General features: G+C 52.1%; 4 protein-coding genes across 5 annotated transcripts; 3 read left to right on the top strand and 1 right to left on the bottom strand.

The window, feature by feature from the left end:
* The first annotated feature begins 15258 nt into the window (after positions 1 to 15258).
* LIPT2 (lipoyl(octanoyl) transferase 2) lies at positions 15259 to 17807 on the top strand. The gene is made up of 3 exons (XM_061351348.1): positions 15259 to 15739; positions 17007 to 17349; positions 17494 to 17807. Exons 1-2 carry the CDS (start codon positions 15274 to 15276, stop codon positions 17237 to 17239), a joined length of 699 nt encoding a protein of 232 aa, XP_061207332.1. The 5' UTR covers positions 15259 to 15273; the 3' UTR covers positions 17240 to 17349; positions 17494 to 17807.
* Positions 17808 to 18673: 866 nt separating this feature from the next.
* Positions 18674 to 21321, top strand: KCNE3 (potassium voltage-gated channel subfamily E regulatory subunit 3). Of its 2 annotated transcripts, none has more exons than XM_061351354.1 (2): positions 18674 to 18753; positions 20920 to 21321. In XM_061351354.1, the coding sequence occupies exons 1-2, from the start codon at positions 18689 to 18691 to the stop codon at positions 21230 to 21232; spliced, it is 378 nt and encodes a 125-aa protein (XP_061207338.1). In that variant the 5' UTR covers positions 18674 to 18688; the 3' UTR covers positions 21233 to 21321. The 2 variants fall into 2 exon arrangements, with proteins under 2 accessions (XP_061207338.1, XP_061207339.1); XM_061351355.1 differs by lacking the exon at positions 18674 to 18753 and adding an exon at positions 19242 to 19294.
* A 16443-nt stretch (positions 21322 to 37764) lies between these two features.
* PGM2L1 (phosphoglucomutase 2 like 1) lies at positions 37765 to 80069 on the top strand. Its single transcript, XM_061351359.1, has 14 exons — positions 37765 to 38099; positions 53193 to 53360; positions 59915 to 60021; positions 62275 to 62359; positions 63753 to 63836; positions 65450 to 65643; positions 66988 to 67177; positions 67394 to 67491; positions 68519 to 68699; positions 70935 to 71028; positions 73145 to 73274; positions 74455 to 74644; positions 75576 to 75709; positions 78867 to 80069. Exons 1-14 carry the CDS (start codon positions 37989 to 37991, stop codon positions 78967 to 78969), a joined length of 1869 nt encoding a protein of 622 aa, XP_061207343.1. The 5' UTR covers positions 37765 to 37988; the 3' UTR covers positions 78970 to 80069.
* Positions 80070 to 91449: 11380 nt separating this feature from the next.
* TPBGL (trophoblast glycoprotein like) lies at positions 91450 to 92692 on the bottom strand. The gene has a single exon (XM_061351346.1). It carries the CDS (start codon positions 92653 to 92655, stop codon positions 91579 to 91581), a length of 1077 nt encoding a protein of 358 aa, XP_061207330.1. The 5' UTR covers positions 92656 to 92692; the 3' UTR covers positions 91450 to 91578.
* Between the last annotated feature and the right edge of the window lie 40062 nt (positions 92693 to 132754).

The raw sequence follows: 132754 nt of genomic DNA, 5'->3' as shown, positions 1-132754 counted from the left end.
AGCCTTTTTTCCCCAATGCACTATAAAGGATTCTTTCAAAGATGCTTCCCAGTGGCAAAATGCCTTCTCCTTACGGCTGCCCCCAGCCAAAACCACCGGCACCAGTGGGAACGGGGCCCAAGGCCTCCTCACAATGGGCGTTTCACAGCTGCTTCCCAAAACCATGGAAAAGAATGGGCAGAGGCTCTGGAAATTCATTCTATACGGCTGCTGGCGAGCATCTGCCTTGGAGGAGCTGGAGTGAGAGGAGGTTGAAGTAATGCCTTATGAGATGGGACTTCCTTGAGCAGCCGGGCAATGGTGAAGGGAGAGATGTGGAGATCCCAGTGTCAAAGCATAGGTGACAGAATCTGTCCAAAAGTCATCTAGGACCTGGCACCCATTTCCCTTATGGGGCTCTGCTCCAAGAGATGTCCCTGCCCTTGGCACTGGATGAGCTGTAAGGTCCTTTCCAACCCAAACCGTTCCAGGATGATTCTATGAAGAGCAAATCTATTAGAGGCTTCTGAAGAGCCAGTTTGGGGAACGAAATGCATCCCATCTGAGCAGAAAGGAAATGAGCATCCCATGCATCCCATCTGAGCAGAAAGGAACTGAGCATCCCATGCATCCCACCTGAGCAGAAAGGAACTGAGCATCCCATGCATCCCATCTGAGCAGAAAGGAAATGAGCATCCCATGCATCCCATCTGAGCAGAAAGGAAATGAGCATCCCATGCATCCCATCTGAGCAGAAAGGAACTGAGCATCCCATGCATCCCATCTGAGCAGAAAGGAACTGAGCATCCCATGCATCCCATCTGAGCAGAAAGGAACTGAGCATCCCATGCATCCCATCTGAGCAGAAAGGAACTGAGCATCCCATGCATCCCATCTGAGCAGAAAGGAACTGAGCATCCCATGCATCCCATCTGAGCAGAAAGGGAATGAGCATCCCATGCATCCCATCTGAGCAGAAAGGAACTGAGCATCCCATGCATCCCATCTGAGCAGAAAGGAAATGAGCATCCCATGCATCCCATCTGAGCAGAAAGGAAATGAGCATCCCATGCATCCCATCTGAGCAGAAAGGAACTGAGCATCCCATGCATCCCATCTGAGCAGAAAGGAACTGAGCATCCCATGCATCCCATCTGAGCAGAAAGGAACTGAGCATCCCATGCATCCCATCTGAGCAGAAAGGAACTGAGCATCCCATGCATCCCATCTGAGCAGAAAGGAACTGAGCATCCCATGCATCCCATCTGAGCAGAAAGGAACTGAGCATCCCATGCATCCCATCTGAGCAGAAAGGAAATGAGCATCCCATGCATCCCATCTGAGCAGAAAGGAACTGAGCATCCCATGCATCCCATCTGAGCAGAAAGGAACTGAGCATCCCATGCATCCCATCTGAGCAGAAAGGAACTGAGCATCCCATGCATCCCATCTGAGCAGAAAGGAACTGAGCATCCCATGCATCCCATCTGAGCAGAAAGGAACTGAGCATCCCATGCATCCCATCTGAGCAGAAAGGAACTGAGCATCCCATGCATCCCATCTGAGCAGAAAGGAACTGAGCATCCCATGCATCCCATCTGAGCAGAAAGGAACTGAGCATCCCATGCATCCCATCTGAGCAGAAAGGGAATGAGCATCCCATGCATCCCATCTGAGCAGAAAGGAACTGAGCATCCCATGCATCCCATCTGAGCAGAAAGGAACTGAGCATCCCATGCATCCCATCTGAGCAGAAAGGAACTGAGCATCCCATGCCTCCCATCTGAGCAGAAAGGCATGAAATGAAAGTCCTGGGACAGATAGATCGGGAGATGCAGTGTCTGACCCCGCTCCTTGCTTCCAACAAGGTGAATTATGAATAACCACAGAGAATTAGTGGGATCACCTGTGTGATGGGTGAGTTATAGCTAAGGAAAATAGAGAGGCAATGCCTCTTTCCTTAACCACACCAATGGAAAGGCATGGGAGACTTAGGGCCAAGCACCATAAGAAAACCAGTGGCAATGAGAAGCACAGAATGATTTAGGTGGGAAAAGACCATTAAGACCATTGAGTCCAGCTGCAAACTTAACACAGTTTGTTTGCTTCTAGGATTGCAAGGGTCAGGATCAGGCACAGGCAAGGCATAGAACCATAGGATCCCAGACTGGTTTGGGTTGAAGGGACCTTAAAGCTCCTTCAACTCCAACCCCTGCCATGGGCAGGGACCCCTTCCACTGGAGCAGCTTGCTCCAAGCCCCATCATAAGGTCCATAAACTAGAACAGAACTTGGTGCCATAGGAGACAGCCACACTGGAGACAGATGTGTGTGTTTGCATGGCCTACTTGTATTTCCTATGCTCTTTCCTATGTGTGTTCACAACAAGAGTCTTGAGATGCTCAATGAGTGAGGCTCCAGTAACGCTGACAAGGGAGAGGCATCTAAGAAACTCCTGATGCTGTCCCACTGTGCTGGGCGCTGGGCAGGGCACCCCTGGAACACGGGGTCAGGTTGGGTCCTGCTGCACAGCAAAGCTGTGGCCAGGCTGGACTGGGGACAGAGAAGGGCCTCAAGGATGCTCCAAGGGCTGGGCAGCAGTGAGGAAAGGCTGAGAGAGCTGGGACTGTGCAGCTGGAGAAGAGAAGGCGCAGGGAGACCTGATCCATGTGCCAGAGGTAAAGGGGGATGCAGGGAAGATGGAGACTCCCTTTGGACAAGGAGTCCCATGGGAAAGCCCAGGGGTGATGGGCACAAGTTACTGCTGGGAGATTCCCACTGGACACAAGAGGAGAATCATCCCAGTGAGAACAAGCAGGCACTGGAATAATCTCCCCATGGCAGTGGGGACTCCCCAGTGCTGGACACTGTTAAGATGGGGCTGCACAGGGTGCTGGGCATCCAGTCTGGGTCAGGCTGTGCCTGGAGAGGTTGGAGCAGAGGATCCTTGAGGTCCCTTCCACTGGGATTCCATCATCCTATGATTCTCTGACATAAATACCTTCCAAAGCACCATGACGCATTCCCCATGGTGAATCACACCAGTAGCTGCCATTTCTGACTTCAGCTTATAAAGTAACGCACACATCTCACTCCGAGCGTGTTCTGGGGGCTGTTTGCATGGGAAGATGGATGGAACAGCTCCCCTCTGGACTCCTGCTCCTCATGGCATTCATTTCAAGCCAATCAGTGTGCCTCAGCGTGCTGTATTTGACATTTACTCACTAGGAGGATGGGCACGGTGCAGAACAGCTTGTTTCCCAGCAGCTCTGCAGATCTGTTTCCATGTGCAGACAGGCTGTTAAAGGAGATAAATAAGGGTAACAGCTAGGGAGGAATGAAAACCCCTTGAAGAATGAGGATGGATAAAGCAGAGATGAGGATGAGCAGCAAAGCATCTCTGCAGATACAGGGCAATGCACAGCTACAGCACCCCAGGGACAAGCAGGCAAGGAGATAGCGGGGGCAAACACTTAGGAGTCAGCTTGGCCATGTCACATAAGGTGCCTGGGGTGAGAAAACAGGGATGCTCCTTCCCTGGCCCCTGTCTTATATCCTGGTGGGAGAAAGGAATCAGAGAATTTAAGGTACCGCTCACACTGCAGGATCTGAGCCCTGGGAGCAGGATGAAGGTTCTACAGTCAGGGAATGGTTTGGGGTGAAGGGAGCTTAAAGCTCCTCTGTTCCCAAGCCCTGCCATGGGGACCCCTTCCACTGGAGCAGCTTGCTCCAAGCCCCTGTGTCCAACCTGGCCTTGAGCACTGCCAGGGATGGGGCAGCCACAGCTTCTCTGGGCACCCTGTGCCAGCGCCTCAGCACCCTCACAGGGAAGAGCTTCTGCTTATAGAATCACAGAATGGTTTGGGTTGGAAAGGACCTTAAGCTCATGCAGTTCCAACCCCCTGCCATGGGCAGGGACACCTCACATTAAACCATGGTACCCAAGGCTCTGTCCAACCTGGCCTTGAACACTGCCAGGGATGGAGCATTCACAACCTCCCTGGGCAACCCATTCCAGTGCCTCAGCACCTTCACAGGGAAGAGCTTCTGCCTTATCTCCAACCTGACCTTCCCCTGTTTCAGTCTGAACCCATCACCCCTTGTCCTATCACTGCAGTCCCTGATGAAGAGCCCATCCCCAGCATCCTTGCAGCCCCCTTCAGACACTGGAAGCTGCTCTGAGGTCTCCACGCAGCTTCTCTTCTCCAGGCTCAACAGCCCCAATGTTCTCAGCCTGGCTCCATACAGGAGCTGCTCCAGCCCCTGAGCATCCTCGTGGCCTCCTCTGGACTTGTTCCAACAGCTCCATGTCCTTCTGATGTTGAGTACACCAGAACTGCACACAGTGCTGCAGGTGAGGTCTCACCAGAGCAGAATAAAGGGGCAGGATCACCTCCTTTGCCCTGCTGGTCACGCTCCTTCTGATGCAGCCCAGGATACGGTTGCTTTCTGGGCTCAAGCGCACACTGAAGCCGGCTCATGTTCATTTTCTCATTGCCCAGCACCCCCAAGTCCTTCTCCTTGGGCTGCTCTGAATCTCTTCTCTGCCCAGCCTGGAGCTGTGCCTGGGGTTGCTCCCACCCAGGTGTAGAACCTTGCACTTGTCATGGTTAAACCCCATAACATGGCTATCCCCAACCTGACCATCCCCTGCTTCAGTCTGAACCCATCACCCCTTGTCCTGTCCCTGCAGTCCCCGGTGGAGAGGCCCCATCCCTTGCGCTGCAGTTCCCTGTCGGAGGCAGCAGGTGACAGTTGGACACCACGCTCCTGCAGCCTGGGTGATGGAGCTGCTCCTGCTGCTGCTGCTGCTGCGGGGAACAGCGAGAGACCCGCAGCGAGCTCCTGCTGCGCATCCCTGCCTGCCTCCCACCACCCATCGCCGCCTCCTCGCTGCCAGCACCAGGGGTGGGAGCTAAGGCAGGAAAACCAACGCAAGCGAAAGCCAACTGGTTCCTGTGCTGTGTTTAGGCTGGATGGGGCCACCCCCGAGCAGTCTGACACCCTGTCACACGAAGGTGATGCTGAGGAGCTGCAGGATGCGGGTATGGTTGTGTCTGGCACTGCTGTGGCAGTGTGAAGTGTTGATGGATCAGTAATGTGAATCATAGAATCGTGGAATCATTTAGGTTGGAAAAGACCTTTAAGAGCATTGATCCCAACTGTTAACCCAGCGCCACCAAATCCACCTCTAAACCATGGCCCTAAAGGCCACATCTATGTTTTAAACACCTCAGGGCCGGTGCCTGCAGCCCTGCCCTGGGCAGCCTGTTCCAATGCCTGAGCACCCTCTGGGGCAGGAATTGCTCCTCAGCTCCATCTAACCCTGCCCTGGTGCAGCTTGAGGCCGGTTCCTCTTGTCCCATCCCTTGTTCCTTGGGAGCAGAGCCCAGCCCCTCCTGGCTCCATCCTCCTCTCAGGCACTTGGAGGCAGCCATCAGGTCCCCCCTGAGCCTTCTCTTCTCCATCTGAACCCCCCAGGTCCCTCAGCCCTTCCCCATCACACTTGGGCTCCAGGCCCTGCACCAGCTCCATTCCCTTCTCTGGCCCTGCTCCAGCCCCTCAATGTCTCTCTTGCAGTGAGGGGCCCAGAGCTGAGCACAGGATCCGAGGTGCGGCCTCACCAGTGCCCAGTGCAGGGGCACAATCCCTGCCCTGGCCCTGCTGCCGCACTGGTGCTGATCCAGGCCAGGATGCTGGGGGCTCCCTGGGCACAAGCTGCTCACGTTCAGCTCCATCCATCAGCACCCCCAGCTCCTTTCCCATGGGCAGTTTCCAGCCACAATTCCTCAAGCCTGGAGCATTGCATGGGGCTGTTGTGACCCAAGTGCAGGACCCACACTCGATCTTGTTGAGCCTCCTACAACTGCTGTTTCACATCAGCTTCACCTCATGCAAACCATGGCTGAGACGGACCCACTCCCCTTCATCCCTACTGCATAAACATGCATGTGCCCTTCTGAAACCTCCTTCTATGATGTTAAAAGGGCTGAGCAAGGGGAACAATGACCAGATACAAGCAAACACCACGGTTTGGGAGGTGCGATCCCAGGAACAGGTTCCAGTATAGATTGGGGAACGACCTGTTAGAGAGCAGTGTAGGGGAGAGGGACCTGGGGGTCCTATGGACGACAGGGTGACCATGAGCCGACACTGTGCCCTTGTGGCCAAGCAGGCCAATGGCATCCTGGGGTGTATTAGAAGGGGGGTGGTTAGTAGGTCGAGAGAGGTCCTCCTTCCCCTCTACTCTGCCCTGGTGAGACCCCATCTGGAATATTGGGTCCAGTTCTGGGCCCCTCAGTTCAAGAAGGACAGGGACCTGCTGGAGAGAGTCCAGCGCAGGGCAACTGAGATGATGAAGGGAGTGGAGCATCTCCCTTATGAGGAGAGACTGAGGGAGCTGGGTCTCTGTAGTTTGGAGAAGAGGAGACTGAGGGGTGACCTTATTAGTGTATATAAATATATAAAGGGGGAGTGTCCCGAGGATGGAGCCAGGCTCTTCTCAGTGGCAAACAATGATAGGACAAGGGGCAATGGGTACAAACTGGAACACAAGAGGTGCCACTTAAACTCCTTCTCAGTGAGGTGACAGAACACTGGACCAGGCTGCCCAGGGAGGTTGTGGAGTCTCCTTCTCTGGAGCCATTCAAAACCCGCCTGGACACGTTCCTGTGTAACCTTATCTGGGTGTTCCTGCTCTGCAGGGGGATTGGACTGGATGAGCTTTTGAGGTCCCTTCCAAGCTCTAACATACTGGGATACTGTGATACTGTGAACAGCTCTGCTCTGCCCAATGGACACAGAGCCCCAGTGCAGGACCCTGCTCGGGGCGGTCACACGGTGATGCTCCATGCCGGAGCGCATCTCACTCTGAGCAAAGCCACGCTGGCTCCATGGGAAACCCAAGCGGATCCGGATCCACTCCTGGATTGAGACAAGGAGGTACAAAAGCACAGAATGTAATCAGTTCTAAGCAAGTTCAGCTGGGAACATTGGGGCTGTTGAGCCTGGAGAATAGAAGCTGCGTGGAGACCTCAGAGCATCCTTCCAGTGTCTGAAGGGAGCCTATAGGGATGCTGGGGATGGACTCTTCATTAGGGACTGCAGTGATAGGACAAGGGGTAACGGGTTAAAACTGAAACAAGGGGAAGTTTAGATTGGATCTAAGGGGGAAATTCTTCCCTGTGAGGGTGCTGAGGCACTGGAATGGGTTGCCCAGGGAGGTTGTGAATGCTCCATCCCTGGCAGTGTTCAAGGCCAGGTTGGACAGAGCCTTGGGTGCCATGGTTTAGTGTGAGGTGTCCCTGCCCATGGCACGGGGGTGGAACTTGATGATCTTAAGGTCCTTTCCAACCTAAATCATTCTATGATTCTATGTTAAGTGTGATGGCCTTGTAATGGAAAATAACTGCGGTGCTTGAAGGTATTGACATAGCTTCAGGTCCTTAGGACCTCAGTAGGAAAGGTGTAAGAAAAGCAGAACAGAAAAACAGGACCTGGGGATGGGGAGTACCTGGGACCAGCAGATGTCCAGGGTGGACACAGACAAACGAACTGGTAAGTAGGACAGGATGATTGCTATGTTTGGTGTTAATAAAGCCATTAAACTGGTGTAAACATCTCCTGGGGGGGTATCCCCAGGATGGGAGCAGTTAAACTGGTTAATAGAAGGGCAGGATGATTGCTATGGCTGTAATGTTAATGAAGCTTGTTGGGAAAAGTAAAGGACCCTTAAAGACCACCACATTTTGGTACCCATGCTGAAACTTCCTGTTAAATGATGCAATATGCCCAGTGACCACCTAAGGATGCTCTGCATCCGTGTCTCCCAGTGCTGCAATAAGGAATACCTGCTTGTCAGCTTGAAACTGATGGTGAGGTTGGGCCTGGAGCTTTCTCTGAGTCAGGATCCAGCAACGTTTCATCTGGCAAGGGCCGGGGAAGGAAGCTGCAGACGTTGAGCAAGTGTCAAAGCAAACGCAGGTGACGCAGCCGCGTCACTCAGCTGGCACCGGGCTTGTTTTGCTCTAACCGGATTCCGCACATCCTCTTCCTCCTCCTCGGGCCCCCTGCACCCCCTCAGCTCTCTCCTTCTCTTCATTGCATGCATCCCTTCCTGCCCCCTCTCCTCCAGGTTTGGGGGGTGTTTGCAGGGTGCAGGGCTCCATGGATTGCTCCTCTTTATCTCCTTTCTAAAGGCTCTTTTCACCTTTTGGGGTTTCCTGCTTTAAGTTTCCCGTGTTGGGATTTCTGGAGCCCTGACCCGGGTTAAGGTGCACTTGTCACCCTCAGGGCACAGTGTGTGTGCTGGCAATGCCGGTGGGGTGATGGCTAAGAATGACTTCATGCAAGCTGAGGATTCCTTTTCTATGGATGAAAACACCCTGGGATCAGGGCTGATGTCACTCATACCCGCTCTGTACTGGGTAACCAGATGGGGGTAAGAGGAGAGAAGGGAGGTTCAGGCTGGACATCAGCAGCTTTTCCCATATACAAATGCACAAGCAGTGGGATGGGGCCCTGGGCTGGTTGTGCATTGCACGGTCATAGGATGATGGCACAGAATCCCAGCCTGGGGTGGGTTGGAAGGGACCTTAAAGCTCCTCCAGCTCCAACCCCAACACCTTCCACTGGAGCAGCTTGCTCCAAGCCCCTGTGTCCAACCTGGCCTTGAGCACTGCCAGGGATGGGGCAGCCACAGCTTCTCTGGGCACCCTGTGCCAGCGCCTCAGCACCCTCACAGGGAAGAGCTTCTGCCTAAGAGCTCAGCTCAGTCTCCCCTCGGGCAGGTTCAAGCCATTCCCCTTGGCCTGTCCCTACAGGCCCTTGTCCCAAGCCCCTCTCCAGCTTCCCTGCAGCCCCTTTAGGCACTGGAGCTGCTCTCAGGTCTCCCCTTCACACAGCAGAGGGGCAGGATCCCCTCCCTGAGCTGCTGCTCACGCTCTGGGGGTGCACCCAGCACACGGGGGGGTTCTGGGCTCAAGCGCTCACTGAAGCCAGGTCATGGGGAGCTTCTCCTCACCCAGCACCCCAAGTCCTTCTCCTCAGGCTGCTCCATCCCATCTCCCCCAGCCTGGGTTTGTGCTTAGGAGGAGATAGGAGGAATCAGCACGTCAAGCTGTAATACAGATGCAGCCATCACACTGCTATCTACAAGGATGCTGGGGCAGGTTCGTGGCTTCTCAGCCCAGACTTGAGGAAAGAGGCAGTGATTCCTTCCCATCTCTATGCCACCCTGCTCTGCTTCCTGTGCCACTCAAAGAGCAAGTGCAGACAGCACAGAAAGTACCCGAATTCAGCCCTGTACAAAGGGAGTCATTGGTTTAAACAGCAACTGCACAAACCTCTGTGTGCCAGGGAAACGGAGCACCTTTCAAAGCCATCCTCAAACACGGGGCCCTTCTTGCCCCTGATGCTCGCAGCTCCCCATGGACACTTCCAGGTTCCTCTGCTCCTTGTCACAGGAGGCAAAGCACCGGCTCTGATCCCTGAAGCTGGACTCAACACTGGGTTTTCCAGGCTGGAATGAGACCTTTGCCAAGACAGAACTGGTCCGGAGCAGGGATAATGTCACCTGGGGGGTGAATCCCTTAACAGCATCCTGAGCAGGCAGGGATTTGGCAGCAGCAGAAGGCAGAAGGCATGCCCAGTTTTACCATCCCAGCTGTGGGTTCTCACATCCCTCCGCATGCAGCTCACAGAGAACAGGATCAAACCAAAGGCACCGCAAAATATGCATTGGGTAGGGATGAAAATCACGGAACCATGGAATCAATGGGGTTGGAAAAGCCCTTTAAGCTCATCCAGTCCAACCATTCCCATCCCATGGCACTGAGGCCTCATCCCCATGGGGTGTGAACCCTTGCAGGGCCGGTGCCTGCAGCCCTGCCCTGGGCAGCCTGTTCCAATGCCTGAGCACCCTCTGGGGCAGGAATTGGTCCTCAGCTCCATCTAAACCTGCCCTGGTGCAGCTTGAGGCCGGTTCCTCTTGTCCCATCCCTTGTTCCTTGGGAGCAGAGCCCAGCCCCTCCTGGCTCCATCCTCCACATCCCTGTGGTGTTGTTGCCCCCTGAGCTGGACGCAGGCCTGCAGGGGGGTCTCACCTGGAGATGTCTCCATTGTCCCTTATAGGCCTGCTGTCCCCATGCAACACCACCGCATCCCAACCCGCTCCTTAACTGAGCTCTTCCAGAAGATCCTGCTTAGAAATGGAACATGAAACATTCCTTAGAAATGAACATGAGCCGGCTTCAGTGTGCGCTCAGAGCCCAGAAAGCAACCGTACCCTGGGCTGCATCAAAAGGAGCGTGACCAGCAGGGCGAAGGAGGTGATCCTGCCCCTTTATTCTGCTCTCCTGAGACCCCACTTGCAGCACTGTGTGCAGTTCTGGGGTCCTCAACATCAGAAGGACATGGAGCTGTTGGAACAAGTCCAGAGGAGGCCACGAGGATGCTCAGGGGCTGGAGCAGCTCCTGTATGGAGCCAGGCTGAGAACATTGGGGCTGTTGAGCCTGGAGAAGAGAAGCTGCGTGGAGACCTCAGAGCAGCTTCCAGTGTGTGAAGGGGGCTACAAGGATGCTGGGGAGGGACTCTTCATTAGGGACTGCAGTGATAGGACAAGGGGTGATGGGTTCAGACTGAAACAGGGGAAGGTCAGGTTGGAGATAAGGCAGAAGCTCTTCCCTGTGAGGGTGCTGAGGCGCTGGAATGGGTGCCCAGAGAAGCTGTGGCTGCCCCATCCCTGTCAGCGTTCAACGCCAGGTTGGACAGAGCCTTGGGTGCCATGGTTTAGTGTGAGGTGTCCCTGCCCATGGCAGGGGGATGGAACTGGATGATCTTAAGGTCCTTTCCAACCTAAACCATTCCATGATTCTAAATGATGCTGTGGTGAGTCTTTATCCCCCCTGGCACCACTTTGGTGGGTCTCTGAAGCCACGCTGGTTGGCAGAGGTGAGGGTGACCTCTGAGCAGCAGTTAGGGACAAACAGGAGACAAGAGCATCTTCACTTGGGGTCTTTGCAGACCGAACAATGCATCTGAATGGAAACAGCAGTGGAAAACAGGGGAAGCTCATAGGAGCAGAGCTGTGGCCATTGGCTCCGAGGTGGGTCCGAAGATGCTGAGAACCAAGAGAAGCACAATGGGCACAGAAACCCACCCCGCTCCCAGCCGTGCCCCTGGGCCCAGCCAGGAGCTTCCTTAAGCACTTCCTCAGTGCACCCTGGTGCACTCAGCCTCACATGGATCCCCCCTTGGTTCTCTTCCTCCTTGCCTTGGGAATGGGCTTCTTGGAGTCAATGAATGCATCAGGGAGGCAGGAGTGGTTCTGCCTATGGGATCCTGCCTGAATGAACTCATCCTGAGTGACTCCATCCCAACACGCTTCGGGAAAGGTTCACTATGGAATTAGATGTAGTGGGAATGTTGCAGGTGCAGGACTCAATGCTGCTGTCCTGTGCAGGGAGGTTGATGGATCCTTTCAAGGAACCTCCAACTGATGGAATAGATATCATGGAAAATGAAAACCATAGCTTCAGGCTCCCCAGCACCAGGCCAGGAGACCTCTCCATCACTGGTCACCATGGAGACCCAGCTGGGTACCAGCAGGGATGACCATTCATCTTCAAACCCCACCAGGGCAATGCAAGAGGTGAGCTCTGAGCTCCATCCAGCCCTATGGGAGAAGGGAACGATTCCAGAAATACCTCCAGGGATGCATCTTTGGGATGGGCTTTTTCACCTTGGGCTTGTGCAGCTCCGGAGCTGAGGCCCTTGTGTTGAAGCCCTTCACGCTGCCAGGGATTCCCATCAGTACATGCAAGCAGAGCAGCCATGGTCCCGCTGTTTGGGGGGCCTAGGAATACACCCTGCATGGCAGGAGGATGGGAGCAGGGGCAGCCCAGGCTGGGCACGCTGGGCCAGCTCCATCACCCCATGGGGACAGCCCAGCCTTGCCAAAGCCAACAGGAACTTGGTCCCGGAGCTCACCATAGCCAAGCCTGCATCTCCCCATGGGTTGGGATGATGCCCTTTGCCAGGCACCTGTTTCACAGCCACCACCTTTGTGCTCCCCTTCCCTTCCTGCTGTTAAGCCCTGATGTGCATCAGGCCCTAAAGCTTCTCAATGGAGGCTCCTGTGCCAGAGGAACGGGCTCTGATGGTGCAGGAATGGATGTGGGCTCAAGGCTTAAGGTACCCACAGGAAAAGCTGCGCCGGAGCAGCCCCATTACCCTGGGATGAAGGGAAAACCCCATGTTAAAAGCACTCAGAGCCTGGCAGGGGGATAAAGCAAGAGGCATCCATGGCCCCTCTCCACCCACATTTCCTGCCTGCATCAAAAGCAGGATATGGACAGTAAATACCCCCCGACGCAGCCACGCTCATCCCCGTCATGGTGCTTACGAGGATCCCAGAGCTATTACACACAGACCCCAGCATCTTACGCAGGCAGAGCCGGGGCGAGCCAAAAAGGAAGAGCTCTGCCTTTGATCTGCAGGCAAGAAGTTGATGCTTAATCATAGCCAAGAGGAAATGGCTCCACACACACAATGATGGTGCAAGGTGCGAGCGCGTCCGGCCAAGGCAGGGACATGGAGTGGTGCTTGACGTTGGGAGGTTTGGGTGCTGCTCCAGCAGAAGGCTCAGGGGGGACCTGATGGCTGCCTCCAAGTGCCTGAGAGGAGGATGGAGCCAGGAGGGGCTGGGCTCTGCTCCCAAGGAACAAGGGATGGGACAAGAGGAACCGGCCTCAAGCTGCACCAGGGCAGGTTTAGATGGAGCTGAGGACCAATTCCTGCCCCAGAGGGTGCTCAGGCATTGGAACAGGCTGCCCAGGGCAGGGCTGCAGGCACCGGCCCTGCAAGGGTTCACATCCCGTGGAGACGAGGCCTCAGTGCCATGGGGCAGTGGTGGCTGTGGGGCAATGGTTGGACTGGATGAGCTGAAAGGGCTTCTCCAACCCCATTGATTCCATGGTTCCATGCCCCCTGGTGCTGTTTATGGTGGGGTTTTCCCCATCTACATTTCCCCCCAGGCTATATTGCTCTCATAAATCATTCATTACAGAACTGGTTTTTCAAGACGGCTGAACAAAGGGATGTGCCTTCCCTTCCTTGCAAATACCCACACAGACTGGGTTACTGCTGGTGTCAAACAACAGCTGAATCACCGGCCCTGACAAAGGGTAGGGCATAAAAACATGGCATGGGTTGGGTTCAAGGGAGCTTAAAGCTCCTCCATTCCCAACCCCTGCCACGGGCAGGGACCCCTTCCACTGGAGCAGCTTGCTCCAAGCCCCTGTGTCCAACCTGGCCTTGAGCACTGCCAGGGATGGGGCAGCCACAGCTTCTCTGGGCACCCTGTGCCAGCGCCTCAGCACCCTCACAGGGAAGAGCTTCTGCCTAAGAGCTCAGCTCAGTCTCCCCTCGGGCAGGTTCAAGCCATTCCCCTTGGCCTGGCCCTATTAAAACACCCCTCCCCATCTTTCCTCTAAGTCCCTTTTAGGAACAGAAAGGCCACAATGAGCTCTCCGGGACTCTGAGGTGCAGTTTGGATAACCCCGAGGGCTCAGGAACGCACTCAGGATGCTCTATAAACTCAAATCACACTTTCACACTCTGTATCCAAGGACCTTGGGCTCGAAGGACCTTGGGCTGGGAATGGTTTGCTCAGGGTTTAATGGGTGACTCATTACCGGTCCGCCCAGACCTGTGTATTTTCTACATTGGGAATGAGAAGTGGGGATGTTTTATGGCTCTCAGGGTGACAAAGTGGGGCTCCCATCAGCAGCACAATGACTTCATTTCCAGACCATGCCCTTGAGGTGCCAGCACAGAACATGAGCTTCAGCCCATCCTGAGCAGGTCCAGCCCACCCCAACCCCACCAGGACACGGTGTCCCCATGCCCTGCCCTCACCCTGTCCTCCCTCTTGGTGCCCCATGTCCCACACCCTGCAGTGATGGGGCCCTATCTCTCCCCTACTGCAGCCCTGGGCCCTATCAGCCACCCCCAGGTCCCCAGGCTCATCCCTGTCCGTTATCCCCCCTCCCCAGGCCCTGTTCCCTATCTCTGCCCTGTCCCCAAGCATGATCCCCCTGTCCCCATCCCCTGTCCTCTATACCCCATCCCTGTACCCTGTCTCAGGCCATGTCCCATGCCCCAGCCCCAAACTATCATCCTCTATTCCCCTGTCCTTGTGCTCTAACTCTGTCCCCATTCACTGTGCTTATCACCTCTCCTTCCCCATTCCTGTCCTTGTCCCCCCATCCCCTGTGCCTGTCCCATATCCTCCATCTCTGTACCCTTATCCCCTCTGATCTCTATGCCCTTCCCCATCCCCTGTCCTTGCCCTGTAACTCCACCTCCATCCCCTTCTCTCACCCCTGTTCCCTATCCCTTGTCTCCATCCCCTATCCTCCCTGTGCCTGTCCTGTCCTCCATCTCTGACCCCTCTCCCCTGTCCTCATTCCCCATCCGCTCTCCCCCATCCCTGTCCCGTCCTCCATCCTCTGTCCCTTCTCCCCATCCAATCCTCCCTGCCTGTCCCCCACCCCTATCTCCTATCCTCCATCCCCACATCCCCCCAGTCCTCCATCCCTGTCCCCAATCCATAGAATCATGGAATGCTTTGGGCTGGAAAGGACCTTAGGCTCATCCAGTTCCAACCCCCTCCCATGGGCAGGGACACCTCGCTCTAAACCATGGCACCCAAGGCTCTGTCCAACCTGGCCTTGAACACTGCCAGGGATGGAGCATTCACAGCTTTGCTGGGTAACCCATTCCAGTGCCTCAGCACCCTCACAAGGAAGAGCTTCTGCCTTATCTCCAACCTGACCTTCCCCTGTTTCAGTGTGAACCCATCACCCCTTGTCCTATCACTACAGTCCCTAATGAAGAGTCCCTCCCCAGCATCCCTATAGGCCCCTATAGGCCCCCTTCACACACTGGAAGCTGCTCTGAAGTCTCCACGCAGCTTCTCTTCTCCAGGCTCAACAGCCCCAATGTTCTCAGCCTGGCTCCATACAGGAGCTGCTCCAGCCCCTGAGCATCCTCACGGCCTCCTCTATCCTTGCTCCAACAGCTCCATGTCCTTACGCTGAGGACCCCATCCCTGCACACAAACCTGCTCACACCCTTACCCCTCTGCCCCATTGCCCCATGCTCTCTGCAATCTGCCCCCCGCTCCCTTCCCCGTTACCCCCTCCCGCCCCGCCCGACTCCTCCCGGCGGCCCCGGCGCCCTCCCCCCCCCCGCTCCGGTCCCTCTGCTCCGCGCTGCGGCGCGGTCCCCGCGATGCCTCGGGCCGCGGTGCGGGTGCTGCTGCTGGGGCTGCGGCCCTTCCCGCAGGCGCTGCGGGTGCAGGAGCGCTGCGTGGCGGCGGCGCGGGCGGCGCGGGCGGGGGCAGGGGCAGGGGCGGGGGCGGCCGAGAGCCTGGTGCTGAGCGAGCCGGCGGGGCCCGTGTACGCGTGGGGGCTGCGGGGCGAGCCCGGGCCGGCGGCGGCCGCGGGGCTGCGGGCGCGGGGAGCGGCGCTGGTGGCGGCGCGGCGCGGCGGTCACGTGACGTTCCACGGGCCCGGGCAGCTCGTGGCCTTCCCGGTGCTGGACCTGAGGCGCCGGCGGCTCCCGCTGCGCCGCTACGTGGGGGCCCTGGAGGAGCTGGGCCTGAGGCTCTGCCGCCGCCTGGGCCTCGGCGCCGCCCGCGCCCTCCCGCCGCCCTTCACCGGAGTCTGGCTGGGGGACAGCAAGGTCTGCGCCATCGGTGAGCGCCGCGGGGGGGGCAGCGGGGCCGGGGAGCGGGGTACGGGGTTATGGGGGGGGCGACGGGAGCGGAGGGAAAGGGGAATGGGGTTATAGGGGTAGGAACGGGTACGGGGGGGCGAAACGGGAGCGGAGGGGGCGGGGCATGGGCTTACTGGGGGGGAAATGGGAGCGGAGGGAGCGGGGCATGGGTTTACTGGGGGAGAACGGGTACGGGAGGAGCGAAACGGGAGCGGAGAGACCGGGTATTGGCTTACGGGGGAGGGGAAACGGGAGCGGAGAGGGCGGGGCATGGGCTTACGGGGGTAGGAACGGGTACGGGGGGGGGCGAAACGGGAGCGGAGGGGGCGGGGCATGGGCTTACGGTGGTGTAACGGGAGCGGAGGGGGCGGGGCATGGGCTTACGGGGGTAGGAACGGGTACGGGGGCGGGGCATGGACTTACGATGGGGGGGGAAACGGGTACCGGGGGTTGAGCAACGGGAGCGGAGAGACCGGGGCATGGGCTTATGGGGGTGGGAACGGGAGCGGAGGGAGCGGGGCATGGACTTACGATGGGGGGGAAACGGGTACCGGGGGGGTGCAACGGAAACGGAGGGAGCGGGTGATGGGTTTACGAGGAGGGAACGGGTACCCGGGGGGGGGGAGGTGCAACGGGAGCGGAGGGACCGGAGCGGGGCTGTACCAGGGGTGGGGTTTACCGTGGACCGAGGGGAGAGCATCGGGGTGGAGTGAACCGGTAGAAGGAGGGGGGGGACGGGATGGGACAGGACCGGGAAGGGGTTCAGGGGGGGTCGTGCACCGAGGGTCTGTGTGCTGGGAAGTGGCTGTACTGGAGGGGGGCACTGGGGAGGCTGTACCTTGGGGTGGGGGGGTGAACACCAGGGGGGGTCTACAGGGGAAGGGGGGATAACCTGGGGGGGTGAACATTAGGGGGGGGTCTACATGGAAAGGGGGGGTTATAGCAGGGGTGATGCACCAGGGAGGGGTGTATGGGGGTGAGTGTAGAGGGTTATACCAGATGGGGGGGGTGCCCATAAAGGGATGTATTGGGGATGGAGGGGGTGTTCTGGGGGGGAGGTACACTGGGGTGTGTGCTATGGGGGAAGCAGGCACTGAGGGGTGTGCGCTGGGGTGGGGGCAGCCCAACCAGAGGCACCCCAAAGCAGGGCCCAGCACCCTGCACCCTGGTCCTCTGTCCCCCCCATGCCCCACAGCCTCCCCCTTCATGTGTGCTGACTGGGGTTTGGGGTGCTTCGGTCCGGGCAGGGGTGCACTGCGGGAGCCACATCACATCGCACGGGCTGGCGCTGAACTGCTGCACCGACCTCAGCTGGTTCGAGCACATCGTACCCTGCGGGCTGGAGGGGAAAGGGGTCACATCCCTGAGCCAGGAGCTGGGCCGGCACATCCCGGTGGAGCAGGTCCTGGAGCCCTTCCTCGACTCCTTCCGGGAGGTCTTTGACTGCACCTTGGTCTTCTCGGAGGAGCCTGGGGACTAAGAGAGCTGTGATGGGAGCTGTGGGGACCTCCTGTGTCCTGGTGTCCTGGTGTGAATGATGGACGGTGGGTGATGGAGCCACTCGGGGTGGTGGTGATGGAGCCACTTGGGGTGGTGGTGATGGAGCCACTTGGGGTGGTGGTGATGGAGCCACTTGGGGTGGTGGTGATGGAGCCACTTGGGGTGGTGGTGATGGAGCCACTTGGGGTGGTGGTGATGGAGCCACTTGGGGTGGTGGTGATGGAGCCACCTGAGCCTTTACTGCAAAGTGCCTTTGCCTGTGGTGGCACAGAGAGGATCAGGCTGTTGCTTAAACATCCAAACTCCATCAGGGCTGCTGTTCGCAGCTCCATGGATTGAGACCTCCGTGGGTACCACATCCCCGCTGCGCACTCGGGAGATGCTCAAATAGATGCTTCTGTGGGTTTATCTCTGCCTCTTTTCTCCTAAATATCCCAGATTTGGGTGAACACTCACACCCCCGATGGATGAGAAGAAAGGGGTCGAGCATCCTTCCCTCACTGTGTAAAGAGGCAGATTTTCTATAAAGAGAATTGCTGGGAACTTCACTGCTGATCCTTTGCTCGTTTATTTTCCCCAGGTCTTAGTGGATAACAGCCTTGCTCTGCACCCAGAAACCCTCACATGGCAAAGAGAGATCCTTGCTGTGGTGCTGGGTGGCTGGAAAATCATAGAATCATGGCATGGTTTGGGTTGAAGGGAGCTTAAAGCTCCTCCAGCCCCAACCCCTTCCACAGGCAGGGACCCCTTCCACTGGAGCAGCTTGCTCCAAGCCCCTGTGTCCAACCTGGCCTTGAGCACTGCCAGGGATGGGGCAGCCACAGCTTCTCTGGGCACCCTGTGCCAGCGCCTCAGCACCCTCACAGGGAAGAGCTTCTGCCTAAGAGCTCAGCTCAGTCTCCCCTCGGGCAGGTTCAAGCCATTCCCCTTGGCCTGGCCCTACAGGCCCTTGTCCCAAGCCCCTCTCCAGGTCTCCTGCAGCCCCTTTAGGCACTGGAAGGCCGGTGCAGCCCGGATGAAGTGATGTGCTTGGGGAACAGTTGCTGATGGGAGGCTGTGAGTGGTGGCTAAAGACACTGGATCGATGCTCATATGGGAAAGCAGGAAGAGGAGGGGAAGGGGTTGGGATGCCCAGGGAGAGGAGCTGTGGCCAGTGGGACCAATCACACAGCATAGGATTGAGCCTGGGTGATGGGGACCTGCTCCTGCTGGGTCCATGGTGTTGGCACCTCCGAAATCACTGCTCCAGCCACAGCATCCATGCGGGCTCACGGTGACGGGATGCAGCATCCCAGGGCTGTGATGCCACCGAGGTCCTGCCCATCAATGCAAACCTATGGATAGAGACACAGAAACTGATTTAATCAATGGGTTGCTTAAGGGGTAAGAAGCCAACGTGGGGTGGAGGTTCCAGAGCTGCCTGCTGGGGATGCTCACAGCTCTCCCAGTGCATGGGCAGGAGGGTCTGGGCTCCCCGAAGCCTTCTCCCTGCTGGTGGTTGGCACAGCCATGACCCATCCCAAGGCTCTGCATTGCCCGAGATGGGAGGGATGGAAAGCGGCAAACAAAGCCCCTGCGCCCTGCTCGGGACCAGACCCGAGCCCCACACGCAGCCCCTCTCGGGTCCTTTGTGCCCCACAAGCTTTGGGGTTTCTGCACTGGGGGCTCCCCACGGGTGCCCCCATCCCGCAGCCTGCGGAGGGTTCGGGTGGAGGCTGGGGGGCAGCAAGGGGGGGGCAATTCCCGCTGCATGGAGCCGGTGCCTGGGGAAGGAGCGCGCCCTGAGCAGCCCCGATGCACGGTGAGGGGCTCGGTGGCAGCGGCGCCGGCCGGAGGAGGGGCAGGAAGGCGCGGCCGTGGGGCGGGGGGAAGCGGCGGGTCCGGCTCTCCCGGCCCCGGGCAGGTGGCTCTGCCCCGGGAAGGGGAGGAGGCAGCGAGGAGCGGAGCGGAGCGGAGCTCCCCGCCCGGCCCGAGGTCCCCGCGATGCCCCAGTGCCGGCTCCGCGGGGGCAGCAGCGCAGGCGAAGGAGGCCCCGGTGAGTGCGACCCCCGCCGCTGCCCTCCAGGGGCCTTCATCCCCTTTCCCTGCCCCAGTTCAGCCTCCTCCTGCTTCAAACGCGGCCACGAGCCCATCCCCGTGGACTCGTGGCTGCTCAGCCCCTTCCTCCTCCTCCTCCTCCTCCTCACTGCGGAGGTTGCAGCACGGGTTTGGGGTCACCCTTTTGTGCATGGGGTAGAGCTGCTGGTGCTGCCTGCATGGGGTGCTCCGGAGCAGGGGGTGGACACCCCGGGGTGGACAGAAGTGGCTTCTGTGTCCCGAAGGGTGGCACATGTGGGGACCATGTCCCTGTGTCCCGTCTGTGCCTGCTCTAAAGCCCCAGCGAGGTGTGAAGGTGCTCAAGGGTGCATAGGGCATGTGGGGCTCTGGGGTGGGCTGGCAGAGGGGCAGTGTCCCCGTGGGGTTTGGGGGGTGCTGGGATCCATGGGGAGGGAAACCCTGGGATGCGGTCAGGTCAGCGACCCCTTGGGATGGATCCAGAGGGGTGCATGGGGTTCTGGACCCCCTGCGAGCACCATTGCAGCTCCTTGCCCTAGGGGACTTAGCCTGGAGTAGGGTGGATGCATGGCAGGATCCATCCTGAGAATGGGGGACCCCAAGCAGGCTTCCGGGGGTCCCTTGGGTGCTGGATGCGGGTGCAGGACATGGGTGGTGCTCATTGTCCCTGCCTGTCTGTAGGGAAAGCAGGCTGTGAACCCAACCACCCCGGCCCCTGGGACGTCTGTGTCCAGTGTCCTCATCCCAGGGAGGAGATGGGGGCAGCCCTGAAGCTCTGGGGGGCTTCATCCCCTCCATGTGGGAGGGCTTGAGGGAGGGGGCTGCCATGAACACAAAGGGTTTGGGTGCCCCACTCCTACCCTTGCTGTGTGGCAGAGGAGGGTGCGGAGAGGGGCTCTTCATCAGGGGCTGTGAGGACAGGACAGGGGTGATGGGTTCAGACTGGAACAGGGGAAGCTCAGGTAGGAGATAAGGCAGAAGCTCTTCCCTGTGAGGGTGCTGAGGCGCTGGCACAGGGTGCCCAGAGAAGCTGTGGCTGCCCCATCCCTGGCAGTGCTCAAGGCCAGGTTGGACACAGGGGCTTGGAGCAAGCTGCTCTATGGAAGGGGTCCCTGCCTGTGGCAGGGTTGAAGCTGGATGAGCTTTAGGGTCCCTTCAACCCAAACCACTCTGGGATCCTGTGATCCCCTGAAGTCAGTGCTCAATGGGAATCCTGCACTGCTGATGGGGTGAGCGTGCAGGGAAGGAGCAGGCTGCTGGCCTGGGAAGGGCACACTGCTTCCCCACCGTGTGTGCCAAGCCAGGCTCACACACACCAGTGCTCATCTGCAGGCTGTGGCACACAGGGGTCGTGATGGGGGAAAGTTGATCTTGGGGAACATTAGGAACAAGAGAAACAGGAGGGGAAAGGAAAGCACCCCCTGTTCACGGTAGGGAAAGGGAAAGCATTCCCAGTTCATGGCATGGCAGGGGATGGAGCTGGAGGAGCTTTAAGATGCCTCCAAGCCAAAGCACTCTGGGATTCTGTGACTCAAGGACCACTTTGGGGTCACGGTGGGGACATCGCAGCATCATCCATCCCAAACTGCTCCTTCCCCCCGACAGCGCAGAGGAGGCCATGGAGGAGCACAACCACACAGAGACCTGGCACCGAAGCCTCCAGGCGGTGCTTGATGCCTTGAACCAGACCCTACAGGGGATCCCGCTGTGCGCCTCCGACCGCGCTGTCACACGGGGCAGCAGCAGCAGCGCCCGGCCCGGCCGCGATGACAACGCCTTCCTCTACATCCTCTTCGTCATGACCCTCTTCGCTGCCACCGTGGGCAGCCTCATCCTGGGCTACACCCGCTCCCGCAAGGTGGAGAAGCGCAGCGACCCCTACCACGTCTACATCAAGAACAGGGTCTCCATGATCTGAGCCTGCCCGTGGTGCCTTCCCCCCCGTCCCTGCCCTAGAGCTGGGGGATTTGGGGTCACATCGCTGCTGAGCATCCTGCTCCTTGTGGGAGCGGTGTCCCCGTGGGGATGCTCAGCCCTGGGACATCCCGACAGGGTGAGACCCATGGGGAGGTCCTGCTCCTGTGGACCCATCCCTGGGGGATGGCAGGAGCAGAAGCAGCTCCTTGCGCTCCCAAGGGTGCCAGGGGTCTCCAAGGACCCTCTCCCTGTGCACATCAGGTGGTGGTGGGCTCCCAGCAGCTTCCTGACTCGGGCCACTGGGTTTTCCTGGTGCTAAACCCCTGTAATAGTTGAACCCTGCGTTCCTGGTGGGGAATTAAAGGAGGTGGCTGTCTCCTGTGGGGTCACGTTTGCTTCTTCTCTGAGCACACTCGGCATTGGGGCAATCCATAGTGCACCCACCCATGCCAGTGCTGAGGTGGCTTCGAGGGCAACCCCTTGGTGGCATCACAGCCCCAGTGATGGGGCAAATCCCCACCCAGCATCCCAGTCCCTATCCCAGGACATGAGATGCTTCCTCCCTGCTGCCATCCAGGGAGCATCACTCCCTCCATGGGCACACGCTGTGAGCATGGCCCGAGCCTGCCTGGAGGCATCCGGCTCCACGTGTCCCTAAAGGTCTCTCCGGGCTCTGGACGGTGATGCTGGAGTTTTTCCTGCTTCCTTCCTGCTGTCGGCTGTAGCTTTGGCCTTTTGTACTGCAGGTCCCAAATGTGTTTTCCACGGGCTGAGGGCACAGAGGTGGACGGGAAGGGGATGTTCTTGGGTCCTGCTTTGGCTCCTTGCCTTTGGCTCCGCTAGGTTTGGGATTGACCCATGGAGTGGGTCCAAGACGTGTCCCCATCCTCCAGAAGAGCAGCGGTGACCCAGTCCCCCTGCAATAAAGGCATAATGACTGTCTTTAATTGCAGTGGATTATCTGGCCCACGGGGCCCTTTCCACCTGCACTCAGAGGTTAAACCCAGTGCGATGCCCCAGCCCAAAGAGTGACGCCAGACCCTGATCCAGAGCGCAGCACTGGGTGTGAGCGAACGCCTTGGGGCACCGGAGGAGCTCCGTGACCACTTCCTGGTTTCCCATGGGCACAACCCCCAGATCAGAGGGGTTCGGGGGTGCCCAGTGTGGGGCTGAGCCCGTTGTGGTTTCTCAACAGGAGCAAGGTGCCAAAGGAGGAGGCGCAGGGACGAACACCAGCGCTTCCGCAGGCACCCGGCCCAAGGGGGAGGTATCTCAGGAGGCTTCGCTGTGTTTGTCCTGCAGCCGCGGTGCTGGGAAAGGAAAATAAACCCTTTATCTGCAAATAAAGCAGGGGAATGGGGCCAGGCCGAGGTGGCTGCACCCATGCGGGGCAAGCACACACCATGCTCCGGTGTTCCCCACCGCTGTGGTGTTGGGCTTCCTCTCCTAGGAGATCCTGCGGTGGGATGAGCTGCAGATGGGGGTCCCTGTGATGGGATGGGCGAGTGTGGTACCCAAACCCCCCTGGTGATGGGGGTTTTGTGCCTCGCCTTGGTGGTTACTGACCCCCATCAGACAGATCTGGTGACAAGAAGCTTCTGGTGCTGTGACCTGGGGGAAACCCTATAACTGGGCCATATATCATAGATGCTAAGAAGAAAACGCTGCTTTTCCCTAATCTAGAAGAGCCTAAAGGGGAAAATCCCTCACAAGGCACAGCTCCTGCAGTGACCATTACCCACCCCATTTCTGACCCATCGCAGCTCCTCCTGCTCGTGCCCACAGTTAAACTCCCACCAGACCCTGGGATGCTCTGGGTGCCCCCACCCTGGGGCCTCAGGCTGGATGTCACCAGGCTGGGTGACAAGAGGCCAGTGCCACCTTGTGGCAGCTGCCTCAGGGTCCCTGTGCTCCTTCAACGGGGCAAGAGCTGGCTGGTGGCCCCATGGGACCCATGGCTTCAGGCTGGTTGGGTGTCCCCATAGGGGGGGAACAAGCTGATCCACAGCAGGGACTTGCACTGGATTGCTGAGGATGCTCAAAGGGGTACAGAAACAGGGGGATATGGGGGGGAGAACACATTTGGGAGCTTCCTGAGATGGGGTTTGCTTCGGGTGCCAGGGGATGGAATTCACAACTAAGGAGATGCTCATCCCAGAGCTCAGATTCCTCATCAAAGCCTATGGGGCTCTGGCTTCACTCCTTGTGCTGCAGCCCCAGGAGCAGAGGGTTCCTGGGTAACGTTCCTGCAGTTACAGCAAGGAAGAAGAGGGAAGAGCTGGGGAAGTGCTGGCCTTGTCCCAGTCACTAAACCCAGCTGTGCCAATCCCAGCTGACTGCACTTGGGGTTTAAGCAATGCAGGTAGAGAGAAAAGAAGAGGGCTCATGGGAGGCTGGGCTATTGAAGGTGGTTTTCCTTGGCACACAGCAAGGAATCACGGGTTAGGTGATGTCAGGAGCAGTGGGGTTGTGCTTGGGAAAGGACATTGAAAGTTGTGTGTATGGGGGGTTCAGGCTGACTTTGGTTTAGTGAGTCAAATATAGGATGGTTGGAGCAATGGGAATCACAGAGGGCTGGTCCTGGGGTTGCTTTGATGCTGGGTATTTTGATAACGAATGGACAAGGTGGAAGAGGCCTGGTAGTGATGGTACCATTGAGTGATGCTGGGGGTATCAGTGGCTGTTGAGCCACCAGCATGAGGTGCCTCTGGCAGTGATGTAGGGAGACCCCCCCTGCAGGACTGCTCCAGCTCTGGGGCAGCAGCACAAGAGGGATGTGGAGCTGTTGGAGCGAGGCCAGAGGAGGCCATGGAGCTGCTGCGAGGGCTGGAGCAGCTCTGCTCTGGAGCCAGGCTGAGAGAGCTGGGCTGGGGCAGCCTGGAGAAGAGAAGGCTCCTGAAGGGGAGACCTGAGAGCAGCTCCAGTGCCTAAAGGGGGCTATAAGGATGCTGCAAAGGGACTCTTCATCAGGGACTGCAGTGATAGGACAAGGGGTGATGGGTTCAAACTGAAACAGGGGAAGTTCAGGTTGGAGATAAGGCAGAAGCTCTTCCCTGTGAGGGTGCTGAGGCGCTGGCACAGGGTGCCCAGAGAAGCTGTGGCTGCCCCATCCCTGGCAGTGCTCAAGGCCAGGTTGGACACAGGGGCTTGGAGCAAGCTGCTCCAGTGGAAGGGGTCCCTGCCCGTGGCAGGGGTTGGGAAAGGAGGAGCTTCAAGCTCCCTTCAACCGAAACCACTCCGGGATCCTGTGATTCCCTGAAGTCAGTGCTCAGTGGGAATCCTGCACTGCTGATGGGGTGAGCGTGCAGGGAAGGAGCAGGCTGCTGGCCTGGGAAGGGCACACTGCTTCCCCACTGTGTGTGCCAAGCCAGGCTCACACACACCAGTGCTCATCTGCAGGCTGTGGCACACAGGGGTCGTGATGGGGAATGTTAATCTTGGGGAACATTAGGAACAAGAGAAAAAGGAGGGGAAAGGAAAGCACCCCCTGTTCACGGTAGGGAAAGGGAAAGCATTCCCAGTTCATGGCATGGCAGAGAAGAGCTGAATGCAGCAGATGGATGCTGCACAAGCATCCTCCATGTGCTAGTGGGGGGTCCCATCTACTTCTCCAGCCCCTTTTGCCCTCCCTGTCTGCTGTTGTTGCTGGTTCTGCTCCTCGTGCTGCCTGCAGCACGCTGTGACCTGCAGCTGATGCTGCAGCACCATGTGCCTGATGGGTTTGGTGCACAGCTACCACTGGGTGCTGGTTTGGTGCTAATTAGAATCATAGAATAGTTAGGGTTGGAAAGGACCTTAAGATCATCCAGTTCCAACCCCCTGCCATGGGCAGGGACACCTCGCTCTAAACCATGGCACCCAAGGCTCTGTCCAACCTGGCCTTGAACACTGCCAGGGATGGAGCATTCACAACCTCCCTGGGCACCCATTCCAGTGCCTCAGCACCCTCACAGGGAAGAATTTCCTCCTTATATCCAACCTAAACTTCCCCTGTTTCAGTCTGAACCCATCACCCCTTGTCCTATCACTGCAGTCCCTAATGAAGAGTCCATCCCCAGCATCCCTAAAGCTACTGAGCTCTGTTTGTCCCAAGCCTACAGCTACATCTAAGTGCTACACAGCCAGGGGTGGAAAAGGTGGGGAGGGGACTAAGGGCATCCCATGGACCACTGGCAATTGGTACCCATGGTAACTCAGATGTGAAGCTCCGCAGGAATTGCCGGTTGCTTTAAGCCTTCCATGGCCTTTGTCCTGTGTTTTCTGCCATCCCACTGCAATATAAGGCTGTCCATCCGAGTTCCCTCTCTCACAGAGGATGCTTTAGGTACAGATGAGGGAAACCAACGGGAGCGCAGGCATGAAAAGCGTTTATTCTGCCCCTCTCTGTCCGATGGGGTCGCCTTTGCGTGCTGCTGGCCCAGCGGGATGCATCCCTGCGGCAGCAGAGGGAGCACTGGTCCCTCCGCGCTCTTCTCCGGGGGATGCTCCCACAAAACCTGCCTTTGCCATCTCCCTCTTCCCTAAAGATGCTCCCACAACCGCTGCTGCAGGTTTTGCCCCCCCCGACTGGCTCTGGGCACAGCTCCTGCTCCTGCCTACCCCACAGAAGGCATTTTGCAAGCTTGGTTTTAAGCACACCATGGAAATGCAGCGGTCGGGAGACTTCGGCTTTCAGAGCCCCTCCTCAGAGCATCACCTCCCTTCCCTGGTGTCTGCTGCTCCCAAATGGGCACTGGAAGCTGCCAAATTACCAGCTGAGGAGCCCTGAGCAGGAAGAGTCTGGATTCGGGGTTACTCTGGACCCTTTTCACATCACATTTTACACTCACGAGTAAGCACCAGTTCCAATCCCCCTGCCATGGGCAGGGACACCTCACACTAGACAATGTTGTCCAAGGCCTCTTTCAACCTGGCCTTGAACACTGCCAGGGATGGAGCATTCACAACCTCCCTGGGCACCCATTCCAGTGCCTCAGCACCCTCACAGGAAAGAATTTCCTCCTTAGATCCAACCTAAACTTCCCCTGTTTCAGTCTGAACCCATCACCCCTTGTCCTATCACTGCAGTCCCTGATGAAGAGTCCATCCCCAGCATCCCTAAAGCTACCGCTAGCTGCTGAGTCCTCATGAGCTCTGTTTGTCCCAAGCCTACAGCTACAGCAAAGTGCTACACAGCCAGGGGTGGAAAAGGTGGGGAGGGGACTAAGGGCATCCCATGGACCACTGGCAATTGGTACCCACGGTAACTCAGATGTGAAGCTCCGCAGGAATTGCCGGTTGCTTTAAGCCCTCCATGGCCTTTGTCCTGTGTTTCCTGCCATCCCACTGCAATGGAAGGCTGTCCATCCGAGTTCCCTCTCTCACAGCAGATGCTTTAGGTGCAGATGAGGGAAACCAACGGGAGCGCAGGCATGAAAAGCGTTTATTCTGCCCCTCTCTGTCCGATGGGGTCGCCTTTGCGTGCTGCTGGCCCAGCGGGATGCATCCCTGCGGCAGCAGAGGGAGCACTGGTCCCTCCGCGCTCTTCTCCGAGGGATGCTCCCACAAAACCTGCCTTCCCTAAAGCTGCTCCCACAACCGCTGCTGCAGGTTTTGCCCCCACCGACTGGCTCTGGGCACAGCTCCTGCTCCTGCCTACCCCACAGAAGGCATTTTGCAAGCTTGGTTTTAAGCACACCATGGAAATGCAGCGGTCAGGAGACTTCGGCTTTCAGAGCCCCTCCTCAGAGCATCACCTCCCTTCCCTGGTGTCTGCTGCTCCCAAATGGGCACTGGAAGCTGCCAAATTACCAGCTGAGGAGCCCTGAGCAGGAAGAGTCTGGATTCGGGGTTACACTGGACCCTTTTCACATCACATTTTACACTCACGAGTACGCACGGCCCAGGCCTCCTTTGCACTGCAGTATTCATCAGTACAGGGCTGTGTCTTCCCTTTTCCGGCTCTTTTTTACCCTTTTCTTCCCCTGTTCTCATCCAGGTGAGCAGAAAAGACACTTGGGGTCAGGGGCGTTGAAGGATGAGACACACAGGCTATAAGCTGTATATATGATATAAGAGATGAGACACACAGGCTATAAGCTGTATATATGATATAAGAGACACACAGCTATAAGCTGTATATATAAGAGATGAGACACACAGCTATAAGCTGTATATATGATATAAGAGATGAGACACACAGCTATAAGCTGTATATATGATATAAGAGATGAGACACACAGCTATAAGCTGTATATATGATAAGCTATAGCAATGTTATCATAAGTCAGGTGATAAAAGTGACTGTTGGGATTGTGAAACTATGGGGCAGTTCAGTTCAGCTTGACTGTCCTGGGGGTACCCACAACACCTGCCCCACAGGGTAAGGAAAAGCAGCGTTTCTTAATAAGGACCAAAAGATCATTTCTTTTCCTGACAGTCAGGAGATCCCAGAGACAATCTTGTGTGTGTATTCTCCTTGCAGGAAGTTTTCAGTACAGAGCTTCCCAGTTCCAGCCAGTTTACTCATGGGATTACTCATGGAACGGTTTGGGATGAAGGGAGCTTAAAGATCCTCCAGTCCCAACCCCTACCAATGGGCAGGGACCCCTTCCACTGGAGCAGCTTGCTCCAAGCCCCTGTGTCCAACCTGGCCTTGAGCACTGCCAGGGATGGGGCAGCCACAGCTTCTCTGGGCACCCTGTGCCAGCGCCTCAGCACCCTCACAGGGAAGAGCTTCTGCCTTGGATCCAACCTGACCTTCCCCTGTTTCAGTCTGAACCCATCACCCCTTGTCCTATCGCTACATCCCTGCAGCTGGATGTAACTAGTGTACAAGTGCTCAGCACACACATGAGCTATTAATACCTAAAGGGGAGGGTTAAAAATAACCAGCTCAGTGCTTGGTGTCTGCTCTGTAAAGGACAAGCATTGATATACGAGGAGGCTGCTGACTGGAGCCAGATTCCCTGAGGTGCTGAGGCCAAGAGCAAGCAGGAGGCACTGAAACTTCCTTGGTGAAGGAACAGCTCTGGATGGAACCTGTGCCCTGAGAGAAGGGAGGACAGGGAGAGCTGGATCAGTGCTTACTCCAGTGGGGAGATGGATCAATGCCTGCTCCAGAGAGGGAACAGGGAGAGCTGGATCAGTGCTTACTCCAGAGGGAGAATGTGGGGAGATGGATCAATGCCTGCTCCAGAGAGGGAACAGGGAGAGCTGGATCAGTGCTTACTCCAGAGGCAGAATGTGGGGAGATGGATCAATGCCTGCTCCAGAGAGGGAACAGGGAGAGCTGGATCAGTGCTTACTCCAGAGGGAGAATGTGGGGAGATGGATCAATGCCTGCTGTAGAGAGGAACAGGGAGAGCTGGATCAGTCTTACTCCAGAGGGAGAATGTGGGAGATGGACAATGCCTGCTCCAGAGAGGGAACAGGGAGAGCTGGATCAGTGCTTACTCCAGAGGGAGAATGTGGGGAGATGGATCAATGCCTGCTCCAGAGAGGGAACAGGGAGAGCTGGATCAGTGCTTACTCCAGAGGGAGAATGTGGGGAGATGGATCAATGCCTGCTCCAGAGAGGGAACAGGGAGAGCTGGATCAGTGCTTACTCCAGAGGGAGAATGTGGGGAGATGGATCAATGCCTGCTCCAGAGAGGGAACAGGGAGAGCTGGATCAGTGCTTACTCCAGAGGGAGAATGTGGGGAGATGGATCAATGCCTGCTCCAGAGAGGGAACAGGGAGAGCTGGATCAGTGCTTACTCCAGAGGGAGAATGTGGGGAGATGGATCAATGCCTGCTCCAGAGAGGGAACAGGGAGAGCTGGATCAGTGCTTACTCCAGAGGGAGAATGTGGGGAGATGGATCAATGCCTGCTCCAGAGAGGGAACAGGGAGAGCTGGATCAGTGCTTACTCCAGAGGGAGAATGTGGGGAGATGGATCAATGCCTGCTCCAGAGAGGGAACAGGGAGAGCTGGATCAGTGCTTACTCCAGAGGCAGAATGTGGGGAGATGGATCAATGCCTGCTCCAGAGAGAGGACAGGGAGAGCTGGATCAGTGCTTACTCCAGAGGGAGAATGTGGGGAGATGGATCAATGCCTGCTCCAGAGAGAGGACAGGGAGAGCTGGATCAGTGCTACTCAGAGGGAGAATGTGGGGAGATCAATGCCTGCTCCAGAGAGGGAACAGGGAGAGCTGGATCAGTGCTTACTCCAGAGGGAGAATGTGGGAGATGGATCAATGCCTGCTGTAGAGAGGGAACAGGGAGAGCTGGATCAGTGCTTACTCCAGAGGGAGAATGTGGGGAGATGGATCAATGCCTACTCCAGAGAGGGAACAGGGAGAGCTGGATCAGTGCTTACTCCAGAGGGAGAATGTGGGGAGATGGATCAATGCCTGCTCCAGAGAGGACAGGGAGAGCTGGATCAGTGCTTACTCCAGAGGGAGAATGTGGGGAGATGGATCAATGCCTGCTCCAGAGAGGACAGGGAGAGCTGGATCAGTGCTTACTCCAGAGGGAGAATGTGGGGAGATGGATCAATGCCTGCTCCAGAGAGGACAGGGAGAGCTGGATCAGTGCTTACTCCAGAGGGAGAATGTGGGGAGATGGATCAATGCCTGCTCCAGAGAGGGAACAGGGAGAGCTGGATCAGTGCTTACTCCAGAGGGAGAATGTGGGGAGATGGATCAATGCCTGCTGTAGAGAGGGAACAGGGAGAGCTGGATCAGTGCTTACTCCAGAGGGAGAATGTGGGGAGATGGATCAATGCCTGCTCCAGAGAGGGAACAGGGAGAGCTGGATCAGTGCTTACTCCAGAGGGAGAATGTGGGGAGATGGATCAATGCCTGCTCCAGAGAGAGGACAGGGAGAGCTGGATCAGTGCTTACTCCAGAGGGAGAATGTGGGGAGATGGATCAATGCCTGCTCCAGAGAGGGAACAGGGAGAGCTGGATCAGTGCTTACTCCAGAGGGAGAATGTGGGGAGATGGATCAATGCCTGCTCCAGAGAGGGAACAGGGAGAGCTGGATCAGTGCTTACTCCAGAGGGAGAATGTGGGAGATGGACAATGCCTCTCCAGAGAGGGAACAGGGAGAGCTGGATCAGTGCTTACTCCAGAGGGAGAATGTGGAGAATGGATCAATGCCTGCTCCAGAGAGGGAACAGGGAGAGCTGGATCAGTGCTTACTCCAGAGGGAGAATGTGGGGAGATGGATCAATGCCTGCTGTAGAGAGGGAACAGGGAGAGCTGGATCAGTGCTTACTCCAGAGGCAGAATGTGGGGAGATGGATCAATGCCTGCTCCAGAGAGGACAGGGAGAGCTGGATCAGTGCTTACTCCAGAGGGAGAATGTGGGGAGATGGATCAATGGCTACTCCAGAGAGAGGACAGGGAGAGATGGATCAGTGCTTACTCCAGTGGGGAGAATGTGGGGAGATGGATCAATGCCTGCTCCAGAGATGGAGCATGGAGAGCTGGATCAGTGCTTACTCCAGAGGGAGAATGTGGGGAGATGGATCAATGGCTACTCCAGAGAGAGGACAGGGAGAGATGGATCAGTGCTTACTCCAGTGGGGAGAATGTGGGGAGATGGATCAATGCCTGCTCCAGAGAGGGAACAGGGAGAGCTGGATCAGTGCTTACTCCAGAGGGAGAATGTGGGGAGATGGATCAATGCCTGCTCCAGAGAGGGAACATGGAGAGCTGGATCAGTGCTTACTCCAGAGGCAGAATGTGGGGAGATGGATCAATGCCTGCTCCAGAGAGGGATCAGGGAGAGCTGGATCAGTGCTTACTCCAGAGGGAGAATGTGGGGAGATGGATCAATGCCTGCTCCAGAGAGGGAACAGGGAGAGCTGGATCAGTGCTTACTCCAGAGGCAGAATGTGGGGAGATGGATCAATGCCTGCTCCAGAGAGAGGACAGGGAGAGCTGGATCAGTGCTTACTCCAGAGGCAGAATGTGGGGAGATGGATCAATGCCTGCTCCAGAGAGGGAACAGGGAGAGCTGGATCAGTGCTTACTCCAGAGGGAGAATGTGGGGAGATGGATCAATGCCTGCTCCAGAGATGGAACAGGGAGAGCTGGATCAGTGCTTACTCCAGAGGCAGAATGTGGGGAGATGGATCAATGCCTGCTCTGGAAGTGTGCTGGAGATTGGGATGCTCACCACAGCTTCCCTGCACCTGCACCCGCTGCGTTACTCAGCCCCTACAAGCAGTAGCTGATTGAGAACTAGATTAAATGCTTACTCACTGGAGGCTATAGTATGGCTTTATCAGCGAGGACAAAAGATGAGGGTGGGAAGAGGTGATAAGGCCCAGTTCCTCCCTGCTTCCTGGCTCTGAGCTGCAGCCTCAGGCAGGTGCCTCTGACAGAACTGGACTCCTGGTGTGGCTTTGGCCCCAAGCCGGTGTTGGGGAAGATCTCACCATCTGTGTTTGCTGTGGTGGGGTCTGGGAAGCAGAGAGCTGAGAGTGCGTGAATGGGGAGGAGCTGCTCCCTGCCCAGCCTTTGGGCTGCAGGAGGAGAGTTCACAGTGTCTCTGAGCTGTGGGGGTATTTAAACTCATAGAACTCCAGTGTGGTTGGGGTTGAAGGGACCTTAAAGCTCCTCCAGCTCCAACCCCTGCCATGGGCAGGGACCCCTTCCACTGGAGCAGCTTGCTCCAAGCCCCTGTGTCCAACCTGGCCTTGAGCACTGCCAGGGATGGGGCAGCCACAGCTTCTCTGGGCACCCTGTGCCAGTGCCCCAGCACCCTCACAGGGAAGAGCTTCTGCCTTATCTCCAACCTGAGCTTCCCCTGTTTCAGTCTGAACCCATCACCCCTTGTCCTATCACTGCAGTCCCTGATGAAGAGTCCCTCCCCAGCATCCCTATAGGCCCCCTTCAGACACTGGAAGCTGCTCTGAGGTCTCCACACAGCTTCTCTTCTCCAGGCTCAACAGCCCCAATGTTCTCAGCCTGGCTCCATACAGGAGCTGCTCCAGCCCCTGAGCATCCTCGTGGCCTCCTCTGGACTTCCTTCCAAGACCTCCATGTCCTTATGCTGAGGACCCCAGAACTGCACCCAGTGCTGCAAGTGGGGTCTCACCAGAGCAGAGCAGCAGTGTGGGTTATTTAGGGTGTTATGCTCCAGAGGAAGCCAAGGAGCATGTAATCAGTGCTGGACAAAGTACTTTTGGCTGCTTGGGCCCCAGATTGGATTTAAAGCAGCATTCAGCCCCAAAACGCACCCACCCCTCCCTGTGCTGTCAAGTGGCAGGGATGTCACTGCTGCCTACAGTGTAGTCTGGCAATACATTGCTCTGAGAGAGGGGAATGGAAGGCATGGAGGAATACCTGTGTTATTTCCAGGTAACCCAAGGGGAGAACAGGGGTGCTCAGGGTACATAGGTGATAGCACAGAAGCTGTGCTGCAAAGCAAGGACAGGAGCAGTGCCTGCAGAGAGCTGGAAGGATGAGCTGGGTGCATCCCTCATGGCCTCAGCTCACTGCACAAAGCAGGGGCAGGGAAACAACCTGGAATACCGTGGGAGCCCTGGGCTGTTTGCAGGGATCTGGGATAAACTGTGAGGCAAAATTGCCATGGAAACACTGTACGGGGTGGGTTGAGGCCTGAGGCTCTCAGTGCAGGGCTGGGTAGAGTGGTGTGATAGACAGAGCAAATCCAGTTTGCAGTGGGTGAGGATTTGGTATGTGGAAGGAGATCACTGAGGAGCTAATGTGACTGTAGAGATGTTTAATGCCGCTGTATGGTGACACCAAGGCATGTTTAGGCTTTCTTCTGTGGAAAAACAACACGAATCACGTTGGTGAGAACAAATACATGCATCATTATTCAGGGGTGTGATGCTGTGATGCTGCAAACCCAACCTTGACAGGAGGAAGGATACATTTCATCCTGCAAAGGAGGATGGATATGCTCTTTTCCCCCACACTGTAGGACTGCAAATCCCAAACAGGAATGATGTGTCACTAATGAATCTCTAATCACAGAATCCCAGACTGGTTTGGGATGAAGGGAGCTTAAAGCTTATCCAGCTCCAACCCCTCCATGGGCAGGGACCCCTTCCATAGAGCAGCTTGCTCCAAGCCCCTGTGTCCAACCTGGCCTTGAGCACTGCCAGGGATGGGGCAGCCACAGCTTCTCTGGGCACCCTGTGCCAGCGCCTCAGCACCCTCACAGGGAAGAGCTTCTGCCTAAGAGCTCAGCTCAGTCTCCCCTCGGGCAGGTTCAAGCCATTCCCCTTGGCCTGGCCCTACAGGCCCTTGTCCCAAGCCCCTCTCCAGCTTTCCTGCAGCCCCTTTAGGCACTGGAGCTGCTCTCAGGTCTCCCCTTCAGGAGCCTTCTCTTCTCCAGGCTGCCCTAGCCCAGCTCTCTCAGCCTGGCTCCATGGCAGAGCTGCTCCAGCCCTCGCAGCATCAGGCACAGGCATTTGCCATTTCATAGTTGCATTTTGCTACCTGTGGCCCAAGGCAGCCCAGAGGGTTGGTCCCTCCCTTGACAGCAGGAGCAGTGCCTGTGGATGTGGCTGCACATGCTGGTTTGAGCTGGGAAGAAGCCATTCCCTGCAGCTGAGCCCTGCCATGGTCCCTATGGCTCTGGCAGCTCCCAGCACATGAGCTGGTGGATGCCAGCAGCCTGTCAGCCCTTCTCCTCCCAGCCCGGCTCCTGTTCATCATGGGCAATGTGTCCTCTCCTGCAGGTTTTGCCCTGACACTGTTTGCTACTGCTCACTTTGGTCTGTGTATGCCCTGCCGGAATTAGAGCCTTTAGGAGTGTGAGCAGCAGGTCCAAGGAGGTGATCCTGCCCCTTTATTCTGCTCTGGTGAGACCTCACCTGGAGCATTGTGTGCAGTTCTGGTGTCCTCAGCATAAAAAGGACATGGAGCTGTTGGAACAAGTCCAGAGGAGGCCATGAGGATGCTCAGGGGCTGGAGCAGCTCCTGTATGGAGCCAGGCTGAGAACATTGGGGCTGTTGAGGCTGGAGAAGAGAAGCTGCGTGGAGACCTCAGAGCAGCTTCCAGTGTCTGAAGGGGGCCTATAGGGATGCTGGGGATGGACTCTTCATTAGGGACTGCAGTGATAGGACAAGGGGTGATGGGTTAAAACTTAAACAGGGGAAGTTTAGATTGGAGATAAGGAGGAAATTCTTTCCTGTGAGGGTGCTGAGGCACTGGAATGGGTGCCCAGGGAGGTTGTGAATGCTCCATCCCTGGCAGTGTTCAAGGCCAGGTTGGACAGAGCCTTGGGTGCCATGGTTTAGAGCGAGGTGTCCCTGCCCATGGCAGGGGAGTTAGAACTGGATGATCTTAAGGTCCTTTCCAACCCAAACTATTCTATGATTCTATGATCCATGAGAGTGAGGGCTTGGAAATGTTGCCTTTCCTTCACCTGCACATGCAGTTCCTATGTCCTGGCTTTCCTCCACAGCAAACTTTGCTGTTAGTAATAGATGAAAATAGAGATTTCTGCTGGCAACAGGCATGGTCAGCATGGGAGGCTCTGCAATTACCCCAAAGTGCCCAGCAGAGCCATGATGTGCCATGCCACAGCACAGTCCAGTCCCACCAGCGTCTTCCCTATTGCTCTCTGCGCCGGCACAAAAGCAGATGGGACTCAGTTTAACCTTCCTGCAGCAGCAGAATCAGCTTTAAAAGCTCTTTGGGTGGCTCATTAACCCTCAGATACATCAGATTTGATTGTCATCTCCTCTGGGGTTGGTGTTTTCTCCAGGTAAACACAGCAGATCTCCACAAGCACCATCTAAGCTGTATCAGCTCTAATCTTTAGATGCTTGCCTTGCCCTGGAGCTGTCTGGCATCTGCTGTATGCACTGTGGTGCCTTGGAGCTTACTAACCAAAGTCCTCCCATGGGGAAGGATCTGGGAGCCAGCTCATCCTGACTTTGGATGCATTGGGGGGATGCTGAGAAGTTTTAAACCCTCCACGCTCTGGTTATTCCCAGTAAAGAAATTACAGGCTTAGAGGTTTATCCTCTATAAGGCTGGTTTAGCTGCTCTTCAGGGATATAGTCATAGAAGAAGCATTGACATCTGAAAGAATGATCATTCGACTGTTATCAGAAGGGAAAATCATAGCTTTTAATCATAGCTGAGCTGATAACACAGGGTGTGGGCACGGCGTGAAACCACCTCAAGGTTTCATGTGCAGAAAGAGCCTTTCTGCTCTGATGGCAAAAAAATATCACCATTCAGGATGAGTTCAAGCTTTCATTAGGCACACAGAAGGGGGAAAAAGAGGCAAGAATTGAAGCGTTTCAAGTGTGAAGTTTCATTTCAACACCATCTCTTACTGCCTTTCCAAATAGCTACAGAGCTTTTGGAAGAAATGCCCTTTGGAGAAGCATTTAACATGCCCATTGTCCCTTTTTGGAGAGCATAAGGAAGGTTTTAGGGGCTGGAGCTCCTGTTATACTGGGCTTTACCTTCTTTCCTTGATGACACACCACAAAGGAGGAGAAAAGAGCAGCAAAGGGATGAAAAGCAGGTGCAAATTCACTGCAGGAGAAACCCTTGTCAGCTGTCCTGAGATCCGGAATAATGTGTTTAAGTCACCTATTCCGCCTGATTTCCTCACTCTATCAGCATCCAGCCGCCTGATTTCCTCACTCTATCAGCATCCAGACCCTTCTTCTGTACCAGAAACAACCTTAAGAGAGTCCTTTAGAGATAACAGAAGACTGACCTTGGCTTCTTTCCTTCTTATCTTTACCTTCTATTGACTTTTATCAGTAACTTACTGTAATAGACCAATTTAAAGATTCATTTCCCCACACCTGAGTCAGACCTCTGGACCAGAGGATTTGTCTGTGTCTGCAGACAAGAAAGAGGTCCCTTCAGGACATGGACCAGAGAGATTTGAAGGGGGGGAGATGTTACATTGAGATTTCTAAGCTTCCTGATGATGGGTCATTCCTTTCTATATATGTACAGTTTTTAACTGTGTGCTATGAAGGTTGGGTACCCCAAGCCACCTCCCCACATGTTTATTATCCATCCATTACATCTCATTCTCCCTTGAGTTTCTCTTTCCATCTCGCCCAAGAGCCTATGGTGCTCACAACCCAGGCATTTCATCCCTCCCTTCACATCCAGCATCCCCTGGGCAGCAGTCCCACCGCCTTCTGCCCATCTTCCCAAATCCTTGCATCCCTCTGCAGTGCTTGCTGTCACTATGGCAACCTACAAGAGGATGTGCAACGGGATTAGGATGCTCTGTGGGATAAGGATGTGCTGCGGGATGAGGATGCTCTGTGGGATGAGGATGCTCTGTGGGATGAGGATGCGCTGCAGGATGAGGATGCGCTGCAGGATAAGGGTGCTCTGTGGTATAAGAATAAAATCATAGAATACTTAAGGTTGGAAAGGACCTTAAGCTCATCCAGTTCCAACCCCCTGCCATGGGCAGGAACACCTCACACTAAACCATGGCACCCAAGGCCTCGTCCAACCTGGCCTTGAACACTGCCAGGGATGGAGCATTCACAACCTCCCTGGGCAACCCATTCCAGTGCCTCAGCACCCTCACAGGGAAGAATTTCCTCCTTATATCCAATCTAAAATAAGGATGCTCTGCGGGACGAGGATGTGCTGTGGGATAAGGATGCGCTGCAGGATGAGGATGCTCTGCGGGATGAGGATGCTCTGCAGGATGAGGATGCTGTGCAGGATGTGGTCACCACCATGGTCTTCTGCTTGGAGCAGTTCAGGTAGAACTGCTGCAGCCTGGGCAGGGAGATGGGGGCTGTTGATTTTTCTCCTAATGGAAACTGAATCGCTGCCGAAGCCCAGCTGGAGATGCTTCTGAACAAGAAGCTCGTCCCCTGGGGTTGTGCTGCTTCCATTATCCTTACAGAGTGAAGAGATGCGCTGGGGAGCGTGAAAGCTGCCTCAGAGGCTGAAGCACAACCAGGGAGGTTTTTAGCTCTTCCTCATGTAGAACACCCAGGAGGCACAGAGCGCCCGTTAGAGCGGGTGTTCAGAGGTATAACGTGCACTTTCGGTTTGCACCAAAAAGGAGGGAGCCTCCACCCAGCCCTTTGCTTCCACCCTGGCCCTGCTCAGGCCCCCTGAGGGCCAAGCGCTCTGTGACACTCGACGGCTGACGTTTGCCACCACCGCGGGTAACCCGAGACGGGAGCAAGGCGGAGCCGGGACCTCTGTGGGGAGAGAAGGGGCTACCGGAGAGGGAATGCGGCGGGAGAAGAGGGAACCCCTGCAGCAGACACCACTAAGGGAAGAGAAACCGCTCCCCTCAGCCCAGTCCGCTTCCCTCAGCCCGAGGCGAAAGCGGCGCGCCGCAAGGGATGCCGGGAGTTGTAGTTCCTCCCGCCCACCCCATCCGCAGCCGGCACCGGAGCTCGGACTACACTTCCCATCGTGCATTGCAGCGCAGTTAGCCCCCACCCCTCCGCGCTCCCTCCCCTCCCTGTGGGGTGGGCGAGGCGTGATTGGCGGGGCCGCGGCGCGGGGGGCGGGGCCGCGGTTGTTGTCGAGCGGCGGGAGGGCGGGGAGCGGGCGCGCGCTCGGAACGTTGCCGGTGCGAGGCGGCGGGCGCCGTTACTCGCCGTTGGGCTGAGGTAAACAGCGGGAACCCCCCGCTTCCCTCTGGCACCGCGGCACCGTCCTCGCTCTTCCCCTCCCTCAGGGGATGCGCGGTGCCGCGGAGGAGTGAAAGAAGCGAAGCCGCCGCCGTTGTTGTCCCCCCCTTTCCTTCCACCCGCGGCTCTCCCCTCCCTCTGCAGACGGCGACATGGGCGAGTGCGGAGCCCCCGGGGACGTGAACTCCAACGTGCTCATCGCCCCCAGCACCGGCGACGCGCAGCTGGACAAGGCGGTGTGGCAGTGGCTGAGCTGGGACAAGGTGGGTGTGTGGCGGTGGGGGGGGCGGCGGGATCCCCCCTTGTTACGGGCTTCTCCGTGCTTTTGGTTCGCCATCGTTTCCAGCGCGTTCCATCCCCTTCCCATCCTGCCGGGTGCTGAGGGCGGTGTTCGACCGCTTCTCCCTCTCCATGGCCCTTTCCCCTGGGGTTGGCATTGAGGGGTGGACGTGGAAAATAGCCACCCCGATCCCGAAATGCTGCCGGGGCTGGGCATTCCGTACCCTGGGCGAGGGGAATGGTGAGGCAAGCGGCCCCCCAGGGCTGTACCTGATGGGGTGATGTCATCTCGCTGCCACATGGAGCACCGCACCTGCTCCGTGTTGCTCCTGCTCCTTAAGACATCAGCGTGGTCTCGTGTAACCTCGTTTAAGGGTGGCTTGATGCTGTTAGAGGCAAATGGCGTGGTTTTCTGTCCTCGTTGAGCGCCATCCCTTACAAAGAAACCGGCTTTAGAGGCTGATACCCTGCCATACCCCTTCCCTTTCCATCCCCATCAGGGTGTCAGGAGGACTGCAGGCTCTGTTAGCTCCGATTAACCCATCCAAAGCAAACCTGAGGCCGTAATAATAACGATAATACGGCATTGGAGGTTCTGTTGTTTGCCTTGTTGAAAGGGTTACTTGTATTTTCCACCTCGTTTGCCCAAACATCATGGCTTGTGCTTTAAAAATACCTTGGGAGATGGAGGAGGGTAAACAAGCAGCTGCTTTCCTGCTTTTTTCCCCTTTTACTTTATGCAGAGTGATTATCAGTGTGTTTATCCTGTTTCCTCCTTGTTCAGTCCTGTTGGGATCGCAGCAGGAGGGCTATAAGTGAGGTCTGTGTTGGCCCTTGGATGGGCTTTATGCTGCTTGGGAATCTGCTTTCTTCCCTTCATTTGTGCAGGAATCGGCACTTGCCATCTGTGCTCAGAGCTGCTGTTGTGGAAATAGCTGGGAATAGGGACCTGGGGGAGGGAAGGAGTGGAAGAAGGGAATAGCATTCCTGATAATGCACTTGGTAATGTGGACAGAACTGATGGGTCTTTTTTAAAGCACCTTAATGTATATTTATCCTCAAAATGTACGGAGTAGACGAATCCCAGAATTCCAGGTTGGAAGAGACCTCAAGGATCATCTGGTCCAACCTTTCCAGGCACAGCATGACCTAGATTGGATGCCCAGCACCCTGTGCAGCCCCGTCTTAACAGTGTCCAACACTGGGGAGTCACCACTGCCCTGGGGAGATTATTCCAATGGCTGCTTGTTCTCATTGGGGAAAAAAAATCCTCTTGTGTCCAGTGGGAATCTCCCCAGGAGGAGCTTGTGCCCATCACCTCCAGGCTACTTGTGGGACTCCTTGACAAAAGGGAGTCTCTATGTTCTCTGTAGCCACCCTTTAACTCCTGGCACATGGGATAAGGTTTCCTCTGAGAACTTTTTCATACGAAGGTTACTGGGGAAAATACTTTGATTAAAACCAGATTAGTGAAATTTAACTGTTTCTATAGCTCCTCCTAAGGCTAAAATGAACCAAGACATTACAAACTGAAGAGTAGGTTTGATGGCACCTGCTTACCCTTGCTCCCCTAGCTGGTAATCATGACCTGCACTATTGAACTTACTACTTGGAGAGATGTTAAAGAGTTTCTGTGGATTTTGAGTGTTCAAAATCACCTGAAGAAGGAGGACTGGATGCTTCAGCAGGGGCACACACTGTGGGTTCTGCAGTGAGGGCTCCACTGCCTGGTTCTGAAGCACTTGCAGTCGCTCTGTAGAGGATGGAAACAAGAGGTGAAGGTGTTGTGGGACAGGAGAGCAAGGCCAAAGAAGCAAGTATGGCATGAGGAGGAATTATGTGCCACTCCCACCAGCTTCCTTAGCCTCCAAGCAAGGCAAAAATCCATGCACTCCATTCACAGCAGTATTTTGCTGTGGGGAGCTTTTGTCCTCTAACTTAATTGAAAACTACTTGCTGTAATTAATGAATAGAGTTGTGTTTCTATCCTTTCCAATTGGGTTTTATGTGCTAACCTCTTGTTAAACCATAACTGGTTCCAGACTGGGCTGTGGGTGGAAGAAACCTCACCATCTGATGATCCTTCTGCTTTCTTCCTCTCCCACCTCTGTCGTGCATCATCATTAGTGCCTCTGGCAACTGGTTTAAAGGAAGCTCAGTAATTAAATCTCCCTCTTTTCCCATTCTCTCTCATTAATTGCTGTGTGTTTACTCTTGTCTTTGAGACAGGCCTGGAGGCACAAGGCACCCTCCTTGTGGTTGATCCTCATTGGTAAACTATGTCAACAGTTAGTCATTGTTCTGTTTATTTTCCCTTTAATTCCTCTTAATCCACTCCCTAACTTTCCTATTGTACTTCCATGTCTGCTTTGCTGCTTCTAAAGGAGTTTAACTGTGGAAAGCTGTGTTGGAGCAGTTATCCCCAATAAAACTTCTCTTTAGAGCAAATGTTAGAGTTTTGGACCTTGGTTGTAGTAATGACTTCATGTGCTTGTCTTGGGTTATTTTATAGAGTGGCAAGGTTTTACTGCACAGAGTGGCAATGAAATGAGGTGTGCTCAGTGGAGCAGCTGAGCATTTGTTGTATGCTGAAGCAGAGGAGGTTCTGGTGTAAGTTGGGGGTAAGGTACTGGCTCAGCACCTGATGGGAATGACCACAATAATTAAGGTAGAATCACAGAATGGTTTGGGTTGGAAGGGACCTTAAAGCTCCTCCAGCTCCAACCCCTGCCACAGGCAGCTTGCTCCAAGCCCCTGTGTCCAGCCTGGCCTTGAGCACTGCCAGGGATGGGGCAGCCACAGCTTCTCTGGGCACCCTGTGCCGGCGCCTCAGCACCCTCACAGGGAAGAGCTTCCTTATATCCACCCTAACTCTCCCCTGTTCCAGTTTGAACCCATCACCCCTTGTCCTATCACTCTAGTCCCTGATGAAGAGCCCCTTTGCAGCATCCTTGTAGCCCCCTTCAGACACTGGAAGCTGCTCTGAGGTCTCCACGCAGCTTCTCTTGTCCAGGCTGAAAAGCCCTGAGATCCCCATTAACTTAATGAAAAGCATGATCCCGAAGAAAGATCCACAGCTCTGCCTTTGAGAGTTACTGATGGATGCCCTCTGCTTTCCTCCAGTGAGTCCTCAGTGTGCAAGACTGGAGCCTAAGCCCAAGCTGTTGGCTGCTGGTTTATTCATTACCCCTTTGGGATCACTGACAAGGCTCTGGTTCCCTTTGTGTGCTCAGGGTAGTGTAGCTTTACCCATCTCCAACAGAGATCTGGAGGGGTGTTTGTACACAGACTGTACCTGGGCTGTGGTGGAGTGTATGGGGTGGGAAAAGGGCATGCTATGTGGTTGTCAAAGGCACAGTTAGAACATCCCATGGAGGGGAAAACTTAAATTAGTTCTCCAGGAGCTATTTGTACAGGCCCCTTTCACTGTACTTTCACTTTACTAATTCATGGCCTCATTGTCAGAGCATGAATAGCTTCCTGCTTGCTGACAGTGTGGCTTGGCTGGTTTCAGGGCTTTGTTTTAGAGTGCTCCTCGGTGTTGAGACTTTTAAGATGGAAAAGTGGCTTTTAAGATGCTTTTAAGTGACTTTTTAAGATGCGTGTGACTTTCAAGAGGAAATGGACTTGGTAGGTAGAGACCAGTAAGCTGCTCCTGTTATTCAGCTTGTGATATTTTTAACTTAAGACCTTTTAAGTGATTATTTAAGACTAAAAATGGGGAAATAAAGGCTAGGAATTGGCAAGCTGTAATACTAAAACATTGAAGATAAAACTGAATACTTTAAGTAGTTGATTCTGGGTAAACAGGGACACAAACCCTATGTTGGTACAACCAAAATGGGCACAACCATTTTGGGAAGCTCTGAAATAACACGAGGACTGGCCTTCAGTGTTTTTCTAAGGCTATAAGCTATAGAAAGTCCATCAGGATGGTTTTGAAACTTGTACTTCACAGTGATACTGTCTACTGATACTATATTGATAAGGAAGCTGTATGCTGTCTATGGTGTTCTTGTGGAAGTGGGAAAGGGTGTTGCTGTTCTGTGTGTGCAGACATTTAACTGTGAGAATCAGAAAGAAGACTTGAGAATTAAGACTTGCTTTGGGATGAACACCATGGTGATGTGACCTGCTTTTTGCCTGTCACTTCCTATTCTGTACACTGAGCCACTGAATTGGATCAGCAGAGTTAGAGCTGTGCTTCTGCTTGCTGCTCCTCTTGCCAGTAGTGTTTGCTCTTGTGTTTGGTCTTTCTCAGGATCTTCTTAATCAGAGCATTGCTAGTTCAGAGCTCTTTTTACCATTCTTCCTCACAGATACAGATTCCCATGTTTAAGCATCCCTGAAAAGCTGATGTGATGTTCCTGTCCCCCTCTCTGAGGGAAGTAGCACATCAGCAGTGTGGTGTGGTGTGTGTGTGTGCTTTCTACAGTGGAGTGTGGCTGCAAGTCACACTGCTTGTGGCTTCACACCCTCCAGAGTGGATGCTCACTGTTAATGCTCCATGGTGCTCGGCTGAGGCCCATCTGTATGCTCCATGCAGCCTCCCCGTCACAGGAGCACATTACTCCTGTTAGTTCCAAGTGCAGGTGGAGTGATGGTTTTGTTAGTGTGAAGACTTAAGTCCTGTGTATATATGGTTGTACAATGTACAGGGGAGGTGTAGGGCTTTTGGAGACAGTATTGGAGGACTGGTTTTGGTGCATAAAGCGAAACTATTCCATGAGGCACTCCAAACAGGGAGAATGGATGTAGACTGCACCTTTCAGCCTGGCTCCCTACCAGAAGCAGCCAACTGTTATGGAGGTGGTGTGGCTCACTGTGGGATCGGGATTTGGGTATGAAACAGAAGACCAACTTGCATTGTACATGTATTCCCAGTGAGTTGGCAGAGACAAGGGATGTCATGTATGGATCCTTCTACCTCTCAGGTATAAAGCCAGGCTGAGAGAGCTGGGCTGGGTCAGCCTGGAGAAGAGAAGGCTCCTGAAGGGGAGACCTTAGAGCAGCTCCAGTGCCTAAAGGGGCTGCAGGGAAGCTGGAGAGGGGCTTGGGACAAGGGCCTGTAGGGCCAGGCCAAGGGGAATGGCTTGAACCTGCCCGAGGGGAGACTGAGCTGAGCTCTTAGGCAGAAGCTCTTCCCTGTGAGGGTGCTGAGGCGCTGGCACAGGGTGCCCAGAGAAGCTGTGGCTGCCCCATCCCTGGCAGTGTTCAAGGCCAGGTTGGACACAGGGGCTTGGAGCAAGCTGCTCCAGTGGAAGGGGTCCCTGCCCATGGCAGGGGTTGGGACTGGATGAGCTTTAAGCTCCCTTCAGCCCAAACCATAGCATGAGTCTATGCAATACAGCACCTACAGCCGTTTGTATAGGCTGTGGTTCACTCCATCGCCATTCCTTCTCCCACCACAGTAACTGGCCTCTGTAACTGCTTGCCTGCTGTTGCCTGACTGATTTTGACATTAAAATGTTGATGCAGTTGCTGAGTATAAACCAGTCATTTCTTGCTTAACAAGAGGAAGTGAGAACCTCCAATTTCTAAGAGAAATTGGAAATGAGGACTTGATGCAAGTGTCACTGCTGGTGTTAAGTTGGGTATGTGGGGATTAGCTAGGCCATGGACGATGCTCTGTTGCTCTTCATTGGAAATGCCTGCAAATAGATGCTCTGATGTGTTTGGATCTTAGGAACTAACCCTGTTTCCATTTAAAAAGAGGCTTAAACCAATTGCTGACTAAAACCCAAAAGCTGCTGTCAAATTTGCTGAATTCTAAGCAAATGTGAGACCCTTTTCCCCTCCCTTCTTCCTGGCTACATGCAAAGCGTCTGCAAAGCAGAAAATGATTGCAATGAGAGTTGTAAACTGCTGCTTACTTTGACAGGATTAGCTTTGAAACCCGACTCCGGCAGTAAGTACATGTTATTAACATGATTGGGAATGAAAGGACCAGTAAGGAATACTCAGCTAATGTCCTTGTGCTTTAATTCTCCAGTTGTTTCTGATTATGTATCCTGATGAGCTACAAAAGAAGTCTAATTCTGTCTCAGCAGGTGACTGTGCAGAACATGGGAACTGAGGATGAAGCAGCATTACACTGAATTTAGCAGAATATATATATATATATATTGTTCAATGAAAGCTCAAAGACTGCTTTAAACACGTTGATGTTGCAGACTCTTGACTGGTGCAGGATGCGACCCCAGAGTTCTGCCCTACATCTGATTGTGGCAGTAAATCTTTAGTTGCTTAATGTCTATCTTGCATCTAGCTCATTCCCTTCCTTCTTAAAAGCCGTTATCACCACTTCAAAGTTTAATGCCACAAGACCACTTCTATGGGTTATATGAAGCTCCTGTCTGAGAACTTAAATCAGAAACAAAGCAGGTAACTTGCAACCCCCCCTGTTTTATAAGGTTATAGTACCAGCTCTCTAGGGATGGCATATATCTGTATTAGTATAATAATTATATAGGAAAAATAATGCAGGACTTATTTTCTGGTGTTCCTATAAAGTGCAGAACTACATCTGAACTCTAACACATGCCATAGCCTGTCTCTGTCCCAGGTATCTCTTGTTTCTTCCCTGTGACCATGAAGCTGCAGTACTGAAGGGGAGGTTCTCCCATTCTCTCTCCTCCCATCTCCCCAGTAATGCAAACCCTGCTCCGTGAGGATGAGAGGACTCCCTGGATGTCTTGAAATAGGGTAGGAAAACATTGCCTGACCTCTGGTTGCTCTCTACTTCCCACGTATCCAATGGCAAGCCTCCAAACTGTTAAAACAAGAAGAATGCTTTGCAAATTTACATCTTAAAAGGGCAGATTGATGTCTGAGGGCACTCGCATCATGTTGTAGGTGCTGCCAGGTTGGGAAGTAAACAGCTGAGGGCAGAACTGCTCTTCCCAAGGGAAGCAGATGGGTCAGGGAATGGACATGAAGTTAAGTTCAGTGAGGACAGGCTGGGAATGAGGAACTGCCTGTGGCCATGTGAGCTGGGGCTGGGCTCTGCTGCAAAGCCCCAGGGAGTCTGTAGGCAGTGTGCTGGGCAGCAGCCAGCAGCCTTCCCTGACAGCAGAGGAGGCTGGCAGCATCCTGGACCAGTGTGGGAAGGAATGTCTCCCTTTGCTCAGCACTTGTTAGCCCACATCCAGATCTGTGTCTGGGTTTGGCCCACCAGTACAAGATGGGTACTGATGAAGTGGTTAGAGGGGCTCCAGGATGGTCAGGGGCTGGGGCACTTGCCCTCTGAGGTGAGGCGGAGGGAACTGGTGCTGCTTTTCTGACTGTGCTGGACCAAGGGGAGAGCTGCAGTCAGAAACCTGCCTTGAGGCCAATCACCAGCCAAGGGCCCCTCTTTCCTTTCCTGGCCCCAGCAGTGTTCATTCAGGTAGCACGAGCTGCTCCTTCCAGTGACCTCTTTGCTGCTGTCACCTTATCTGCTGCCTCCTTGCACCCTGCCAGCAGTGGTCAGGACCCCTTCCCCACCCAGAGCAGGAGGAACCGTGTCTGTTGCCTCTTGATTACAGCCTTGTCCAGCCTCCTGACCTGTGTGGGGCCCTGTGGTGTGGTGGCCACTTGTTGGATGTGTGTTAAAGCTGTTTGGCTGTTAGCAGAGGGGGCCCTGTAGGATGGGGCCCTGTGCGTGGGTCTCACCCTCTTCCCTGCTTTCCCTGCCTTTGGGAGCCTGATCTCTGTGGGATGGAAGGACCTTGCTCTTTGTCAGATGCCTTGTCCCCTTGTTAGTAATCCTTTGAAAACCAGCAGCAGCTGTGAAGGGTCCAGCTCTCCCTTCCTTGAGCAGAGCCAGGGATGCTTCTGCTATATGTTGTGCCAGGTGCTGGGTCAGGCAGAGCCAAGGTACTGAAATGGACTCAGCTTCTTTTCCCCCCAATTCTCTAACCATTTCCTAGTGCAGGGTGGCAATTGAAGCCCAATTACTGGGATATTGCTGCAGGGAGAGCTCAGAGCAGCTCCAGTGCCTAAAGGGGCTGCAGGAAACCTGGAGAGGGGCTTGGGACAAGGGCCTGTAGGGCCAGGCCAAGGGGAATGGCTTGAACCTGCCCGAGGGGAGACTGAGCTGAGCTCTTAGGCAGAAGCTCTTCCCTGTGAGGGTGCTGAGGCGCTGGCACAGGGTGCCCAGAGAAGCTGTGGCTGCCCCATCCCTGGCAGTGCTCAAGGCCAGGTTGGACACAGGGGCTTGGAGCAAGCTGCTCCAGTGGAAGGGGTCCCTGCCTGTGGCAGGGGTTGGGAATGGAGGAGCTTTAAGGTCCCTTCCAACCCAAACCATTCTATGGTTCCCTGCTCACTTTCACAGGGCTGTGAAGGAGAAACCAATACATGTCAGTGAGCCCTTTGGGATAACCCTACCTTGGGTTATCCCTACCTGGGAGACCCTAGGGAATACCACAAGCTGCACTGATGTGGCATGACTGCAGGTGCTGAGCTCACCACAGCACCATTGCCCTCACTTCTGCCTCAGTATTGATGCTGCACTCGCTGGCACAGTGCTGTGCTCCTGAACCACATTCCCTGAGCTGCTCCTCTGTCTGTGGGGGCTGAAGCTGCTCTTCCACAGAGCCTTGTTGGCCACCAGTGCAGGGACGTGGCATGCTTGGTGGGTGTTGGAATAAATGCTGTTTTCACATCCTTGACATCCCCACGCTGCTTGGCTGTAGGCGAAGCGCTGAATTCTGTGGGCTCTTTCAATCACTGAATCCATGAGAAGAATTTGAATGGTTATGTCAGAGCCCTTGGGGCTGTCAGGATATCTTAGAACACTGCTTTTATTAAGGAACTGCTATTTTGGGATGAAAGAACCTAGTTTTTCTGCTTAAGACAGGAAGCTTTAGGCAGCTCGCTGTTGTTTAAGGGTATTAAATGTACTGTCCAAACACTGTAGTTGGTAATCTCTAAGGGACTTCTCTTTTGCCTACTCTAGGCTGCTGTGTTGTGATTAACAGAGCTTCCTGATGTATGAATCCAGGCACTGGTGAAGAGCAGGCACTTGAGCTGTCTCACTTTGTGTTTCTAAGCTAATTGAGTGTGGTGCTAGCACTGTGCTGCTGCCTCACCTGGCTTGGAGTCATAGAATCCCAACCTGGTTTGGGTTGGAAGGGAGCTCAAAGCCCATCCAGCCCCAACCCCTGCCACGGGCAGGGACCCCTTCCACTGGAGCAGCTTGCTCCAAGCCCCTGTGTCCAACCTGGCCTTGAGCACTGCCAGGGATGGGGCATTTAGCACTGCTTTGGGCTTCAGAAGCTTGCCAAATTCTTTGCTAAGCAGTGATCTGTTACAGTGCTTTGCTGAATCCATCAGTGAACTACTTAAAGCTGCTGGTAAGCCTCCTGCCTCAGTGTCATGGAATTGCAGGGCATTGGCACTATTTCCTTGGAATTTGGAAATACAAGGGCATGCTGCATAGTTTGACTCATCCAATACACCCTCCTATTGCTTCCTACATCACATAACAGGGAGGTTAGTGATGATGGAGAGTGGCTGTGTGGTGATACTAATGACTGCAGAAACGATGCTTTGTGTAAAGAGGTACTGGAGTTTCTGCTTTGTAACCCTAGTCTCTAATGTTAATTCTGTTGCACATTTAGTGCATTACATCTCATCACTCTTCACAACTACTTGAAGGAGGTTGTAGGAAGATGGGAGTCAGTCTCTTCCCCCAGGTAACAAGGGATAGGACAAGAGGAACCGGCCTCAAGCTGCACCAGGGCAGGTTTAGATGGAGCTGAGGACCAATTCCTGCCCCAGAGGGTGCTCAGGCATTGGAACAGGCTGCCCAGGGCAGGGCTGCAGGCACCGGCCCTGCAAGGGTTCACACCCCATGGAGACGAGGCCTCAGTGCCATGGGGCAGTGGTGGCCTTGGCAGTGCTGGGCAATGGTTGGATTTGATGATCCTAAGGGTCTTCTTCAGGGTTAAATGTCAACAGTGGGAGCTGTCATTGTCGTTTAGCCCTACCTGACTCTTTAAAGTCTCTGTTTAGTGTGGTGGATGGTTTCCATCCCCAAGCAGTGTGCTGCAGGGTGCTAGAGGGGTCCATAGGCTTTGAAGCTTTGAAGTTCCAACTTGGAGAGAGAAAAAAGGAAAAGCAGGGAGTGCTGTGCCCCACTTTGGGAACAGTCTTGAGGTCAGTCTTTGAATGCTGTTGAAAGCAGATCCCAGAACATGAGACTGATCATCACCATGTATAAACTTACTCCAAGGCTTCAAAATTCCTTCTTTCTGTTGCCAGGGAGTTTCAGGTCACCTGTGGGAAGCTTGGAGGCTTTCTTCCTTCACTTGGAACTTGTGGTTTTTCTTTTTATAGTTGACCAAGTGCAACCCAAGCAAATGAAATCATAGAATCATGGAATGGTTTGGGATGAAGGGAGCTTAAAGCTGCTCCAGCTCCAACCCCTGCCACGGGCAGAGACCCCTTCCACTGGAGCAGCTTGCTCCAAGCCCCTGTGTCCAACCTGGCCTTGAGCACTGCCAGGGATGGGGCAGCCACAGCTTCTCTGGGCACCCTGTGCCAGCGCCTCAGCACCCTCACAGGGAAGAGCTTCTGCCTTATCTCCAGCCTGAACTTCCCCTGTTTCAGTCTGAACCCATCACCCCTTGTCCCATCACTTCAGTCCTGGATGAAGAGTCCCTCTCCAGCATCCTTGTACCCCCCTTCAGAGCTATTCAGAGGTCTCCACGCAGCAAATTCAGTGCTAGTTGGATGCTCCTGTGGCTGATTTTCTTCCCTTTGGAAATAAATAAGGTGACTTTATTAAAAAATGCATGTTAATCTATTTGTAAAAGAAATGTTTCAATAACCTCTTGCCTCAGTCCTGCAGAACTCCGGGCCATAAACTCTCATATACTCCACTTTACTCTGTGTTTGCAGACAAGCAATGCAGCGTATCCAAAAACCCATCAAAGATGTTGTGTCATTTAACAGCCCTTATTTTAAAGCAAAACAAAGTATGGAATTATAATAGTGTGAAATGAAGTTTTTGTGTCCTTTTGCCTCTGTTTCTCTTCGCATTCATCATTTGTGTTCTGGTTGGCTGTTCCTGAACACTGAAAGTGAAGCTTTTCCTTCTGGGATTGAGTATTTGATGTGCCTTGCTGGGTTTGCTTCATTTGTAGTCCATTTTCCAGCTGGGTTGTGAGTGATGGGTTTGGGTTCGGAGCCATCTGAAGTGTGAACCAACATGGTTTCTGTTCACCCGTGTCCCCTCCCGTTGGTGCTCATGGTCTGTTATCAGGCTGTGGAGGTAGCTTCTGAGTTGACAACAAGCTGCACTGAGTCTTCTTTTCCTCCTCCAAGTGTGCAGCTCTCCTCATGGTGTTTTCCCATTCCTCCTGCAGATCCTCCCTGTTTCCAGTGCTGCAGAGGCTGCCCTGGGGCAGGCAGTGCCTGAGCTGGAGCTGGCTGACCTCTATTTTAAATGTCAGGGTGCTCCACCTTTGCCATTCACATTCCCTTTGCTGTTTTAACCTTTCCTTGGGATCCTGCTTGAAGGAGCACTGGTTTAGAGAAGCGCTTGTGCTGTTACACGACTGGAGTCACTGCTTTGTACAGCTGTGTGTTGGTGATCTGCTGCATCCTCTGTGTTGTCAGCAAGTCTGCCTGGGTTGTGCTGTGTTTATAGGACCTGGGAGATGTCCCATCCAAAGTGGATGGCAGCAGTTTCTTGATAACCAAATGAATTCACAGAGCCTTCAGAATCCCTGTGCTATAGATTATTGAATTGTGGAATCAACCAGGTTGGAAGAGCCCTTTCAGCTCATCCAGTCCAACCATTCCCAGCACTGCCAAGGCCACCACTGCCCCATGGCACTGAGGCCTCGTCTCCACGGGGTGTGAACCCTTGCAGGGCCGGTGCCTGCAGCCCTGCCCTGGGCAGCCTGTTCCAATGCCTGAGCACCCTCTGGGGCAGGAATTGGTCCTCAGCTCCATCTAAACCTGCCCTGGTGCAGCTTGAGGCCGGTTCCTCTTGTCCCATCCCTTGTTCCTTGGGAGCAGAGCCCAGCCCCTCCTGGCTCCATCCTCCTCTCAGGCACTTGGAGGCAGCCATCAGGTCCCCCCTGAGCCTTCTCTTCTCCATCTGAACCCCCCAGGTCCCTCAGCCCTTCCCCATCACACTTGGGCTCCAGGCCCTGCACCAGCTCCGCTGCCCTTTTAATATGAGTCCTTACTCATCCAAACAGCATCTCCCAAAACAGCATCCTAGGGGTGAGTCACTCCCTGTTAGTACCTGTTGTAAAAGGGCACACATCAATGCTCTTCTGTTACTGTGGTTTGGTGGGGGTTTTTTTGTGTCAAACTTTCTCTTGCTGTCCCTTAGGTCCCGCCCTGGGCATGTCCAGGATGATGCTGTGGGTATAAGCATGACTGTCTAATTCTAATCATCATGGGTAATAGTAAGCTTTCCCTATTATATCTCATTGTTTCCTAGTCTCAATATCAGCTGAATAACTGTGAATCATAGAGTGACAGACAGGCTTGGTTTGGAAGGGAGCTTAAAGCTCCTCCGGCTCCAGCCCCTGCCACAGGCAGGGACCCCTTCCACTGGAGCAGCTTGCTCCAAGCCCCTGTGTCCAACCTGGCCTTGAGCACTGCCAGGGATGGGGCAGCCACAGCTTTTCTGGGCACCCTGTGCCAGCGCCTCAGCACCCTCACAGGGAAGAGCTTGATGAGATCTGATTCCCAGTCTGTATTTGCAGTGTGTACATTGGGAAGTTCACAGCTTTGACAGTGATGAGAGTTCATGAAAACACTGATAATCTAATCAGTGTTGGTATCCTGCTACAGAACACACTGTGCATTGCATACGGGTGACTTGAAAACATAGGGTTGTAGTGTTTCCTACCTTAAGGTAACTACTTGAATTAAGCCTTTCAGGCGTGTATAATCACCCCCTCAGCTGCATTGTGTATGAGAGAAAATGTGTTCTCTATGCATGGAAATGGCAAGCATTGCATTTATGGAAGAATCTAAGTGGCTCTAAGGTGGAGTAGGTTTTGGGTCACAAGAATTGCTTCCTGCTCTTCTCTTTAGACAGACTTCTTCCTTGTCCACTGGCCATCCATTTTAGTCATGGGTTTTAGATGATAAAGGTAAGGGATGACAGCAGTGTTCTGTCCTGACTTGGCGTGTTCATATCCCTTCTGCTGTGCAGGTAAGGATCATCCTGTGTAGGCAATCCTGAGATCACCCTTACATCTTTGTCAAGCTTCCTGCCATGGTTATGCTGCCCTTATTCACAGAATCATAGAATGGTTTGGATTGGAAAGGACCTTAAGATCACCCAGTTCCAACCCCATGCCATGGGCAGGGACACCTCACAGTAAACCATGGCACCCAAGGCTCTGTCCAACCTGGCCTTGAACACTGCCAGGGATGGAGCATTCACAGCTTCCCTGGACAACCCATTCCAGTGCCTCAGCACCCTCACAGTAAAGAACTTCCTCCTTATATCCAATCTAAACTTCCCCTATTTCAGTTTGAACCCATCACCCCTTGTCCTATCACTGCAGTCCCTGATGAAGAGCCCATCCCCAGCATCCCTGTAGGCCCCATTCAGATACTGGAAGGCTGCTATGGAAGTTCCTGTGTTTTGGCATCTGCTGACAGCTGCTGTCAGGGCTCTGGACTAACCAACCCTTGGCCTGAGCTGGTACAGCCTCTTGCAAGTCCCCACCACGATACCTGCTGTACAAACAGCACCACAGGGCTTTTGGCTGGAATAAGCTATGCAAGTGTAGGTGAAGAGGTGTAAGAGCCACTAACAATGATACCAGAAAGGGAGAATGTCTCTGAGGCTTGCACATGAGCCATGAGACTGTCAATATGTGACTTGACTCCCTCAGCAGGAGAAATCCAAGGACTGTTTTGGATAATTCTTTCTTTAGTCGCTGTGTTATGGACTGTGTGGAAAATGGATTCTTTCTCAACTTAGAAGTAATTGGAAAAGTTTGGTTTAATTCCCTGCATTTTACTGACAAAATTCTTGATGTCTTTGTAAATAAAGTTAAAAATGTTCAGTTTGGAGGGTTGTGAAAGTGGCTGTTACACTGGGGCATGCAATACTTCCCTTCAGGAGTAGTAGCTACTGGTGTTTCCCTTTGCCTCCTGAGCAGGGCAAGTATCCCAAGCATCTGGGTCTTTCTCAGAGAGAAGCACCCGTCTTTATTGGACAGCTGTGATCAATAGGAGCTTTCACTCTCTTGTCTTCACCTCCCTAACAACTGATGTAACTTGAAAAGACAAGCTTCATTTCTGGTTTTACAATGTCAGCTTGCTCTTACTGTGCCTGTTGACAGACATCTGCACTGGGAAGGAAGGAAATGATGCTTTGAAGTCAGGATTCTTGTCTGTCTGCCAGCAGCACAGAATGAGCTGGTGGGACCTGCGTTGGGAAGAATCTCTTCTGATGTCTGTGCTTCCCATTTCCAGGCTTCGTGTAGCTGGAAGGTGTATTAGCAGCTGGGCAAACGCATCAGCATACAGGTGCAGCAAGAGCTCCTGAAGCCTTTATAAATAAGGAGGAGGTTGAGCCTGGAGAAGAGAAGCTGCGTGGAGACCTCAGAGCAGCTTCCAGTGTCTGAAGGGGGCTGCAAGGATGCTGGGGAGGGACTCTTCATCAGGGACTGCAGTGATAGGACAAGGGGTGATGGGTTCAGACTGAAACAGGGGAAGCTCAGGTTGGAGATAAGGCAGAAGCTCTTCCCTGTGAGGGTGCTGAGGCGCTGGCACAGGGTGCCCAGAGAAGCTGTGGCTGCCCCATCCCTGGCAGTGCTCAAGGCCAGGTTGGACACAGGGGCTTGGAGCAAGCTGCTCCAGTGGAAGGGGTCCCTGCCTGTGGCAGGGGTTGGAGCTGGAGGAGCTTTAAGGTCCCTTCAACCCAAACCAATCTGGGTTTCTGTGCTAGAAGTGAATGCTACAACGAAGGTGAGTTTGTGCAGATGGGCATTTTATAGCATAGGAAGTACCTGCTGCGCTGCAGAGCTAGGGATGATTTAACCCCACTGAGTGTATAGTTCACATCCTGCTTTCAAGAACTAAATGAGGATCTCCATCTTCTTTTTCAGAACCAGAAAACTAAAGAACAGATTGAGAACTTGTTACAGAATGGGAAGCACAAAGAGCTGCGGGATCGCCTCTGCTGCAGGCTGACCTTTGGGACCGCCGGGCTTCGCTCTGCCATGGGAGCTGGCTTCTGCTACATCAATGATCTTACAGTGATCCAGTCCACACAGGTAAGCTGAGTAGCTGTGTGGGAGAGGACTGAATGGTCTCTCAGTGTTTGGGGCATGTAGTGTACTGCTGAAACACAAGCTGAGGGTGAAACACAGCAAGCATTCAATAGAAGAGTGATAGCGCGGTGTGGTTAGCACTGAAAGAAAATAGCTCGAACAGGCTTAACTGGGCACATGAGGAGGCAGAATATAATCCCTTCCACTGGGATTTGATCAGTGGAATGGCCAGTTATATTATTTATGGCCTGTTGTGCTGCTTTGTAGCTGGAGAAATGAGTGGCTGTCATAAGAACTTTGCATGTTTGTAAGAAAACTAAGCAAAAGCCCATCAAGAAAACCCAAAAGCAAACCCAACCCCAAGCAAACAAGCCTTTTCTTTCATTTTTAGCTAAAGCTATTCATAACTATATGGAAAAAAAGGAGGTTTTACCAAGAAAATGAACAAGAAGCAAGATGAAAAAGCAAATGTGAAGAGCATCTCTCTTGTAAATTGTTTAACTTCCAGGGAATCCTTCCAGTTACATGGGTTGTAGAAAATACTGGGGTGAAGTGCAGTGCCATGACTGTAGTCTCCCTGTGGCTCTTGGCACTTCTTAAACTGGAGATGCAAGAAGGTAATTTGAGATACGTATTTAAACTCTCAAACAGCAAATCTTATGTTACAGATAGTATCAGAGAGGGCTAATTCAGGGCTTATCTATGATTTAATAGCTGTGTATGTGGGTTAGAGACATCACCATAGAATTATTTGCTAAGGAAAACATTGTAAATGGATGTTGCTGTCTTTGAGGACTAGTTCTTTGTAGTTTGGAGTACGGTATTATGGGATGGGCTTCCTGATTCAAATACAGACAAGGAGATCTTGGAACTTAGATGTATCACCTGACTGCCGTTTTCATAGTCTTCTGTTAGTGCTGTTGGAAAGGGTCTGATGGGTTTGGTGTGGCCAGGGGAACTTGAATCCCAATTTTCTCCGCCAGAGATTAAGCTCTGCTTGCTGGTGGTGCTGGATGTCCATCTAGAAGGACATAATAGTTGATAACAGAGAGCTGAGGAGCTGGAGAGAAGCTGCTATGGAGTCATGAGTGGCACCAGTGCTGTTGTGGGGAAGACTGGTGGCAGAGACTCCTCACTTTGGACACATCTTTTCCTTGAATCATATCACAGATTCTTTTGACTGGTGGTTTAAGTTGATAACAAACAGAAATAAAGTCTCTGGATGTGTTTCTTCAATGGCTTCTACCCTCAGTGTTTCCCTCTCTTGATTTTGGTCTTGCATGCCAAAGAGGGCTGGGAAATGATGGCACCCTTCTCCATTTCTCTCCCTGCTTCTCTTTCAAGCAGTGTTAATGAGTTATACGTGTGTTGATGGCCTGGATAAATCAACCCATTGATTAACATAAGGCTTCATGGTCTCTGCCTTTCTTTGAAGCACTGTTTTGCTCAAGGTTGGATGATCTGTTCTTCCTCAAAGGTCCCCAGTTTTCTCATTTCTTCCCCACCTTTTCATTAAACACCTTTGGAAGGAGCACTTGATGTTTTGATCACAAATGGTCCATGTTCCTTTTCTATATTGCTGTCTCATAGTGGATGTGTTCTTATATTTGCTGCTTATACAGTACCAGGCTGTTCTCAGTTGATGTATTCCTCTATCAGTTTTTCCTCAGAACAAGTACATTCAATACTCTAACCTGTATGAGAAATAAATTCAGAGTACATTGGAAATTGGTGTGATATTATCCAGACCATGAGCACTTGAAAGAGTCTGAATATGAACATTGATTTATCTAGGGTTGTAGTTCTGTTAAACTCTCATTCCTGACTGTGATAGGCATTCTTGCATGTACTTTATGATGGTAAATAAGACTCAGAATGCTTTTTGCTTAATAATCTGCAAAATGCAGCTTTGTCTCACTGCAGTGAAGGTGGTGGGAGGCAAACAGACAAGTGTTGAATCCTTTTGAGAACAAATAGCATGAGTCAGAAAATGGATGTTCTGTGGTTCCTTTTCTTATGAGCATATAAAATACAAATGGCTTTGTACTGTGTGTATGAAATATAGTTAAACATCTCTTCCCACCTTTAGTGTTCATGGAGTCGCAGCCTGGTTTGTGCTGGAAGGATCTTAAAGCTCATCCAGTCCCAACCCCTGCCACGGGCAGGGACCCCTTCCACTGGAGCAGCTTGCTCCAAGCCCCTGTGTCCAACCTGGCCTTGAGCACTGCCAGGGATGGGGCAGCCACAGCTTCTCTGGGCACCCTGTGCCAGCGCCTCAGCACCCTCACAGGGAAGAGCTTCTGCCTAAGAGCTCAGCTCAGTCTCCCCTCGGGCAGGTTCAAGCCATTCCCCTTGGCCTGGCCCTACAGGCCCTTGTCCCAAGCCCCTCTCCAGCTTTCCTGCAGCCCCTTTAGGCACTGGAGCTGCTCTCAGGTCTCCCCTTCAGGAGCCTTCTCTTCTCCAGGCTGCCCCAGCCCAGCTCTCTCAGCCTGGCTCCAGAGCAGAGCTGCTCCAGCCCTCGCAGCAGCTCCATGGCCTCCTCTGGGCTTGCTCCCACAGCTCCACGTCCCTCTTGTGCTGCTGCCCCAGAGCTGGATCAGGGCTGCAGAGGGGGTCTCCCCAGAGAGGAGTAGAGGGGCAGGATCCCCTCCCTTGACCTGCTGCTCCTGCTCCTTTTGATGCAGCCATGTGGAAGAATGTCTTGTTAACACAAAAGAAGTAAGTCAATTCTTGCCTTGTGCAGGCTGAAGCTGGAGTTGCTCCTGCTCTGATCTCCTGGACATTGCATGCTGCCTTTGTTTCCAGTCTTGTGGAAGCGTGACTGAACTTGGGTTGCCCAAGTGCAACATTCTTGGCAGAAAGGGAAAGGTTCATTTTGGTCAGCAGGGAATGTGTTTGTGAGTTCAGCTTCATGGGCAATCCTGGTTTCTGAAGGTAACAATCTGGGCTGAATTCCTTTGCTCCCTCTCTAGAGCTTCTGGTTTTGGTTGTTCATCAGTCAAGACTGAGAAGCGGATGAGGACGTGTTTCTGAAGTCAACTGCATCAGATTGAATCTCTTTGTTTGAGTACTCTTGCTTCAGAAGCTGATGACATTAACAGTTTGTCTGAACCTCGTGTGAAAATGGACAACCTTGGCTCTATTTGTGCTGTTCCAGGCTGTTCAAAACAAGGAGATTTCAGTGAAATCAAAGCATTCCCTTCAGTTAAATCTTAGTTCAGGTGCATGCTTAGGCACGTGGTGTGTCCTTGCATGATTATATTGATGTCACTAAGTCAGATCCAGAAAGGTACAGGGTATTCACAAGCTGCTTTTGAATGACTTTTCCTTTTGAAGGTTGTAGGGATGTAACCTACACATAAAGCCTTGATTCTCCTGCTCATGTATTGTTTCTGCCCCACTGAACCAGTTGTGTCTCCTACTGGGTGAGTAACCAGTCACTGACCCCCACAGTGATAAAACCAGTCATCTTTGCATCATTTCTTCTGGCTGTATAAGCAAAGATGAAGATAAGAGTTGAAACATTTTAATTCTGGGCTTCAAGAGAGACAGTAACAGCTTTATGATTTCATCAACCCCAAATCTTTCTATCCCATTCGTGATAACATCACTTTCCCCTCACTTCTCTTTTGAAATGCATCCTGAGCAATTGGACATACAAGAGGATTATTCATACCTGGAGAAGCAAACTATAGATCTCTCTTTGTGAATCTTATATAGGGGAATCATAGAATTGTAGAATAAAATCAGAATCAATGAGGTTGGAAAAGCCCTTTAAGCTCATCCAGTCCAACCCTTCCCAGCACTGCCAAGTCCACCACTGCCCCATGGCACTGAGGCCTCGTCTCCACGGGGTGTGAACCCTTGCAGGGCCGGTGCCTGCAGCCCTGCCCTGGGCAGCCTGTTCCAATGCCTGAGCACCCTCTGGGGCAGGAGTTGCTCCTCAGCTCCATCTAAACCTGCCCTGGTGCAGCTTGAGGCCGGTTCCTCTTGTCCCATCCCTTGTTCCTTGGGAGCAGAGCCCAGCCCCTCCTGGCTCCATCCTCCTCTCAGGCACTTGGAGGCAGCCATCAGGTCCCCACTGAGCCTTCTCCACACTGAACCCCCTAGGTCCCTTGGTTGTTCCCCATCATCACCTGTTCCTCCTCATCTGCTCTTCATCTCTTTACATGTTATTCAGTGTGTTCAAGTCAAACTCGATCAAGTTTTCTCCGTTCCTCTATCTCTTGTCTCTTTACAGTTGTGAATGAAAGTTCTTGGTCGGTTGTAGGGCAGGGTGAATGTGTGTTTGTGTCAACACAGTTCAGTTAAGTGTGAAGGTGACTTCAGCTGCTGATTGTGCACTGGCGCTTTCCACTTCTGTCCCTGTGCAGGATTTGTATTGATTTTAAAGTTTTTTCTCTGTCTGAATCCCTCTATAGACATCTGCAGCTGACATAATTCTCCAGAGAGATGCCAGTATTGAGTTCTTCCTGCTTTGAAGCACGTTCTGTGGGGAAAACGCAAGAAACACTAAATACATTGAGCTCATTGAATGTCATGAGGAGTCAGTCTGGCTTTCCAGCTCAGAGATTGCTCATTGATGATCACTGAATCCCAGACTGGTTTGGGATGAAGGGAGCTGAAAGCTCCTCCAGCTCCAACCCCTGCCACAGGCAGGGACCCCTTCCACTGGAGCAGCTTGCTCCAAGCCCCTGTGTCCAACCTGGCCTTGAGCACTGCCAGGGATGGGGCAGCCACAGCTTCTCTGGGCACCCTGTGCCAGCGCCTCAGCACCCTCACAGGGAAGAGTTTCTGCCTAAGAGCTCAGCTCAGTCTCCCCTCGGGCAGGTTCAAGCCATTCCCCTTGGCCTGGCCCTACAGGCCCTTGTCCCAAGCCCCTCTCCAGCTTTCCTGCAGCCCCTTTAGGCACTGGAGCTGCTCTAAGGTCTCCCCTTCAGGAGCCTTCTCTTCTCCAGGCTGCCCCAGCCCAGCTCTCTCAGCCTGGCTCCACATCAGATCACATCCAGATTGGGTGCATTGCACTTAACTTTGGAGGGAAACCTGTTTAATTCCACTGCAGAACACACCTTCGTTGTGTCAGGAGGAAACTGGCCCTCACAAGAACTGACTTGATGATGCTATTGGCTGTGGTGTGTTCACAGCACTGTATTTGTGTTAGAGCTGTGTTCTGGTTGTAGTGAACTGTAGCCTCTGGAAGCTTCCATTAACACCAGTGCCCTTTTGTCTTAAGCTGCTGATCCATGCTAGGTTGTGTCTGTGATGGATCTCCAGAGAGATTCTAACTGGGAAACTAATGGACTTGAAGGCCACAGGAAAGGTGAAGCCAGAACATCATGTAATGAGCTGTTGATGGGCTGAGCAAGCTGGGGCTGTTGGGCCTGGAGAAGCTGTGTGGAGACCTTGGAGCAGCTTCCAGTGTCTGAAGGGGGCTGCAAGGATGCTGGGGAGGGACTCTTCATTAGGGACTGCAGTGATAGGACAAGGGGTGATGGGTTCAGACTGAAACAGGGGAAGCTCAGGTTGGAGATAAGGCAGAAGCTCTTCCCTGTGAGGGTGCTGAGGCGCTGGCACAGGGTGCCCAGAGAAGCTGTGGCTGCCCCATCCCTGGCAGTGCTCAAGGCCAGGTTGGACACAGGGGCTTGGAGCAAGCTGCTCCAGTGGAAGGGGTCCCTGCATGTGGCAGGGGTTGGGGCTGGATGATCTCAAGGTCCTTTCCAACCATATCTAACCTATGATTCCATGATCCCAAAGAGCATCTATCTCTTCCCCTTTGGTAGAGAGGTAGCTGACCAAGGGGCTCTTTGGTTTTCCCTGTGTATGTTTCAGCACATATTTCTCCTCACCCCCAATGTGTTTTACAAATCTGCTCCCTGTTCTTCTCCTTGCATGGGGCTGATCTCTGATGCCTCTCCATGGGAAATGTTCTGCCTTGATGGAGAGAAGGCAGTTTGGATTTTTACTGGTTTTTCTGCATAGTATATACATTGAGGACTTCAGTCTGTCCACCTGGAGGAAGTCACTAATAATAAACCTTTGGTTGAGGAGGTGGGTGAGGATGAAGCATCCTTTTAATGCAGATTTAGAGCTAATGGTTTGGAATGGTAATGGAAAGGTGCTTGACTTGTACTGTGAGCAGAAGGATAAAGATTAGCACTGCCTGGCACTGGCCTAACATTGCCACAATGGACAGGCTTTCAAAATGTGGATTACCCTCAATTAGGTCTCCAAGATGATTTGAATACATAAAAGCACAGGAAGGACAGGAAACAAGTATTTACTGCTTGAGGGTTTTGCTGGTTCCAGCTTTCTGCTAATGCTGTCAGGTCACTTAGTGTTGTGTGGGGTTTATTTCCCTGTTTTTCCTCTGATTTCTTTCTTTCTGTGAACATTGGGGAAAAAATGATGCTGCTTTCATGAATAGCATGATTGATGTTTTAGCTGGGCTGGGTTTTGCCTACTGATGTTCTCCATCCCACATGGAAGGTCCTTTATAACCTTTGTGTGTGCTGCACTGGAGCTGATTCTTGCCAACCTCTTCTCTTCTCTCTTTCCAGGGGATCTACAAGTATCTTGAGAGGTGTTTCTCAGACTTTAAGCAGAGAGGCTTTGTTGTTGGATATGACACACGAGGTCAGGTGACCAGCAACTGCAGCAGTAAGAAGTATGAGTATTGATTACATTTGCAAGACTAGACATTAAATTGTGCTTTTAAATGCGTTCTATCAGAGTATTTGTGTCATCAGCTACACACACCTTCCCCTCCCTTAGTCCATTGAAGTAGTAAGGAAGAGATGCATGGACTAAAGCCTTTATAATACCTTGTCAGCAACACAACACAAAAAAAACCCAAAACACACCAACCCCCCACAAACACCAAAAACACAACCACAACCCAAAAAACCCACAACCCCCCACCCCACCACCCACAAAAACACCCCCAACCCACCCCCCACACCACAAAACCCCCACCCACACCCCCCAAAAACACAAAACATGTGGCATATAAACTAGTCCCTTCACCAAAGAATTTACAATCTAAATGCCCAAGACCATTAGGCAGACATTAAGAAGTTAATATGCCTGGAGGGAAATCTGAATGTGAAGGTAGATTCTAAGTACTAACATCTAACTTGAAATCACTAAATGTTAGTACACTATTGAAAACATTTAACATCTGATTCAAGCTTGCTTTGGGGAGAATAGTTCTGCCTTGGAACCTTTATTTTCGTCTGTGATCCCAGTTCCACACTGGGAATATTTTACTTGGAATGCTTGAAATGTAAACTTCCAGTGATGCTGAAACGTGCCTTTTGCAAGGAAAGGGGAGAGTGGGTCTATAAAAGAACCGCTTTCTGAATCCTCTAAGGAATCCTAATCCCATTGCGATTACAACATGTGTTTTGCTCCCTGAATGATGTTTCTCACCAAACCCAACCCATTAGCTAACTAATTGTTGGAGTTAATGTAGTTACTGTGTCTAATTGTTGTAACTAATGTAATTTGGGATATTTAATGCTTGTCAGCATTTAATATTGCAGGGATGGAGTGCAATAGAGCACAGAATCTACTGTCTGTCTTAGAGATTCCTCTCCACCCTGGTCATCACAATGTGTGGTGTGTTAGCAGCCAGGCTTTGGCAGAGTGTTTTTTTCCTCTGTTACACTGTGTTTGCAAGGTTATTACCTAAATCATCTGGGTTATGCACAGCTTAAAATGGGAAATGCACAGCTTAAAAATGTGGAAGTGCAAGAAAAAACATTCCTTTTCAGCCACGCAGAGCTTGGAATTCAGATCTGATGGCAGCGCCGTTGTAGTCCATGTTTCAAGAATCAGTCCCTTCTCAGCTATGTGTTTCTTTTGTCCCCTTGGGATGACACAGAGTCCCAGTAGTGCTGAAATCAAAGTGAACCTCCCCACAAGGGGGGTTTCAGTTGGCTCAGTGTGTTTATCCAGCACTATGTGAGCAGCAGTGCTCCTTTCTTTGCAATAGCTCCAGTGCTGATGGAGATGTCAGACTGTCTGACTGTATCCTGTAATTAAGTTGATGTAAACCATCGTGCTACAGGAGCAAAATGTCAGTAGCTTCAGCTACAACCTGAGCTCTCAAACTCTTTGAAGTATATTCACGTGATATCTGATAGGTGCCACAGTGAAATTCTGAGTCACTGAAACTTAGCCTACACTATGCTTGTGTATACAGACAAGCATTAATACTTGCTTCCTTATCTCCCATGACAAGTGAGCAAAGCAAACTTACACTGTTTAATCCCTTGCCTATGTTGATTCTGAGACTTCCTGTTAACTGCTGAGCTGTGTGTATCTGAACAGAACAGCTTCATATGAGGTGCCTGGAAGAGAATGGATTTCCCTGCTCCTTAAGAGGAAAAGCTTATTATAAAGGCAGCTTAAACCAAGAGTTGGTGTTACTGTTTCTAACCTTTTCTGAGTAAAAGTGTACTGCTTTGCAGAAGTATGTTTAAGAAGAGATCTCCTCATGGGTATTGTCTGAAGCTGCTGAACAAGGCTGGCAAACCAGCTTTGCTGTATAGGATGCTGAATCCTTTCCCAAACCTGCTGTTGTGGACATCTGGCGCTTCAGACTTTCTGGTAGATTGGTTCTGTCCTTGAATGAAGGACAGGAGTCACACCAAGAGGTTTTGATAGCACTGATTTATTTATGTGGTTGACTGGTGTGCCTTGTGCTGTTCAAGCGATGACTAAAAGCACTGACTTGGATTCTATAACCTGAAGACTGCATTACATCAACTCTACAAGCTATGGGGCACTACTCTTGGTGTAAGCCAGAAAACAACAGGGGGATTTAACAAACAAGTGAAATGAAGGTTACACAAATGGCTGCTAGAGTGTTTTGGGGAGTTGGGTTGACTGAATGCTTTCTTCTTCCTGTTGATAGACTTGCAAAGCTCACTGCTGCAGTCCTGCTGGCTAAGGATGTACCTGTGTACTTCTTCTCCACCTATGTCCCTACTCCGTTTGTGGTAAGTCATCTTCTTTGCTATATTGTTGAACCCTGCAGGTAAGGGAGTCCTTGAAAGGTCACTAAAAGTGCAAACTAGTGATTTTTATCAAATCCCATTATTTAAACAGAAAATAGAGGCTGCTTGGTACAAAATCAGCCAATGGTTGAGGATGGAGGGCATCTAGGCCAGGCTCCCTGCTTCAGCAGGGTCACCCAGAGCACATTGCTCAGGATTGCATCCAGGCAGTTCCTAAATAACTCCAGAGGAGACTCCACAACCTCTCTGAGCAACCTATTCCAGTGCTCAGTCACCCTCACAGTGAACAAGTTCTTCCTCATGTTCAGGGAGAGCTTCCTGTGGTTTAGTTTAAGCCTGTCACCTCTCATCCCATTACTGGCACCACTGAGAAGAGTCTGGCTCCATTCTCTTGCCACCCTCCCTTCAGGTACTTGGACACATTGATCAGATCCCCCTGAGCCCTCTCTTCTCCAGGCTGAAGAGGCCCAGCTCCTACAGCCTTTCCTCATAGGAGAGATGCTCCAGACCCTTCATCATTCTTACAGCCTTTTGCAGGACTTGCTCTAGGTCTCTCATACTGGACACCCCAGACACAGTGCTCTGGGGGAGGCCTCAGCAGGGCTGAGCAGAGGGGAGGATCAGCACCCTCAACTTGCCAGCAATGCTCTATATGATGCAGTCTGGGACACTGTTGACCATCTTGATCTCAGTGTCCCATTGCTGGCTCATGGACAACCTGGTGTCCATCAGGTCCCAAGCCCCTCTCTACAGAGCTGCTTCTCAACAGGTCAGGCCCCAGCCTGTGCTGGTGCCAGGGTTTATTCCTCCCCAAGGTCAGGACCATGCACTTCATTGAATTTCTCTGCCCATCTCTCCAGCCTGTCTAGATCCTTCTGAGGGAGGCTGTAACAAGCATGGTGCTGATTTCTCCTGCATGCACATAGTCAATAGAATCACGTTTTGCCCTGTTTTCTATTCTGCAAGCTGTTCTGGTGTATTGTGGATCTTGTTTCAAAAGAACTGAGTGCTCTTTAGCCTAAAGTACCTGTCACTTGTTTTTCCACAAGCCCTTTGGTGAATTCCTTCTTTCTATTTCGACCCATTTTCTCTTCAGTCCTAGTGTAATCTGAGTGTAGGCTTTTATTTGGTCAGTTAACAATTGTTTTTGTGTAGTTAGTAAATGGAATAATGTTCCTATGCAACAACTTTCTGTATTAACTACAGGAAAGAGAATGATGAGCATTCACATATACAGTTTCAAATCACCTGGTGAAATGTTAAGAGCCACTTCTGTAGCGTCCTGTTGTGTAACTCTCCTAATAATACAATGATATTGTGCCATTCTAGCTGCAGAGTTCTTGACTAAATCAATGTTTCTGGGTTTCCTTTGTAGCCCTATGCTGTTCAGCAGCTCAATGCTGTGGCTGGTGTGATGATCACAGCATCCCACAACCGGAAGGAGGACAACGGGTACAAGGTAAGGCTTGAAGTCTGTAGCATGTCACAGCCAGCTGCTCTTCCATGTTACCTGCTTTGGGCATTTGGCTTAGCACAGGATTGTGGACTGGTTTGAGTTGGACATTAAAGCTCTTCCAGTTCCAGCCCCCTGCAATGGGCAGGGACCCCTTCCACTGGAGCAGCTTGCTCCAAGCCCCTGTGTCCAACCTGGCCCTGAGCACTGCCAGGGATGGGGCAGCCACAGCTCCTGGGGGCACCCTATGCCAGCACCTCAGCACCCTCACAGGGAAGAGTCTTCCTTTGGAACACATGTATGTGTAGGTTAGAAGGAGAAATGAATTACACATGCTTTCTTTTGCACCTGGAACACACTGCTTGTGTTTCTTGAGCACAAGTTTGTTGTGACATTCCATAGAGTCAAATCAGCAGCTGGAGGAATGTGTTCACTTCTTAGACTTAACAATGAGTTTGAAACTAAGCTCGAACTTAGGTGGATTAACCCACACAGTAAGTGATTGTAATGAAGATGGTGACTGTTTAAGACTGTGTTGCTCCCTCTAAGGTTGTTTTTCTGGGCATTGAGAGAAAGGTGGGTGCCTTCATTTTGAAAGCTGGGAGCACTGTAGCCATCCGTGATAGTAAAAGCTGCTTATGCAGTGTTGTAACAGTATTTTTGTTCCAAACTTTATATGAATCTGAACTAAACTCTATCTAAACTTAGCCTTCTAAAAGCATCAAGTCAGTGAGTAATGGCAAGGATAGAAAACCCAGCCTTCTTCTGCACACTGATAACCCTTGGATGTGCTTGTACTGCATTTATCCTCTGTGGAACAAGTTGCTTCAGCAGCCTTTGCTTAGCTATAGCAATGAAAAAGAAAATGGAATCATAGAATAGTGATGAATGAGACACTTTTATTTTCCAGGTGTTTCATTTATCAAGAAGCTCTTATGTTTGTGTCTCTGATACAAAGCACTTATGTCAGGATATTGGATTTTATCCTAGTCTTAGCTGTCACTATTTCCCCTATGAATCCAGCAGCTTCTAAAGGCTTTGGACAACTTTAACCAAACATGACCAAGCCATAGTTTCAAAGGCACTGAGTAAAGAGACAAATTGATCTGCTCTGTGAACTCAACTGTGCTATTGGCAACCAACTGTGTGAAAACTGGCATCTAAATCGTTCTTTAACAAAGACTTTTCATAGCTCAGGGTTTCCAGTTGTTCAGATACAGAAAACCCTGTACCTTGGCACACTGCTTATCTGCTTGGCTTCGATTTCCAACCCAAGTTGTGTCTCTTTATGAAAGGAATGCCAGACGATGAGGAAGGTAATGGATTGTTTCTGTTCAGTTTGCACAACACTGCACTCTTAAGTGCCTGGTTTTGGTTTCTCACGTCCTCATGATTTCAGTCATAATAGCTGAATACCAGCTTTTGGGAAACCAGGTTGTGTTGTTGCACAACTGGAATGCTGAACTGTGATCCCACATGACTTTGGAGGATCAAGCCAGTCTGATGTTACCCTTTCCTGTCTGACTTAAAGGAGAAGGAAGTCAGCAGAATCCTATGGCTAAAAGTACTTATCAGGTTAATCTTTGTGAATAAACTGTCTTGTTTTAAACTTACACCAGGTGTACTGGGAAAATGGAGCACAGATCACCTCTCCTCATGATAAGGAAATCATCAAGTGCATAGAAGAGTGTGTTGAACCATGGAATGGCTCTTGGAATGAGAATCTAGTAGATACCAGTCCCCTTAGACAGGATCCTCTGAAGAAAATCTGTGACTGTTACATGGAGGACCTGAAAAAGATCTGTTATTACAGGTACTGGATAAAGCAAAATGTACTTAAATGATGGTTTTAAGGGAGCTTTGGGTTCCATGTGGAAAACTGACTTCAATAATAAAGCATGCAGTGCTGCCATACAGAAACATTGTTCACTTGGGCATAGGGATTGGGCTGTCTTCCCAAATTGTAATAGTTTCAGACCTGCTTGTAGTGATTTTTATTGTCCCAAACCAGTGACTTGATGTGTCTTTATGGTTCACAGAAGCTGGGTGCTCCACTTCCACAGACATCACTGTCTGCTTGAGGCCATTGCTCTGCGCAGTGTGGGCAATAATTCCTGGTCCTCTCCCCATTCTGTCTTACTCCATCCCTCCTCTGATTAAGTGGTCACCAACATTAGGCCTAAATCATACTTGCTAATGAAGAACCCTGCTTTTGCGCACTGTGCTACAGTAATGCACCCTGATGTGAACCATTTGATACAGATGAATGTGCTCAAAGAGAAACACAGAGTAAAAGTGAGGTTGTGACAGAAAATTCTGTGCCTCAGGTTTCCCACAGCACAGTATCAGATATGTGATACTTAGAAAACTCATTTAATAACTGAATGATGCAGGCATAGGAGCAGCTTGAGGTGGGTGCCTCCAGGGAGGGACCCAGGACAAAAGTTCATCCATCATTGGGTTCTTTCCTTGTCTCCAGATGGGCCATAAATGCCATCTTACCTCTGGTGCTCCTTGCTAATGGATGTAACTCCTTTACCTTCCAGTTTGCACTGGGCTGAAGGCCTTCCTTTGCATAAATAAGCACAGGTTGTAAACTCAGTTCAGCTTTAGGTGGGAGTTACCTGCTTGTATCCTAAAGCTCCAGCAACTTCAACTTCCCATTACTACTCATGCTAAGGAGGACCACCCAGTCAAAAGACCTCAGTTAAAGGAACCTGGCTAACTCAGTGCAGTTCACAACAAGGTGTACATGTGTGGAATAGAGATACGAAGATGAACTGTAAAGGTTGGCTGGGGCAGAAGAGGAGAATAAAAGGGTGAATAATAATGTAGGTAGAGCAGAGCCAGAGTAAGATCCTCAGGGTGGTGGAAGAGCTGGAGGTTGATGCAGAAACCAACAGTTCATTCTGGGGAGACTTTCAGCTGATTCAGCAGAAGGTGAATATCTCATTTTCTGGAGGAAGAAGCTTTCAACCAGCCATTTCCAGTGAAACTCCAAATGAGCACTTTTCCTTTGCTCCTCCTTTGAAATTAATGCAGGAATCAGCAGAACAGTGCAAAGTGTAACTGCATTTCCTTTTGCTTTTGCTTTCCCACATGAAAGGAATCTTGTTGAATAACTAAAATCTTCCTGAAATTCTTCTTTCCTCCTCAGGGAGCTGAATGTGCAAACAGCTCTGAAGTTTGTTCATACCTCTTTTCATGGAGTTGGACATGACTACGTGCAGTTGGCTTTCAAAGCGTTTGGCTTCCAGCCTCCCATTCCAGTACCTGAACAAAAAGATCCAGATCCAGACTTCTCCACTGTCAAATGCCCAAATCCTGAAGAAGGGGAATGTGTGCTGGTACTTTTGTTTCTATTTCATCAGATTTCTATGAGCTTTCCTCTGTTTGGGTATGATAGTATTGAAAAATCAAGGAAGAGAACAGGGAGTACCTGGCTTTCAGTTAATACAGTGGGCAAGCTGTATGAGATTATATATGCATGTAATATTGAAGTAGGAAGACTGGGTTTATTTGCTCTTGTGATTTTGTTCTTCCCATCCCTCTTCTCCCACCAGGAGTTGTCGCTGAGGCTTGCAGAGAAGGAAAGTGCTAAGGTAGTAGTGGCCACTGATCCAGATGCAGATCGACTAGCAGTGGCGGAACAGCAGGAGAAGTAAGTGATGGGATCATTTCTTTTCTCTCTTTCTGCAGAAGTAGTAGTGAAAAGGCACAGAATGTCATAAATCCCAGACTGGTTTGGGTTGGGAGGGACCTCATCCAGTTCCAACCCCCTGCCATGGGTAGGGATGCCTACTAGACCAGGTTGATTGAGGCCTATCAAACCTGGCTGTGAACAGTGCCAGGGATGGAGCATTCACCAGATCTATTCATGTTACAGTAAAAGGCCAAATTAAACTGTTCAGTGGTTACTGAAGACAGCAAAATCTTGTTGTTGCTGTATTTTCACTTCTGTTAGGCAAACCTTCTGCCTTGGGACTGTAGCTCTTGGGGGTTTTATGTTTCTTTGTTTTTCCCTGGCTGCTTCATATTGAATGGAAACTATTTTTCTTCCACTGGCAGGCCCAAATTCTGATCACTGTGTAAGTAGCTGTCTGCAATACACCTGACTGCAGTGTATAGAATCATGGAATGGGTTGGAAGGGAGCTTAAAGCTTCTCCAGTTCCAACCCCCTGCCATGGGCAGGGACCCCTTCCACTGGAGCAGCTTGCTCCAAGCCCCTGTGTCCAACCTGGCCTTGAGCACTGCCAGGGATGGGGCAGCCACAGCTTCTCTGGGCACCCTGTGCCAGCGCCTCAGCACCCTCACAGGGAACAACATGCTTGTGTCCAACCTAAACCTACCTCCCCTCCTTCAGTTTAAAGCCATTCCCCTTGGCCTCTCAAGTATTGGCTGTATAGATTGCTATACTCCTGTTTGATAAGCTAAAAAGGTCTAAGCTATTCTAAAGCTGACAGTAAGGATACTCATTATGGTATCTTTACTTGCTAACAGAATGCACTGGGCTTGTCAGTCATTGAGACATGAGACGTGAAGTCCTGTTAATATGGTGGCTTTGTGTAGAGCAGCTTATCAGTAGTGCACTCAGATTCCTGTTCCAGTGCCTGCAGAAGCATCTCCCCCTGCGTGGATGCTCCTGGGAAACCTTGAATGAGCACTGACATTTGTATCCTGTCTGCAGTGGGTGCTGGAAGGTGTTCACTGGCAATGAGCTAGCAGCTTTGTTTGGGTGGTGGATGTTCTCATGCTGGAAGGAAAACTGCTCTGAAGATGCTGATGTGAAGAACATTTACATGTTGGCGACCACAGTGTCCTCAAAGATTCTGAGGGCAATTGCACTTAAAGAAGGATTTCACTTTGAAGTAAGTGTGGGGTTTATGAGTAAAATCTCATTGCCACGTTCTCCATTTAGCTCCCTTCTCTTCTGACTTTATGAAATGGAGAAACAGATGACTTCCAGTCTTTTGGCTTGGAGTTATATATACATTCCAGTGTGTAAAGAGTGCTTGTTTTACCTGAACAGGTCTGATTTCCATGGAGAATCATAGAATGGTTTGGGTTGGAAAGGACCTTAAAATCATCCAGTTCCAAACCCCCTGCCATGGGCAGGGATCCCTCGCACTAAACCATGGCACCTAAAGCTCTGTCCAGCCTGGCCTTGAACACTCCCAGGGATGGAGCATTTACCACATCTGCAGCACATCTCAATGCACGTTACAGTGATTGCAGACTGTGAGATTTAAGGACATTTTCCTGGTTTTTGACAGAATTTCCCTGCATTTAAATCAAATTAACTTCTCAACTCACCTGCAAGGAGGCTGTAAGAGGTGACACAAGTTAAACCCTAACCTACATAAAATAGGAATACTTTTGTCATGGTTATTTCCCTAGAGGTAAATTCCTCTGTGCGAGAGAATGAAAGTTGTGCAACTCAGTGTTTCCTACACAAATGGAATGCTTTCTGATGGCTTTGTAACAAGCACTTAGAGGTTACACCATGTTCCTTCAGGTGCCCAGGTTACAAGTAGGTTTTCCTTCAGACTGTGACAGACAAAGGAGCTCCTTTGTTCAGACCTTTTAATGTAGTTTCATGAAGGACTTGGTAAAATAGGCATTGGGGCTGTCCCCAGTGACTGTATTTTACTTCCTGCATTCAAATTATGTCCTTGCTCTGATGTCTGAGACTGTCATAGGAGACTTAAGTGCTCTAGAGCTTTACACAAACATGTGAAGATCCAGGGCGTGCTCTAGAGCTTTACACAAACACGCAAAGATCCAGGGCTTGTTTTTAATACTTATCTAAATTAAAGCCATGTGTAGTAGGAAAAAACATTTTGCCAAACAATGAGGAATGAAAAACAAAGATGGAAAGTAACTGTGAGATGCATTTTGAGTGACTGGCCAAATAAGCTTCATCATAGAATCCCAGACTAGTTTGTGTTGGAACTGGAGGAGCTTAAAGGCAGGGACCCCTTCCACTGGAGCAGCTTGCTCCAAGCCCCTGTGTCCAACCTGGCCTTGAGCACTGCCAGGGATGGGGCAGCCACAGCTTCTCTGGGCACCCTGTGCCAGCGCCTCAGCACCCTCATGGGAGGACATTCAGTATTCAGGCAGGTTGGATGTTGCTGCCTTGTACTGAATTGCTGTATCTCTCGAAATCCCTTTCCTTTTGTGGAAAGGAACACATTTGACTGAAAAAAGGATGAGGAATTTACAGAACCCCTTGGTCTCCTCTAAATCATAGAATCAAAGAATCATAGAATAGTTAGGGTTGGAAAGGACCTTAGGCTCATCCAGTTCCAACCCCCCTGCCATGGGCAGGGACACCTCACACTAAACCATGGCACCCAAGGCTCTGTCCAACCTGGCCTTAAACACTGCCAGGGATGGAGCATTCACAACCTCCCTGGGCAACCCATTCCAGTGCCTCAGCACCCTCACAGGAAAGAATTTCTTCCTTATTTCCAATCTAAACTTCCCCTTTTTCAGTTTTAACCCATTACCCCTTGTCCTATCACTACAGTCCCTAATGAAGAGTCCATCCCCAGCATCCCCATAGGCCCCCTTCAGATATTGGAAGGCTGCTATGAGGTTTCCAGGTAGCCTTCTCTTCTTGCCCCTTCCTTCTCTCCACGAAGGACTTAAGATTCTGCCTGCTTTTGCATGATTTGAAGAGCACCAGCAGTGCTGTTCCCTCCATCACCCCAAATTGCTGTTTGTATTTGTAGAACTTTTCCTTTTGAGTAACTCTGTGCTGCTGTCTCACCTGATAAACCACCATGGAAGATCATTTCTGATCTCAGACTGAACCATGGTCTCTCAAGCACACTTACTCCTTGATTTGATACTCATGTCCTAGTTGAGTATTCCCTAGTAAAATGTTATCCAGTGACTCTTTGCCTTAGATTTATCATCTAAACTGAAGAGATGGCTTTTTCCCCCTTTCACCTTTATGTCTTTCCCCCTTTCTCCTTTATGTCTTACCCCCTCATCTGAAGCAGCCCAAAAGTGATGGGAATAGTGGATACACTTCTTCTTTGACTTGAAACTAAATTGAAAATATATATTTAACACATGCTTTATCTTTTCTGTTTCAGGAAACACTCCCTGGATTTAAGTGGATTGGAAGTAGAGTAAAAAACCTCCTAGATAATGGGAAAGAAGTTCTCTTTGCATTTGAAGAGTCTATTGGTAAATATGTTCATACTGTTTTAAAATGTTGAGAAGTGTGGGTAAATGGGACTAAAAGTGGTCTTAGCTATGAAACAAATCAAAAGCACTTTATTTCTGTTCATGTAGTTACTGGTATTGATATTTTGCTCTCATCAAATCAGTTTGCCAACTATGAGATAAATGATACATGAATCTCTGATTCTGGTGTTGTACTTGTGCAGTTTCCTGATACAAGCCTCGACTGGTACAGCTTGAAAGTCCTGAGATGCCAGAGCCAAGCTACTGTTGTTGTGTGGTCATTTAGCTGAGGTGAAGCACAGGAACTGTTCTTCATAGAATCATAGAACCATAGAATAGTGAGGGTTGGAAAGGACCTTAAGATCATCGAGTTGCAACCCCCCTGCTATGGGCAGGAACACCTCGCTCTAAACCATATCACCCAAGGCCTCATCCAACCTGGCCTTGAACACTGCCAGGGATGGAGCATTCACAACCTTCGTGGGCAACCCATTCCAGTGCCTCAGCACCCTAACAGGAAAGAATTTCCTCCTTATATCCAATCTAAACTTCCCCTGTTTCAGTCTGAACCCATCACCCCTTGTCCTATCACTGCAGTCCCTAATGAAGAGTCCCTCCCCAGCATCCCTATAGGCCCCCTTCAGACACTGGAAGCTGCTCTGAGGTCTCCACGCAGCTTCTCTTCTCCAGGCTCAACAGCCCCAACTTTCTCAGCCTGTCTTCATACAGGAGGTGCTCCAGTCCCCTGATCATTCTCGTGCCCTCCTCTGGACTTGTTCCAACAGCTCCATGTCCTTTTTATGTTGAGGACCCCAGAACTGCACACAATGCTCCAGGTGAGGTCTCAGGAGAGCAGAATAAAGGGGCAGGATCACCTCCTTTGACCTGCTGGTCACGCTCCTTTTGATGCAGCCCAGGATACGGTTGCTTTCTGGTCTGCAAGCGCACACTGAAGCCGGCTCATGTTCATTTTCTCATCAACCAGCACCCAAATCTTAATCAGTTTAATATCTCCCAGGTCCTGTCAGTGAGGACTCACTACTAATGGCTCTGTGGAACTGGGAGGAGGTTTGCTTTGGTCACACTCCCCATCACACTTGTAATGCAACCCCTTCAGGAGCTGTGCACTGTCCCCTCATACAATGTGAGAGGAATCCAGACATGTGCAGGAATAGCATTACATACCTTATGGAAGTGTGGGACTATTCCTGCTGACCTTGACTGGAGCACTCTATCTTGGTAATCTTGCTGACACCACTTACCCATGGAGAACTGTGTAGCGAATGTTTCAGCTATGGGAATTCTCCACTTAGGATAAATGGCAGCTTTTGGGACATCATATTCATGTATAATATGGTATTTGAAAATGAAGTGTAGAATCACAGCATGGTTTGGGTTGAAAGGGATGTTAAAGCTCATCTCGTTCCAGCCCCAAGCACAGGCAGGGACCCCTTCCCCTGGAGCAGCTTGCTCCAAGCCCCTGTGTCCAACCTGGCCTTGAGCACTGCCAGGGATGGGGCAGCCACAGCTCCTCTGGGCACCCTGTGCCAGCGCCTCAGCACCCTCACAGGGAAGAGCTTCTGCCTAAGAGCTCAGCTCAGTCTCCCCTCGGGCAGGTTCAAGCCATTCCCCTTGGCCTGGCCCTACAGGCCCTTGTCCCAAGCTCCTCTCCAGCTTTCCTGCAGCCCCTTTAGGCACTAGAAGGCTGAAGCACACACTGAAGATCTTGTTCATGCACCCCTTCACAAAGAAAGCATCCTGGCATTTGTGAGGAGCACTGATTTGGCGGTTACCAAGGCTGTATCTCTTGATTGATTCTAATTACTGACAAGACTCTTTGCAGTATTGATGTGCTTGCACAAAACAAGCTTATTTTTATGGTTAGCACTGACCTCTTATTGATCTGGAATGAATTGGTTAGAGCACCTATCTTTCCAACCCTACAATCCTAAGTTAATTTAGCTTTCTTAGACAATGGGAATGCATATGCAGTGATAAAACCAGTTTATGTACATTGGCCAATATTCTTTTACAGGGAGAAGGTTAAAAAGCCAATAAAGTAAATCAGTGCAGTAGTATCTGAGGTTACTTTTCTCATGATCAACTTGATTTCTAGGTTTCATGTGTGGCACATCAGTGTTGGATAAAGATGGTGTAAGTGCAGCTGTGGTCATAGCTGAAATGGCAACGTACCTGGAGGGCAAGAACCTCTCGCTAGCACAGAAACTCATTGAGATATATGAGACGTAAGTTGTATTTCCCATTAGTATGTTCCACTTCACTCTATAGGAGCTGGGAATAATGAAGCTTTTTAATGCATCCCTCAGCTGTTTTCTCATTGCAAACTGGTTTTTTCCTGATGCTATGATGAACTACAGTCTCCAGTATTACAGATACTCCTTAAATGCTCTGTCTCCCAAAGGACTAAAGAGGCCTTTCTTACTGTGAAAGAATTTTGCACTATAGATCCACCAGATCAAACTCATTAGATTCACACTATGTCACTTGTTATCTTCTGGTGTGTGGCTGTATCTTAGTTGTGCTCTGTGTGCCTCTCTTGAAACACCATTTAGACTTCAACACAGTCTGGGGATTGTTACGTGCTGCTCTTGCAGAGGTTCGTATTAGAACAGGGGTTAAAGGAATGGCCTGTGTTCAGTAGCTACAGGCAATTCACTGCAGCAAAATGAGGAACATGTTTGTGTCACAATTAAGTTATTTGCTGTGATAAACCCTGTTCATCAGTAGAAGTTCCTGTGCTCTAATGGAACTGGCAGCACAGCTACAGCAAATCATAGAATCCCAGACTGGTTTGGGTTGAAGGGACCTTAAAACTCCTCCAGCCCCAACCCCGGCCATGAGCAGGGACCCCTTCCACTGGAGCAGCTTGCTCCAAGCCCCTGTGTCCAACCTGGCCTTGAGCACTGCCAGGGATGGGGCAGCCACAGCTTCTCTGGGCACCCTGTGCCAGCGCCTCAGCACCCTCACAGGGAAGAGCTTCTGCCTAATATCCTGCCAGCCCCGCACCTGGTGAGCCCTTACATGAGGTCTGATTTGGGGTAGTAGTTTCAACTTGGATGGACTCATCAGTCGCCTTCCTCACAGGCTGTTGAAATAATCTGTTGTTATGGCTGTGGCAGACAAGTTTTGATGGTGAGGGAATGATACTGGGTATTAATTTCCTGAAGGCTTCCAAGCCAAATGTCTGGATTTTAGTTCTTTGGAGCTCAAAACTATGCTTGAGTTTATAAAATAGCGGAAGATGATCTGAGTAATGCAGCAAAATCTGCCATTTGCCTATAAATACCTGTTCCCACAGCTGTGACAACTGCATTCTTGTATTGCTTTTCCACACAGGAGCTTTCTTTAGTTAGTAAATGTAAAGCAAACTGAGTCTGGTAACTGAAAATGTTAATCTGCTTGTAGGTACGGATACCACATATCAAAGACTTCCTATTTCTTGTGCTATGATCCTCCTACTATCAAAAGGATATTTGAGAGACTTCGGAACTTTGATGCTCCTCAGTCTTATCCCAAACTTTGTGGCGTTTACAATATCTTACATGTACGAGATGTCACCACTGGCTATGACAGCAGCCAGCCAAATAAGATATCGGTGAGTTATGAAGGACTTTTGCAGGGCAATCATGGAATGGTTTGGGTTGGGAAGGACCTTAAGATCATCCAGTTCCAACCCCCTGCCATGGGTAGGGACCCCTTCCACTGGAGCAGCTTGCTCCAAGCCCCTGTGTCCAGCCTGGCCTTGAGCACTGCCAGGGATGGGGCAGCCACAGCTTCTCTGGGCACCCTGTGCCAGCGCCTCAGCACCCTCACAGGGAAGAGCTTCTGCCTTATCTCCAGCCTGAACTTCCCCTGTTTCAGCTTGAACCCATCACCCCTTGTCCTATCACTACAGTCCCTAATGAAGAGTCCCTCCCCAGCATCCTTGTAGCCCCCTTCACACACTGGAAGCTGCTCTGAGGTCTCCACGCAGCTTCTCTTCTCCAGGCTTAACAGCCCCAATGTTCTCAGCCTGGCTCCATACAGGAGCTGCTCCAGCCCCTGAGCATCCCCGTGGCCTCCTCTGGACTTGCTCCAACAGCTCCATCCCCTCCTTATGTTGGGGACACCATTACAGCACAGAGTGTTGCAAGTGGGGTGTTGCAAGAGCAGAATAGACTTAAAAGTATTAATAAGTAATGTAAGAAAGCAAGTATTCACTTATTTTCATATAACAATGAATTGATATTATTAGTTGAAGGGAGCTTGGTGTTCTGCAACTCTGAAGCTGTCTAGCAGGCTTCCAGATGTTGGAATTCCAACTGGAGCAAGAGGCTGTTCTGTTATCCTTAAATACTGAGTCTCATCAGACTGAAATGCCTTGTTCTTGCCTTGCATTGGCTGGTGGATGTATACAGGAGGGGATTCCAGCATGTCTATTTAGCTTTGTACCTACTGAATGTTGTAGTTAACACCAGCCAAACATAAATTCACCCACTTTTGTGGAAGTTGGGGCATTGTGTAATAAATTGATGTTGGTTTTGTAGGTGCTGCCAGTGAGTAAAAGCAGCCAGATGATCACTTTTACCTTCCAAAATGGTTGCGTTGCCACCCTTCGGACAAGTGGGACAGAACCAAAGATCAAGTACTATGCAGAGATGTGTGCACTGCCTGAGCAGAGGTAAGCAGAGGGGTGCGTGCATACTGCAACATGCCTTTGGGATGAAAGTCAATAGAAAGGAACCAATTCCTTGCCTGTGATCGATTCCTCTGATACCTCCTTGGAGACCTGAGCCTCACTGACTGTTCCACCCTGTTAAACTCACCAGTGATGCACATTCCTGCTCCTAAGGGACCCCCTCTGTAGTGGATAAGACAAAGAACTGAATTTTTGGCATCTGCTGCTTGAGGAGACTCATTTATTAACCCAGTTCCTCATTCACTTCAAATTAAAGAGTGATTAAGTGCTGCTGATGGCATGTAGCTTAAACCCAGGTGAATTCTTATTGCGTTTGGGAATCTGTGTTGCTCTGAGCTACTGGAATAGTAGTAAAGGTCTGTCCCGTTTTGACAGCCACCTGGGTTAAGCTATTCCCAGTTTAAAAGAGGTGGGTGCAAATACAGGGTGTGTTTGCACCACTGAAATCAGGTGTGTGTATGAGCCTAGCTTCTCAGTCTAGTTAATGGAGAGAAGCAGCTCTTGAACTGGATTCCTAACCTGAATTGCAGCAATATCCCCCCTTTTAGACTCTGATTCCGACATTCCTGTGGAGCAGAGAGTAGAAATAATATATAGGGGCCTCTGATTTGCTGTTTCTTTCTACTTATTGGCAGGAATTCAGGCTGAGCATAGCTTTATCACTGAACGTCTTGGTCAGATTTAGGCAGTCCATGGATAGACTGTGAGTGGTAGATAGCCCTTGCTTGGAAAATGTACACGTGAGGACATACACAAATCCATGCCTAGACAGTTTTCCAGATTGCTGAAGTTTTCTTTAAATGATGGTTCATTGCTATATATAGAATTATAGAACCACAGACTGGTTTGGGTTGAAGAGACCTTAAAGCTCATCCGGTTCCAACCCCTGCCATGGACAGGGACCCCTTCCACTGGAGCAGCTTGCTCCAAGCCCCTGTGTCCAACCTGGCCTTGAGCACTGCCAGGGATGGGGCAGCCACAGCTTCTCTGGGCACCCTGTGCCAGCGCCTCAGCATCCTCATAGGAGGAACTACATGAAGGGCATCAACACATGTACGGCCTATCTTCTGCATCATGCTTTTAGTTGTTCTGTATTGACCATGGGATAACAGCAGGGCAGGGAAGTGGTGATTCTATATCCCAGTTTTCTGAGTGGCAGCTTTTGCTAGAACCTTGTTATTTATTCAGTCAGAGAGCTTTCTGCTCATGTGGCATGTGAAAGCACTTCTTATGTGGGTATGGAAGTTCTCACTTCAGTTAGAACATGTTTCCATGAACCTGGGAGTGGGCAACATCCCACTTGGTGAAAGAAAAGGTGAGGTATATTTAGGGTAAAAAGCTACACCAAAAAGGAAGAAATAAATGCCAGAAATGCTGTCTTTAACCTAATCTTAATACAAGTGAAGGCCAGACATGGGTAGTGCAGAGAAACAACAGACAGGAGGATGCTTTGCATCATTTGAGCTTCTGCTGCTGTTCATTCCGGTAAGTCAGAAAAGCACATTGACATTTAATTTTAGTTACTACCTGTGGTTAATGTCCATTATTGTCAGGAACACAAAATGGCCAACAGCATCCTGGCTTGTGTCAGCAGGGCCAGGGCAGGGATTGTGCCCCTGCACTGGGCACTGGTGAGGCTGCACCTCGGATCCTGTGCTCAGCTCTGGGCCCCTCACTGCAAGAGAGACATTGAGGGGCTGGAGCGGGGCCAGAGAAGGGAATGGAGCTGGTGCAGGGCCTGGAGCCCAAGTGTGATGGGGAAGGGCTGAGAGACCTGGGGGGTTCAGATGGAGAAGAGAAGGCTCAGGGGGGACCTGATGGCTGCCTCCAAGTGCCTGAGAGGAGGATGGAGCCAGGAGGGGCTGGGCTCTGCTCCCAAGGAACAAGGGATGGGACAAGAGGAACCGGCCTCAAGCTGCACCAGGGCAGGTTTAGATGGAGCTGAGGAGCAATTCCTGCCCCAGAGGGTGCTAAGGCATTGGAACAGGCTGCCCAGGGCAGGGCTGCAGGCACCGGCCCTGCAGGTATTTAACAGATGAATAGATGTGGCACTTAGGGACATGGGTTAGTGGTGGCCTTGGCAGTGCTGGGTTAATGGCTGGATTCAATGGCCTTAGAGGTCTTTTCCAACCTAAATGATTCTATGATTCTAAATTGAAAAGCTCTCAAGCTTCCCTGGTTCAAGGCATGAAGTGGCCTGTAGGAACCTCCAGAGGCATCCCTCCCTGTAACAGCATTGCAAATACTCTGGCTTGCTGCTTATTGATTATTCTGAAGAGCTGAACATCAGGAAAGCCAGTTTAACAACAGCATTTAGGGGTGGTTTCTTTAGAAGGAAGCGGTGACCTGAAGTGCAATGATGGATTCTCAGTTCCACAAATGAAGCAAGCAGATGTAAATAAGCCTGTTTTGCCTTCTCTCTATTAAAACCAGGCTGAGTTCCTCTCCTTCCACTGAGCCTTCTGGCACAGGGTTATGCATTTTTAAAGCAGTTTTGCAATGCATTAGTGCATGTGGATCAAATGAATGTCTGGGCATTTAAATAGGGAAAGGATCAGTGCAATACAGTGTCCTCTTCTGAGCCATGACACTTTGCCTTGATTACTCAATCCTCCTAAATGGCTCTTTAGCCAAAATACAATCAGAAACCCTAGATCATAGAATCATAGAACCGTTTGGGTTGGAATGGACCTTAAGATCATTCAGTTCCATTACCCCTTGCTATGGGCAGGGACACCTCAGCCTGGACCATGTCGCCCAAGATGGGCATCTGGCTGCTATGTAGAGGATAATATGGGGTTTCTGCCTCCTCTTGGTAGCTCATTCTTACTTTTAAACCCATTTACACTCCGTGCCTGACCAGTCTTGCATTGGTTTTGCAGGTAGGAGTTGGAGTTGTTGTGTCAGCCTGGAGCCCTCTAGTGGAGATTAATTTGTTCTTTAATTAAATGAATTTAAATTGATACTGCAGTAGTCCTCATGGAAAAGTAGCTGGTTGAAGTGAGAAGGTTGAAGTGAGAAGGTTGTGATGCTGGTAGGAAACGCAACAGCTCCATCACCATCAGATCCTGCTTTTCAGGTTGTAAATGGATGCTTGGTGTGTATCAGACCTCTGACACTGTCTTGTTCTCTTGTCTAGTGACAGAAACGTGCTGGAAGAAGAACTTCAGAAGCTGATTGAAGCTTTGATTGAGAACTTCCTTGAACCTGATAAGAATGGACTGATCTGGCGCTCGGCTTAGATCTGCTGGCCCTGGTGTTCAGAGCAGTGACCCTCTGCCCTGTGTCACAAAGGAACCAAGAACACAACTCAGTTTAATATATATGTGTGTGTGTATGTGTGTGTGTGATAAACAGCTATGGTTTTAGTCTGTAAAGGAGCATTCTTCTGTCAGGTTTTCCCCAAAAGAAAATTGGAAAAGCAAATTGGGATAAGGAAAAGGATGGAATTTCTTCCTACAGTTCTCTATCCTTTTGACCAAAAGACTTGGTTAACCTGCACCAATGCAAATGAACTGCCCTCGTAGGTTTAAGACAGATCTTAACCACTAGATCATGTCTTCAACTCATTTCAGGTACCAAGTAGCCTTTGTGTGAAAAGGCTTTCTAATCAGATAGTCACTTAAAGGAAGCAATTGCTCCAGCCTGACAAAGAAGCCTGTTTCTTCCTAGCTGTTGTGTGTGAGTGTAGGTATCATGACAGCTCTTCATTTCCCAACAAGTGGAGGTAGAGTCCAGTGCTTTGCATTCCTTGTTTAGGCAGGTTGTTCAATATGACCTTTTTCAGCTCCTGAAGTAACTTTATGGTGTTCAAGGTGCTCTTGGTGCACTGTAACTTTCCTGTGTGTATCTTACTTACTCAACGGTGTAACAATAGTGGCTCCACTTGCAGCCTGGGTTTGGATTACACAGTGCTTCCAGAGGGATAGAAACTTACTCATTCCCTGGTTAAATTGCCCATTAGAATGACTTTGCAACTGCTTTCTTTTAGCCCATGGCCTGAAGGGAGAAAGAGACCTTAAACCTTTTAGTAAAGGTGTCAAAAATCCAGTAACTTTGACTGAAAATTCCAGTTGGTGACTTTTGGGGGGGTTTATGGCTTGAATTCCTATTGTCTGTGTATTACAAAAGGAGCAGACATGGAGGTGAGACCCGGACACCATCATATTTTCTTTTCTAGTTACTAAGCCATTACTTTTTGTGATGTCTTGTAAGCTAATTTCTGTTACAGCATCAATTGCAAATACTCTTTTTTTCTCTTTTAAGGCATATTTCTAACAACTTCCCATCTGTTTCCTACATTTGCTTGAGTAAAATGGTACAGCTCATCCCTTTTTCCCCCCCAGGAAATAGGCCAGTACAGAAGTTCTCATGGGTATATCTAGGATTTCAGAAAGCAAAAGCCATGTTTTGGCATAGAAAAGCCATGAAAGATACTTTAACTGAAGCAGTGCTTGAAGGAAAACTGGGTATTGATTAACTGAGAGTAATACTTGTTAATGTGTCCTAAATGGCTATAGAAGGCTCCAGAATGAAGTCAGGATGTTCTGGATATCTCCCTGCTATCACTTCACAGTAAAAGGAATAGATAAACTCAACTCTTAAGGACTCTATTGAAGGTTATGTGAGAACCTTAATGTAAAGCTCTTGTCTTGCCACTATTGTTAAATCCCTGTTTGTCCTCTCTCTTATTATACCCTTACGGCTGGATGTCACAGGGTTGGGCAGTGGGTTTGTGTGTGTCACATTTCCACAGCTCCAAAGAGCACCAGAGGTTCATGTTGGGTATCTCAAGCTGACAGCAGCTTTGCACTATAACCGTGGAGAAGTATTTTTGCTGTATATGAATGTACATGTGCTGCAGGAGGTCTGTGTTGCACAAAGTCTTGTTGGCCACTGATATTTATTTATTACTTTCGAAGGAAATGCTTCCAGATTGTTCTGCAATGGGGTGAAATGTATCTTAATGCCAAAAAACTTGGTTGGTTTTCCTTGACTGTATATTTGACTGATGGGGGGGGGAATGGGGTGAAAGCATTTACACTTAGGGTACCCTCATGTTGTTGTACAGTGCTTGGTAGGTGTCAGGAGGTGTGAAGGTACTTCTGACTGCTGCTTTGGCTTCGGCCTTCACAAAGAGGTGCAGATCTGGATCCCAGCTGCATGAAGTTGAAGGAGGACTCATCATTCCTTCAGTGGCAGCAGAGTAAAGCCTTGGGCGGATTGGATTCGTTCTTCAATAGCCTTTTAATAATAGAGAACAAATGGCTTGGAACCTAAGTCTGAACAAAGGTAAACCCTTTACAAAGCATAGTGTGTGTGGTAAGGCCAGCTCTGTGTGTATTGTAGCAGTTAGCAGTAGGATTTATGTCTTGAGTTAACGTTGATGCTCCTGCAAAGAGCAGGAACCTACATCTTCCCCCAGGGATCTGCTTTCTAGCAGTAGACAAGTGTTATAAATGCAGTATGGAAGCAAATTGTGCTTACGTTTTCCAATCAGCATGGTAACTGTTCATAGTTTAAATCTCTTTAATAATGAAGGCAAATACAGGGAGTTTAGAACCTGGAATTCTTCTCATCCATAGATTTGAGCAGTGAGTTAGAGATGTAGTGCTTCGGGAATGACAGCAACAGGCACAACGTGTTGAATGTATTTAAGGGTATAATAGCTATTGCTGTTGTTAAGCTGCTGCTACCATTGTTTTCCTACTGTATTTGAACTGTTGGATATATTTATACTGTTCCATTTGTGGAACTCCTCCTTTATCTCCTCCCTCTGATCTCGCTTCCCTTCTATTGTGTGAAGTTGTGTAGTTATCTTACTTTGTTCTACATTGTGTTGGAGTTTGTTGGGCTTGTGCACAACCTTCTTGCAGTTGTCAGCTCTTCTTTACTGCTTTCCAGATAAGAACAAAGGCTTTCCTGACTTGAGTAGGAAGCAGATAACAGATCAAAGTACACTGTGGATGATGCTTATTGGGAGCTTCCAGTTAAAATATGCCTCTTTAGAGGCTGGTCTGCAGCCAGTCATTGGCTTTAACTGTTCTTGTACAGCCATGACTTGGGTTTAGCATTTGTTGAAGTTAGGAGGGCTCAGGTTTGCCCTTTCCCTTCTTGATGTGACAGGTTTGATCCCTGTCTCACTCAGATACGTGATGAAGTCGGTTCCCTGGGTCTAGGACAAGACATCTGTAAGCACAGGGCTGCCAGGCAGGGTTGGACATCTATAACACAGCTTTTAGCTGAGTTGTTATACAGTGTCCAGTGTGTGGCTTAAATACCTTCAAGTCCTATTCAGGGGTCTCCTCCTGCACCTCTAGAGGATGCTTCCTGCCCCAGCACGAGGGAATCTTGACTCCTGCATGGAAGAGGAGGAGGAGGGAGTTTGTTTAACACAGGGTGAATGACTGGAAGCTTCAAGCACAGCTTGAGCTGTAGCCCAAAGTCACATAGCCCCTGCTTTGTGTCCTGGTGCCCATCCAAATGGGGGTCAGTCGTGCATCACTTGCCCTTCACTTCCCTTGCCCCCAGCAGGATGCACCTCCAAGGAGCCAGGTTTGCTTTGGGCTGGGCTTTTGCCTGAGGAGCTCTCATTTCCTTAACAGCAAATACCCACCTCTTCCTTCTGAGGAGGGGAAATACTTGGGTTTGTCATCCACAAAGTAAATTGAGAGCTAGAATTCAGTGTGTTTCAGATGTTGAGGTGAGTTACAGCACCCAGTATCACTGCCTTGGGTGATGCTTGGTGGTCTTGAGCTGCTCCTGTATCTCATACCTGTATGGTGAGATCCCTGGTGTTACCCATGGTGTAGCAGTACTTGGGAAGCACTTTGTGTCCCTGCTCTGTGTGGTTCCCAAAGCATTGGGGATTTCACCTCCTGCTTTATTGAAGGGGTGTATTGAGGGAGAAGTGGAATGATGGTTTCTATCATAGGGGCATGGTGGAGCGTGTGGTCTGCTTTGGAACGCACTTGGATGTTCTCTTTAATCTGAAAACCAATATTGCCATCACTTCATTTTGTCCCCCCCTTTTTGCCCTCTCCCCAGGTAAGAGTTGGGGCTCTTTGCATGGTGATGCCTTGTTGGTTAAAAGACCCAGGACGTTCCCCATCCTCCCCTTTGCTCCTCAGTAGCTTTGTACAGAGGTGATAGGAGTTATCTCCAGTTGCATCGTTCCCCTTGTCTGAATGCTGGGCAGTTCTGGATCTGTGCTCTTGTTTACCCAGTGCCTGTTCTGTCAAACCAGGAATACTCCAGCTGCAGAGTGGGAGTTTGCACTTTCCTGAACCGTTTCTGTGTTGCTCCATGGATTCAGCTCAATGAAGTGTTGTTAACAAGTAATAAACTCTTCTCTTCGTAGTAGCAATCCTGCATCTTTCTTCTGTCTTCTTCAGTCAGATGCTGGCAGCCCAAAAGCTGAGCTGGTGGGGAACTGGTCCTGCCTTGGGTTAGGAGGAGCACTGACAGTGATGCCCCAGGACCAGCAGCGTTCCCTGAAGGAGCTTCCCTGAAGTCCTCATGATGCTGGGTGAGATCTCTCCTCTCACACCAGGATGCTGTCCCCAACAGCATCCAACCCAGAGGCAGTACCCACCCAAAGGAGAGGCTTCAGCTCCAGGGGGTTCCACCAGAGCAGTCCCAGCATCCTCTTGCTGGTCTCCTTCTGCTGGAGCCTTCACGGCCTTCTCACACTCAAAGGGAAACTGAGGCATGGAGCAAAGAACAGAAGCACCACAGGTACGGCCAAATCCAGCCCCTGTCTCCTGAGGAGCAGCTCCTGGGCTGCTTCTGGTCCCCAGCTCCTCCCTCCTCCCAAGGCTAAGCTGTCAGATGGCTTCACATGGTGCATGGAAACCCTCTCTGAAGCTGCTGGTGTGGGCATCTCCAAGGGGAGGGATGGAAGCTGCTCTGGAAGCCTGCCCCATTGGGGTGGAAAGCAGCATCTCCATGGGTTTGGGGTCCCATTGGTCCATCCTAACCCATACAGAGCAGCATCTCCATGGGTTTGGGGTCCCATTGGTCCATCCTAACCCATACAGAGCAGCATCTCCATGGGTTTGGGGTCCCATTGGTCCATCCTAACCCATACAGAGCAGCATCTCCATGGGTTTATCAGCATCTCCATGGGTTTTCCCATTGGTCCATCCTGCCCATGCAGAGCAGCATCTCCATGGATGTGGGGAACATAGAGGTACCTCCTGCCCATGCAGAGCAGTGTCTCCATGGGTTGAGGACACAATGGCCCATCCTAACCCATGCAGAGCAGCATCTCCATGGGTTGGGGTCCCAATGGTCCATCCTAACCCATACAGAGCAGCATCTCCATGGGTTTGGGGTCCCATTGGTCCATCCTAACCCATACAGAGCAGCATCTCCATGGGTTTGGGGTCCCATTGGTCCATCCTAACCCATACAGAGCAGCATCTCCATGGGTTTGGGGTCCCATTGGTCCATCCTGCCCATGCAGAGCAGCATCTCCATGGGTTTGGGGTCCCATTGGTCCATCCTGCCCACACAGAGCAGCATCTCCATGGGTTTGGGGTCCCATTGGTCCATCCTAACCCATACAGAGCAGCATCTCCATGGGTTTGGGGTCCCATTGGTCCATCCTAACCCACACAGAGCAGCATCTCCATGGGTTTGGGGTCCCATTGGTCCATCCTGCCCATACAGAGCAGCATCTCCATGGGTTTGGGGTCCCATTGGTCCATCCTGCCTGCACAGAGCAGCATCTCCATGGGTTTGGGGTCCCATTGGTCCATCCTGCCCATGCAGAGCAGCATCTCCATGGATGTGGGGAACATAGAGGTACCTCCTGCCCATGCAGAGCAGTGTCTCCATGGGTTGAGGACACAATGGCCCATCCTAACCCATGCAGAGCAGCTTCTCTGTGGGTTTGGGGTCCCCATTGGTCCATCCTAACCCATACAGAGCAGCATCTCCATGGGTTTGGAGTCCCACTGGTCCATCCTGCCCATGCAGAGGAGCACCTCCATAGGTGTGTGGGGGTCTCATGGGTCTATCCTACCTGTGCAGAGCAGCATCTCCATGGGTCCACCCTGCCCACATAGAGCAGCATCTCCTTGGATTGAGGACACAATGGCCCATCCTACCCATGCAGAGCAGCATCTCCATGGGCTTAGGGAACACAGGGGCCCATCCTGCCTATGCAGAGCAGCATCTTCATGGGTTTGGGGGTTCTGGGGTCCATCCTGCCCATACAGAGCAGCATCCTCATGGACTGAGGACACAGGGGCCCATTCTGCACATGCAAAGCAGCATCTCCATAGCTTTGGGGGCTCAGGGGCTCACTGTGCCCCTGCAGAGCAGCATCTCCAAGGTGTTGGGGTGCAGGTTCTTGACTTGCACATTATAGAGGTTATTTTAGGCTCCTCTCCATGAAGAACATGGAAAACTCCCCAAAAAAGCTACCACAGAAAAGCCCTTCTCAAGGACATCCTTGAAGCAGGAAGGTCTGGGTAAGGAGTGAATAAATGGAGCACCGTTGACCATAGGACCAGTCCCACCAGTATAAAACCACAGGAGGGGGAAGGACCTGCAGGGAAGGGACTGGTTTTGCCTCCATCGAGCTGAGGCTGAGGAGCTTCACCAATTAGGGATGATGCTGATGATCATCTAAAAATAGGGATCTGTAAATGTCAGGGCGAGTGCTTGGGGACGTGCTGGGAGGATGGAGCAGCGCAGAGGGTGCCCGTGCATCCTTATGCAGGGTGAGGGACCAGCACTGCTCTGTCCTGGGGTGATCCTGCTCATCCCGGCTCTCTGAGACCCCCAAAGCTGGCTGATGGGGATCATCATGGGCAGCTATGGCCAGAAGCTGTTTCAGCCTGATGGGAGCTGCAGAAGATCCCAGCTCTGCTTTGGATGGGAGATGGGGTGAGGCTTTGGGACACCAGTCCCTCAATGTAAGCTATTTCCCAGTGACATCTGATAGGGGAAAACCTGAGTGTCCAGAATCAGGACCATGGATGATCCCAGCCCCATGAGTTGGGTGATGTGCTCAGGACCATGGATGATCCCAGCCCCATGAGTTGGGTGATGTGCTCAGCCCCATGGATGATCCCAGCCCCATGAGTTGGGTGATGTGCTCAGGACCATGGATGATCCCAGCCCCATGAGTTGGGTGATGTGCTCAGGACCATGGATGATCCCAGCCCCATGAGTTGGGTGATGTGCTCAGCACCATGGATGATCCCAGCCCCATGAGTTGGGTGATGTGCTCAGCCCCATGGATGATCCCAGGACCATGGATGATCCCAGCCCCATGGGTGATCCCAGCCCCTTGAGTTGGGTGATGTGCTCAGCCCCATGGATGATCCCAGCCCCATGAGTTGGGTGATGTCCACCATGATATACCCCAGAGTTGGTATCCAGCCCCATATATCCAGCCCCATGAGTTGGGTGATGTGCTCAGGACCATGGATGATCCAGCCCCATGAGTTGGGTGATCTGCATGGGTCCCACCATGAGTTGGGTGATGTGCTCAGGACCATGGATGATCCCAGCCCCATGAGTTGGGTGATGTGCTCGGGACCATGGATGATCCCAGCCCCATGAGTTGGGTGATGTGCTGGGACCATGGATGATCCCAGCCCCATGAGTTGGGTGATGTGCTCAGGACCATGGATGATCCCAGCCCCATGAGTTGGGTGATGTGCTCGGGACCATGGATGATCCCAGCCCCATGAGTTGGGTGATGTGCTCAGGACCATGGATGATCCCAGCCCCATGAGTTGGGTGATGTGCTCGGGACCATGGATGATCCCAGCCCCATGAGTTGGGTGATGTGCTCGGGACCATGGATGATCCCAGCCCCATGAATTGGGTGATGTGCTCAGGACCATGGATGATCCCAGCCCCATGGGTGATCCCAGCCCCATGAGTTGGGTGATGTGCTCAGCCCCATGGGTGATCCCAGCCCCATGAGTTGGGTGATGTGCTCAGGACCATGGATGATCCCAGCCCCATGGGTGATCCCAGCCCCATGAGTTGGGTGATGTGCTCAGGACCATGGATGATCCCAGCCCCATGGGTGATCCCAGCCCCATGAGTTGGGTGATGTGCAGCCAAAACCACCTCAGAGGTGCTCTAGTGCCAAAAGGTGGACCTCAGGGGCACAGGGACACCAACGTGTTCTCCCCATGTTACCCATCACTTCCACCCCTATGAGCTTCTCCTCCATCCCACAATCCCACCTATCCCAATGTGCCAAAAACATGTTTGAAACAGCTGGGAAAGCAGGTTTATTGTGAGGAATAATCCAGATTAGGGCAAAGATCCTTCCCCATCTGCCCAGTGGTGCTGGGCCAGCTCCCAGGGGGGATGAGGGGGACCCGTGTGGCAGGGAGGGTGTGAGGATGGGGGTTCAGCCCCCTTTGGGGTGTGGGGAGCAGCCTCCCATCCAGCCCTGCTTGAGCATCGCTGCCTGGTGCTGCCTGCCCCTGCCCATCTCTGACAGGTCCCCAGCTCCCTGATGCTGCACCTCCAGCATTATCCCAACCTGGCCAATGGAAGCACTCCGGGTACATAGAAGTGATGCTGTTTAATCCCAATTTCCTTGGCAGGCTGCAGGAAGGACAAACAGAGCAGGGGCTGCTGCATCCTTGGAGCCCCGAGTTCTCAGTGAACCTCGTGAGGTTTGAACCCCATTTCTGTGTGTTTTGTGCCCAAACCCTTCTGCAACAGAAGCTGGTTCAGTTTGTGCCTCAGTTTCCCCAGTGCTTGAGGGCAGTTCCCATCTCCTTGTCTTAAAGGAATACATGAAAAGCACAGAGGTTTTCTATCCTCTGCTTAATCCCTGTTCACAGAGGATGAGGATGGAGGAACCTGGGGTGAAGCATCCCGGGGTGAGCCTGCATGGGGAGGATGAACTGTTGTTAACACTGTGCATGCTTGGAAGGAGGAGACTGATGCCCTTCCCTGCCCAAACTCAGGGTACCGCAGCCCCACATCAGCAGGGAGCAGGATGATGCTCAACCCAGGTATCACCACTTGATAAACCAAGCAGCAACCACTGCATGGGGAGGTTTGGCCTCTTCTGCACCGAGCCCATGCTCAGCATCCACGGAGCAACTTCCACTAAACCTGAGCAAAACCACACCTGGGATACCCTGGTCCAGTGACATGAGCACCTACATCCCACAGGGATGTGTGCAGGGGGAAGATGGATGGATGGATGGATGGATGGATGGATGCAGGATGCAGGCAGGGTGGCCCGGTCCAACTTCAGCCGCACCCACATCCATCCCCTTGTCTAAAACTCACTGCTTGGCTCCTGCATGGATTTTCTTTGGGAAACAAGGACAGAAAACCAGATCTGAAAGAGCAGGGGCTGCAAAGCATCAGTGACTTGAAAGCATCTCACATGCAGGGCTTTTAAATAGAGAGGTTTGGGGGTTTTCTCTCTGTTTTGGGGACGAGCCACTGCAGAGGGCTCTGAGCATCCTGCACTTGGTTCGTATCCCAGATGCTGTTTCTATCCTGCGTTTCATTCGGCTCAAGGAGCCATTGGGATGATTTTCCTCTTGGGCAACACCTCACTGGGAGGTTCATATCCCTCTTCCAGAGCCCTCTGTGGGAAGGGACCACATGGAACCATGACAGCAGCTGCCTTTGGGGACCCAAAAGCACCTTTTGGGTCTGGGTTTTGCTAATCCAGAGGTTCCCTATTCCTGATCTGTCATCCATGGGGTAAGTGCCGTATGGAATAGCATTAACATCAGCAAGCCACAGGAACTGAGCTCCCACAGCTGGTTGCCCACCCAGGCACCACATCTCACCGCTCTCATGTCACCTTCACAGGGCTTTGCATCCCCAGGGAGGGCTGGTACCCAGTGAGGATGGGGAGTGCGATGCTCCCAATATCCCACTGCGGAAAGGAGGAATATCCTCATCCCTGGAGACCAACACCCACCACAACCCTCCCTTCAACCCCAGGGAAAGCTGGAGCAACCAGCTGCCCACAACAGCCACCCCCATTCCCAAAGGGATTTGGGTCTGGATGTGCTTGGCTGCTTTCCTATCTGCCCGAAGGCAATTTCCTTCCCATTATCTATCCCCAGGCACCGGATGCTCTGATTCCTGGTCCAACAAGCACCCATCTGCCTGCAAAAGGAACCCATGGGAGTGCTCAAGGCCAGGTTGGACACAGGGGCTTGGAGCAAGCTGCTCTATGGAAGGGGTCCCTGCCTGTGGCAGGGGTTGGAACTGGAGGAGCTTTAAGGTCCCTTCAACCCAAACCATTCCATGATTCCATGAAACCCCTCCAGCTGCTTCCCCCCTCACTGCAAGATGTTAAATCCCGAGGGTTTCCCATCCTCATCCCCTTGAATTGATGCTGCTCCGCTTGCGTCGCAGCCCGGGACAGCCCTCAATGCCCAGCAGTGCTCGCTCCCGGCATGCTGTGCTCTGCCAGATGTGGCTGCCAGATGTGCAAACCCAACCCATTGCCTTTTCCCTTGCTCTGGGGCTTCATTCTGGCTGCGTGGGGATGGGAAATGGAAAGAGGAGGTGGGGAAGTGGATGGAGGCGAGAGGCAGGCTGAGATTTCTTCCCCATTAACCTCAATAACTCATTGCATGGGGTGGTGAGGTGGGGACAGAGCCCACAAGCGCATAGGATAGGGAGAAAACCTCAGGAGATGGGAGTTTCTGCTGGAGCAGCTCGTCTCTGATGAGCTGAGCCATGGATCGGGACTGAGCTCCGGTGGGGAAGCAGCTCCCTGCTCAGCAGGACCAGCCCAGAGCATCCAGGATGCTCGTTTTGACTCCTGGTGCCGTATCCCTGGCTGAGCACAGCCCAAACGCATGGCTCTGCATCAGCTCCCGTTTCCCAGTTTGCCCACCTCCATACTGGGAGAAAAAGCAAAGGGGGGAAAAGCAAAGGGATAAAATGGAAAGGACCCTGCACCAGGTCGCATCCTTCCCAGAGCCTCTGGGATGGGAATCATTGTGCTTTCCCCAGCAGAGCTTTCCACCCGGCGGCTGAATGCACACACACGGAGGCTCAGGGACCGTAAATCCCCCAAACCCCTCACTTACAAACCCAACGCACCCGATTCCTGCTGCTCCTCGCATCAGGGATCCCAAAACACCAAGCAAACACGGGGGCTGGTCCAGCACGGATGTACGGATGCAGCCTCCATCCTCACCCCTGCCCAGCTTCCCCTATCATCCTCCCAGCAGGGAGAAAGGCAAACACGGATGCATCCCAATGCAACACTTCAGCTTGAAGCCCCCACATTCAGCATTTTAAGGTGCCAGAGTGCAAAAGCTACAGCTTCACTTTGGGACCGCTGCGGGTCGCAGCCCCGCGCTGCCCATCTCTCATTGCTCCGTTCCCTCACGGATTAGGCACCAAACCACCCCGGAGATAAAACCTCCTTCAGGAAACCCATTACCTGGATAAGTTTCCTCAGCTCCAGCCCCTGTTACCAGGGAAGGATCAGGACCGGCAGAGCCCGAGCTCTGTGTGCAAACCTCTGCATCCCTGCCCACCAAACCAAGCCAGGAGAAGGAGTTTCCAAGCAGCAGCAAAACTACGGAGGAGCCCATAGGCACCTTCCTCCAGCATCAGCATCACCTCAGTCGGGGGGATACAGGGAATCATCGCAAGGAGCTCTATAGAAAATGGACCACGGAGTGGATGCAGCTTGAGATATATTTGCTCTAGGATATACACCAGCTTCTAAAGCAACCACGGGTGGGTGAAGGAGGTCGAGGGCTTTGGGCTCGCTTGGTTTAAGTTACAAAGTGCTGACACTGGTCTAGGATACATCTTAGAGTGAGAGAAGGGCTGTCCCCGCGTGCGCTGCCAGGGGAGTTTCCTACCCAGCTGCATGGTTCTGTGCCTGGGAAGAGCTGGGAATGGCATTGACCAAAATGAAGTGGATCAACGGGCTTGGAAGGGGATGCGGGTTCCAAGGGGAGCGGCCGGATGGAGCGTTTTCACCTGTCTGAAGCCAAATAAAAGGGGAGAGCATCAGGAAATGCAGTCTTGCATCTCTCAAATAGAAATCTAATAGGAAAGAGAGCTGTACATGGTCAAAGTCAGGTCCAGGCTCCAGGAGCATCCAGGAGGACAGTCTCAGGTATGGCCCGCTGCTTCCCGGGATGCGCCAAGCAAACACTCACTGTGGATCCCGCAGTCCAATGGAGAAACCATGGGAAGCTGCCCCTAATCACCCCAGGAGCATCGGGGCTGCGTGTGCTGGTATCCTGCAGGAGGGATCAGGATGTGCTTCCCCCTGCCCACGGGCACTGGGATGGGGTGAATGGATCCAGTTCTGCTTCTGGAATCAGTGCGACAGGGTCGACTGGGGCATGGGCAGGGAGAGCTGGTCCAGAGCCCTCCCAGGAGGGTGCACCCCACTCTGATGCGTCCCAGCACCCATCCCTGAGGCCGGCTCATCCTCAGACACTAGTTTTCAGTGATGCCATGGCAAGGCGATGGGAATGGGGATGGGGATGAGGACGGGGAAAGAGAAGGGGATGGGGTGTGGATGGGGATGGGCATGAGGATGGGCATGAGGATGAGGATGGGGATGAGGATGGCGAAGGAGATGGGGATGGGGTGGGGATGGGCATGGGGATGAGGATGGGGAAGGAGATGGGGATAGGGTGGGGATGGGCATGAGGTTGAGGATGGGCATGAGGATGGGGATGGGAATGGGGAAGGGGATAAGGATGGGGATGGGCATGAGGATGGGGATGATGATGGGGATGATGATAGGGATGGGGATGAGGATGGGGATGATGCCAGGAGCAGAGGTGTCGAGGTGCGGCACAGTGCTTGGATGCCGGAGCAGGGACGGTGGGATACTGAGGATGCCATCAGAGGCCGGGGGTACCAATGGCGCTGGCACAGCGTGGATCAGCGTCCTGCTCGTAGCGGTAGTGGTACCCCTCCATCTGGTCCCGACAAGCCTCGCGGAGGTTATGGAGCCAACGCTTGATGCCGCGGCGGTTCAGGTAGAGCACCATGAGGAACACGATGCCGATGAGGGCCAGGACGATGCCAAAGAAGACGTAGGAGGCCGTTTCCAACCTGCCGGGCTCGCCGCCCTCAGCATCCACACACACGAGCCCCTCGGGCCGCAGGCGCAGCAGGACGGCCCCGCGCAGCGCCGGTGGCGCGGCACAACGCAGGCTGCGGGCATCGGGAACGCGGGCAACGGCGGCGGAGCGCAGCCAGGCCAGGAAGGGGCGCAGGGCACAGTCGCAGCTCAATGGGTTGGCTCCCAACGTGAGCCTCAAGCCCCTCAAGGCCGGAGCATCCAGGCTCCGCAGCTCGGCGGCCACCAGCCGCTGCAGGGAGTTGTTGCGCAGGTCCAGCTCCTCCAAGCCGGGGGTTAAGAGGGAGGCCGGCAGCGCCCGCAGCGCGTTGCCCGCCAGCTCCAGGCGCCGCAGGCTGAGGTTGCGCATGGCCAGGGCGAGCTGGTCCTCCAACGGGGCGGCCAAGAGCGCTTGGTTGAGCTGCAGCGTGCGCAGCAGGGGCACGCCGGCGAAGGCACCGGCGGCCACCGAGAGCAGGGGGTTGTGGCTCAGGTCGAGGGTGCGCAGCGCGGGCAGCCCTTGCAGGGCCATGTCCTCGATGGTGTGGATGTTGTCGTGGCGCAGGCGGAGCAGGCGGAGGTCCGGCAGCGGGCGGGCGGCGAAGGCGGCGCGGGGCAGGACGCTCAGGTTGCTGCCGGCGATGCTGAGGTTGTGCACGGTGAGCGGCAGCTCCTTGGGCGGCTCCTCCAGCCTCTCGTACCGGCACTGGACCTGCTCCGGGGTGGCCACGCAGTAACAGGCGGAAGGGCAGCCCCCGGGGGCGGCGGCGGGGGGCACGGCCAGCGGCAGGAGCGCGAACCCCAGCCAGGGCAGCCAGAGCCCGCTGCCCGCTGCCCGCTCCTGCCTGCGGGCCATGCTCGCTGCCCGGGCATGCAGGGGAAGGGGGGGCCGGGGGGTGCCGTGGGGGGGTGGAGGGGGTGATGGAGGGTGTGGGGGGGGCCGGACCTGCCTCTCTGCACCCCCCCCCCCGGGCTCAGCTGCCTCCGGCGCCGCGCACGCACCCGGCGGCTCTGCCGGCACCACCGGACGCGCCGCTGCCCAAATCGGGCTGGGGGGGGGGGGGAGGAGGAGGAGGAGGATGGGGAGGAGGAGGAGGAGGAAGGGAATGGGTTGGGCTGCCTGGCGCTGCGGGCTGGGCGGGGGAGAGCCGCGGGCGGCTGCCGTCGGGGGGGCGCGGCTCGGCTCGGCTCCGCTCGGCTTTACTCGGCTTTACTCGGCACGGCTCCATTGAGCTCCCTTCGGCTCTGCACGGATCGGTTCGGTTCCATTCGGCTCCGCTCGGCTCGGTTCGGACCCGCTCGCAAGCGCCGGCCCCCACGGTGCCCCGCTGCTGTGGGGGGTATGGGAGGGGGGGGACACGCTCCACTGCCCTGGGGGACACTGTCCCGGGAGGGTTTGGGGGGTGACCCCATCCCCATCAAGCCCGGGAGGGGCTGGGGGCTGTCCCTGTCACCCTCCATCCCCCGGTCCCCTTCCAGCCCCGGGGAGCGTTTTGCGGCCATCCCGATCCCTTTCCAAGCCCGCGAGTATCTGGAGGCTGTCCCGGTCCTTTCCCAACATGATGGGAGCTGGGGGCTGCTGCGGTCCCCCCCACCCGGAGCCCTGGGAAGGGATAAGGTCTGTCCCAGTCCCTTTCCAGCCCATGGAGGATTAGGGGGCTCTTTCAGTCCCCTTCCAACCCTGGTCCCCACATCCGGACACCCCACAGCATCCCTGAGACACGCACAGGCAGGATCATCCCCTGCCTCCAAGTTATCGCTGCTTTCGCGTTCTGGGACTCGATCACATCATCCCTTGTGGTTGCTCATCCCCTTCCCAGCTTCGTGGGGAGCCATGCGGTCGGTCCAGCCGCCGGGATGCCAACACTCCCCGGAAAGGTGATGCTGAGGGATGGGAGGTCATTGCTTTTCTTAGCCCGGCTTGGGAAAGCAGAGCTCCCAGCTTTGTTTTCTCTTCGTTGTGTCTGCCAGGCTAATAAAAGGCATTACCTCTGCTGTGAAGCTTGTTTCGGTCTCCCTGCCATTCCAGGGGGCTATCCATGGGGATTACAATCCCAAATCCGTGAGGGATGGGCATGGGATGGGCATGGGGTTTTTGGATGCTGAGGTGATGCTGTGTTTGGAGCCAGGAGTAGCAGCATGGTCAGCAGTGGGATTTGGGTGCTGGACCCCTTCTAAATCCCAGATCTGGACTACGGGTCACATTAAATAAACTCTATCCTGGGCATATTTTCTCTTAGATCTTCATTTTCCTCCTCGTCCTTGCCATGTTTCCCATAGGATTCCACTTCTTCCTCACTTTGGGATTCCTTCCACCTGCATTTTGCAGGGACAAGGTGAAGTTTGGATGCTGCCCCCAACCACCCCAAAACTGAGGAACCCCCTTATTTAAAGTGACAAACAACAGCCCGAGGACCAAAGGAAGCTCATGGAAGAGGCAAGGGGAGAAGAACTGACTTGGGAAGATCCCACATAACTGTGTGCTGTCAAGCACCCGAGTGTGGGGCAATGACCCCTCTCACATTGAAGGAGTGGGGAGAGGTAGATGTGGGTCGTGTGCTCCTCTCCCCCAAACAGCACTTTGGGGCCCATTGATCACATTTAATTGCTTATATTTAATGGGTCAATAAGTGGCCAATGGGTCCAGTGCTCTGCATGGATGTCCTGGCAAGCTCCCATGCTGGGATGCGGGCATCGCTTTAGTCCTTCCCCTGTGGCTCCTCTGCGAAGGAGCCTCTGTCATAAAGCCCAAGGATGAAGCAGGGCTCATCACTCCCTCTCCAAAAGCCATAAACCATGGTCAGCAAATGACATTAGAGGTGATGGGAGAGCACGAGGCGCTCTGCAGCTCCAACAGAGCTGAACCCTTTGACTTTGAAGGGTGGAGATGCTCCAAGGCTTGGAGGAGCCGTGTGCTCTCGTGTGTGCTGCAGCAGGGTGGCTTTGGGGACATAGGGACTTGTGTCTGGTGGGGCCATGGTGCTTTCCCTGCCTGCTGCAACATCCCCAGGGATGGCTGGGGTGTGTATGTGTGTGTGTATGGGGTGATGAACTCCCAGCATGGGAGATGGATCAGCCATCAAAGCTGCTGCTCCCCTGCACCCTATAGCATCTCAGCCTGGTCCAGCCCAAAGCCGCTTCAGGACCTCTGTTCCTCTCAGATGCAGGAGTGAAGGACAAGATTTCCCCCTCTTTCTCTTCAAATCTGCTGTTTTCTGACCTTTCTCCAGTTGGGTCATATCTGTCCTGAAGTGCAGAGACCCAAACCGAGCCTCCAGGGACCCCAAGGAGCAGAAGGACATCCCTATCTTCATCCCCAAAAATGGTCCCCTTTTGGGTTTATGGTCTCCTCTATTGGTCCTGCGTGTTCCTCTCTTCTCTACCAACGTTCCCCTGTCCTTCCTGATGGCCCTGGATCAGTTTTCCACCCCTTTGACCAGTCTGCACTCTCAGTCCTGATGTCTAGGCATTGACCACCAAGCTGATGCTCTTCATTTCTAGTTGTTAATGGTCACGCTGAACCCTGCACCTCCTCAAACATGGGCTCCCCTTTGACCCCTTGTTAGACATGGGTGGGTTTGGGGTCCTCCTAGGCTGTAATCCTGCTTTTGAAGCAGCACCAAAGACTGCTTGCATTAAAGATCTCCATTGTGCTGATGCCCACCACCATGGCACAGGGTGAGGTTAGGTTGGGCTGATGGGATTTGTTCCTACAATTCAATACACACGTTACTCATCCCCTTGCTGCCTTCTAGGGGTTTCCAAAGAGAACTGATTACTTACATGGTACCTTCATTAACCAGTGTAAAGCTGCACCGCTTCTGCTTCCCCCTCTTCAGTGATGGCCATGTTATCTGTTCAAGGGCCTGTAGGGACAGGGCAAGGGGAATGGCTTGAACCTGCCCCAGGGGAGACTGAGCTGAGCTCTTAGGCAGAAGCTCTTCCCTGTGAGGGTGCTGAGGCGCTGGCACAGGGTGCCCAGAGAAGCTGTGGCTGCCCCATCCCTGGCAGTGCTCAAGGCCAGGTTGGACACAGGGGCTGGTTCTCCCTTTGGGCTTCCCAGCTCCGTTCCCAGTACATCCTACCCTGGTTTCTCATTGCTGGTGCTGCTCTTGTTGCCTGATTGCAGATGGGTTTTCAGTAAAGCCTGGACCAAAAACACACCCAAAGCTTTTTCTGCCTCCTTCTCCCGGTGATGGCCTCATTCCTTCCCCCTCCACCCCTCCTCATTCCCCACTGCTGCAGAACGAGGCTGAAGCTCTTCTCCTCCTCCCCACCTCTCACTGGGGTCTCAGGATCTGTACTCATCCCTGTTACTTGGGCTTGGCTTTCCCTTGCAGTTTGCAGGCAGGGTGAAAACCAGATCTGGGTGTAAAGCTCCCACTGTCCCTGTGTTTCCATCCAGGGAGTTCATGCAAGGAGAGGAGCAGGAGAGCACGGATGGTGCTGAAACACTTCTGGTGCTCTCCATCCCTTAGCGGGCAATTAGCATCACTAAACCCATGGCCCTTGGTCTCCCCTATCACACAGGGATGGAGAGAAGGGGAGAGCTGGAGACATCGTAGGTTACTTAAAAAGGAAAACTAAATCATTCCCTGGCCTTTGAGCTTCTCCTGGGCACAGCATCAAGTCCTGCTCTGCAAAGGCTGAGCTGCTCCTGCAAGGGGATGCTCTTAGAACCATAGGATCATGGACCATGGAACCATACCACAGCCTGGGCATCAGTGGTGGGGAAGGGTTGTGACAGCATCATGAGATACATCAGGACACAGAAGGAAGGAGCAGAATGGAGCCATCACACGTGGTGCCTTTCCCTCTTGGATGGGGCATTTCTGCTTCTCCTTCTGACTCCCTTTGGGTTTTCCTTGCTGTTCCTGACGGTCCCATTCAAGTGGTGATTCTCTGCCCCAGCCACATGCTTTGGGGCAGTGAGGGAGCATCCCTGTCACTGCTAGGGAATCCTATCATCAGTAAACTGCAGGGTTTGAACCCAGCTCTCAACCTTTGCTCAGCATCCCTTTAAAACTCACACCGGAATTCCTCATTTCTCTGCAGGAGCATCCTTGGGAAAAGGCTGGGAAATGAGGAATGTTTCCTTTTGACATTTTCCACATAAATCTGTTGGAAATGGCACTTCTCACACTTAGAAAAATCCTCCCACCTGTATTTGCAAAAGGTTTGGCACTCAAGTGAGTGGTCGTGCTTCAGGTTCCGCTTCATCCCAGAGGATTTCTCTCCCTCTTTTGCTTGCATCTTGGGATTGAAAAGGCTTGGAAAAAGCTGCTTTTAACCCAGTGTGATGGCCTCCTCTGGACTCGCTCCAGCAGCTCCACATCCCTTCCAGTCCCATATCCCCCTTGGTCAGAGGATGATGAGGGTCATTGTGGTAGCACAGCCTTCATCCATCCCGCAAGGTCTCATCCCTGCTAATTGATGCATCAGCATCCGGAGAGCGGGGTGGAATTGGACCCGCTGAGCTAATGGCTGCATAGTTTAAGATGGTATCAAAGATTCTGCATTTAAATATGATGGGCTTGCAAATGCAGCTCTGCTGGGGCTGGCCGGGGTCACTGTGGTAGGAGTTGGGTTGGGGAGATGGCTCCTGATGAGCTGCAGAGGGAGAGGAAGGGGGAAAGCGAAGACATTGAACTGAGATCCCCTAGCATGGGATATGGCATCATCAGGATGGGTTTCCACCCCATATAGATGAAACCCTGGAGATGTGGACTGTGATGGGCAGACAAGGGTGCAGATTAATGGGTGCTGAGGCTTTGGGTGCCCACAGCCAGGTTTGGCTTTGTTGTGCATCCAGAACACAACAGATACACAAAGCCAACGCTGTACCAGCCCAGCAGGACAAATAATCCCCCTTGGCAAAGCCACAAGGCCCAGGAGGGGACTGATGGTCCCTTAAGCTCACCAGGGCTCGGGTACAAAGGCAGCTGGTCAGCAGAGCCCACGTTGTGTTTAACCACTCTATTTATACCACGCTACCTGATGGAGAGAGGAACCATTCCCCAAATGCCTGCTAAGCTACTAATGCTCTATAAATACTTTAGCAATAAATAATGAATAACCTGGATGGGCATTAAAGTGCAAACAGGAGGTGAAGGGCTCTCTCCCATTACCAGTCCCCTGAGAGCCGCACACAACCCTCTCCTCCCCAACTCTGCCTCGATGCGATTCCAGCTGCAGAGCCCTTAGTCACAGCAGTGACAATAGCATAGATCAGTGGCTCCATAGTGAAGAGGAACAAGCCAAAAATAGCCCGAGGGCACAGTCTTCCTCCCGATGGCATGCTGGCTCTGCTTGCATCAGTGGTTTTGCCTGTGGTGCTCCTCTACCTGCATGGAGTCAGACTCCTCTCCTCCCAAGGAGTCAGAGTCCTCTTCATCCCCAGAAAGCTCAGGAGAACACCGATGTGGGAAGTTTTATCCCATTCAGATGTAGGAGATGTGGTGAGCCTTGTCAGCGGGATGTGGTCCCCAAAAGTCACCGCTCCCATCCCTGGTACATGGGGAGGAACTCATCCTCATCATGATGGGATCCAATGGGATCGTTCCCACAGATGGTCCAAAGGGGCACCATGGACTCTTCCTACTTCTCACCAAGACAGAAAAGGAGATTAAATGAATGTATGGATGTGACATGGGATCATTTGGATCCCGTGTGCTACCATCCCAACCTGTGCTACTGAGGTCACAGGCTAACCGTGGGCTGGGGCTGATCAGAGACATCCATTCTGTGTCTGCACATCAGGGGCTCCCATGCTGCTCCAAAAGGGTCCTCACAACCCCAAATAGAAGTGGATGCTCTTGTTACCAGCTGTGAATGATCCATCCCAGGGTCCAATGTCCTCCTGGTGAAGACACCTTGGAAAACGGGGTTGTGGCTCCAAGCCCTTCTCCTGCAGCCTTGCTCTGCTGAAGCTGGGTATTAATACATCACCTGTCTGCAAACAGCTTAGAAGTGGCTCTGCTTCAGGAGAGAGGAAAGGGATGAGCTCTTCATCCCCCTGGCTTCATGGGATCTTCATGCTGAGCCATGGAGATGTGATCTGGGAGCTGTACCAGCCCTGCTTAAGACTCACTGGGTTGGGTACCAGCAAACCCTGTGCATCATGGCCTGCTTGGGCTCTTCTCTCTGGTTTTGCTCTTGTCCATGGCTATGGCAGTGAGGCCCAAGGTAGTCCTGCAGCAAGCCTGGGCTCTGGAGGTAATTCATGTATCTGAAGGGGGCATATAGGGATGCTGGGGATGGACTCTTCATTAGGGACTGTAGTGATAGGACAAGGGGTAATGGGTTAAAACTGAAACAGGGGAAGTTTAGATTGGATATAAGGGGGAAATTCTTCCCTGTGAGGGTGCTGAGGCACTGGAATGGGTGCCCAGGGAGGTTGTGAATGCTCCATCCCTGGCAGTGTTCAAGGCCAGGTTGGACGAGGCCTTGGGTAATATGGTTTAGAGCGAGGTGTCCCTGCCCATGGCAGGGGGTTGGAACTGGATGAACTTAAGGTCCTTTCCAACCCTAACTGTTCTATGATTCTATGGCTTGGAAGGGGATGATCACAAGGTTTTCCCCCCTGCAAAGGGGTGATGCTTCAGGTTTAGCTGGGGCTGGGGCTGCTGACCCCATCATGCCGATGTGATGTGTCTTAAGGACCTTGTAAACTCCCTACCTGCTAAAAAGAGATGTAGGGGTCAGGGTGGTGTGGGAACAGTGGAGCTGAACGTCCTTGAGTGAATTGCTTTGCTGGCACTTTTGCTGCCCCATGTTAAGTGTAGGCTTTAGACATCAACACACCATCATCACCATCATCACCATCACAGCCTCCTGGGGGCCAGGCTCAGCCTCCTCCATGCCATCCCCCATCCTGCACGGATGGAGAAGGAAGTCCCCAGGAGCATGTTGCTCCAAGAGAGTGTCCCCATAGCAACGTCCCCAGGTGACAACCGCATCCCCAAGGATCCCCATCCCTCCATCCTACCCTCACCATTCCCACAGGAGGACCTTAGAGCTTATCTCTGCCACCAGGCATCGCAACCACGACCTCACATCTCCATACTCAGGGTGCCCAGGAGCCACATCACTGAGCTTTAATTCAGTATTCTCAAGGTGAGTGTGTAATTTGTCATGTCTCCATTATTAATTGTCAGCTCTGATATGAGTGATTGTATCGGGTTGTCCCCCCTGGTCCCACACGCAGGAAAACGGATAGCTTTTGATTTGCTTGGTGGAGTAGCAAGAGCTCAGCTGGCAATGAAATATATCCCATAGAAGCACATGTCGGAGCGCAGAGGAAGCACAAGCAACCCGTCAGCCGTTTCCTCTCTAATAGCATCGCTCCCTTGGCTTCCACTTGACTTGGTAATTGGGGATGCTACAGGCAGCTCTGCAGCTGGGTATGAAGCTCAGTGAGCAGCGTGGGGTAGCGGGAGGTCGGCTCCCTCTCCATCACACCCTGTCACTTGTTTGACTATGGAAATGGGTTTGACACCCTCAAAAGCATGAGATAATAGTTCTCCAAAGGAATACAAAGAGGTCTGAAGGGCTCCAGGGGGTGTTCTGCGATGAGGAGAGAGGCAATTCAACTGAGGAGCACTTTGGAGCCCTTTATCACATTACCCATCCCACAGCAGCCAGACAGCACAGGGATGACCATTAAACAGCATAGGGATGACCATTAAAGAGCATAGGGATGACCATTAAAGAGCATAGGGATGACCATTAAACAGCATAGGGATGACCATTAAACAGCATAGGGATGACCATTAAACAGCATAGGGATGACCATTAAAGAGCATAGGGATGACCATTAAACAGCATAGGGATGACCATTAAACAGCATAGGGATGACCATTAAACAGCATAGGGATGACCATTAAAGAGCATAGGGATGACCATTAAACAGCATGGATGCTATCAGCCAGCTGAGCTGCACCAGGAGATGGGGAAGCGGTGATGGACAGAGGTGGCTCTGTTGCAGCCCAGCAATCCTGTTTATACCCTTCCTGTTGCATGTTAATGGCTTATGTTGCCTTATTAAACATATGTGCTCTTACCAATAGAGAGTGGCCCTGGTCTTGGTGATGACTGGGAGAGATCCAGCAGGTAAAATGCTGGGGACCCCTTTTCCCCCCTTGTAGCAGCTCAGATACACAAATGGGGTCTGTGTCAGGATTAAGAAATCCCTCTCAACACAGAGCGGGGTTGAGACAAACTTAACTCCAGCACAAACCCAGGCTGGGGGAGATGGGATGGAGCGGTCTGAGGAGAAGGACTTGGGGTGCTGGGTGAGGAGCAGCTCCCCATGACCTGGCTTCAGTGAGCGCTTGAGCCCAGAACCCCCCCATGTGCTGGGCTGCACCCCCAGAGCGTGAGCAGCCGCTCAGGGAGGGGATCCTGCCCTCCTCTGCACAGGGACCAGGCAAACGTGGCCTCCTCAGAGACAAGGAGAACCCAATGTAAGACCTCTGCAAGGAGAGCACGAGAGCCCTGTAGTCCCCAGCGACCCTAAACGACAGCTCCGACTTTGCTCCCCATGTCCCAAGGGGTGACGGACGTTTCACATACGGATGCTCCTCATCTCCCTTGGGGAACAGGGCTGTCGTGGTGCTGGGGCAGGATGCTGGGTGTGCAGCATCCCGCAGCTCACCTGCCATGAACCTGGCCTTGGCAGAATGAGCTTTATGGCGAGTTCTTCCTGAGGGAGAGGCGATGACGGTTCCAGAGCAAGGAGTGACAACAGAGCTAATGGCAGTGTTTAACAGCTCCTGCCTCCTGCCTGCGGAAGGGATGCTCCGGGGAGCAGCAGAGGCCAGCGAGCAGCAGCACTATAAATAACTTGCTGTGGGGACCTTCCACCTTCCCTTCTGTGCCACAGCCAGAAATAGGTTGCCTGGGGAAGCACCGGTGCATTAGTGAGGGCTGTAAAACATCAAGGGCTTTGGCTTGGGGAACTGAAACCCCAGCAAAAACGCAGGGAGGAAAATGAATCTGTTTTCTTCTATAAACCACAGTGATTTGATGGCTGGAAATGTATTTTAGGGGACTCGGAAACTAAAACCCACCGTGGATGGACCCTGAGGTTCCCCCAAGGGAGGAGATGGGTGAATGAAGGTGATGCAAAGGCTGTCCCAGCAGAGCAACGCATGGAGGCACCCCACATACTACAAGGTGATGCTGATGCTGTGTCCTTGGTGGCACTGTGAGGAGGAGGATGGTTCAGAAGGGCAACGGGGTGGTTCTGTGGGTGCTGTTGGGAGCTCCTTCCCAAGGGGCAACTATGGAGGAAGGGGCAATGTGCAAGGGGAAAGAGAAGGTGCTGGGCTCGCATTGGTTGTGGCCAGGGCTCATCCCAGCAATGGGGATAGATGCTGCCTCATTGGGATTGGTATGGATTGGTCACCAAGTGGTTGCACAGTGGTGTGGGATGAGCAATACTCCCTGCCGTTCCATGCGAGTACGGCTCATGGAGTTATGCTTGGAGCAGCCATCAGGTGTGGTGAGCTGGGACCTCTTCACCTTCAGCCTGCAGGATGTGAATGACAGAACCAGGGCTCTGCATTACCCACCCTTGGAGAACTTTCCTGCCTCTCCCCATCCATGGTGATGCCTCCAAACCTCCTCCAAGTCTTGTCCCTGCACCGTCCCTATCCGATGCCTTTGTCCTTCAGCCCAAACCGCACCAAGAGATCACGTCTATGATGTCTTGAGGAGAGCGTGGTACCAGTTGGAAGGTGGTTTGGGACAGAAGGCTCCAGCTGGGTGGGGAAGGTGCCTATGGGGAGGGACTGCTGTCGAAAGCAGCGCTGTGACTCAGCAGAGCTGGCAACCTGGTATTCCCCGTAGGAGCATCTTTAGCACCATGCATCAAAGTCGTGAACAGCCCACAGGAAACATCCCTCCAAAGCATCCCAAGCCTTGCAGAGGAGCCCTGGCTCTTGTCCCTTTGCTGCTCCTCACTCCTTGCACCCGAGCAGGGTGGGCTTTCCTCTGCCACCCGTGTCCCCATGGGCAGGGCAGCAGGGTGGCACCTGAGCAGAATGCTGCAGCCAGAAGGTTTGGCAGGAGAAGATGCAGACAGAGGAGGTGGTAACATCTGGTAAACGATGCTCCTGTTACTGCTGGTTTATTGTTCTTTAACGGCTGGTGTCTAAAACCTCAGCCAGCTCCATCAAGGTCATGCTGAAACCTTCTGAGAGCCAAAGCAAGGGCAGCTCCGGAGCTGCTGCATGGGAGGGGGAGCAAGGAGAACCCCCAGCTTTCAGAGTCATAGAAACAACTGGGTTGGAAAAGACCTTTGAGATCATCGAGTCCAAAGACTTCTCAAAGGCATTTCCTGAGTCACCTCCTCTGGGGACCTCTCTGCTGATGACGTGAGGTGATGTCCCTGCACCACAAGGGCAGGTACCTCTCAGCAGCCTGCAAGTAGCTTTATGCTGGGCTTCAAATAGAGGTTTAACCCCCTCCCAACCAAAGAGCTGCTACACGGAGGAGGGTTTAGGGATGAGCAAAGCTGATGTGAGCACGTCCAGAGTGGTTATGAACTTCAGAGCTGCTGGAATTGCTCAGCTCTGGTGATGCACCGAGGGTGTAGGAGCAGCTGGCATGGGAGCAGGTCCAGCTTGGTTGCTGGCATCCATCCTCACCTGAGGTTGGTGCACACAGGGGACAGGAGCAGGGAAGGCCACCTCCTTGTGCTGGCTGTTGGGACACAAGGTTGTCCCTGGTGTCTTGTTCTTGTTCAGGGGGAATCTAGGCTTTGTCAGCCCCTCTCCTCTCCCAGCCACAATCACCTCTTGAGGCTCAAAGAGGCTCCTTGGCATCTTCTTGGCATCATCATGGAGCTGTTGGAGCAAGTCCAGAGGAGGCCACGAGGATGCTCAGGGGCTGGAGCAGCTCCTGTATGGAGCCAGGCTGAGAACATTGGGGCTGTTGAGCCTGGAGAAGAGAAGCTGCGTGGAGACCTCAGAGCAGCTTCCAGTGTCTGAAGGGGGCTACAAGGATGCTGGGGAGGGACTCTTCATTAGGGACTGCAGTGATAGGACAAGGGGTGATGGGTTCAGACTGAAACAGGGGAAGCTCAGGTTGGAGTTAAGGCAGAAGCTCTTCCCTGTGAGGGTGCTGAGGCGCTGGCACAGGGTGCCCAGAGAAGCTGTGGCTGCCCCATCCCTGGCAGTGCTCAAGGCCAGGTTGGACACAGGGGCTTGGAGCAAGCTGCTCCAGTGGAAGGGGTCCCTGCCTGTGGCAGGGGTTGGAGCTGGAGGAGCTTTAAGGCCCCTTCATCCCAAACCATTCTATGATTGTCTTTGGGATGCTGCTAGAAGGGATGTGTGAAACAGCTGTTTCTGCAAGAGGAATCTGTCCATCCATCTTTGCTGTGGGTTGTCCCTTCCATCTACCCTCTCAGGGCTGTCCTCCATATACCATCATGTAGTGCAAGGTCCTCAGGTGTAGGATCAGACCCGAAGAAACCATCTCCACCATCTCCATTGAGGAAGCATCTCCCTCCTCTCCAGCACTGACTCATGCTGGTCCTTGACCTCTCTCCAGAGCAACCCATCCACCTTGCCATGGTCACCACTACCCCAGGGATGGAAGGAACCGCTCCTCCCTGAAGACCCCAGGACATTGGGTTGCTTGTGGCTGGCAGGAGTGATGGTCCAGCCATGGAGGTTCCTGTTTGCTGGTTGGAAGCCTGCACAAGGTTAGGAGAAAGCAGATGGCTCCTAATTGGCAGCACCAGTTTGCTTCCTGCTCTCTGGTTAAACCGGTAAATTAAGGCTTAAATCAGACTCTGCATGAATTAGGAGGCTGCTTGTAGTTATTCTGACATCCAGACAGACCCAGAGGCCTGGATTAAGGCTCTGCTTAATGTAAAGGATGGAAACCACACTCTTTCCCTATGAGGCCTGGGTTAAGGCTCTGCTTAATGTAAAGGATGGAAACCACACTCTTTCCCTATGAGGCCTGGGTTAAGGCTCTGCTTAATGTAAAGGATGGAAACCACACTCTTTCCCTATGGGGCCAAGCAGCAATGGGCTGAAGTGCTGGAGATGACACCAGCAAACTCCTCAGCCCCTGATGCCCAAGGTTCTGGGGGGAGAGCAAGAGGTCATGGACTTGACTACGTATTTCCTTGGTTATAGACATACGGGGCCACCTATGATGGGGCTACTGAGGACCACACACATCACTATGGGATGCGCCAACACAAGCAGGAGCCTGTGGCCTTGGTGGCAGCCAGGAAGTGTTCCAGGCCTCATCAGAGACCTGGGATATTTTTAACTGAAGCTGATTCCAATCAGTTGCAGCTCAATTAAGATAAGCAAAAATGAACTGAAAAGGGAGAGGTGCCTCTGGAGCACCCAAGAGCATCCCTTATGGGGCAGCATCTGTTTGTGGCTGGTCCAAAGATGTCCAAGTGCATTAACCCATGGAAAAGACCTATGTCCCTGTGCCAAGGCATTTCCACGTACCCAGGGTGCATCATGGACCCTTCCTGGCCTGACGTGACATGAATTCACACTTCAGAAAACCCAGGGACACAAGAACATGCTGAACATGCCTTCAGCTCCCGACCTTTATGTGCTTGTAGATGTACATGGCAGTTGGAGCTATTCGGTTGCCTGTCTGTGTGGCTCCTTTTATGCTTCCAGGCAATAGGTAGCAAAACCTCACTGTAAACCATCAATCCCACTGGCCCCAAATTCCTCCGGAGGTGAGGGCATGGGGTTGGAACTGGATGAGCGTTAAGGTCCCTTCAACCCAAACCATTCCATGATGATTGTTTCCCTGTCTCTGGGTACCATGCACTGCAACTGCAGCCCTGCCTCGGCACAGCAGCACCTTGCTGAGTCTGGAGCAGGGCACCTCGCTCTCAGCATGGATTTGGCATCACCCACATAAGGACTCATTGGAGCTCAGGGCGATGCTCTGGGTCTGGCCAAGGGATTCTTGTGCTGGTACATGGCAGTGGTGGCTGCAGGAGGATGGAGAGCAGCAGGAACCAGGCTGGGCTGGTTCTGATGTACCAGGGGCTGATCCTATGGGAGGACGAGGACAGGGTGCTCTGTGATGAGCACTGTCTCCTTGTGCTTTGGGTAACTGGAGTTGGATTTGGTCTCCATGGGGAGCCTGGAGAGAGCTTTTGATCCAGAGTGACCGTCCGTGCTCATCCTTGGGCTCTGAGACCCTCCTTAGAACTGGATACATGGAGCAATCCCAGGCACAGCTCCAGGCTGGGCAGAGAAGAGATTCAGAGCAGCCCAAGGAGAAGGACTTGGGGGTGCTGGGCAATGAGAAAATGAACATGAGCCGGCTTCAGTGTGCGCTTGAGCCCAGAAAGCAACCGTATCCTGGGCTGCATCAGAAGGACCGTGACCAGCAGGGCGAAGGAGGTGATCCTGCCCCTCTGCTCTGCTCTCGTGAGACCTCACCTGCAGCACTGGGTGCAGTTCTGGGGTCCTCAACATAAGGAGGACATGGAGCTGTTGGAACAAGTCCAGAGGAGGCCACGAGGATGCTCAGGGGCTGGAGCAGCTCCTGTATGGAGCCAGGCTGAGAACATTGGGGCTGTTGAGCCTGGAGAAGAGAAGCTGCGTGGAGACCTCAGAGCAGCTTCCAGTGTGTGAAGGGGGCTGCAAGGATGCTGGGGATGGACTCTTCATTAGGGACTGCAGTGATAGGACAAGGGGTGATGGGTTCAAACTGAAACAGGGGAAGTTTAGATTGGATATAAGGAGGAAATTCTTCCCTGTGAGGGTGCTGAGGCACTGGAATGGGTGCCCAGGGAGGTTGTGAATGCTCCATCCCTGGCAGTGTTCAAGGCCAGGTTGGACAGAGCCTTGGGTGCCATGGTTTAGTGTGAGGTGTCCCTGCCCATGGCAGGGGTTGGAACTGGATGATCTTAAGGTCCTTTCCAACCCAAACTATTCTATGATTCTATGATTCTATGATCATCACCTGCATCTGATCCACCCATGGGGTGGGATCCAGCCTCAGGAACCAGCAGTCAGGGTGTTTGATGGACCTTGGGATCTTGCTCTTGACCCCAGGGGTTTGTGCCATGGCCCAAGCTGTTGGGGAAGTTTGCTGTGTGATGGTCCCAGCCTGAGGGCTCAGTTGAGCATCCCGGGGCTGGATTTGGGGTGCAGTTGCACGTTGGTAATTCCCAGGAGGCTGAGAGGAGAAAGGAAAGCATCCATTGTGGCACTTGGGATGAAGAAGAAATTGGTAATGTTGGAAAACATGGAAGCAATGGTGGTGCTCACCTGGGAGGGAGGGTCTGGATATGGGCATTGCCTGTGGACAGGGAAGGGAGATGGCCTCGTGTCCTCAGTGCCATGGGTTAGTGGTGGCCTTTGCAGTGCTGTGGTAATGGTTGGACTTGATGATCCTAAAGGTCTTTTCCAACCTGGCTGATTCCATGATTCCATGATGGTAAAGAGCACGTCTCTGTCAAGGGCTGGCGCAGAACAGAGGCTGTAAGGAATTGCTCTGCAGCCCCATGCTACCCCTTGAGCCCCATTTCCATCCTCTCCACCCATCACTGCACTTAGCTCAGGATGAGCTGAAACCACCCCCAAACAGAAGGTTCTGATGGAAGCTACTCTGAAATCTCATGACCATCCCATCCAGGGAGCGCATTAACCTCTCAGCATGAACCACAACCACTGCTAATTAAACCTGGGTTTAGAGCAAATAGCTCCCAACAGGACAAGAGCCACACTACGTGCACTGCCTCCTCCGAGATGGTGTCCAAGGCTTTCAGAGACATGGTGAGAACGGCTCTGAATCCTTCAATGGAAGGGAGAGGGAGAGATGCTGCAAGCCCCCATGCAGTGATCTGGTATCAGTGGTCCTGAGATGTCCAATGAGAGCAACTGAGTGAGCATTACAGTGCTGTGGTCCCCCCTGCTAACCCCAGCCCATGCTGAGTCCCTCATAAGTCATAGAATCCCAGACTGGTTTGGGTTGGAAGGGAGCTTAAAGCTCCTCCAGCTCCAACCCCTTCCATGGGCAGGGACCCCTTCCACTGGAGCAGCTTGCTCCAAGCCCCTGTGTCCAACCTGGCCTTGAGCACTGCCAGGGATGGGGCAGCCACAGCTTCTCCATTCATCCCATCCCAGTCTCCCAGCACCCTCATAGGAAGACCTTCTTCCCTATCTCCAACTTCACCTTCCCCTGTTTCAGTTTGAACCCATCACCCCTTGTCCTATCACTGCAGTCCCTAATGAAGAGTCCCTCCCCAGCATCCTTGCAGCCTCCTTCACACACTGGAAGCTGCTCTGAGGTCTCCACGCAGCTTCTCTTCCCCAGGCTCAACAGCCCCAATGTTCTCAGCCTGGCTCCATACAGGAGCTGCTCCAGCCCCTGAGCATCCTCGTGGCCTCCTCTGGACTTGTTCCATCAGCTCCATGTCCTCCTTATGTGAAGGACCCCAGTACTGCACCCAGTGCTGCAAGTGATGGCATGGAGGTGTCTATTTTATCCCCAGCCTGTTTCCCACACTGACTCAAGATGCTGCTCTGCAGGGAATGGGTTGATACAGTCCTATGCATTGCCCAAGAGAGGAGGCAAGGTACCGAATCCCTCTCAATTTCCTAGCAATCAAGGAAATATTGATTATGCCCAACAGCACATTCGTGCTTCATCTCAGAGTGACAAATTCGGTGCTGCCATGCAGTAAATTCAGCAAAGCATCCACAATTAATGTGCAGCTCCTGCCTGTGCCTTTGGAGAGGCTGCCACGGCCTGATTGATAGCAGGAATTTTGCTAACTGCTTTAAGGAGCAAATTAAGGAGCAAGTTAAAGTCTCTGTGCTTTGGGCACTGAATAACAGCCTCCATGAGTAAGCATTAAGGTTGTCTTAGTGCAGATGGGCCCTTTGGCTGCTCCTGTAGGATCTCCCTCTTCGTGCAGCCCTTGTCAGCCCCACCGACACTAACAACACCCATGGGCACATGCAAAGCCAGTCTTAGGGCTCAGTTCTTGCTCCCACAGGAGGTTTCTATAAGCAGAGCTGATGCATGCTTCCATAGCAGACAAAGGTGCGAGATGGATCAGGTCTGAGCTCACCCCTAACCCCTGTATCTTGCAGACCTGTGCTCCGTGGCTGTCTCAGATGGAGCTGAGCAGCTCCAGGAGGTGCAGGAGCAGATGATGCTGGTCACCAGCCTGGGAGCCTTGGTTCATGCAGGGATAGGCAGAGCTGCAGCCCCACGCTTACCCCAGGCATGGCTCCCCCTGATCCCAGTGTAGGTGTTTAAAGCCTCCTTGCCAATGGGCGAGCACAGAGGAGACCACAGGAGCCACGGTGCAAACTAACATGGGCATGGAAAGGGAGAGAGCGACGCGATGAAAGGGATGCTGTTCCTGTTTTTAGGGGATGGATGGGAGAGCTGGAGGTGCATCAGACCTTACAGCAGCAGCTCAGTGTCTTGGAAAGCGAATGGCTCCAGGGAAGACTGCCTGTTAAAAGGAACAACAAGCACCAGTATCAATACTTACTAGAGAGCTCACCGTCACTTCTTGCTTGTCATCCAGGACAGGAGGTCAGGCAGAGCATCTGATACAAAGAAAGGGAAATGTAGAGGCTTTACAAACACATTTCCTTCAGTAAAACACTTCTGGAAGAGGGAAGATGAACAGCACAGAGCAGGCATGGAAAAGGCTGGGCAGGAATAGAGCTGCCTTGTTTGCATCCGAATGGGACGCATGGGAAGGGTTCAGGCACAGAGGACTTTGCCAGCGCCAATCTCCTAAAACCCAGCTCACGAACCCCTGCACTCAGGAGGCTGTTGGGATCGTTCCCATCAAGGTCTGATATTTACTGACCCTCATTGCTTCTGTTGGTGCTATTGTAAAATGAAACAGCATTGATCTGCTCTGAGAGGTCCCTGCATGGGGAAAGCGATGGCTGCTCAGCCAGCTCCAGGTCAGAAACACTGGAGACCAGGTCTGCTCCTACGTGAATGCTTTGGGGCAGCAGCCAAGAGGGGCTCCGTGTGTTCATATATTCCAAAGGCTTTGCTGCTGTTCTGGTTTCACCTGGGAATACCAAGAGGAGAAGCTGTGTAAACCCGGCACAGTTAGATGTCTCTGCAGGAAAAGCAGGCGAAGGTTGTTTAAAGAACAAAGGAGCACTGCAAATCCTAATAGCAGTGCAGAGTGTGCACAAAACAGGGCTCTAAGAGCCCATTGAAAATCAAGGGCCATTAAGGTATAAATAAGAAACTGAGAGGGGGGGGAAAGGGCCTCTGTACTATAAAGAGGGATGAGGAAGGAGAGCAGTTCACGGTAGGGAATGAAAGTGCTGCATCAGTCTGATGGCTCCATCAACAACCAGAGGGACTGGCTGGTATGTATGCTGGGAAACATGCCACCACCCCAGATGCTGCCTCCCCAGAGCAATCCTGATCACAGCCTCCTCTCCTGCGTTGCTGGAGTGACTGGATACAGAACTATGGGATGCAAAGCATCTCCATAGGGATGCTGGTGTGAACGGACCCCTCTGCAGAAAGGGTCTGCAAGCACAGGGTGAGAGGTGGTGTGTTAGCTGGTTTGTAACTGCCTGGGCTTCTTAGGTGACTTAGAGCTCTGTTCTTCAAGCCCTTGAGCAAGCTGCTCTAGGGGAAGGTGTCCCTGCCCATGGCAGGGGTTGGAACTGGATCAGCTTCAAGGTCCCTTCCAACCCAAACCAGTGTGGGATCTGATGATTCATCGTTCCCATGGGATTCTATGATTCTATGATTCTTTATTCCCATGTACTTCTGCTAAAACCCCAGCCAAGCCCTGGGAGGGCTCCCAGGAGATGCTTGGATACACACAGGGTTTTCTTCTGAGACCCCAAGCTCTGCTTAGTACTTTTCTAACATGACCCATGCAGTCACATCACATCCTACCTTCTAAGAGGCACCAAAGACCTGGTTTCCTCCTGCAGCTGATCTGATTGTCCCCATGTCCTGCTGGCTGTTGAACTCACAGTATCACAGCATCACAGTATGTTAGAGATTGGAAGGGACCTCAAAAGCTCATCCAGTCCAATCCCCCTGCAGAGCAGGAACACCCAGATAAGGTTACACAGGAACGGGTTTTGAATGGCTCCAGAGAAGGAGACTCCACAACCTCCCTGGGCAGCCTGGGCCAGTGTTCTGTCACCTCACTGAGAAGAAGTTTAAGTGGCACCTCTTGTGTTCCAGTTTGTACCCATTGCCCCTTGTCCTATCATTGTTTGCCACTGAGAAGAGCCTGGCTCCATCCTCGGGACACTCCCCCTTTATATATTTATATACACTAATAAGGTCACCCCTCAGTCTCCTCTCCTCCAAACTATAGAGACCCAGCTCCCTCAGTCTCTCCTCATAAGGGAGATGCTCCACTCCCTTCATCAGCTCAGTTGCCCTGCGCTGGACTCTCTCCAGCAGGTCCCTGTCCTTCTTAAACTGAGGGGCCCAGAACTGGACACAATATTCCAGATGCGGTCTCAGAACTCCACCAGGTTCTTGTCAGCCCACGCTTCCAGCCTGTCCAGCTCATCCTGCAGGGTGCTTCTCCCTTCCCAAGTGTCCATTTCCCCACTCAGTTTGGTGTCATTGGCAAGTTTTGGTATCATCCACAAAGCAGAAAGCAGCTGGGGAGGCAAGAGCAGGAGCAATGAGGCCATCTCATAACTGGGATTAGACAACCAACCCCTTCTGATTTCATCCAAAGGGTTCATGAGACCCCTTGCACCAGCCAGCAGCCTCAAAGCAGAGGTTTATGCCATGAATGAAGATGGCAATCTGCAGGTTTGAAGTCTTGCCTTGGTGAAACACCCATTTAATGCAAAACTGCCTTTGGATTCATACATGAGCAGATAGGAAGTCATGACTCCTCCATCACCTTGGAGCAAAACCATTGGCAAGTCACAGTGACCCAAGAGATCCACCACTGAGCACTAGAACCTGGAGACAGGAGATGTGATTCACTTTCCAGCTCTATTGGTGGGGTACGGTATGATCAGAACCGTGCAATCCTTATGGACTCAGTTCCCAAACTATAAAATGGGGATAATTCTGCTCTCTTATTTCTGGGTTGTCTTATGCAAACGGGAAACTCTTGGGGCTGTCACCATAACAAAGCCTCACTCATCATGGTCCCTTATAGCATGAGCAGTGAAGGAGGAGCACTGGGAGGGCAGAGCTGCATTCAAGTGATACCTAAGCATCACCTTCATACTAAGGGTTCTTGTATAAGCCTATAGCACCGTGAATGTCATGGCTTCTGGTTCAACTTGCTTATGGTCCACCTTTTCCTGTCTCTTTCTGAGTTATTCCAGTCCATCCCACCCCTGCTTTGTGTTGGCCATTTTCCCAGTGACTGCTGCTCTTCAAGAGGACTCTCTTGGACTCTGAAAGCAGACGGTGGAGGTAAGGAAAGGGTTTGAGTACTGAGGGAGAGGTGATGATGCTGTTTGGTGTCAAGGGAGGAGAGCCCTAAGTGCCAATGGATGATGGATGGATGTGATGTGAGGGTCACAACTGAAAGCATCTCCTCCCCCAGAGCCTGGGTTACACAAGGAAGGGATAACGAAGGGGAAGAACAAGCAGTTAAGTGGATCAAAAGGATTTACAGCTCCTGCACAAGACTGGGGAGGAAAACCCTGCAGGGTCCCAAGGGAACAGGGCTGATTGCACTTGGCTTTGCAGGAAGGTGACCCAGGGGCCAGGCAGTGCAGGGTTAAACAACTTCCCCCCCTTGCTGCCTTCTGACACTGCAGTATGATTTATCTGGGGGAAAGCCACGTTTTCACAGCCTCAACATCATAGCGTGACATTGTGGACCTTCAGTATTCCCCTGGCAAGGGGCTGAGTAAATGCCATTGCTGGTAAAGTCTAACGACCTCTCTGGAAACTGAGGGGCATTTGTAGTGTTCGACTTGGAGGAGGATTTTAAGAGCCTTTAGGGGCATGAAAGGATTAAATTCAGAGCACTACCTATTGAACAGCAAATATCCTAGACCTCTGTCCTGCCATATGAATGCTGAAGACGCCGTGAACAGCAGGAAAGGAGCATGGTCATGCTCTGTTGCCGTACAATGTAGTGCATCAAGGAACAGCTGGGGAGAATATTTTAGCATCAAACTAAAGGGAATAAAACAGATAACTGCTTAATGTGCATGGAGAGAGATCCAGAGCGTGCCCCAGGTGCTGGGGAAGCTATTTGTAAGCAGCCATGGCTTGTGAAATGAATTTCCCTTCATTATCTGTCGGGAGCTGACTGCAGCTCCTTTGCTCATGACACAGGTTTATTGCCAAGTTGTTTTGTGCTCTGCTGATGGCTCCTGAGTTGTCAGAGCTTCCCTTGCAAGTGTGAAGCTGGAAGGTGTTTTCAGTGAGCCCTGTGTCCTCGCTGGCTAACACAGGAAGAGGACACAGCAGGGACAGTCACATAGAGGAGGCGATTGCTGATGATGGGCCCGAGTGGACTGCAGTGATTTTGTCACTACAGGTTCCTTCCTGAGACAGATGCATTAGGAACCGTTTGGGGATATTGTGGAGGATGCCAAGGTGTAACTGCTTAACAGCAGAACAGAGTGAGAAAAGCTTTAAAGGCACCTTTGGGTTTCCTTTATACCTTCAGGAGCTTAGGTGGTGGGAATGAGAGTATCTGGGTGGGAATTCCCTCCCAGAGACATCCCATGGCACTGTGGCTCTTTGTATACCTCAGAATACCCTCCTCTGTGAGTGTGGCCATAGGAGAAGACATTCATGGTTTAGGGGGACCATAAAGTCAATCTGCTTCTTGAAAATGCTTGTGTGTCCAGTCCCAAAAGGAGTTGTTGAGGGCTTCATCCTCTTTTCCATCATTTCTGCTTGGAGCTCCTCACCCCGCAGTGCAAGCAGCCGGAGCGGTACACGGTGATGCTGACCACATCCTCACCATGAGCTGACTTGGGCTTTGGGAAGGAACAAGCTACACAGAGCTTGCACCTCTTCATGGGCAGCTCTTCTCCCCTTGGCTCTGCTCTTTCTCCAGTCCACAGCCATCATTAATCACACCCTGACCAGCTGCTGGAGGCTTTGTTTTAAAGCTCCCCAGGCAGCTCTGCAGAGAGTTCATTAAACACGAGCACTTGCCATCCTGAGAAGGAATTAAATGGGAGTTAACGTGTCTTAATGAGGAACTTAAATGCTGGGTAATAGAAATTACAGCTGAGCACTGCGGATTCGGATGCAGGGATGGGACACAGGGGACTCGGCGTGAAGTGCCCATGATCCTACCTCTTGCTGGCAGATGGAAACTGTCCCAGAAAGGGGATGATGTGTCGTGCTCTGCCCCTAAAAAGCTGCACTGGGAGAGGTGGGAGAAACATCCCTAGGATCCCGCATCCAAAGGCAATTTAGTGCACAGCAGGGTGCGATAGGCAGCTGAGCACAGGATTTAAGCGTGTTTGCAACGTGCTGCTAATGAAAACGATGGGGAGGGGGGAGATGGGCACAGAGAAAGATAAAAACAGGGGGCCAGGGACTGGAAACACAAGCTGGAGAGATCAAAGGACACGTGGTGATGATGGGGGGAAGCAATGGATGGCCACAGAAACAGGGCTGTCCCCTCAGAGGGCAATTAATACTTGATATACTTTGATGCTGCTTCACTCCTATATTTAACCTAAAGTCAACAAAGCTTCACAAGGAAGATGCTGGGCTTTGAGGAGCTGTTGGTACAGCTCAGACAGCTAAAGGGGAACCAGCGCTATGGTCCCCAAACCACCTTTGCACCCTGGTTGTGGGGTCAGCCTCAAATGGCAGCTCCCCTTTAGCAGGCTGGAGCAGTGAGATAGGGTTTTATGTTGTAAAGGGGTTGTTGAAGTTAAACTCCTCTCCAGGGAAGGTTTCCCCACAACCTTCTTGATGGGACCCCAGGGAACAAGCTTGGGTCCAGGTAGGACCAGCCCGTTCCTTTTGCTTTGGAGAGGCAGCGCAGTTGTGGCTTGGTTTAATGGAAAAGTGGCATTAAAAAAAAAGCAACAAAAAGCTTTATGATGTTAATATCTTATTTTCCTGATGTCGATACGTCTGGGGCTGATAAATATCCCCGTTTCCCTTTCTAAAGGCCAGCGCTTTAGGAGATAATGGGAAGTGGGTCTGCTTGGTGGTGGAGTATAGATCTTGATAAAATCTAATCAGCTGCTCAGGAATAGACTTAGGGGAGTGGGGAATTGATAGATAAAGCATCAGCTATTAAAAGAAACACCGAACAGCTTCTCTGGGCTGGCTAAATCAAGGAGCCCTTTATATTCACGTTCACGTGTACCGGCGGAAGAGGAATTGATGAGACCCGAGTTGTACTCTCGTGTCGGATTAAACTTTGATTTATGGCCTGAAAGATTATATTTAAATGTACCTTCTGTGGAAAATTCTTGTCTCCGTTTTTAGCAGCTCTTCTCCCTCCCAGCCAGGCACTTAGGCAAGAGAATTGCAGAGCTCTCATCTAGCAGAGCTGAAGAACCAAACGCATGTTTCAGGCATACAGGGGCTAAACTCTGCTCTCTGTTACATCCATTAACCCCACAAAGATCATTTTGGAAGCAATGTGCTCAAATAAGGAGAGCATAAAGCTCTGGCTACTTTTCTGATCCAAATCTGGTGTCTTTGGTGCTGTCACCCATCCTGGACTCTTGGGGTCTCACGCGTGGGGATTCACACTGTCAAGGGATGCTGGAAACATCAGAGGCCTTTCTCACCTTGTGTTGACCCATCTGTGATGGAGCTGCCTGCAGCTTTCCTTTCTCAAGTGGATTGGGTCTGTTCATCTCAGGCTTTGCACTGGTGCCACCAGTGCTGGGGGTCTCCTCACTGCATCACTGTGGTGCTCCAAGGATGCTCTTCAGTATTGAGCATCACCTCCACGTATCACAGGTGCATGTGATGCCTTTTGATGCTTTATTTAGCTGAGAACTAAGAATCATGCAAGAGCATCTTCTTGTCAGGAAGGGAGCTGGCAGCACCTAAGGGATCCTCTGTGAATAACTGCTTGCTGCATCTCACAAAAGGGGCTTTGCCAGGCTCAGTGCCCTCAGGCTTTGATGGACAGAGAGGTAGGAAGCGATGGGCAGATGAACAGCAAGGTTCAATACGAGCCCTCTGGGATGAAGTCCAAGTGCCAGGTGCAGAAGTGACCAGAAAGAGCTTTGCAGACAGAAAATGAAGGAAGAAATACTACTCAGGCAATAAAACAAGCACAAAGCAGGGCAGGGGGACCATGGTGTTGGTCCATGCAGGGTCAAGTGCTGACATTGCTCACCTGGGACAGGCTGCAGTGATGAATTGGAGATGGGAATTGTCCCCTTCCCTGGTGCAAAGTGCCTGGGGTGGGGTGACCATGGATGGACACAAGTGCCCCCCAAAGCTGCTTGGTTACCCCCATCCTCAGCTGAACAGAGGAGAGAAAATACAACGAGAAGCTCCTTGGTTGAGATAAGGGCAGTGAGAGATCTCTCACCAGTTGCCATCATGGGCAAAACAGACTCAACCTGAGAAAATCAGTTTTATTCATTACCAATTAAATCAGAACAGGATAATGAGAAGCAACCCCAAATCTCACAACAGGCAAAACCTTGTTGTGTAAACCCCATCCAGTGCCAATTCCTAAAACACTCATTGCAGTCCCCAGACTGCAACTGGGAAGGAATTGGGTAAGAAACAGATTTACTGATGGTCATGTCAGATGTGGTTGCATGGGGCTGTGGATGTCCTGGGTCTATCTGGGAGGGTTCTGTCCTGCAGGGAATGGTCAGGATTTGGGGTGGCAGCTTGTAATCACTGAAAATGAGTCAAATAGATGGGTCTTTCACCACTGATCTATTCCTGCAGTTGTTTCGTATTTCATTTCAAGGTTGAAGTCATGACCCTATCTGCTTTGGAGACGGATGGCAACGAAGCTGCTGGGCTCTTGGGCCACCCAGAAGTCTTGATGTGACCTTGGCCACTTCTGGAGACACTGAGAAATGGGTTTTGGAGGTAGCCGTGTCCCCAAAGGCACAGACAGGAGCTGGCAGCGCATCCCATCAGCATCCTAGCCTGGAAACAGCGAAGGAATAATTCTCACTGTCTTCTGATTTGTGGCTTTTGTGTCCCATGCTCTCAAGCTTCCCTCTGGAAGCACGAGGGCTGGAGAGAATAATGGGTTTGGCATGGAGACTGCTGCTCTCAAATAATCCCTGACTCCCAGAGCTGCTGCTTTAAGCCAAGTTCTTGTACAGCAGCTTGTGACGGTCTTGTGCTCCTGCATGGAGATGGTGCAGGTTGGTCCAGGATGCACACAAAGAGGGATTGATGTCTCTTTGGTGTGGTCCCCTGTATCTTCCAAGCCATGAGGCACAGGCAGCCCCACATCAACCTCTCCTCTCCTTGGCTTTGTCTCTATACTATAGTCACTGAGTCCAGATTTATTGAGCAGTCCATGGAATGATTTGCCTGGGCCTGGCTCCCAGGTGATGCTTGCCTGAGATTTCCATTCTCTGCTTCAGCGAGCCCATAGCAGATGCTTTTCTCTTGTTCTGCTGCAGATCACTGGCGTGGATAAAGACTGTTTGAAGTTACCAAACAGAAGGGAGAGGAGAAAACTGCACATCATTGATCGGATGATGGAAAGAGGCAAGAAAAGATGAGGTGGACTGGATATCGTGTGGGGCAGGGTCTGTCTTGCCTTCCTTCTGCAATGCTAGTGGAAGACCTTGGCCCCTCAGAACTAGAGGCACACTGCTGAGCAAATACCAGTCCTGTGGGGAGCCTATAGGGCTGAGGAGCAGCATAAATCCTATAGTTATCCCTTTAGGAAACTGCATTCACTGGGGGTGGCCAGGCTGGATGGGGCTTTGAGCAGCCCTGGTTGCTCACAGAGCAGTGTGTGTTGAAGGGACCCTAAAGCTCCTCCAGCTCCAACCCCTGCCATGGGGGTGCCACCTTCCACTAGAGCATCTTGCTCCAAGCCCCATCCAACATCACCTTGAACACTTCCAAGCCTCCGGTATGAGCAGCGCCCATCTCTCCCCTATCCCCTCAGTCCTATGAGGGAAACTGCTCTGAGATGGGTCAGACCAGCCTTGGCAGGGAGATAACACCCCCGGCACCAGCCTTGCTTGGAGATCAGGAGCATTTGACCAAGGGAAGAGGCTGCCTGGCTGGCTGCTGATGAAGAGCTCTCATTGCCACCTCCAGCAGCGTGCCAACAGCTATTTGCAAAGGGAACTGGCTCCGAGAGGGACATTAACCATTCACTTCCTCCCCCTCCTTTTCCTTCCAGTGCCTGTAACTGATCCTTCACAGCACCTCCTGCATGCCAAATGCGTTCTCTTGCTGGTTTCCAGGTCAGAACTGCAGCACCAGAAGGTTTTGTCTTTGCTCAGGTCCTGTGGGCAGCAGGGAAGACAAGGAGAGCCAACATTGTCCTTGTGGAACGTGACCTTGGAGTCACTCTGCACGTGAGGGCATGAATAGAATCAGGGAATCATGGAATGGTTTGGGTTGGAAAGGACCTTAAGTTTCTCACTGCAGGCTGAAGTCACTTCTATCTGCTGATAGACAGCAACATCAGAGGAGAACAGAGCTTGATGCTCCTCTTTACCTCTCACAGACCAGGAGAGCTCCAGGTGATGATGTGGTTTGCTGGGACAGAGAAAGCCCAGGTAAGAACCTGTGTTTCTACCCCCATGATGCCCTGGAGCAATCAGACCCGTTCCATTCAGGACCGAATAATGAAACCCCAGACTTTGTGGTATTGCTCAATATTTTGGCCTTGTCCTTCTGCTCATGGGGAGTTTTCCAGGCTTGACATTCCCATTAATCATGAAGGTGGCTTCGGGAATCCCCAAAGGATCAAAATCCTCCTTTTCCCTCAGGCCAGCCCATGTAATAAATGTGCCACCAATGGAACTTCCCATTCACCCCTGTTCCCCAAAGGCCTCTTGGTAGTTCATGGCTGAGCTGAGCTGAAATCCCTCCATCCCTCTCCCTGCAAAGGCAGGAGCTGTGCTCAGAGGGGACATTTCCCTGTCCTTTGGTGATCTTATCCCAGGTCTATTTGTACCACTTTTGTACCCAGCCTATTCCTGCTCTGGGTTGACTTTGCAAGGCTTCCAGCAAGCACTTTGGGTCATTCACACCTATTTTGCTTGCAGACTTCAGTTCCTCTGGTCACAGGCGGCCTTGGCATCATTATTCTTGTGAGGACCAGAAGCTTTTAGCCTGCTCTGTTTATGCTTTAAATGTCAGGATCAGTGGAGTCTGCAAACACAGAGAGGGAAAGGGTGGTACAAATGGTCCATCCTGATGCTAAAGCCAGGAACTGGGAGGAAATAGAGACTTAAAGGCTTAGAGAAAGGGTTGTGGGTGAGAAGAGGACGAGAGGGAGGAGAAATGGTGGTAATATCTCATAGAGACATGGAGGATCTCTCCTATAACAGAGGATAGTGCAGATAACTGCTAAATCTGCCACTAAACCCCCTGGCACTTTGAGAAGGATCCAAAGGAGCATGACCAGCAGGGCGAAGGAGGTGATCCTGCCCCTCTGCTCTGCTTTGGTGAGACCTCACTTGGAGCATTGTGTGCAGTGATGGGGTCCTTAATATAAGGAGGACATGGAGCTGTTGGAACAAGTCCAGAGGAGGCCAAGAGGATGCTCAGGGGCTGGAGCAGCTCCTGTATGGAGCCAGGCTGAGAACATTGGGACTGTTGAGCCTGGAGAAGAGAAGCTGCGTGGAGACCTCAGAGCAGCTTCCAGTGTGTGAAGGGGGCCTATAGGGATGCTGAGGATGGACTCTTCATCAGGGACTGCAGTGATAGGACAAGGGGTGATGGGTTCAGTCTGAAACAGGGGAAGTTCAGGTTGGAGATAAGGCAGAAGCTCTTCCCTGTGAGGGTGCTGAGGCGCTGGCACAGGGTGCCCAGAGAAGCTGTGGCTGCCCCATCCCTGGCAGTGCTCAAGGCCAGGTTGGACACAGGGGCTTGGAGCAAGCTGCTCCAGTGGAAGGGGTCCCTGCCCATGGCAGGGGTTGGGAATGGATGAGCTTTAAGGTCCCTTCATCCCAACCCATGCCATGGTTCTATGACTTTTTGTTATCAAGTTCTCAGCAAGTTTGCACTCTGCGGGCACCAGGACTCTGCCCCTGGGCAACAGAGAGGTGAGACCAGCGTCAGAAATGCCCCCAAAGCACCAAGTGACTGAGCTAGAACACAGATGTGTGCGCACTGATGGCAACCCCAGTTACATAGTACAGATGTGGTGAAGGTTCTGCATCACTTTGGGCTCCCTTGTGCTAGACGTGTCAGCAATTGTGATGGAGGATATGGGAGAGTGGAAGAGCTGCTGATAAATGAGGCACAAATGGAGAAATCCAGATGAACAAGGGGCTGTGAACTGCTATTGATGAACCCCTGAGATACCCAGTGCCCTGCACTGGAAACTGATTGCTTGATGACATGTCTTTATCCAAACACTGCTAACAAACACCTTTGCATATGTTATATGCAGTATAGAACAGTATATAACAGTATATATGCAGTATATAATAGTTACAATGCAGGTAAACCTATTAGAGACCCCTCTCAGGAGCAAAGCAGCACCTGGGGCTCATCCTGGGTTGACATCATGCCTTAGGGTCACCATCTGGAGGAGAATCCAAGAGCCTCCTTCTGGCAGATAATCAGGACCTAAGATCTGAAGGGGGCCTATAGGGATGCTGGGGAGGGACTCTTCATTAGGGACTGCAGTGATAGGACAAGGGGTGATGGGTTCAGACTGAAACAGGGGAAGTTTAGATTGGATCTAAGGAGGAAATTCTTCCCTGTGAGGGTGGTGAGGCACTGGAATGGGTTGCCCAGGGAGGTTGTGAATGCTCCATCCCTGGCAATGTTCAGGGCTAGGTTGGATGAGGCCTTGGGTACCATGGTTTAGTGTGAGGTGTCCCTGCCCATGGCAGGGGGTTGGAGCTTGATGACCTTGAGGTCCTTTCCAACCCAAACCATTCTATGATTCTATGTGTCCCAACAGGGAACAGGGGCAGCAGCGCGTGGCCAGAGCCCTGCAGCAAGGGTGGGATGGAGGATACAGACCTGACTCAGGTGCTGCTGCTTGCTTGTAAATGGGAGCTCAGGGAGGCTGCTCAGGAGCTAAACGGATTTGGTGAGGCACTCAGCTTGGACATGGGCTGTTAGAGAGATGGATGGGCACCATCTGCTTTACTAACATGAGGGCCACAGATGAGCGGGTTTGAGGCAGTGGATGCTGTCAGCTCTGTCACAGTGTCAGCTAGTCTCGTGTTGGAGGGATTTCAAACCCATCCTTTCTCTCCAAGAAGACACCGAAGCCAGATGGGAGCCCTCCCTGCCTAACCATCCGCCTCCCCAGGTCCTCCTGCGTGTCCTGGATGTGCTGTACAAGCTGTCCCCTTGCGGGATGACTGCAGGTAGCTTCACACCTCTCTGATGTCTTGCTTGCACAGGGAAAGGGTAGAAAAGGACCTGCAGGAACAACAGGGGAAAGGAAGAAATCTGGGGAGGGAGTTGTTTGGGAACAGCCACAAGGACAGGAATGGGGGAAATGAGGAGAAGCTGGATTGCTTTAGAAGAGGAGGGGTGCCAGAAGAGAGCTGGGTGGACTGGGAAGCAGGCAGAGACAAAAGGGGATCAAAGTGGGATATCAAAGGGATAAGTGGGAGCGCTGCTTGCCTTTAAATCCATATTATCCCTTTCAAAACTGCATTCTGCCTGTCAAAGGTCTCACAAGGAATTGCTGCTGTGGCTCAATTTCCCTTAGATCTGATGGACTTGCTATGCCCAGGATGATGAAACAGGAGACCTGGGTGCCTGTAAGGAATCTAATCCTGACAGGAGAGGGAACCTATGCAAAGAGACAGAGCTATGGACATAGGGATGTTACCAGCACTATTACCTTGTGAGATGGCATTGGGCTATGGTGGCTGCTGGATGAGGGAGATCTTGGGTGGTTTTATGAAGGGCTTTAACACCATGGAGGAAAAGGAACATGCGTCCCTTGCTATACCTCCAGTGTCGACCTTAGTCAACAACCACAAGCATCAGCATCCTCTGGGTTAACTTACAGCCAAGAAGCATCACTGCTTCAGGTATGACTCTTCCCATTCAGCCCCCATTAAACCACCCTATGGAATCTGCTTGCCCTGACTCCCAGCAGTGCTAGGAGTTTAGGGAGCACTGTGGGGTCCCCTCGAGCTTCATGACATTTGGTTTATCAGCCCAAAGTGCTGCAGCACCAATGCAGCGTGGTGCTTGGGTGGCTTGCAGTTAGTAACTGATGCAGGAGAGCCCTTGGGGCTCTGCAGGTAATAGGTGCTACCGATGTGCAAAACAGGACTTTGGGTCCGAGGTCAGGGCTGGGAAGGGATGTGAGGGGTGCTGGGGAGCTAAAGGGAAGAAGAACAACTCTTTCACCCTTTCCTCATTGCATTTTGAATGATGTGGAGTGAGTGGGACCCTGCCCAGCACTGGTTGAGCCTGAGCCATGTCTCCAAGGGTGCAGCAGTGGTATAAACCCTGCAAAACATCCCTTGTAGACAGCAAAGGGCCTGGGGAAGGGCAGAGGGATGCAGGGAGGTGATGACTGATAAATCACAGCGAGACAATCGGGACTCTTGGAAGGAAGCAATGGCTTCAAGACTCATGCAAAGAAGCCAACTTCCAACCCACCCCAGCCTACAAGCAGGGTGAACCCCCAAAGGTGAGCTACCTTCAAGGGTAAGAACTCATTCCACCCCGAAAGACACCGGTCCAGAGCTTGTTCACACAAGCAGGACCCAAAGGGATGGATTTGGGCCTCGGAAAATCAAAACTCAAGTTGTAGACTTCATTTTTACAGCTTTTCTCTCCCAATCTTGAATCAAAATGTTTCTTCAGGTTTTTATATAGTTGCTATCAAACCCCTCCATCTGTAGAGCAAAATTTCCCTTGTTTCTGGCTTCATTTTTTTTTCTCCCTGCGAGTGGCAAAATGTTCTTGTCTGAAAAAATGCTTAATGAATTTTCCACTGCTGCTTGCCTTTATTAGCTCTGATTTCCTATTTTTGCCATTCCCATGTTCCAGAGCCTACTAAATTATTCAACCCATTTACTGCTGACTCTGGGTATTGCTCTGAGGTACCAGTATGTGCTGGGGAATTGGGAAGCTTCTCTTCATCAAGCTTTGGGACTCAGCTGAGTGCCTGGGACCAGTTCTCCCCATTGCAGTGATTTTAGCAGCTCCACAATGGAAGTCTCAAGTCCTTCCTATGGAAGATGCTGTGCAAGCAACAATCCTGGCCCCTCTTTATGATTCCAATGCCCCACGGTTGGAAGAAGTGCATCCTGTATCCAGGGACTTACCCACGGCTCATGGGAACAGGCTGGGTTTAATGGGAAAAGCTCCTCCAGGACCTCTCCACCTATGGAGAAATCCATTCTGTTTCCCATAAATACGATGCTCCAAAAGCACACAGGGCTCTTAGTATTTATGCTGTGCAAGGTTCAGAAGGGGTGAGATAGGAAGGGAAGGCAGCCCATATGCGGGAACACTGTATTTTCACACACTGCCTTCCTGACATTTGTTCGCCAGAAAAGAAATATCCCTCCAGGCATGAAACAAATTGGTCCTATTTATGTCCCCATCACCCATAAAGCCATCATTTGCTGTCTAAAAGCTCCGTGCTGTTGGGAGAAAAGGGCTTTATGACTTTGGAAAGCAAAGCTTGAGGATGGAGATCATTATCGGGGTTTAACTGCTGGATGGAGACTTACCCATTGCTTTAAGGCTGGTATTAAATGGGCTTCTGTTTCCTGATATCCATGCTTGCCACCTGGAGAAAAAAGACCTTGATTTTACAATGGGTATCAGTGCAAAGCATCAACGCATCAGGAGGAGTTTCAGCTGCGTGCTGCTTGTGATTGCTCAAGCTTCCACTAAGCATGCATTACCGACTGAGGAGAGACAGCCTGGGAGGAACTGGGAGACAAGAGGTCACTGGTGCCATTTTGGCCCTAAAACAAAGAAATCAGGAGCTATACTCATAATTGAAGCTATTACTCACCCTTTGCTCTGGGGTTTGTGGCCTCAGACCACAGAGTTGAGTCCTCACCTCCAGGAGCACCTCGCTCTCATGCACTCATTCTCTGCAACCTCATTCCCTACCATTTGGGGATGTGTCGGGGTCTAATCATCTTCAATTAGGGAGCATCATACCCCAGCCAACCCATAATGATGCTGCTCCATTACCCAAAGCTCTGATCTGATTGCTCTGCCTCAAAAGCACTGAATTGCTCCTCCTTGGTTTTCTATCCCTGTTCTCCATACCGTTGCTTCTCCAGCATGGAAAGCCTGCCTAAGCTTGGCCTAGAAGATGGTGGGCGTGGATGAGCTCCTAGAGAGCAGCTTTTGGTTTTATTTCCATTGTTTCCTTCACTTTCCTGCATACACTTCAGTGCAGCCACATCCTCAGTCTCTCCTAAGTCCCTCCTTGGATCAATCCTGAGCTCTGATCCTTCATGAACTCCAAAAAGGAGGTGGGTTCACAGGGATGTATGACCAATGCTCCCACCAAAACTGCTTCCCTGGAGCTTCACCTAGCTGAAGATGCCCTCTCCATCCACCAGGGACATTAGCTGCCCATGAAAGCAACACTGCTTTTCCATCCAGCATTTACTCAGTGATGGGATGGAGCATCCAAGGGAGCTCCTCATCACTGCAACAGCAGAAGTAACTGCAATACAGCTGACCCTCTGTTGTGCATGGAAAGCTCATCTTGCTTGAGGCTAAACCCTGCCACAGGTGAAGAGACGTGCAGGCCGTTTTCATAGGATCCTAGGATGGGGTGGGATGAAGGGAGCTTAAAGCTCATCTAAAACCATGGGCAGGGACCCCTTCCACTGGAGCAGCTTGCTCCAAGCCCCTGTGTCCAACCTGGCCTTGAGCACTGCCAGGGATGGGGCAGCCCCAGCTTCTCTCTCACACTGGAGAGGTGAGGCAGAGGTCCCCCAGTGCTCTGCATGACTCTGGAGCTCTCCATAGCCAGACCACCCAGAGATCAGTGCCCCAGGCTGGGGGGGGGGTACAAACCCATACCCACATCAAGGACCCAGGTAAGGTATTTCTGAACCTGAGCAGCTTCTCGTGGTTGGGTGATGCAGCATTTGGGATAGGGAGCCCTTTGGGAAGAGGGCTGTGCATGGGCAGGGTCTGGAAGCAGCAGGGTTGTATTATCTAGGTTTTTTCCTCTTATTTGCACAATTCAGTCTCCCGTTAGCCCGCATGAGAGAGAAGCTATTGCAATCCTAATTAAATGTCACATACATTTAACAGAGCTCAAGTCTCTATCCCACACTCCCTCTTCCATCTGGCTCCAGCACAGCTGAGATGAGACTCTTCAGAGCCTGTGAAATGATAGAAGGGCAGTCCCTGTTTATCACAGCTGTGATTGATGCCTGCAGTCAGGTCATGATAGAATGAAGGCAGTTCAGGCCGTACAATGAGGGTGTATATTTGGAAGATGAAATAGTACCTTGTGAGCTGTTAAGCATCATAACATTAGCTTTGGGGAGTGTAAATAAGAAGTATAACACGAGGGTTGGTGAGTCACCCTATCAGGGAGCTGTTCTCTAGCCAATAAAGTGCCTGGTTTAAGGGGGAAGAGTTGGAGCTGGGTGACACTTCCATCGAGCCCTTTCATGCCAGCATCTTCCCTTCTGCAAGCTCCACAGATGGCTTGAATGAGTGACTCCTTCATTTCCCTGCATCAGATGGGGGAGCAGGACAATGAGCATGGATGGGGAGCGGTTTGGCCCCCAAACCTGCAGGCTTGATGGTGGCAATGCTCTCCAAACACTGTTGAGCACATCCCATCTCCCCTTGGCGGATACGGGCTCTTCATCAGGGACTGCAGGGATAGGACAAGGGGTGATGGGTTCAGACTGAAACAGGGGAAGTTCAGATTGGAGATAAGGAAAAAGCTCTTTACTGTGAGGGTGCTGAGGCACTGGAATGGGTGCCCAGGGAGGTTGTGAATGCCCCATCCCTGGCAGTGCTCAAGGCCAGGTTGGACACAGGGGCTTGGAGCAAGCTGCTCCAGTGGAAGGGGTCCCTGCCCATGGTTTTAGATGAGCTTTAAGCTCCCTTCATCCTACCCCATGGCAGGGGTTGGGGCTGGATGAGCTTTAAGGTCCTTTCCACCCAAACCAGTCCATCATTCTATGACCCAAGCCTTCCTGGGATGTCCCATCTCCTGTTGGAAGGCCGTTTGATGTTACAAGCTACCATGCCAGACAGAGATGGATGGGGTTTCGAGGCACGTGTAAAATGGGCATGGGTTTTGAGTACAAGGCAAGGAAAGCACTAAGCATCCTGGCCTTCCCATGGGCAGAAGCCACCTCAAGTAGTGTCTACCTGCAGGGATCCCAGGAGGACTCTTAGTATAAGCTGCTGATATTCCCAGAACAAATGGGGTATCAAGCTTTGCTTCATTTCTGCTCCTTAGTGCCCTAGGTGGATGAGAGATAAGAAGTTCCAGTATTTAAAGCATGGCTACAGAGAAGATGGAGACTCCCTTTGGACAAGGAGTCCCATGGGAGAGCCCAGGGGTGATGGGCACAAGTTACTGCTGGGAGATTCCCACTGGACACAAGAGGAGAATCATCCCAGTGAGAACAAGCAGCCACTGGAATAATCTCCCCAGGGCAGTGGGGACTCCCCAGTGCTGGACACTGTTAAGATGGGGCTGCACAGGGTGCTGGGCATCCAGTCTGGGTCAGGCTGTGCCTGGAGAGGTTGGAGCAGAGGATCCTTGAGGTCTGCTCCAACCTGGGATTCTGTGGTCCATGATTCTATGATTAAGAGGGAGTCTCCCAAGAGCTTGTGCTTCTGCTCAGCTTGCACTGATCTCCTTGCATTGCAAGCTGGAAGCATTGGTTCAGTCATAGAATCATAGAATAGTTTGGGTTGGAAAGGACCTCAAGATCATCAAGTTCCAACCCTCTGCCATGGGCAGGGACACCTCACTCTAAACCATGGCACCCAAGGCTCTGTCCAACCTGGCCTTGAACACTGCCAGGGATGGAGCATTCACAACCTCCCTGGGCACCCATTCCAGTGCCTCAGCACCCTCACAGGAAAGAATTTCCTCCTTAGATCCAATCTAAACTTCCCCTGTTTCAGTTTGAACCCATCACCCCTTGTCCTATCACTGCAGTCCCTAATGAAGAGTCCCTCCCCAGCATCCCTATAGGCCCCCTTCAGACACTGGAAGCTGCTCTGAGGTCTCCATGCAGCTTCTCTTCTCCAGGCTGAACAGCCCCAACTTTCTCAGCCGATCATATGGTCCTGTGTTAGCCCAAGACCTGACCTCCTTTTGCTGCCCTTAGAAACCTGCTGTCCCCTAATCCCATAAAGCTTCCTGGCACCTCCCTGCAGCCGCCTGCTTCCTTGTTGCTGCCAAGAGCCTTGTTGAAACCATGTTAGATCAGGTTTGCAATTAGGTTCAGCAGGGGCTGCTTGCTGACAGGTAATCACAGGCTGTTGCTCACAGGTAGTGACAGACCTCACCCATCACAAGTGATGTCTACCTTGCCTCCTGCCAGTTTGTATCTCCCTTTCAGCTGCTGTTTCCCTATCAGAGCTGACAGCATCCCTCACCATCTGGAGGGAGCTGTGCTTCTCCTTGGCTCAGCTGCTCAGCATGGAGCTGACAGAGCATCATCAGCAAACATCAGGCGCTGGGAAGCTTCAGGTGTTGATTTCATCACAAGCTGTTCTGGGATGCCTATAAATAGAACGTGTGCTCTGGAGTGACCTGAGAGCAAAAGCGTGTCAGTTGTCCGTGGCTGGGTTATCTGAGAGCAAAAGCATGGCAAAGAGCCATGGTTTGGGGATCCGAGGACAAAAAGCATCATAGACATCCATGGTGGTGGCTCTGACTAAACAGGGGGTGAAGCTGATGCTGTGGTCCAAAGCCACTTGTTAGAGGGAAGTCCTTTCACTGGTTGTGGGGAGCTTTGCAACAAGCCCTTGCTGATGTTTAGCAGTGAGCTTGAGCTCATGGTAGCAGTACCTGGTGCATAATGGACTCTGCCTTTGGAAGTTCATAGAATCATAGAATAGTTCGGGTTGGAAAGGACCTTAAGATCATCAAGTTCCAACCCCCCTGCATCTTAGCACACCCCAGCCATGCTGTAGTGATAGGAGAAGGGGTAATGGGTTAAAACTGAAACAGGGAAGTTTAGATTGGATCTAAGGAGGAAATTCTTTGCTGTGAGGGTGCTGAGGCACTGGAATGGGTTGCCCAGGGAGGTTGTGAATGCTCCATCCCTGGCAGTGTTCAAGGCCAGGTTGGACAGAGCCTTGGGTGCCATGGTTTAGTGTGAGGTGTCCCTGCCCATGGCAGGAGTTGGAGCTGAATGATCTTAAGGTCCTTTCCAACCCAAACTATTCTATGATTCTATGCCTCCCACCCATCCCTGCTCTGGTGCTTTGGTTGCATCACCCTACTTGACCACAGGCTGGGTTTTACCCACAGGGTATTTTCAGCCATAGGTCTGCAGCGCAGGTCCCATGGAGAGGAGAGGGGGAGAACAAAGGGCAGATGGGACTCTCATGCATAGAGCCTGCCTTGGAGTATCATGGACCTAAATGAACCTTCATAGAACCATAGAGGATCATGGAATGCTTCGGGATGGAGATGGGACCTTAAAGCTCCTCCAGCTCCAACCCCTGCCACAGGCAGGGACCCCTTCCACTGGAGCAGCTTGCTCCAAGCCCCTGTGTCCAACCTGGCCTTGAGCACTGCCAGGGATGGGGCAGCCACAGCTTCTCTGGGCACCCTGTGCCAGCGCCTCAGCACCCTCCCAGGGAAGAGCTTCTGCCTAAGAGCTCAGCTCAGTCTCCCCTCAGCTCCCCATCCTTCTGCTTGACCCTCCACCTGGGGCAGAGCCCATTGACTTGTCCAAGTCAAGATGGCTTTAGAAGAGGTCTTTCCCCTACAGATGCCCTAGTCAGAGTGAAGATACCCTCTATAAGTCACCCTGTAGCTGGGAAAAGCTGTACCATAGGTCAGCCCACCTGAAGGTGACCAGGAGACTGCAGCATCCATGGATATTCTCCATGATGGAGGACAAGGTACCAAAAGATGGAGACAAGGTGACCCACTGAGCTTTGCCATCTCTGGCAGGAGATGTTCCAGGGCTTATTTCCATGATAATGCTGGCTACATCTAAATATGCTTTTGTGAAAGCTAATGAGAACTGTTCATAATGATCTTGTGCCTGAAGGGGAATTTGGGCTCATTCAATGAGCACCATTTCACAGATACTTTTCATTTCAAGAAACCATTGAAACCCCCCCAGAGCAAAGTGTTCTTGTTAAGCTGGAATGGAACGGGCTCATTTTACCTTTTGGAACTGCTTTGGTTTTAATTTAAGCGTGTCATAATTGAGAAGAAATAGTCCCAAACCAGCCCGGAACGTTGTCCTCTTTAAACCAAAAACCATTTGGTTTCCTGACAGTTTGGTTAGGCCTGATTATGAACAGGAAAAGCTACAGCTCTATAGGATTTCAGAAGAGAAAATAGGTTTTGTCCACGTCCGGGGCTGGGTATGACCCACGGGATGGGGAGAACTGAATGGTTTCCCAACATCAGCCTTGAGGCTGCGCTGAGATTTCCATGGCATGGAGACATCTGTGTCCTTCTGGCTTTATTAAAGGCATCAAACGAGGACCCAGCATTGCTGAAGTGCTACGTCAGAGAGAGGAGGAATAGCGACAGCGTTTATAAACCCTGTCCTGACCTTACCTCCTCCACACAAACCTGCTGGCTGAGTCAGGACAATAAATCTGCTGCGTCTCATTCAGGGAGGGAAATGATTATCCATCTCTCCATAATGAAAGAGATTTCACCCTGATGCCTGCCTTGGTGGTGATTTGCAGACCTTGCACACAGCAGGAAGGGATTTATGCAGCGATAACGCGGCTCTGTGGCACTTCCATGATGGCATGCGGATGGTTGCAGGGTAATGCTGGCCACAGGAAGGAGGAAAAGGAGCAAGAAGGAAGATCTCAGCTGAGGTCTAGATACAGAGGGGGTATGGATAAGGAATGGAGAGATAAAGTGGAGAGTGTGCTGGCCCCACAGCTGGGAACGGAGGGAATTTGCACCAATACATGATAAGTAACCATAAGAGTAGACAAAGGGAAGAGAAGAGGATCTGTTTGGAGATTACCAACACTGGTTCATTGAATCATGGAATTATAGAGGATTATAAACCGGTTTGTGTTGGAAGGGACCTGAAGATCCTCACAGGGAAGAGCTTCTGCCTTATCTCCAACCTGAACTCTCCCTGTTTCAGTCTGAACCCATCACCCCTTGTCCTATCACTGCTGTCCCTATGAAGAGTCCCTCCCCAGCATCCTTGTAGCCCCCTTCACACACTGGAAGTGCTCTGAGGTCTCCACGCAGCTTCTCCTCTCCAGGCTGAGCAGCCCCAATGTTCTCAGCCTGTCAATGAAATGGTTCTGCACCATTGCAAACATCCCCTTCAGGACCTTTGGGGAGTGCAGCAGACAATGGAAGATGCGTTCCCCCATCAAAGCTGACGTTGGACATGAGGACTCAACCCAAGGGCCTCTTCCCATGCAGGAACTCAGCCTTCCTGCAGCAGAGAGGCAGAAGTAGGGTTCATTTTCTCCTTGACATCAAGAACCAAGAGCTTATTTCTGCTGGGCGGCAGCTTAGTGGAGCCATGTTTAAACAGCCCCTATAAAGAGCAGAAGAGGTTTGGAAGCTCTGAATGAAAGCCAGACAGTTTACTGTTTTAAAGCCTCAGCAGGCTGTAAGCAGAGTTTGGCTTCGGTGCCTGGCAGATGGCTCAGGAGATGCTGCTCTGCTCTATACAGAGCCATTTCTGACCTAAATCGACTTTTCCTGCTTCTACAGAAAGCACCCGTGGTTCTGCTGGTATCAGAGATGTCCAGAGCTCTTCCAGGACAGATCAGACAATCCCAGACTGGTTTGGGTTGGAAGGGAGCTTAAAGCTCCTCCAGCTCCAACCCCTGTCACAGGCAGGGACCCCTTCCACTGGAGCAGCTTGCTCCAAGCCCCTGTGTCCAACCTGGCCTTGAGCACTGCCAGGGATGGGGCAGCCACAGCTTCTCTGGGCACCCTGTGCCAGCGCCTCAGCACCCTCACAGGGAAGAGCTTCTGCCTAAGAGCTCAGCTCAGGCTCCCCTCGGGCAGGTTCAAGCCATTCCCCTTGGCCTGGCCCTACAGGCCCTTGTCCCAAGCCCCTCTCCAGCTTTCCTGCAGCCCCTTTAGGCACTGGAGCTGCTCTAAGGTCAAGGCTCACCCCTGCCCCAGTGCTGCTTTGCAACTCTTTGCCTTCACTCTGCAGGCTTCCACTCCCCTAAAGAAGAAGCAATGAAGTCATCAGGGATGCTGTAACACAGGAATCCTTTCAATGTGCTAATGCGCCTGCATTAGCGCTAATGGGTACCACCGCCAGCAGGCTCTCGGGAGGAGGGAGGATGCAGCGCCGACCAGGCTGAATTCCTCTAAAGCTTCCTTAATCCATCTGGTCTTTAAAAGCGTAATGAAAAGAGCTCCTGGTTACAAATAACCAGGGAATCGTGGGGGTTTGTAGCCATCTTTGGGACTTCCTCCCTGGTGCTGAGACAGCAGCCCCGTGCTGAGGGTTCTTCCTTCATTGCATGACCCAATCCCACCCCCAGAATCAGCAGTCTGTGCTGTTCAATGACCAGGTTGCCTAAGCTTGGTGTGCTGCACTGGAACACCAGTTGCCGAGTGCAAATCCTGCTGCCACTTACATAACTGAATTATCCTCCATATGCCAGACAGCAACTCTACAGTTAATTGATTTTAATCTAATCACTTGTAGCCAGTCCCCAGTTTTAATCAACCCTGCCCACCCCCAGCCCATCGCTCTCCATGAGCCACCCTGCCAGCAATTACTGCCTTTAATTAGATGAAAGTCTGGTTACGTTTCATTAGCTCTTGTCACATTACCACCGCCCTCCATCTCCCCATCCAGAGTCCAGCCACCTCGGCATCATGATCCATTACAGGGTACAAACAAGAGCACAGCCCTGTTCCGCTTTCATTAGGTTTTGGATGCTAATCAGTAACATTGAGAGGAGGGGAAACGTGGTTGTTCCCCCCTTTTCCTCCCCCTTCTCTCCTCTCTGCAGTTAGAGCACAGCCACAGCCTGGCTTCAGCATCTGGGACCTGCTTCTTGCCTGGTGGCATCTGGTGTTTTGCAATATGCTTCATGGGAGCATCCCATTCATTTACACTGCTCTAATCCCAGCTCTTATTAATGGCGTTAAATGCATCCATGGGGATGGGCAATGGGAAAGGCACAAAACCCTGTGCTGGTTGGGGTGCAAACACCACTGTGAGTCGCTGTGCAACAAGGTGGATGGGATCTCTATGTGATGGGTGATAGAGAGCAGAGGCAAGGGAAGAAGGAGAAGGAGGAGGGAGGGTGGGAACAAGACTTCCAGGAGCATTTGGGAGGGTAAATTGCATACCATGGACCAGGCAGCACCTGCAGGTGAAGGCAAGAGCCTGGATTTGGTGCAAGGCTGGAGAAGTGACTGCAATTGGGATCAGTGGGATGTATGTGGCTAGCACTCCGGATGTGATCTGCACCAGGGCAAGAGGCAGGAAACCCCCATTCAGGATGGTTTGGTTGACCCCAGAGGCTTGGAAAGGGTGACCCAGCACATGGCCCAGTGTGAATGGGCAGGGAGGCCTGGACCTGGTAGGAAAAGCTGGGTTGGGGCAGGACAACTGCAAGCAGAGCTGGATTTGCAATCAGGTGTGAAGTCTGGGGTCTCTTGGATACAAAGAGCAGCTGCTGGAGAGGAGGTGACTGCTCCAACCTGAGCCCAGGCTCAGGTTTTG

Source organism: Neopsephotus bourkii, unplaced genomic scaffold, assembly GCF_033783945.1.
Source record: "Neopsephotus bourkii isolate Nb327-2 ecotype Australia unplaced genomic scaffold, CSIRO-AGI_Nbou_v1 NB_580, whole genome shotgun sequence".
Taxonomy (NCBI): Eukaryota; Metazoa; Chordata; class Aves; order Psittaciformes; family Psittacidae; genus Neopsephotus; species Neopsephotus bourkii.
The sequence above is the reverse complement of the archived record's forward strand: the minus strand, read 5'-3'. Positions and strand labels throughout refer to the sequence as shown.

Bases quoted from the DNA above. Each gene is read 5' to 3' on its own strand.
- TPBGL (XM_061351346.1), bottom strand. From the start codon at position 92,655: ATGGCCCGCAGGCAGGAGCGGGCAGCGGGCAGCGGGCTCTGGCTGCCC.
- KCNE3 (XM_061351354.1), top strand. From the start codon at position 18,689: ATGCTCACAGCTCTCCCAGTGCATGGGCAGGAGGGTCTGGGCTCCCCG. The intron at 18,754-20,919 runs GTGGTTGGCACA...TCCCCCCGACAG, and splicing joins CCGAAGCCTTCTCCCTGCTG to CGCAGAGGAGGCCATGGAGG.
- PGM2L1 (XM_061351359.1), top strand. From the start codon at position 37,989: ATGGGCGAGTGCGGAGCCCCCGGGGACGTGAACTCCAACGTGCTCATC. The intron at 60,022-62,274 runs GTATGAGTATTG...TCCTGTTGATAG, and splicing joins AGCAACTGCAGCAGTAAGAA to ACTTGCAAAGCTCACTGCTG. The intron at 63,837-65,449 runs GTAAGGCTTGAA...AACTTACACCAG, and splicing joins AGGAGGACAACGGGTACAAG to GTGTACTGGGAAAATGGAGC.
- LIPT2 (XM_061351348.1), top strand. From the start codon at position 15,274: ATGCCTCGGGCCGCGGTGCGGGTGCTGCTGCTGGGGCTGCGGCCCTTC. The intron at 15,740-17,006 runs GTGAGCGCCGCG...CGGTCCGGGCAG, and splicing joins CAGCAAGGTCTGCGCCATCG to GGGTGCACTGCGGGAGCCAC.